The sequence below is a fragment of the Spea bombifrons genome, chromosome 7, assembly GCF_027358695.1.
Source record: "Spea bombifrons isolate aSpeBom1 chromosome 7, aSpeBom1.2.pri, whole genome shotgun sequence".
NCBI classification, from domain to species: domain Eukaryota; kingdom Metazoa; phylum Chordata; class Amphibia; order Anura; family Pelobatidae; genus Spea; species Spea bombifrons.
This window is the reverse complement of record NC_071093.1, coordinates 4,464,014-4,608,192: the sequence shown is the minus strand read 5'-3', so window position 1 is coordinate 4,608,192 and position 144,179 is coordinate 4,464,014. Positions and strand designations below refer to the sequence as shown.

At 39.0% G+C, this 144,179-nt stretch overlaps 2 protein-coding genes across 3 annotated transcripts; both read right to left on the bottom strand.

Annotated features, from left to right (window-relative positions):
• Positions 1–11,608: 11,608 nt before the first annotated feature.
• On the bottom strand, positions 11,609–16,575 carry HNMT (histamine N-methyltransferase). Of its 2 annotated transcripts, none has more exons than XM_053470835.1 (6): positions 16,361–16,575; positions 15,211–15,263; positions 14,323–14,430; positions 13,705–13,835; positions 13,025–13,118; positions 11,609–12,484 (listed from the first exon to the last, which is right to left on the bottom strand). In XM_053470835.1, the coding sequence occupies exons 1-6, from the start codon at positions 16,495–16,497 to the stop codon at positions 12,126–12,128; spliced, it is 882 nt and encodes a 293-aa protein (XP_053326810.1). In that variant the 5' UTR covers positions 16,498–16,575; the 3' UTR covers positions 11,609–12,125. The 2 variants fall into 2 exon arrangements, with proteins under 2 accessions (XP_053326810.1, XP_053326812.1); XM_053470837.1 differs by having other exon boundaries at positions 15,211–15,258.
• Positions 16,576–31,596: 15,021 nt separating this feature from the next.
• On the bottom strand, positions 31,597–129,051 carry THSD7B (thrombospondin type 1 domain containing 7B). Its single transcript, XM_053470839.1, has 28 exons — positions 128,993–129,051; positions 127,039–127,208; positions 111,295–112,105; positions 109,039–109,287; positions 100,312–100,463; positions 95,638–95,793; positions 94,855–95,055; positions 88,559–88,747; positions 87,646–87,874; positions 86,971–87,086; positions 86,088–86,220; positions 84,349–84,452; positions 74,041–74,235; positions 71,728–71,991; positions 69,178–69,356; positions 60,558–60,688; positions 54,725–54,878; positions 49,278–49,419; positions 46,863–46,978; positions 44,470–44,587; positions 43,202–43,347; positions 38,813–38,972; positions 37,005–37,178; positions 35,476–35,571; positions 34,854–34,936; positions 33,636–33,828; positions 32,885–32,972; positions 31,597–31,958 (listed from the first exon to the last, which is right to left on the bottom strand). The coding sequence occupies exons 2-28, from the start codon at positions 127,193–127,195 to the stop codon at positions 31,877–31,879; spliced, it is 4,818 nt and encodes a 1,605-aa protein (XP_053326814.1). The 5' UTR covers positions 127,196–127,208; positions 128,993–129,051; the 3' UTR covers positions 31,597–31,876.
• Between the last annotated feature and the right edge of the window lie 15,128 nt (positions 129,052–144,179).

Here is a 144,179-nt window from a genome sequence, read left to right as displayed (position 1 = left end):
CTGCAGGGGGGGGGGGGACTTCACATTGATGTCTATGTATTTAGAATGTGATGTCATCAAAGCTGATGTAATGGTCAAGTCTCCCAATACTTTTGTCCATATAGTCTATATTGCAATCCAGTGGTTTTCAGGAAAGTTGGGGCTTCATCTCATGGAATGCACTATATATATATTTATAATCTGATGTAAATACAGTAACCCATCTTTGAAAAATGTATTATATTGGGAACAATACTCATTCTTTTTATTACTATAGGAAGAAAACGTTTCTTTGGTGTTTATGTTCCTCAAGGTTAATTAGAAAAGTTATCTCATCAGTGACAAAAATCTATCCTGCGTAATCTCTCTGTTTGGGACATGGTAATCTTAACTCGGTCTGTTTCACATATACCTGTGATTTATCAAAGTCACTTTATGTTAACCCCCTGGGGGGCGTCACGGGTCCAGCCAAGCAATAAAATTCCTGAATTATACCTGCTGTTTCTTTGATAGTATATGTGTAATGTTCTGATATTAATCTGTTAATGCTACAAGAGCAGAAAAAAAACCCAGAGGATTCTAAGAAAAAAAAATTGTAGAATTATTCCTACTATTTTGGGTTATATTTTAAAAAAAAATAGAACAGGAAGGAATACATTTTAATTGGCATTTGTCATTATTACCATTATTATCAAGAGATACAAAATAGTGCCAAGAACATTCATAATTATAGAAATATATTTTTATATTTATATCCATTGCCGTTGGCGCTGGGTTACACGCTGCCTCCTGACAAAGAAGTCATCAGAAAAGTGCTTATTCTTTTTAAAGCCTCCAAATTAGGGAGAATTTTTAAAAGGTTTGGGAAGATTCCATATCATTCCGACATCATTCCATATCAGTCTAACAAAATGCCAAATCCAATCAGTGCTGGCATTCATTAGGGACCAATCATCTACATTTTTAACATTTCTATTTATGATTGCTTTCTTTTAAATATAAGTACTTATCGGAATAAAAATAAAAATATATAATTCTTATCTTACCAGCTAACAAGACCCATCACAGAATTCTGGAAGACACATTTCTATATCCAATGCTGTACTATTTAGTCCTCCTTTATTACAATTGTGTATAATTGACAATTATTTCCCAAAACCCTATGGAATATGATGGTGATATATAAAACAATAATAATAAAAATAATAATAATAATAATAATAATAATAATTAGCATGGTCACATTAGCTGTACATGCCGGGAGATATATGAATTCCCAATGTACAGTGCTGCCCCCTGCAGCATGTGAGATGTATAAACACACGAAAGGGAACTCGTTAATAATCACCACTAAATGTACTGGACGTAAAAAAAATTGGGTTTTAATAGCTATTTATTGCTCACTTTGGTCCGTAAGCACAATCGTACTTACGCTATTAGATTTAGATATAATATATAGAACTGTAGAACGCAGAATTTGGGAAAAGTGAGAAAAACGTTCCCTTTAAGTGAACAAATGAGTTAGAAGCGCAGCTATGGCAAACGTTGCGCTGGAATGTGTGTCCGGGTCTCTGGCACTGAAATCGTTAACTGATCTGTGACTTTGTAACGCGTATTGTCTGGATTTCCGTCCCTTAGGAAAGTGGTACCAGAGCTGGCACCGGACTCCTGTACCTGGCAGATACGCCTCATCGGACACTGTCCTGCGCATGCATGTAATGCCGTGCCACGATGCCACGGAACGAGGGATTTTTTTTTCTCTCGGCCCAAACCGTCTTGTATATGAGATTCGAATATCGTGAATCTCTGGCCATCTGGCCCACCAAATGGATATATTGACCAAGATTATTGCCAGATGTATAGCGGTTGTAAATCTGATTTGCGGAACATAAAAATACCCCCCCCCACCCCCGCCCGGGGCCGGATGTCTGTTATTTAGAAGAAGCGAAGTTTGCAGTCAGATCCCCAACTCAGATGCTTTTAATGCCCCGCCACAGGGCATTTCCCTGCCAAGTAAGGCAGAAAGAAAGAAATCGTACAAACAATACAATGACTGCCGAGGGCGGATTAAGGGTCCGATCTGGGGGGCAAGTTCTATATTTCTATGTTACTAAGAATTATGTTTCTAATGCTACATTTAGTTACAAATGGGTTAATTGCAACAGGGTAGTTAAAACAGCACCATTAAGAGGGCCAAAAGCAGAAATACTTTTTTTAAAAACCCACTATTAACTCTTTAAGTGCCAAGGAGTAAGTACTTTGTACTGAAAGGTTTGAAGTGCTTAACCCTTCGAGCCCTGTTGGAACCGATCAATGTATTCCAGCAAGTACACGACTTCTTAGTTGCATTCTACTTTTAAAATAGGTTTTTAATTGAGGTTGCATAAAATTTCTAACATCATTTTGATTCCCAATGCTCAAAAATGCCTGCTTTTAGATTAACGGCATCCTGGTGGTCTTTCTTCGTTCAGATAACATATAGTTTCATTTATAAATGGACTTTTGTATCGCTCTGATGCTATTCTCTGCTAGGAAGAGGCGGCTGTGCTAGACGTCCGTGGGCTAGTGCTGTCCCCTAGTGATCCGTGATCAGAGTGTAGATATAATTATAGTGGCAGCGAGACGCTCGTCTAGATATCTTCTGCATAAATCTCAGTTCAGGCAAAAAAAATGCTTTGGTTTTCTGTTATTGTGATTTTAAAGCCTATTACTGATCAGTAGCCAAGAACGGGGGGCTCACCGCTGCTCTGATTACCACGCCTCGGCTCGCAAGCCACAAACAAAGGAACAAACAGAGAAACGTTAATCCTAAAGAAAAACATGCATTACAACTCAAAACATCAAGAAGAAGACATTTGTAGATGGAATTATAAGTATCTGTTTTTCGGACAGGTCACAGTGGTCTCATGAAATATTTTCCTGCTGGAGAAAAATAAACATAAGCAAGAAATGAAAGCCTTCTGCTCTTTGTAGGGTGAAAATGGGTTAAATATATCATTTATGAAAAATTCCAATGTATAAGCTGTAGAAGCCTTTCTAGGTACGCCTGTTGGAGATATAGGCCCGCCAAGACGTTCAGTTTCTTCTAGCAAAATCCAACAGCAACAAAAAGGATGACCACTGAATTCTCAAGGGGATAAAGCCAGTAGAAAGCCACCTCCACCAAAAAAGAAGAGTCTTCAAGGATCAAGGTCCCATATGGCCTGCAACTTGTCAGGCCTTTCTATTTATGCCATAGGGTTCGAATCTACTCTGTTGGTTTGATAAGGTTTCTGGAGGTGATATAATAGTCATAACCTTGGGTTCATGTTTTTGTCCCAGTCCAGTCATGTCTAAACCTTTGAAATGTGATGAGGTTTGTAATCATTAATCAAAGGTTCATACACGTTAAGAACATTTCCCTGATATCTACATTACTCCACATTACTGTGTTTAAATAACATAAGTCAAAATATTTGTCCTTCTCAGATATTTGCACAATTACACTGGCCTCTAAAATCCAAGGACCCAAATTGTTTTGTCATCTGATTTCTTCTTGGCATCATAACATCATTAGAAGAAGACCTTTAACCAAGACTGATCACATAGTGTGCATCAATACGTCTCATCTTTACAAGTCACAGACATACCTCATACCAACATTTGAAGTGGTCAATGATGCAGGCTTTTGTAGAGGTCAAAGAGCTTCTTTATCAAAGTGAAGAAATTGGGTGAACCACAGTGGATCAATGGATCCCAAAACATTTTCTGGGGCCTAAACACCTTGAAGGGATATGATACCCCTTCCTTCCCTCCCTGGCCAAAAGGCCTCTGGGAGAGCTGGACCTTCTTGGTTCCCCTACTGAAATGTGGAACCAAGGAAGTCTTCAATGAGAGAGAGAAGTCAGAAGGCCACCTTCAAAGATGAAGATGAAGGTGCTTCTTTACTGTAAAACGCAACCAGTGAAGTGGCAGGCCTACCCCACTGCTATACCACGTCCTGGTTGGACCTCCACAGGGGTCTTAGAGTCAAACTGCCTCAACCTTAAAAAACAGAGGAACAAGTTTTTCCCTCTAACATGTACTCAGGACCATACTGGCATCTGGCAAACCAGTGGGCAGGTAGTACCACGCACTAGCCTTTACTGCCACTTAACCACCAGATCAGGTAACCAGATCAGGTAACCACCATTATAAAAATAATATTATGCCTTAAAGAGATAGGCAAAGTGTCCGTACAAGAACATAAGAGTCCGTGGCATGGTTTGTGAAGGTCCATAGAACATCATTAAATTGTCCGCCACAGACCCCAGTAATGTCCACCATGAGCAATGTTGGTTCCTACCCCTGTTCTACTACCGCCTGCCATATAAACCCATCCATCGCTAAAATATTGAGGATTGATGAGTTAAAGTTCTAGAATCTCCAAATCTCTAAACGCGGGACGAAAATAATGTTTCATTATTTTTAGCTCGGTCAACATATATTTAAACCAGGTTTGTAAATGAATGTTTCTGAGGAATATTACGACAAGCCAAGTATTATAAAGTTCCTTTACATTCTTTTTATCCGCGTAGTGTTCAAACATGAATTGTTTCTGTATAGTTAAATAGCTCCTTAGATCTTTTAACTGTATGCTCAGTTGTTTGAATGGAACACAGCTGTTTTTTTTCCCCTTGTCATTATATCTTCAAAGCTGTATCGAGATTGCCTTGGTATGCAAATGCGATTAGCATTGACTCTGGAAATTACTCGCTAGAGTTTTTACATGTGTCATCCAATCGGATTTGCTGCTAAAACTAAAAGACGTCAGATATAGCATGTTGAGCAACATTTAGCAGCGTTCCGCAGGGCCGAAAATTCTATGTAGAACATGAGTTGCATTTTTTTACCTGTTAGCAGACCATTTTGTAACGGCCGTAAGCCTTTTCTTCATCAAATTAAATCTGGAATATAAAAGCCCTTTTTACGACATTATAAAATATTTCCATACCTAACATTTAAAGGGTGTTTAATTAAATAGGACTATGCACCTGCAATGGAGGCAATGGAATAGATAGCATACGATGATATATTATTAAGAGAAGGAGAACCCTGTAGAGTGTAGACCATTTCTTTAACAGAACATTCATCTGAATTAATTTCATACGCTCGATTAAACATTGGCCCTCTAGGAGAACATAGATTCTGTGGATAAAAGCCAGGGTTATTGGGGCAACCCAAGCTGTTGTGACCTACAATTCCCAGCTTGCTTGGCCACCTATATGTTTGAAGAGCATGGTGGAAATCACAGCCCCTGACATTCATAAATGTCCTTAGGGGAGGCAAAGAGGACATGGATTGTCCTTATGTTGGTCGGCCTACTTGATTCCACAATTGCCCAAACAGTCATGGCTTGTAGCAGCAGAAGTCTTGAGATGCCCTCAACAATGTCCTTGGCCCTGATGAGCTTGTGAACCACACATGGTGACCACGGGCCTAGTTTCACTCCCTTCAGTCGGTGCTTCTTTACAAATTGCTCTTAGAGATAAACCCAAAAGATTCCCTAACAAAAAAGGTATCATCACAAGCTCCTTAAGGCTAAATATGTTCTTTGGGACCAATACGAGAAGATCCATTTTTGAGTTAAACTAGGTTGCTGGAAATGTGCTTACTTCCAAATAGTGCTTGTTATAAAAGTGACATATTGTATAGTAGCAGGAAGCATTAGAATACCCTGGTAGGGGATATTTGCATATTTATGAAAACATTTTACCTCCTGTTCTGGTAATATCGCTAATGTCACTCGAAGCAGCAGTTGGCTCAATTTATTTAAAAAATTATCTGAATTCTACGGTTGTGTTCCTGTGAAACTGACTAAATTTCCATATATAAGGTATGAGCAAATATTTATCTGAAGTAAGTAATTTTAATTAATTAGACCCTTTTTTCCCTTTGAATCATCAGCACATGTTTTGGTTTCAGATAAAAATAATCTCAATTCTTGTAGAAAGGGCATTGTGTCTAGAGAGAAAAGACTACAAACTCCTCTCCGGAATTACATGAAAGTCAAAGAAATCACTAAGAAATACCCCCGACTTGAAAATTATAAACAAATTCTGAAGGCTTGTAAAGGGGAATAATTTATGGAACATACAACATTTTGAAAGGGGTTTTATTACCATAGCAACCGATGGAATGCTCCAACCAACTGATATTTTCCATTAGTTGATGGAGATTTTTCATGTGTGTAATCGCACATGACTGGTCAAGAGACCGTCTTGAGTGATGAGACTGTCTTGATGCCGGTCAGCTTAAGCTCTGTTCATTCTTGGTTGGGTCTCGTCTCTTGCATTTGGGATATTTAGAAGCACTTGCTTGCTACCTCAAGCTGGCCTGAATTGATAAATGCCAATGGCCGATGTATACTTACCGATACTGCCATTCCAGCAGCAGGGCACACGATACAAGAGTATGAAAATGACTTGTCTCCAGTGGCCACTAAATGATTAGCCAACCCCAGTCTGGCCCTGGCTTCAAGGGGTATAGTTCAACACCACCTGCTCCAGGGCCGTACCGGCGATGATGAGGTGGCCCTGGCACATTAAGGCCAGCAGCCTCCTGATGATATAAGAGCAGCCAAGGGCTGGGTAGGTGTGGCCGCAAACTACGTTTTTATGCTCCGGTGGCATGTGGCTGATGGCCACTGTGTGGCGCTGTTGGCCAGTTGGCCAGATACCCGGTGTGGGCCTTTCCGGCTCTGTCTTCTTCAGGACAGCCTCTCTGGTTATACATGGAGTTGTATGATTAAAAATGTTCCTCTATTATTAAGATTTAACCACATTGAAGATTGTGAGGGAGAATACTCGCTAGATCTTAGAATAACAAACTGATTATTTAAATGTGGCTGACCCCCAGATAGCAGCTTCCCTGCCCGTTCTAAAAAAAACATATATTTTTTCCAGGGCAGTATAAGCGTGACACATGGTGAAATAGCACCTTGCTTCAACTGCCTTCAACGCACATTAAAAAGGTACGGTTTTTGTGTTGCACATAAAACGTCTGCTTTGTAGATTTAGAAATTACACTATATGGTAATATATATATTTTTTTTGTTACACGGGAATTAACCGACCAAGGTATCTCGAAATACAGAACAGTTCTGGGCAAGCCATTCTTTTTATATAATAGTGGAGGCTTTGACTTTTTTAATCAAGTTTCTTTTCCCAAACAAAGTGATAAAAGTCAAAAGACTCAAATTATTTTGCTGTATAATCTGTTAACGTGCATTTAAAGAGCACAAAAAAAGCAAACATGGTTGTTTTGACCTTGGCGAACGACTTCAAATGATGTTTCAATGCAACCAAAGAACTATAACAGTATCTGTGAAGGTGGTTATGGCACCAGTGCTGTTAAAAGGCCACGCGGAGGATCGTTGGGTCCCCAGTCTTCTTCTTCTTGATCCACACTCCTTGAATGAAGGGAACTTCTTGGTCCTCCTCTGAAGGTGGTCACCAAAATGTCAACATGCATTTCCCATTAAAAAAGTGTATTTTAGGGCCTGAGCTCCCAACAGGATACAGAAAAAGAAACCGATATTATAAACTAATGTTATACCTCTACCAACCAGCCATAAGGTGGACCGGTATAGACAAACAGTTCATGCATCAATGGAGTTTCTACCACCCAACCACTCTATGTGCTTTAATTTTAAAAAAAAACGTAAGTACCAAGATAAGCAGAGCTTTGGGGATCTTTGGGGACACCTTAGGCTTCTCTACATGAGCTTCCTTTTTATCATAGGCACTCATTTGAGGTTAGTTAAGAAGGTCCAATGAGCCTAGAACATGGCTTGCGTGCTTCTTGAGTTATCTGGACTGATCCTCAGCTTGCTTAAAGATTTCTCCATCATTAACAGTCTCAAGGAGGAAGACCAAGCTCCACACCGTCCCTCGTCTCATCCATGTAACCCCAGGGGTCACAACTGCCATAATACCACATTGTTTTTGAGCCCCTGGAACTATTTCCTTATTTATTTATTTATTTATTTATTTATTCTTTCTTTCCTGGCTGTTGCTTCTTTATAATGTTACAGACTAATGTATAAATGATTGTTGGTGCCGAGCCGCACACAGTAGAGTATTTAGAAATGTTTATGATGTGAAAGATGTTGATTGTACAAACGATGTGCCTGGATATACATGGTGAAGCTGTCAATGCTTGTGTTCTGCATCACAGCACGTCTTGTATGTGAAATATATGTCTGGTCTATGAATAAACACAGTTTGTCGTATTCCCTTAGCCCTTCAGGGTCCAGATGTTCTATTCAGTCCTACTGTGAACATGAGCAGCAGTCACCTGCGCTCATTGAGTTACACCTCAACTGAGTTAAATATTCAAGCTCTAATAGGTCAAACTCCCTTTTGATTGCTTATTGCTCTCGGAATAAATAGCTGATCCAGAGTTGTTTCCTTACATTTTGTTGTTCTGTTTGAACCATTTTTTGTTGTTGGTGGTATCTCTGTAGTCTCACTGGGTTCTACAGTCGGACCCAAGGAACAACATAATCTATTGGCAGCTTCGCTGACTGGTTCTGGGCTTACGGCAGGAATGCTGACAAGTCACAAGCAACTGATCCCTGCTGAGCTGTTGAATTGGACCTTGGCTTTGATTGGTCTTCTCCTGGCATTCCCATGTATTTCTGGGACAATGAGGACCTGACTTATAAGGAAGGTCTACATAGTTACCCGTTTTATGTTCCGCACAAGTTCCAGCCATATTTCTTATCTGTCCTTTTTCCTTGACTCATATGCAACTAGCTGCTCATACCATCAAATGTACCACCAAGCATGCGCAAGATGATTTTTACCTTATGTAAGCAGGGAGAATATGAGATGACAGTAAACAGAATGTAAGCACATCTGTCCTCCTTGCTACATTTCAGGTTAGAATTAATGCACGGTTGGCGGACTCATCCCCTGCGGAAACAGGAATCCAAATATACTATGCTGACCTTCAAGAACAGTTGGGGGATATTTGTTCAGATAAATGGTATCCATGTTTTTAGCTTCGCCATTAACCAGCTCATCACATATAAACATACCCCATAAAAGACATGTAGAGTATATGGAAAGAAAAAAACACATAATATTATCATGTATCTTGTGATTTCAGACGGTATACCGGTAACTAAAATAAGGAAAATATATGTCTGAAATGGTAAGTACAAATACCGGTTGCAACTGGCTCTCTAGCCAAGGAATCCCAAAGCAAAAGTGGATTTAGGTAGAAGCAAATCATACCGAACAGTGATATCGTCTCACTTTACTTATGAAACGGAACAAAATTGTACAAAATATGTGAATTGCATGCAACAAAGGCAAGGGCGAGCATCTTTAGAAAATTGACTGTGTTTACATAAATTACTCAAGTATGAAAAATGAGCTGTCTTCTGCGAGACAGCCAAAGCTTATTCATATCATCATTATGCCTTTCATGTGTGCGCCGCACTCTCCGGCAGGAGATAGCAAAGAGTTTCTGCCTTATCTACCAGCGCCAGCCTCACAGGCCTGGATAAATTCCTCTTTGTAAGGTAGTCGGTTGTGAATGGAGTCAGACGGCAGACAGCGTATGCGCTCACCCACTTCTCAAACCTTACTTTAACTTTGATTTGACTAATTTGTTCATTTAGAAGTAAAAAAAAAAAAAAAAATCCAACAAATATTTTTTTTTTTTTTCTGATTCCGGCTGTGCGCGATCTTTTGATCTTTTATTTCTTTAAATATTAAAATGAGAATGTCGGGAACTCTCGGAATCTCGTACTTCGCCTGCCATTGATTTGCTCTCTTCTTACGCTTCATGTTGTGAAAATGTAATAAGGGAAGACATGCTACCTGCTGACCTTATCAGTTAACGGGGATTTTCTTAAATAACTACGGGGTTTAAATATTCAGATACATCAAAGCCCAAGCAAACACGTAGCAAAATCAGAATCAGTCGACCGGAGGATACTAATCTGGGTTTATGTAGAGGAACAATGTGATTTAGAAGGGTTATTTAACTTTGTATCATCAGATTAACACTTCCTGGAATTCATTCATGTCAATCATGGAAGAAGTCTATCTTCTCATTAAAAGTAAGCAATTTATCATCTGAAATGTTAAAATGTATCAACCTTAAATAAGTGAAATCCACTATATTACCTAGACATAAAAAACACTATTGGTTTTGGCAGTATGATCTCAAATTTATTTCGTAAATGAAATTTCACCCTTGAGGATCTCTTGAGGCAAAGGTGGATCCAGACGTGGACCTCTTTGCTCTCGTGTCTAGAGATTTGCCAACTAGACCCCGCTGACGAGGCCCATGAAGGCGGAGATGTACATCTAGGGTTGTTGGTTGCCCTTCAGTTCTTGACTGCCATTGGGGTGGGATCCCATGTCGATGGAGACTTTTCCTCCATAATGGCACCAGAGATGCTCCCAAGCGGAGACGCGCCGTAGGACAGGCTATGAAGCGGCTCCGTGTTCTTGGTGAGCATCTCAGGTTATTGTTGGTGGTGTAGATCCGGATTGCTTTCGGGCAGGGCTTTCATTTTGTAAACTTTTGGGGCACTTTGTGTTAATTTGTGTTGCCCGAGTAAAATGCTCTTTTGGGCTGAATTGTTTGTTTCATTCTAATTCAACTGTTGGTTTGTTAACAAGGATTCCTGGGCACTCAGCCTGGTTTTTGACAGCGCCCGTAAATCATAGTCACCTTGAAGACGCGCATTTTTCATGAAAGCCTTTATCTTATGGAAAAATCCGCGTGCCATGGTAACTCATTTTGATGGAACATCAGAGAAAAAGAGAAACATCCCCTTTCATAATTCTGTCCGTTCTGTGTATGCCTTACTTTTGAATGACCTTATATGTCTTTTCTTTCGCTTACCTATCAAATACAATATAAGAATATCAAACAGACGTCCAAGCATCCAACCCATGTCCTCCACGGCCTACAGGATGAACCCTGGCTTAGGGTTATTGTTCACATTACATAGCTACATCGTAACATAGTAACACATTATGATTGTGTGTAGATTCCTGCGCAAGTCCGGGTAGTTGTTTAGCCCCAAGGGTAATTCTTAGGGACAGAGAGAACCCCTAGGCAAATACCAGTGGTATTATCAGGCAATACGCTCAGTGCCTAGTGTCTAGTTGAACCAATATTACTCAAAGTGTTTTTAATATCTGGACTCCACAAGTATTAACCCTTTAATAGACCACCGCTATGATACCTTGATGATTTTCCGATGGTGGTAAGAAGACATGTACAAGACTGAGGAGCGATCCCCGAGAAAACAAAGGAAAAGGAAGGAGAAAACTCAAATTTTTTGTTTGAAATGTGTTGTTTCAGGCTATGCCTTGTTTTGGAAGTACTTTGAAGAGCGCTGAAGAGGAGGTACAGAAATTCTGAATGGAGTCACCTGTATTCAAGCAGGGATTTCAGCTGTGATATAACACTGAAAAGTTTGAATGCTCGCATATCATTAATCAGAAATAGAATATGAAGGAGTCAGCTCCAGATTCTAAGAACCCATAAATCTGCCCCTTCACCCCAACATAGGGTTAAAACCCCCGCACTCAGTGTCGCCCTAAGAATTTTCAGCTATGTGCATTTTCTAAAACTGTACTTTTATAAATTTCCCTTAAAAATCTTTAATAAGCAAATGAATTAGTGAATGAAAGATAAAGTTAATCCTGGCTATAAACAGCTTGCAAGCTTTCCAAGAGCTCTTGACATCTCGGCGTGACCCGCTGCATCGAGCAAACGCTATTTTTCATCATTGACTATTCATGAAGGCAGGACATACTGCTGTATGAAATATACTGTCTTTATTTTTGGATGTTTTTAGTCCCCAAAATGTTTTCTCTGGATATTTTGATGATAATATGTTTTTAAGGACGTGTTTGGTAGGATCTAATCCTTTAATGGCGATTGTTTGGTTTGGGTCAAGAGTAGCTTGCAAAGCAAACCCCAAGGTCACCCAAGCCATCAAGTGGCCACCCAACCTTTAGCATAAAGACACAACTTATATTTTCAGTTCCATATATGGGCATACATTTCTTACTAAATTACGTGTTAATTATTGAATCAGTGAAAATAGTGAAATCCTAAAAGAGTGGTGGATTAGTGGACTGGGCTACAAATTATTGATTCTCAACCACAATGACGCTGAGGTTGTTATTGAAGATGATCCTCCCGTCTTTGGTAGAACTGCACCCAGGACCTTTTAGATCCTGTAGGATCTGATCTTTCAGATCAGGAGGAGCATTTTTCTTGAATTCACAGGTCTCAGTCAAGAAGTCCAACAGAAGTTCCCCGTTTAGATCGCCCTCAACGAAGCATTCAGTTATGTCCATGTCGGACTGCAAATCGTAGCTTTTATATTTTGCGCCCATGGAACTCAGTATGTCTTGGATATCACCCGCCGTTATGTACAGGCAGAGGTCATTCAGCGGTAACCGGGATCCATATTTCTTCCATAAAGTAGACCATCCGCTGGTGCCTACAGAAAACAAAAAGCGGGTTTTAGCCTTGAGCAAAGACAGAATAACCAAAGAAAACCAAAGATACAGCAAAGAAGCACTAAATTCGAATCTTTTTATTATGATTAAGGGCATGGGAGTAAACTGTGTAGAACTTTTGAAGTTTGAGCCACGTGATCAACGTAGTTTGGCTTGATTTGGAAGAGTGTTGCCACCAATTATCCATCTCTGTGTCACAAGAAGCCATTTTGACCATTTTACTGCTAGATATGACATTTTTTTAAACAGATAAATGGTATTAGGAGCAGAGCTGGACTGGTTATCACAAATAGGACCTGGCACTTTAAAGCCAGTGGCCGCCTGATGATATAATTGCAGCCGATTGATCGATATGCGCAGCCACATGCTAGGTTTTTTTTATGCTTGCGGCATGTCGAGTGAGTATGGAGTGACGGAGGCCGGTCAGAAGTGGTCAGAAGCAAAGAATCCAGTATTCATGCCAGGGATCCCATAATAAATTTTTACCACGATATATTTTTCTTTAATTATCCATTCCTTACCAGACACCAGAATGATGAGGAGTTTCCCATGTGGCGCCAGGCAGCTCCTGAAGAATTTTAAAGTAGCGGGGACATCTTTCACATAATATAACATCTACGATTAAAAAAAAAAAAGAAAAGAAAAATACATTACTAAAATTACAAAAAAAGAAAATTCATTTTAAATGAATGATAACAGAATAAATAGAAATATACGAATAAACAAAAATACAAACATTTGACACTTTAAACGGTAAAAGATTCGGCATAAAAAATAGATTTATGACCTAGAGCTTGTAGTATAAAACTGGTAGGCCAATGGCTTAGGTTCACTTAACCCCTTCATGACAAATCCCATACATGTACGGGCTCACAATGCATTGTTTTTAATGGGTTGAGCAGCCTTCCGGTAGAGATGGTAGAGGTTTTTTACACATGGGATAGATATAAGGCTATCCTAGGCAAAGACGAAGTATAATCATAGCTGGGATCTCTTTCCGGGTTTTTCTAGCCACGTAATTGGCCCCGGCTCTGGTCAGGGTTAATATGCATTGCCACGCAAAGACGATATCCCTGTGCCAACATCAACGATGAAACACCAAGCAGGGGTTAAATTTTCAGGTCTCGGCCGGAGAATTCCTAATACGGTCCGGCTTATAAAATCACCCATCTGTTAAACCAACGTTTTTCCCAACGTTTACCTGAATCATGTGGATGAAATCAAACTTTTTATTTTGCTTCTCTCCGTGTATTTGCTCCTCGAATTCATGCGACGTTTTCTTGTACCAGTTGAAAGTGATGTCACTGAGTCCCGTTGTCTTGGCAACGCGTTCTGAAACGCACGGAGCAAATATCGCACATTTCATTAAAACGGTCCGGGGTTAATAATTAGATCAAAGTTTCGCTGATTAGTGAAATGTTCACGAAGCGTCGGAATGAGTTCAAAGTGCAAAAAAACAAACATTATTATTATCGAAAAGTAAACAATGGTATCTTCAAACACAAATATCCTCCATAATATTATTATTTATTGTTTTATATAGCGCCGTCGTATTCTGTAGCGCTGTACAACGGGTAGACAGGACATAACAAGTAGTATATAATAATTCAAGAAATAAGAATTAAATGAGCTAACAATTGCCCTGATATACGGTCATTTTTATACACATTTGTATCAAAAACAATGAGGATTTTTAGTGAATGGTGTTAAATAAAAATTATAGCATAGCTGAAAAAAACACATAATTATGACAGATAATTGAGAAAAATAATTTATAACTTAGTAATAATAATACTATTTCAATTTATGGTATACCTACCCTTATAACTTAAGATCTGCTCAGCACTTGGTTCCACAATATGGTTATTAATCAGAACCCCGGGATATCTCGCTTGTATTTTTGAAATCATTTGCAAATCAATTTCACCTAAAAAAACAAAAAACGAAATTTTTATTAAATTAAATATTTAAAAAAAACCCACTATAAATGATATTTTGGGAAAAAATATGGTCACTGAACCTCATTGGATGTTGTTACACAAAATATTATTTACTAAAAGGGTTATTTACTTAAAACACATCTTACTTTTTCTTTAATTATTATAAGATAGAGTATCACATATGTTAAGCTAATACATCTAAGCTGATCTGTCTGAAGGTTTAATTCCTGAAAAATGGCTGGGAAACTTTGTTGTTTTTTGTTTTTTTTAATGACCAATCGGTGTCTACTTTTGTGTCACATGACAATTAAGTGTTCCCGGCAAAAAAATATGAATGAGGCAATATTTTACTTGATTAAAGCATTATTTCTGAGATAGAAGGAGGCAATGATGGAAATCGTTGGAATATGATTCTATGCTGGTGCTGTCCAATCTTAGGTTTAGAATCTAATATAATAAAATGTTAGTAAATAGCATGAAAAACAAAGGGTGTAATATGAGTTCATCACATAGAATGACCGATTAAAGAGATTCAGCACAAAATTACATCAGGCTCTATGACAAAGAGGTCATAATCTAAAACGAGTGGGTCGGAGGCTCAAGTTCAAGAGGTCATTTGAACGGTGTCCATTTTTATATAGACGCAGATCAGCGTTCTCTATAACAAACCAGGTAATTAAATGATGCAAAATTCCACGATAAAAGCATTTATTTTCCCGAATCTTTGAATAATTAAAAAAAAAGGATATTTAACTTTTTCGACATACCTGACCCACTTCCTACACCCAGAATATCAAAGGCGGGCTTCTCATTTTCTATACTGGAAAAAGTTAAACGCAAACAATAGAGACATTACTGAGTTGGGTAGAACATACATTTTTCATCATTACGACATACAAAGTGTAAACGCCTAAAACACACAAATCAAAGAAAGAATGGGTCAACGATTACTATTAAAGGTTATTATTAATAATAACTAATAATAATATTAATAATATGTATTGGTATTTAATGGTAACTTTCTGCTGATGTGGAATAATCATAACTGGGAATGTTTCAGGTTATCCAGTGCTCTCCCTTTAATTGGGGAGTGGCTTTTGTAAAAAGGGTGGGGCTTACCATATGCAGGCTGCAAACAGGGGTGGGGCTATCATCAAAAAGGCTTTTGTGGGAGGGGAGTAGGTGAGGAGTGGGCGTGGCCTCTCTACTGCCTGGAGAAAGAAGAAACTGACTCGGACACCCAGGGTGCCGAACTTTACCTGGAGACTCCGAGTTATTAATACTAATAATATATGCATTTTTTTGGCTGTGAATTATTCTAATAATACACGTGATAAAATATATGCATTTCTTGACACAGTATTTATTAAAATTCAAAACATTTCCAGAGATATATCACGATCTATAGATGCATATATTTAACTTGCGCCTATAGGCCTATAGTTTAAAGAAGTATGGACCCCTTTGGTCACCATGGGGGTTTATTCAATAAACAGGGAGTTGGCAGAGGATTGGGCGTATCATCATACTGACTTCCCGTTACATTATTAAGGAAGCTTCTGGATGGCCCAGTATAAAGCATATTTAAATCAGCCCCTTCTTGTCGAGAAATCCGCTAGGGATGGCCCTTAATAATGCATAGAGTATTTCCCGGGAGCCGAAGCCACGACTCTCCTGCCGACTCCCACCTTAGCGGATAATTCCCATTACACAGCATACAAAAGACAGGAGATTATCAATAAAGGTAGGTAATCGAGGACAAACCCCTGCATCCATAAATGACACGGCGGCCCGGCGTAATAAGACAGTAACCCCGCAAATGATTTATACGAGCGCCGGTTCCTTTAATATGTATGAATCTCTGAGCACAAATACAGCAGCAGGTAATGAATGAGTGTCGGGCAGAATAATCTTTACCTTGATATAATCTCGGGCAGTTTTGTTTCAATGAATTCTTGCATGCACTGGTGCTCGGTCGAATTCTTAAGGAACAAGCGGAACGACTGCACATATCTGCCGTTGTCTGAGAGCAAGCTTCTCATCGCGGGCTCCATTTCTCCCGTTTCGCAAGCTTGAAGGAAGGAGGGGATCGTTCTTTAGCCTTCCTTGGAGTCAGCTAAATTTCCTGCCTGGAAATTATCTGTCTTCAAACACGTTGCTTCAGTCCGACGATAAAAAAAAAGCCACCTGTAGGGAAACGGTCTGAGTTATCTGCAGATCTCGCTGGTATGCGAAGGGCATATCTATATAAATACATATATTTACATTTTAATGACAGGTTAAGCGTAACGCTGCTCCGTGCACCATCTTAATTTCCTGTTATACTGTATTTTTTATTATATTATTTTTTTCGCAGTGCACTCTGGGTAGAGGAGAGAAATAACGAGCAGCCGTTACGAGCCGTGCTGTGGAATGTACTAAAGCTCATAATAATTATTTTTCTTATTGGGGGAAGGTAGGAGAGGAAAGCGGAATGTACTTTTGCTTTTCACGTCCACTTTTTACGGTCTTATCTAAATTTATAAAACAAACCATCCTTCTTCACGTAAATACGTACAATTTTTAGTGGCTCTTTAAAATGAGGAGATCTCGGAGTTTCTCGTGAAACTCTACTGATACAACGTTTAAATCGGCAGTAGGTCTGTAGGGGTGACGGGACCCGCAGCCCACCGAGGACTCAATGGATATATGCCCGCTGCAGCCCTCTGCCTTGTGTCTAGTGGGATATGCCCCAAATCTGATTCTTTTCATTGTACAGCACCGCGGAATATGATGGCGATACATAAATCAATAAATAATAATAAATATAGAGTGGTGGGATTTTTTGTACACCTTATGGTTCAGATCGTTTCTCTATTTACTTTGTGCTCTGGACGGGAGTCAGCTATTTATATTGACTTAGACCTTTGAGTCACAGATACCTCACACACCCCTGTACTAATCAAAGGGTAAATAACCAAATAACCACTGCGCACGGAGCTGGGGCGTCTACTAGTGCCATACTATTGTTTTACCGAATATATATATATATATTTATATACCCTCCTTACCTGTTTCTTCTGTAATTCAAACTGTTATGTTATATACTACTTGTTATGTCCTGTTTACCCTTTTTGTACAGCGCTGTGGAATAGGATGACGCTATATAAAAATAATAATAATAAAATAAATAATAATAATATTTTGTTCCCTTGTCTTAAGAGATTTTTCTGTTCTTATAAATGTCACAATTTGTTGGGTTTTTTTCCCCGACCCCAAATAAATGTTTTATTTTTCAAATAGCCATCTCAGAAGAGTGATAACCAGAAGCTCTGAAAACAGTAATCTGTCTGTCGTGTAAAGGGTTAAGTCTGCAGGAGACGCAGGAAGAGGCCGGCTCTGAGGGATCTGCATTACGCTTCTGGATACAATGTATTCAATGGCCACTTCCATGCATCACATGCACACTGATTGTTAAAGTGAGGTTCCTTTACTTACTTGTTTATCTTCCTGAAGATCATCTGTTGACAGAAGCTGCTTGAAATTGCATCAGATGATCTGAAACTGGAGTCTCTTTCTCTCTCCTCCCCCAAATTCCTCTAATGCCATGTGGTCAGGAAGTGTTACTGGTTCATATACCGAACACAAGAGAAGATTTGTTCCAGTGTGTGTGTGTGTGCGAGTGCGTGTGTATGGGTGTGTGTGTGCGAGTGCGTGTGCATGGGTGTGTGTGTGTGTGTGTGTGTGTGCGCGAGTGCGTGTGTATGGGTGTGTGTGTGTACAGTGTACTGGCTGACCCCTCAAGGTTTGCCCCAACCTCTCTCCTTTTTGCCAGTTACATATTTCATGATAACATTAACAAGATCCATGAAAAATAACAGTACTTTCTTGCATGAAATATCTGTCTGAATCACTAGCTCACTAGGTGCTGACAATCTAGAATGTAAAACAATAAATATAGGCCTCGGAAAGGGCTGTCCAGGGCGCAATCCTGTGGGGGATTCAAAAGAAGTCAATTGGGATGGTGTGACGCCTGGTATAGACGTCAGGATAAGGATCCGGATTTCAGAGCTGGTAACACCTGATGGGCAAAACACGGCACAGAAAATATAGTGCAGGAGAACATGGAAGAATCTTGGTCAAGGCAGGACGAGGTCAGGTAGACTGAGAAGGACTCAAGACGTCAGTACACAGGGGTAAGGCAGGAACGAAGGTCAAGGCCAGGCAGAGGTCTGGTACACAGTTCAGGATCCAATGGTGACAGTACGACGGGTAATATAACTCATGGGCAAGGCAAGAAACTGGATACTGGTGCAGGACTCAGAACAAGGCAATAACAAGAAATTATGGCCATAGACTAAAGATAGCTCATGGGTAAGGGGTACAAGGAGAGTAAGGGTATATATATATATATATATATATATGTATATACCTGGGTGAAGGAAGTGCATACCCAGCAATTAAAACTGGGCATTTGTCCCCCTTTAAATCTTTGCTGAGTAGTGTGGCTGTGTTAAAATCACCGTCATATGATCATTTTTTTTAACCATCCCCATCTGGTTGCCCTGTTTTTGTAGGTTACATAAAAAATGTGGGGTCAACTGTATTTTCCTGCATAATGATCCCAGTTATACACATTTTTTTCCAATGAAAATCACCTACTATTCACACTTTCGTGAATCACCCCTGATTTGTTTGCTAGGGTCCCCCCCCCCTAACTTTACCTTGGAATAAATGCTGGTGTCATATTAACTCACCATTAATCACCTCTCAGTAAATAACCAAGCCGCTCCTAGTTACAGACTAATTAGAAGACAAATGGATGCTCCGTAAGTGATCAATTAATAGCCATTAAGAAAAGGAGTCTTCAGTTTTGTAATCAATGCTAATGAACTCGTAACACTCGTAATTCATTCACAATGTGTACAAACATTTACTACAGTTTGTCTGCCTTCCTTAGATGGACGACAAAAATCCATTTGCAATTACACACAAAAAATCCAAGACCAAAGCCTTCACGTGTGGACTGACCACCATGGAGAAATTGTGGATTTCAGCGATGAAGTCCAAGAGGTGTTCCCCGGTCCTGTTACTCTCCATAAAACATTCCGTAATGTCCAATTCTGCCTGAATTTCACGTTTTTCATATTTAGCACCCAAAGCGTTTAGTATTTCTATTAACTCCAAAGATGTAAAGCGGTTGCACACGTGGTGCTCATCTAAGCTGGCTTCGCATCTGTTTCTTAACTCGGCCCAGCCACCTTCTCCTGTAATGACAAGCATATCAGAAATCTTACAGAGTTGTACTTCTTTTAACAATATTAAGGGTTTTTTTTGGTAGAAAGGAAGAAAAATAGACAGTAGCAGATCAAAGTGATGGACGGTTCCAATGCATATGGTTATTTGGGACCTTCCACCATGATATCTCTGCTATGGTTGGAGAATGTATCTAAAGAGAACAAGAAATGGGTTTTCTTACAATCTCTTTTGTTAAGCAGGAAAGAGACAGAGATCTGTGTCTCATTGAGGCCAAGCTGTCTTCCGTGCTCCTTTGAGGGTCTTTTTCCATCACTCATGGTGCCAACTTATGATGTTACACTATTATTGACTGCAAACGAAGACCCCAAAAGAGCAGAGAAGAAGGGTCCATGTTAAAGGTCCTGTTTCATAGACCTCCTGACCGAACTAAACATAGAGGACACAGGTAGCAGATGGAAAGATTTAGGAAGGGCAAGACTTTATCCTATTTCTCTCAACGTTAAACTTCCCCAAAAGTGGCCCTTGGGAATGGCTTTTGGCCACAAGTCATCTGGAATAAAGTGTAGCCTGGCCGATTAGCATTAACAGTTTATCAACGGGACCATTTTAACTTTTGATCCATTGAAATGCAATTCTGCTCATCCCATAAAGGTATCTAAAAGGCGATACATTGTTTAGGTGCAAAATGTAATTCAGTCGTTGCTTAGTTAAGTGCGGAACAAATATTTTAGAACGTTGTGTATTTACCTGAATTTAGAATGATCAGAAATTTCCCATTTGGGGTCAGGCGGTTTATGAAAAATTGAACAGCAGGAGACAAATCATCAAGATAATACACCACCCGGAATTATAATTCAGACAAGAACACATAATAGGGGTCGCAGGTAGAAAGTCCTTCTAGTGATTGCAGGGTCACAGAGCTGTGCGTGCTACTGTATAATTATATTGTTTTTATGCCTCATCCATTTTTAGGGCAATGAGAACGATAAAATAGTTTAAATGCAATTTAATGATCAAAACTTTCCTCTTTTCTTCCATGAACTTAAAACACCCCACGGACTTTTTTTCCACCATTTTTAGGTTTCAGGTTATTTTTTTATCCTGAAGCATGCAGCCTACGCAATCTGTCCAGGTTATTCTCCTACGCTCCATGACAATCCTCCAACATTTAGTCTACGCCAGTAATTGTTTAACGTGTCCTACGTGGCCTATTCTCCGACTTTTGCCCTACACCAGCACACCAGTAATCCTCCAGCATTAGGAAGATGAGGCATTACGCCCTATTTCCATATTAGATATCTTTTTGCCGTTTTGTACGGTGTGACTTTTTTATCTTCTAGGTTTTATGTCCTTGAAGTCCAACCACATAATCAAACTTTTAACTTCAAACAGAGTCAACAGTTGAGTGCTCATCTGAACTCAGGAGGAGACAAGTGAAACAATAAATAGGTATATTACTGAATAAATGGTAATTTCCCATTAAATAAGAAGTCCCAAGCCAAACTAACCACAATATGAAGGCGACGCCATTATAGGTCCTTTCACGGTGGGTTGGCAATAAGAGAACACAAAAGAACCGTGTTGCTGCTGCAAGTTTCTGGGTGAGAAGATACAAATGTATCAGTTTTAAAATTTCATTCATCAGCACTCACATCCCCTTGAGAGCAGCATTTTGTGAATTATTGCAAGTTAACCCTCTAACTTACCTGATGAATCATCCCCAACACTGTCTCTGCATACCTGTATCATATGGATAAAATCATATTCCTGGGTCTCATCTTTCCAGTCTATTTCCTTCGGGTATTCATCCGCGGTCTTCTCATGTCAAGAAAATGTGATTTTATTCAGATTTAATACATTTGCAATACGTTCTGTAATGATATGATTCCTGGGCTTAGTACATATACAACTTAGAAAGACACTAACATAGAATCTGAAGAGTAGAGGAGAAGGGGTACTTCCCAGTCTTCGCTGTGTTTATTGAGAGATGTTGAATACGGTTGATGATCCCACTTATCCCAGTTTCCGTGGTACCTGGCGTAGGCCTCTAGAACACCAGAGCAGTTTTTCTTCTAGTTTTCAGTATTTTAGGAAAAAATGAAATGTTGAAGGAATTGTACGAGGGGATAGGTAAGTGCTGCCATCTGCTGTTTAGTTTTCATTTCCAATATTTGAAATAAACCCTTTATTAATTAAAGTGAAATATCCGGAAGTTCAGCATGTATTACTTTGTTGTGTACTTTCAATAACAGAAGATATTACTGATATATATATATATATAGTGTACTCTATAGTGATGTATCCTGGCTTAGGCCTACCATGCCCAGGCCTAGAGTGGGTCCAGGTCTGAGGTAGTCCTCCTGCAGCAAAACTGGGGCAGATCACCCTCTTGATCCCTCGTGGCTCATTGGGCCAGTTCCATTGGAGATCTTTGATCTGCCCAACCAGCCCATTATGGAGGTTGTGGGGCTCAGCACAGCCTTCATAGACTGCATTAGAAGGCGCTGTGCCTTTAAGATATGACATCATACCATGGGGCAGTGTGTCTTAAAGGTACGGCGAGCCTTGCAGAGAGGGCTAGGAGAGGTGCCTTAGGTCAGGTCTTGGGCAGCACGTTAAGTAAGCACATCTGCGGCTCGGTACCGCGGGATGGATTAGAAGATCTCAGAGAATAATATATAACTTGGCTGAAGGAATCAAATCAAATTGATCAAAACTGCCTATAAGTGTAAAAAATGTGTAAATAGTTTTAGCGATATTTGGTTTAAAAGCATCGGCTTGATCTAAGTTAATTGGCAATAGTTGGCAAGATAAACAAAATAATTTGTTTCCTGTCCGGAATTTGGTTCTTTTTTTAGATTCTCACAAGCTTATAAATTGTAAATAATTTACAGATAAATCATAGAAGGGCCTCTGAAATGCTGACTTTACTAACAAAATATACCTAGAGAGACATACAAACCTAATATAACCCTTTAATATATCAAGGGATTAAGTAAAGTCCCAAAAGGGTTGTGTTTTTGATTAAAAAAGAGGAGGACAAGAATTAGGAGCCATGATTTGCAGTTAGGTGAGAATATTCTATATTTCTATAATATTTCTATATTACTGAAAGGGTAGTCAATATATGGGATAACATTCCAGTGGAGGAAGTATCGGCAAACATGGTAAAGGGAAGGAAGGTGATGTGCAGAAAGAATAAGTAAATATATATATATAAGGCCAAAATAAATGGGTGAGTTAAGCTTTTTTTATTTCAACAAAATCTGTTTGTACGTAACTTGTGCTTAGTTAATAATGTCCACTAGATGGTGCTATTAGTACATTAAAAAAGTTCAAAAACTAACTTTTTTAAGTCAGAATATACAGCCCCCCCCCCAACAGGGGAGTGTTAGCGCTAAAAGCACAAGAAGTACAAAAAAATCATCTTCAATCTTAAAATTTATGGTCACTTTTTACTTTCTCAGAGGGATTGTCTGCAAACCTGGGACTAAAGATTTAGGGACAACTCAAACGATCTAAGTAAGCATTTGTGCGAGACGTCTGAAGATATAGAAACCGACCAAGCAATACTTTTTAGGGGTCCTTAGATCTCCCTCCTTACTTTGTCATCCCGTTGGACTATTAAAAAAAGACATTCCTGAAGTTGCAATTATTTTCATTATGGAATTTTATTTTTCATAAAATGTTCCTTTATTTCACCGGTGAAGCTACAATTAGGCAACTCAGCTGTCTCGATCTTCTTGGGGAAGAGTAGTTTTTTTCCCCTTTGGTGCAGCCAACGGGAAGACCTATATTTTAGGAATGTTTAAGCAACCAGTGATAAATCTGTCATTGGTTTTAGATTATCTTGAAATAAAAAAAAAAAGACCCCTTTTAAGGCTGCTAATTTTTTTTAAAGGCACTTTTTTTCATTCGTTTCTTTTATGGAAATCCACTATTTCCATTACATGAAAAAACAAATCTGGTTGAATGAAATGTAATTTATTACAAGCTTTCCAGACCTGGATATCTTCGAGGAGCGGACCTGCACCATCCCCTCCTGATAACTAGCATAGCACACACGCTCACACTGACCCCAACACACTAACACACACACAGCCATACTCGCTCCATCACTTCACACCTTACACCATCACACCTAACAACACCTTCTCACAACCACCCCATACCTCTGAAGAAGTCACACCATTACCTCGTCTAGAGCTTTAACATATGTTTTTACAACATGTTACCTGACCCCACTGTGCTCTGACCCCCAAAAGCGGACTGGCCCAAGCCGGCCCTATTAAAATAAATTAAAATGGCCCAGCAGACAATTAATGATCCCTTCTTCAGACATTTATTAAATTATAGAATTCTATACTTTTTCTATCAATTGAGTCGTTGTTGCTGATTCTTTTATTAACATTCTATCCTTTTACGTTACCCACTATACACTGATCATTGTAGATTTATACGCAATGCAGCCTTAACCCCTTAAGGACAATGGGCGGTCCCTAAACCCATTGAAAACAATGCATTTTGAGCCCGTACAGGTACGGGCTTTGTCATTAAGGGGTTAATATTAATTGAAGTGAATATACCAGCATTTGCTATTTAACGTGGATTTTAGTGCAAACACCTAGCTACTAATTAAAAGTGACAGCAAAAAAAAAAAAAAAAAAAGAAAAACAATGACATTTCTTTTCCAGCGCGGATTGGTAATGAGGTGATGCGGCGTTAATGAAAGAAGAGCGATATAATTAAGTCATTTGCCTAATTTCGATGTTAGTAAATTATCATGTCACCGGCAAACCTCCTCCTTTCAAATGCGTCTTGAGGGCAATTGTCGGGATTTTTTTTTATATTTAAGGGGAAAAAAATAGCTACTAGCTGTCACAGGCAGGGATCGGTGGATCGATTTTTGTTTACCAAGATACTGATAACCAGTGGCTAGTAGATCACATCGGGAGATGGCTAGGCATGGGGAAAAGGGGGCAAATGTATATCGAGGGTATTCTGCTGTTCCTTTGCAATGGGGGGGCACCAAAAACATTTCAAGGGGCCACTCGGCGATCTGCATTAAAGCGCATGCGATGGCTGGAAGATAAATGATATTACATTATAATAAATGCATGTCGCTGGTCTCTTGAGCTCTCGAACGTTACGCACTCCAAGAAAACCTCGCATGCAATCACAGTGAGAAGAAGAATTGGAATCCAGATAAATCGGTAACAGTTTTATAGCTGAATTACGGCATTATGTGCTTCAATCTAATCGCTATGGTAACATAATGTCCTGAGAGGGTTAATAATACGCAGTCATATAACACGGAGTCAGGAATGAGATACAGATAAGCCGCCGTCTGCCGATCACCGGTTACGGGGCCATCCGACTAGGCGATCTAATAAGTTGTCGAGAGCATGTTAATGACATCACTACGGATGGAAAAGTGTTTTGAAGGCCACCGGCGTTAAAACGAGTCCCCCCCCCACGCTATTTAAAGATTTTTTTTGCGCCAAGTAAAAACTATAATTACATTTGTGGAAGAATAACAGTTTCCAGAAAAAAAAGGATGAAAGTGGAGAGCAGCTGAACATCTGTTCATTACAGAGCCGCTTCGGGTTCCTGATGTTTTGAGCGGGACGTGCGGAGGTTTGTGATCTGAAGGACAGAAGAAGTCCAAAAAATAACTTGGGCTTTAAGCTCCCGTTTCCCCCGCGTATCCCGCTTCTATAAATTGTAATCATTTTTAATATGCAAATTATGCCCAAATGTGCGCTTTCACAGTTAAATTTGACCCTATTTACCGTATATTCTCTGTGGAAGGGCATGATTCTATTCTGTGGGCACAAGATCGGCCCCATTCGGCCCCCGTCTAGTCGCCCGTTTCTCCTGCTGTAAAGACTCAAACCTTAATCAGTCGTTGGTCTCGTCTTAGATTCAGGAGCTACCCTCACTGTATTACCCTCTACCACTTCTGCTGGTAGCCCACTCCACTTACCTACCACCCTCTCGGTGCACACAGGTCATTATTGTGTTTTTTTTATGGGAATCAGGAATTTGTAGGTATAAAAATCAGTTCCCAAATAGCGAAACATATTAGACTCTGCCGCTGCCGTCGCTGCATCCCGTAATCATGTTATAAATAATATAAGTCGTAGTCGTCGTTCTATGACTGCTCAGTTTTCATCTCTCTAAAAAATAGAGAGTTTGGACATTAAATGCCAAAAAAAGGCACTCTAAGTTCTAAAGAAGGATTGTTTGATTGCCTCCTCATCCGCCGGTAGAGCTTTGCCAGCGATCTAAAGCCGTATCTAACGAAGCCGTTATTATGCATGAACACAGGCGGCTTCACCCGCATAAATAATTCCAATTAGACGAGCCGCCTGACTAATGCCACTCTACCTGCGCCAAGCAGGAGTTCACGCCATTAACCGCCCAACGAGACAGCTCTTCAAATGCCACTCATTTCCAGGGGCCAGCAAGTCACGGATGTCGAAACACAGAATGTGCCAGCGGATCGGCCCCATTCGGCCCCATCTAGTCGCCCTGTTCTTCCCGCTGTAACAACTCAAACCTTAATCGGTCGTTGGTCTCGTCTTAGATTCAGGAGCCGTATGCCTATCCCATACATGTTTTCATATTAATTTACTATATTAGCCTCCACCACATCTGCTGGAAGGCCCTTCCAGTTATCTACCTCCCACTCAGAAAATGTACTATGACACGTTTCTATGTAACCCTGTTTAATGTAACCTTTTGCACACAAAAAAGAGGACTAAAAGGGTTAAATTAGGGTTTATATGCCCTCTATTTCTTCCTGGGCCGATCTAAAATGCACAAATCTGGTGCTTTAAGGTGTCTCATTATTTGGTTTTCTGCGATAATATTGTGTTTGTCTGCTGTGAAGGCATCTTTAAAGCATAAAGTGTTTGGTTCCCGGTCCCACCTTCCCCATTCTCTGAATAAAAATACAAAAACACTTAGAAAAACCCTTTTTCCCTTTTTATTGTCCCCGCGTGAGCCGCTGCCGCTCACTAAAATGCTCTTTTATGTGTAAAACTAACAGGAACGCGACACAAAGGTTTCTTGCTGGAGATGCCTGCGCTATTTCATGGAAGTTCAGATTTTGTATGTAACAGCAGCATTTATTATTTTTTTTAATAGATATCTTGGGGGGAAAGAATTTTCTTTTCCAAATTGCTGAAAAATAAAATGAGAAAACATAAAATGTGTGTTGCACTTTTTGCCCTTTTCCGGATTTATTTCTTCTACCGACAATCGCAGCTTTTTCTTTCTTTGTCTAAAATGATCCATCCTCCCTTTTGTTATCTCTCGAGATTCTAGATCAGGCATATAAAGGAATATCCGAAAATTTACCCAACGATAACAAAATAGCCCAGAAGAAGGAAAATGTCAAATATATCATGAGTACAAGCGGGGTAATAGTTGAAGAAAAGTTGAACCTTAATTGTGAATTTTTCAGGCAGCTCGGGTATTTTTACCCTCGCCCCACCGTCCTGGGTGGTTTTCTTCCACCTCCTCGGGATATGCAGTATAGAAAAAGTAATGGAACTCTAATCCCTGCACACTCTAATTGTATACCTACGCGCTCTAACTGAATCCCTGTGCACTCTAATTGTATCCCTGCACACTCTAATTGTATATCTGCGCTCTCTAATTGAATCTCTACATACTCTAATTGTATCCCTGCACACTCTAATTGTATCCCTGTGCATTCTAATTGTATCCCTGTACACTCTAATTGTATCCCTGCACACTCTAATTGTATTCCTGCACGTTCTAATTGAATCCCTGCACACTCTAATTGTATCCCTGGACACTCTAATTGTATCCCTGCTCACTCTAAATTTATCCCTGCGCACTCTAATTGAATCCCTGAACATTCTAATTACATCCCTGCACACTCTAATTGAATCCCTGCACACTCTAATTGAATCCCTGCTCACTCTAATTACATCCCTGCTCACTCTAAATTTATCCCGGTGCACTCTAATTGTATCCATGCACGCTCTAATTACATCTCTGCACACTCTAATTGCATCTCTGCACACTCTAATTGCATCCCTGCGCACATGTACAAACACTCTACTTGGCACTCTGTGCACACCATTAGGGGGATGACCACCGCCATGATGGCTGGTCCCCCAACTGCCCCAGATTTTAGCTCCCAGATTTTAGGGGGTCTGACTATGCAACATGAAGTCTAACAAGTTATGATAAAGGGCCAAAATGTGCCTGAGGGCCACGGGGGACACCAAATCCCCTTCTTCTTCTTTGGGGATGGTGAGGACCATACATCTGATGTGCCTTCTACACAGTAAGTACTGGTCTAATCATCCACGTCTGCTCTTATACATTACAGCAGAGTTATACCTCACGTGGGTTTCCTATTGGAACATTTCACAGACATCTGTGTTAATTATAAGAGATTTTTGTGCAGTTGCGAAAAACTGTATTTTAACGCTAAATAATGTTCATAGTTCATTAAAATGTTTACTGTCAGAACCTGCAGAACTTTATATCATAGCTGCAGCCGTCTGTACAATCAAATATCAGAAAGGTTATTGTTACTGAACATATGTTTCTTGTGTTATACTTTCCTCGTTAGTTTGTTACCAAATGTCTACTTTACATAATCCACTTTAAAATGGCACACATTGTGTTTCCCCCCTAAATAACTATATAATTACATCATTCATAAAACTGGCGATGAAAGATACATGGCAGAGTAGGTGAGGATCACCTGAACTCATGTACCCTTCATCTAGACTTTAAAAAGATGAGACTTTATGTGCCTTTTAGTAAATCCATTATATTGACCAATTAAGCCATTTCATCAGCCCCTGCTGACAGAACTAAAGAGAGTATGTATTATGTAGCTGGCCAAATGGAAGACGGCGGGCAACGTTCTGGGACCCCGTATTCTAAAGACTTTCTGCCTTTTAAGACATTACTTCTCTGGATACTAAGTTGGGTCAACTCGGCTAACTTGGAGAAACCTGGAGATGTTCCTCTCACCTTAGATCTTCTTCTTCAAGTCAACTAAATGTTGCAATATTGAAGAACTAGGAGGACACTCGATACAGCTGGGGGGAAATAAATTGAAGCATGCGATGGAGTCTTTTTTTTTTCGATGTTGGCAAAAACTCAGATGCAAGAACCTGAGCTGATGATTATTTTTGTCTAGCTCTACTCTCCATCAACCCAACGGTGGTGGACTTCCACCTAGCTGATAACCTGTTGACCAGGGAACATTAATGCAATTTTGACTTTCCTTACCCAATAAGTCTTGTAAAGGTCGTTCTTCTACGAAGTAAAAACAATGGTAGATACACGGAATCTTCAGATCTAGATGGGGTTTGGCTCTTGAGTGAACTCCACTCATCCCAAACTCATCTAGGTTGGGATTTATTGTAATGCAAGACGTTTGCATGTCTTTGCGTGGTGGTTTTTGTACATGTGTGTGTAGAATCACAGTGTTTTATGTTTTCATGCTGACATCAATGCTTGCAACAGCAGAGGCGTGACCGAGAAATGTAAGAAACGTTATGACATCATAAGAATGTTAGACATGTGTTACCTTGACACTCATTTTGTATCCTTCCTGACCCCTTGAATAGGCAATCTGCTACTATTCCCTGGATCGGGGAGGAATCACAGATCCACATTAACATTAGTCAGAGCTGAACCCTGATTAAAGATGTGGATTGTCTAAATAACTCAAGATGCTTTATCTACCTCTGAGCTTGCACGCTGCCGGCTCCTGCTTTAATAGCTCTGGTCTATTATAACATTGCCAAAGCTTTATGAGTTAAAGTGGGTGTGGCTCTAACAAGCCTTATATGGGAAAAAAGACATCTGGGCGTGGCTTTATCTTGGGAAAACAATATGCATGTGCTGTTGTTTTAACCTATTGTTGTCCAGTTAATGACTGATACAGTGTATTCAACCGTCCAAAGTTCTGTGTGGCCCCAGGACTGCCATAACTTTTTATAACCCATATTTTTCTTGAAATTCTTTTTTTTCTAACATAACCGCACATCAAGAGCTGGCTATAAAAAATGAAGACAGCAGACACGTTTTTAGAAAGATTTTTTATAGTTGGAATGACATTTCGGGCATATTAAAGTTCAGAGTAACATGTTCTCAAATGCCTTGCACTTTTCGGCTGCTTCACACATCAAATAATTTGAAATAATTTCTTTCATTTGACATTTGCCTTTACAGTTTAATTCCACAAGATGGCAGATTCTACCTTCTGTGTCACGCCAGACCCTCCAATCAAACCCGCAAAAAAAATACACTCAGACGCCTTCCTCATTGCAGAAGTCCCAAGATTTATAACATAAATTGTCAACAGCTCCGGAAAGAGGAAAACGTTTCAAAAATATTATAAAACCATAACAGTTTTTTTGATAGTATTTTTAGTATTTTAGTGAATAAATAAAAAAAAATACCAAAAAAATGGTTTGATAAAAAGAAAAAAAAAGAGTAATTCAATTTTATGTTGACCAGGTGAACGACCAAAGGGGGGGGGCACGCTCCATAATAGGGTCCGTATAATAGGCCCATTGAGGGGCCACAGTTGAAAGAATCTCAATGCGATAGAAATGCACCTAGCTCCACTTTTGTGCCTCTATGTTGAGCCAGCGTTTAAGAAGTGACCCTTTTGACCTCATTATTTTCAACAAACACTCGCAAAATGTTTGCCCCAATTAAAATTAGTTATATGTTCATCTTTTTGAAGGCAAACTTGTCCTTTGTGGGTATCCAGTTGCTGAGGGCACAAAAAATGAGAAGCAGAATCTCATATTAAGGAATCTCAAATAAAAGTATATATATAAATGCACTTCCACAAATGGCCACAACGGGGTATCAGCATCAGTTTCTGTCTGTATTGATCATTTCTGGGTTCCTTCTATGACTAATCTTATGTTGCTGCTATTGGAATATTGTAGAATATTAAACAGGAGTTCACTGAGCGTGATCATTTTAAAATATTTTTCATACCTTTCTTCATTCAGTAGAAAAAGTCAAAATAAACCAGAAAAATACATGGCAAAAATAAATATAAAAAAGCAGGTTTTTTTTTTTTAAAATATTTTCCTGATTTCCCTCCGCCGTTCCCCCGACGATATCAATATCCGAGAAGTGTCAGTTCCGCAACATGTGCACATGAAATACAAAAGGTGAATTTATAAATATTGCAGTTTATGTACAAAAAACATTGTTAACTGGAGCTATAATACAGCAACATTTCAAAAGTCCAAAAAAAGTGTATATATATATACAATGTATCAGTGATGGGAAATTGTGGCTGACAACTACATTAAAGAAATTAAGCTCAGTCTAAGGAAATTGTATCCCTTTTCATAAAAGTTCATCATGCAGCAGGACTGGATACCGGGGGTCAAGATCCCTATTTAAAGGGGAACTGTCCCTTAATCGTGTTATTGTAATGTATTGTAATGTATCAAGCCACTGGCCAATGACACCCCATACCAGGATTAGCCCCTGCAGTGTGCGGCTGGCAGCTGGATATGTGCGGCCACAGGCCGCGTGAGAAAACATGTGACCGCGCATATCCAGCAGCCAGCCGCACTTACGCCAAGTGGCAGCGCCGCCTTGTGATCGCCAGCCCTGATACCTTGCATATAATATAAATACGTTCTGTCTTGGTATAAACATATTGATAAAATCTGATTAAGGATTTGGATTTAGGATTAGGAATCAGAATTAAAGTTGATCTGGAAGGTTGAAGTTCTCCTTAAACAATGAACTGTTTTGTTGTTTTTTTTGCAGCCGGATCCCATGAAGTGACAAAAAAACCCCGCTTAAATTTATTTTACGATGTCCACCCCAATAATAGCGTATTATATAGAAATGATGAATTAGTTGCTAATAAATTTCTTTATTAGGGTTGCATTTGTTTTTTTTTTCGTTCAGGATCCTGTCTGTGAAGAAGGGATTTTTGTCACGCGCGTTCCGACCGCTACGTCCGATCTTTCATCTGAAGTTTTAAGAAACAACAACAAAGATGGCGTGCTCTCCGACTGTTATTCCCCGAGGCAAAATTCAAGACCTGTGTTTTATATATAACCATGTTTTGCCGGAAGGACTCCATGACTTTGTTACAATCCAGACAGGAGGTAAGGCGTGTCTATATTTCCAAATACTCTTCAGGCTTCACATGTCTAAATCTCCGTCATACGCAAACGTTAGCGGCTTCTGCTGAGGAAAAAGGCTCATGTGCTCTTTGGGTTTCTTACTGAAAAAATAATTTAAAAATAAATTACAATAATGACCTTAACAAGATCGTCAGATACATTCTAAGCAGCTAAAAGACAACGAGTCCTTTATTTATACGAGGACCGAAAACGGTTCGGATGAGTTTTTTGTTTTGTTTTCCTTTTTGTAGAAATCAGTTAAAATTTGTAACAATTTTTTTTTGTTTTGTTTTCTTTCCCTCTTTCAACAAATACGAACACGCGATACTCAGCAACCTTCACTTCAGCAAATCTCCCCTCCATCGACATGAAGAACACCGCTTCCGGGACAGGGTGGCGGACATCACACTGACATCACACCCATCGGTCTGATGTCACATGAAGGAGGAATCATCTCCCTTCCCACCATTTGGCTTTTGTTTCACATTTTATTTTCAACACACACTCTGCCACTTAACCCCCCCCCCCGTAAACTCACAGCCGAAAACACACATTTCTCAAATATTAACTCTTTCACTATCGCAATTACACACCTTACATCACACATAAAAAAAGGCATTCGTTAAAATTCTTAATTGTACAAATCCAAACGCGCGAGTCTAGTACTTTACAATAAAAATAAACGTTATGTCACCGTTACAATAAGCTTGGTCGCCAACAGAGTGTCTCGGATTTTAAGCATTTTCCTCTCCCTCCATGTGCAACGAAATCTTATAATATAACTATTTTGTGTTTAATTTGTTATTTTTGGTTCTTTAGAAGTAAACCGGTCCTGTTTTCAATCCAAGACCATAATATATGAGTTTTATACAATAACCAAGGAGCTGACATTTCCAACAGAATTTTACAGTTGGCATAAAACTACGAAGCAAAATTAATTACCCTGAAAATACTTTTCGGCAACATTCTCATCATGTCGTATTTGTGTATGCGTTATTCTGTTAGATGTCTGGAAGTATTTACTTACCAGATTAGGTAGGATAACAGTATAAGGAAAACGATTATGACGAAGCTGCCGGCTGATACCCCATATACCCAAAGCTTTAATCTTCCATCTAAAAACAAAAGGAAACTGTGAATGAAAATATAACCAACATGCCCGGCAGAATTTAAAGAAAAAATGGGAAATGGGGTCATTCTATCCAGAGTTTTTTACATAACCCCCTGTTAGAGTGGCAAATAGGGCAATATAAGTTTTTTTTTATAACAAAATACACATTTTTGGGTCAGATTTTTTACTTAAAAACAGCGATCCATGTGATGCAAATTCTGACAGAGAAAGAGGGGGGTTCACAATGAGGCAAAGAAAAAGTGGGCAAACACAAGGCACCCAGTTGCCTATTAAAGGGACCTTTGGATAATCTTAAAATTTGAGGAGGAAAATAGCAAGATCTGCTATACGAGTGGACGCAGATTGCAAAGCAGCAAAGATTTCATTGGAGCCATCATAATGTGATAAGGGCCATCAGGTTGCCGTTTAATGAAGGAGTGGACTAGCGCCATGAAGCCAGCCGTGCCCCAACGTAATATAATCTAAGCATCGCTGTTGTCGTATAGCTACACTTGGTGTAATAGCTGCTGTATGGCAATAACGTTAGGAGGGATAAACCCTGCAAACATAGCTTTTCCTCCTCGTTAAGCAGATTTCTCGGCCGTAAAAGTACATTATTGCAGCAGCCGCTTAATTATCAAGAGCCGCCTTCAGTTCCGGCACTTGCCTGGGTCAAAGGGTTGGATCGACCAGCCTTTAAAAATGTCTGGGATCTTGGAATTGGTGTGTCGGCTCTTCTCTACAATCTTTTTCACGTCGGCTTTCTTAGATTCGGTGCCTGGGACCTTCAAGCAGTAGTCTAGGTATCCATTAGACCTCATTATCTCTGTGTATCCCTGCTGGCAGCCGCAGACCCCGCTCTGCAAAGGAAACGTCCAGCGTCAACGTGGGAAGGTCCTATAAATATTCTTTCAACGCGTAGAAAGGTATGAAAGAAGTCTACGGACATCTAGGAGCTTGACGAGAGATTACGATGCCCATTCGGTGTGTTATTACTTCATCCCCTTCCATTCAATAAGTGATACGTGCCCTAATATATTCCATTTGCTAACTTCCTATCAGATCACCAGTCAAAATATTTAAAAAGTATTATAAATTAATAATAATAAATAAATAAATAAATAAATAAAAATGATTAAATTAATACGTTAATAAAACTATGTGCCCAAACACCTTCTATTTCGTTCCATAATGGTAGATCAGATCACCAGTCAAAATATTTAAAAAGTATTATAAATAAATAATACTAATAATAAATAAATAAATAATAATAATAATAATAATAATAATAATAAATACATATAAATAAATAATAAGTTAATAAAACTGTCACCTTCTCTTTTGTTCCATAATGGTAGATCAGATCAGCAGTCAAAATATTTAAAAAGTATTAAAAATAAATAAATAATATTAATAATAAATAAATAATATTAATAATAAATAAAAATAAATAAGTAAATAAGACATGCAAAACTATGTGCCCAAACACCTTCTACCCCCAACTAGAAATATACATTTCCCACATACCACAAGTTCAAAAATAAAAAAAAAATAGCGTAGGATGTAAGGGAGCATTTTATGCTTTTATTAAATAATTTAAAAAAAACATGTATTCTACTCAGGTGACGTTCAACATTATTCATGTTTGTTTTTTAATCAACTGGACCTAATTTGTGGAAGAAAGTTTAAGTAAAAGTGCAAAAATTAATTTTTATTTTAAGTTTCTGGACATATTATTCATAAACAATGACAGACTATACAAAAAAAATGAATTTATAGGGATATATGATGGTTACAAATGTAATGATTCAGTATCAGGTTTGGTGATAACTGAAAAGTCCTGTAAACGGCATTAAAGATCCGACAGATTTGATATTTTTGTTACCTGCATACAGTAGGAAAACGGCTTTGTGCACGGCGGGTCGCAGACTCGGACCGAGGCCGGCTGGGACTGGACTGGACACCCCCCTATAAGAAAATATCATAGTTCATATCCAACAAAGTTATTCCATTACCCTACAACACGGAACCGGAAACAGAAGGTGCGTCGGAGGCATGACCTTTTTTTATATTTTTTTAGTCTTTTTTTTCTATTTACATATATTCTAGATACTTTATATATAAGTTTTTATTATTTTTTTAATGCCGGGGTTAGCTGTTTCGTAATACAGTGCTCTATTTGTTTTTTGTTCCCAGGATGCTTTAAAACATTCTCTCGTTTATTTTATACGTGTTTTAGACACGTTTGATATATATATATGCCATCGGCAGCCAATTACTCTGCAAAGCCGTAGGTATTTAATAACAGAATGAATAACAAAAAAAAAAGCGACGCGCGAGAATTCATGGCTTAAATGTCTTCCAACTCTTTACAGAAAAAAAAGATCTCATTAGGAAGGTTTTTCCATATTTTTACCGACCCGTCGCACGCATTCAGCGGGGGCCATATATATATATATATATATATTGCATTCCCGTTGAAGGTTAATGGGTTATTTACGCTGTACCTGTTACATTCATCCCGTCGGAGCGCTGGCACCAGACATCGCGTCTACGGTCCCTCCATGGGCTCATTTTCCACGTGTATCTGAAGCATTTCCCCCCTATAAATAAATACAATTTTTTTTAAAATACTTTTTTACAAAAAACCGCATCTATATAAACACCAATCGTTTGTTTCGAGTCCCTTTACTCGCCAAATCTAGATGGAATTTGTCAGCAACAGAATAATAAATGGGGCAGATTATTGCATCATTTCAGATGAAAAATGAACGTCATTTAAGATTGGGAAATTAGCCAGTTTTTTTTTTGTTTTTTTTTTACTATGCCAGAAGCGGCTTGAAGGTGCGAGGCTTTAACACATTTACAAATTTGATGACACAAGAAGATTCCCAGCTAATTAACGAAACTCCGCGCCAGACCAGACATGCCTTTCAAAAATCTTCCAAAAATGCTTTATTTTGTACACGTTGTAATGTGCCAGTGACTCTACTTTTGTATTATTTTGGAGTTTTTTTTCTTTGGCGGGGGTGGTGGTCACACATTTCGTTGTAAAAAACACAATAAAACCTAACAACTCTTAAAAAATCATACAAAGCCAGCTGGTAGTCATCCTATAGGCAAAAATATGTTTTTTTGTCTCAATAAAGTAAAAACGTTGGAAACTATATAGGCCATTTGGCAACTGTTGTCACGTTCTAATAATCTAATAAAAGAAAATTAAAAAAAAATTGTATACTATGGTTGTAAATGTGTGTTATTTCCTCCTTAGGTTTTTAGGAGGGAAAGCAAAAAAAGTTGATGGTCATTAATATTTAAAACCGATCACATGGATAAAACATATAATAAGATAGGATTCCATTAAATAATGGAGACTTAGTTTTTGTTTTTAGCTGATGTTTAGAAGCAATGACGTATTTATCATTTTAGGCTTGACCCAGGGCAGGACCGCCATCAGCCCTTTCCACCGCAGTCTTTGCCACCTATTAAGGGAGCTCAGTGCCCTGGAACAGGAGCATTTGCCGGTTGTGTCGGATCGGCATGGTCCTCCATATTATAAATGGGGTGGTCAGGGACATCAGGGTCATTGTTTTATTGACAGGGCATCTTGTTTTAATGGCATGGGGGCTGCCAGCCTCCCCAGATGGCTTGACTTTTCCATGCATAAGGTATAGGTAATTTTTCATGACTTCTGGAACATCACCTTATTGAACTATACATTATGCAGGGCCAGCTCCGTCGTTTTGGCAGAAGAACCAATACCGACGTGGCCCTTCCCTTAACAATAAAGTGGACTTTTGCCCGACTAGCTGGTCATTGCCAACCTATATATCTGATAAGAATTAAGGCTAACAAAGGAGGTTCAAATCCTGATTTCCCTGCCCCCGAAATAATGAATGACATGCGGTTTCCGACTAAAGAGGACACATTATTCATATAAACATTTATTCCCTGCCAGCGACATGTTCTCCCCTCCCCGATACACATTTTTCACTGTAGTGTGGTTTTTGTTAATAATCCTTTAACAGAAATTAACCTGCACATGGCCGTGTTTCTACGACCGGCTTTGGACAGGTCTCCTGGTTCTCTAGAGACTGAATAATAAATGTTCGCGATCTCGACTGGCGACCAACCGTTTCGAAATTTCTTCCATCAATGCAGCTCAATTCACACAAGCTCCACCGGGACCAGTCTGACAGGTGGCAGTCACCTGTAAGAGAGAGGCTTGGCGGAGTTATACAAATCATTCCACGGCGTCATTTAATGGACGATATCCAAAGGAAATATTTCGGGCAGCTATCTGTGTGTTTTACCGGCTCATTTATTGGCAGATTATAGACCCAAAAGCACCATGAACTCAATCATCAACATGGCGGTTGCCACCTATTTTGGGGCATAAATTCTTGGACATCATTTCAAACCAAAATTACTAACTTCTGTTCCCTGTGTGAGCATAATAACTGGGTTCTGTATAAAAACAAGCACTGTGTATTGGCAATTTGCAAATATTCTAAAAAAAAAACATTTTTCAAATTACATTTTTTCCATTTGTTTTCAAGATTAAAGAATGTGAGCGTTTCTAAGGACTCGTAGCAACCAAACTGCAAAATGTATATTTTTGAAAAAAAAAATGCTCTACATGGTTATTTTGGCGTCCACCCAACGAAGATTGGCATTTGCCAAACATTTGTATCAAATTTGCGATTCAGACAGATAATTGAGCAGGTGGAACCTTGAAAAATGTGGTTTTTAATTTCAAAATGTTGGTAAGAAGGCATCACCGTCACCCTTCATATCTTGGATTCGAGTCTAGATGTCAGCTTTTCTTTTTTCCAAGAACCTTCTCAGAATGAAAGTTCTAACGCATATTAGAAGAAGATAATTAATTGTGCCCCCGTCAAACCGAGATACTTTTTTCTCTAAATATTTACTGGGAACGATAATCTAAGCTAATGTAAAATGTAATTTTTATCTGTCCCCAAGTAATAAAGTGCATTTTCTTTACGTCCAAGCCTAATGATGTTTAATATCTGTGTAATGATGCATCTGGGATGTGCGTATAAAAAAAATCTTGCATTTCAGTGCAGAATGATGTTTGCTTTATAAAGCACAAAGGCGGAAATTAATTATAACAAAAAAATAAAATAAAAAAGTTTTAACCCGGTTTTAATAGCTGTCTCTCTCCCTCTCTCCCTCTCGCTCTCCCTCTCTCTCTCTCTCTCCTTCTCTCCCTCTCTCTCTCTCTCTCTCTCTCCCTCTCTCTCTCCCTCTCTCTCTCTCTCTCTCCCTCTCTCTCCCTCTCTCTCCCTCTCGCTCTCCCTCTCTCTCTCTCTCTCTCTCCTTCTCTCCCTCTCTCTCTCTCTCTCTCTCTCCCTCTCTCTCTCTCCCTCTCTCTCTCTCTCTCTCTCTCCCTCTCTCTCCCTCTCTCTCCCTCTCTCTCCCTCTCTCTCTCTCATGGGAAATAAAGACACAGTAATGCTATTTTTTAAGCTTTACTTTAAACAATTAAATTATTATTTTTTTTAGCTACGTAAGCCGTGTTTCAATAAGCAATAAAACTCATCTCGGGACAATACCTTCGGCCTTAACGTTGACCCTTCATGACTTTGTAGCGATTTACTGTCTTTCATAAATGCAACATTCTAACTGTTTCATCATTTGTCTGTTTGCATTCTTGTTCTCAGCAAAACTATAGCAATAAAGTCTAGGGTGACTATAACAAAAACGATGACTTTTCTCCTTGAAGCAGCTAAAGGGCAGTGGTTGCCGAGAGATGCCCTCTCCCGTTGGGCAAAAGAAGAATACTTCCATGCAAAGGACTATCGTATTTACTATGATATTTACCTGGACAAGGCACATTGCAAAGTAGTTTGAACTGATCTTCGGCTGAAGGCATGTCTCCGCACAGCCGCGGCTCTACCGGTTTTCTGGCCGCGGATGGCGAAGCATCGTGCACCACGCATGTGAGGTTGCGAGTCTTGAAACCTTCCCCACATTGGCCATTCTAAAACGTAGAAGAGAAAAGGCAAATAGTAAAGGCCAGGTGCCCAGAGACAATCTCTGGTCTACGGGAACCAGGGACAGATTATCCTGTCGGGTGATCGGGCTCGTTGATGCACCCCTGTTTAGTGAGCCGATTACAAGGGAGATCTCTGATATCTTAAGCCAGTCCGATTACAATATGGAGGACCATGCTGAGCCGGCACAGCCTTGATAGCTTTTTTTTTGATAGCAGCACAGGGGACGGCTGGGGGGCAGTTGTACTTCATCTTTCTTTTTTTAGGACCAGGTTACATAAAAAGAAACTATCCATGATGGTCATCTGCTCGCTGTGTCCAGACCACCAAGTCAAGCCTTTGGTCTCAATCGATCCTTGAGTTTTGGCTACTCCGCTCAGGAAGGGCTGACACAACCTATATATATCCACAATTTCCACCACAACACAATATCCACAACTAGAAAGGGCCGTTAGGATTTATCTACTTTTAGTAAGGACAACTTCTTATCAAATTGAGCTGAACTGCATTGGATCTTCGGGATCAAATCTGCTAAGAGATCATGTCTGGTTCAGCTGCAGAGTCAAAGAGAGCTATAACGGAGCCAACAATTATAGCGGATCATTTAGAATAAAATGTTACCGGATCAGCTTTTATGCAGAATAGTATTTGATATTTGTAAATCTAGTTGTCAGTCTGGCATACCATTTGTGTCTTTGATTAGAGGTATGGAAGACCATGGTCTTTGGGAGTAGGCAAAACGCTAGGCGCATGTTATGAAGCTTTATCTTCCAGACAATCACAGGATTCTTTCTGAGCATAATGGGAATTGTAGTCCAGCATCTAGAGAGCTGCTCATTTCCTACACCCGTATCGCTAGTAGCCTAAGCTACATAGTAACAAAAATGACATATTATAATACCTACTAGAAATGTAAATGTGCAAGTTATTCCATAATGCATATTTCATTCTCCGGTCTCCATAGACAGGTGTGTGTGAAGGTTCATTTTAACACAAAAAGCCAAGAGGGGTCTTATTTTCGGTTCTCCAGTAAAAAAAAAAATGTCATCCATATACTGTACATTAGCATCAGTCATGTATAGCATTAACGATCTACTGCAGCGGAATAATATTGACTTTTCACAGTTTCTGGTGAAATGTAAAATGTCACATTCATTCACCTTCATTATTCTGATAGGTGTCAGAACAAAATGAATAAGATTCCTGTTTTAGGAGCACGGAATGCTGTGCGCGAGGAGCTGGACAAATATAACAAAATTACATCTCATTACAGAATTTGGACACGAGGCGCCGGAAATATATTATACTTACCCCTCGGTACAATGACCGCTGATATCCCGGGAAAAAGGTTTTACTTAAAAAATGACAAGCTTTGTAGGAGGGAACAGAAAATAACTATGGAATGCGGTAAAAATGGGCAGAAAGTGTATAGAGTTTGGTCAACTTGATTGGAGCCAAGGTAGCAATGGGCAGGGATACCATTTATCTTCTTTCCTTAGCTTTCTATAGTATCCCAAAAAAAAATCTAGGAACATACCTTATCTGCTTGATGGGTAATCCAGCCTTGAGTGATGGCGAAGGTCTTATATTTAGGCAAAACAGGCAGACCAGAGAGATGAGGGTCATTGTCTGGCCATACCAGTCAAGCCCAATGGCTTCTCCATGCGCCTGGTTATGATTATAGGAAGGCTAGATACATAAAAACATGAACAAGAATTCATGTCTATAACCAGGGGAAATTCCAAGGAAGGAGACGTGTCTTCTTTTACTATATTCTAGGAACATTCCTTGGCCCCTTAGGCGTTTAACCTGCCTGGGTAAAGAAGGGTGATCGCCCCATGCCCAATGCCTCATCCTACATAACATGGAACCTACCCTGCTTGCAAAACCCTAGTGACATTAAATCGCTCGTAGGGTTATTTCTTGGAAACCGTCATTACATGAAGTTTACCCAGACTCGGGTCAAACAATTTCCCAGCGGTCTCTGGGATCAGCAGCCCTGACCCATCATAATGTGATGATGTTGTAGATGTTCTGCTATAACATTTTACTGACCTCCTTAAACAAACCATGACTTTTTTTTGGTCTGCCTTTGAAAACGCGCACAAGCCATTACAATACGAGGACAATTTAACAAAAAAAAAAATAACAGACTCCTTGTATAAAATTAATTTGATGCTCTTTTTTTAAACGAGGTTCATTATTTTCATAACTCAAAAGGCAGAACACAAAAGTGCTCTTTTTTTCAACGGCAGGAGCCAATTAATTAAAGTCTAGTTAGCATTTTGTTAATTTTTAGAGAATTTCAGATGGCTAAATCTTCAGTGGGAGATAGTGATTGCACTGCACAAACCCATGAAACATGAAGGGTTAATGGGTCTTCATTCTGAATACCGGGGAGTTGACTAAGCACCACAATGGACCTGCCAATGGAGGTCACTATAAGCAGAAGGTTGAGGACATTCTACTGGGTGATTGTTAAGGAAACGGAACATTGGGATTGCTTGTTCCTGGGAAGGCAATGTTGGGTGGTAAAAGGCTTTATGGAGGACATTCCACTATAAAACCAATGACTTCCACAAGCCGTGAAGAGGACATGAGTGTCTAGGAACGTCATCCATGACGAGAAGACAACACAGAGGATTCATAGATTGTAGTTCCAGAGGATTGAAGAAGTTAAGATGTTGGCAGCATGCGGTATTGTTATAAATAGGGGGCTATAGTCAGGAGAAGATAATACTATCAGCATGGGAGAGAATTATCCAGATTTCTAGAAACGAGAAATTGGGCAAGGCTAGTTTCAGATCTGACCGTTCTCACATTACATGAGATTCAAAGTAAGGGAAAGTAAAGTATAAAACTGATTCCATTACAAACTAAACATCCAAGAGTCTGCCTCTTTGATAAAGAAATCTTTCTCATTTTGTGAGACATTGTATTCTAGAGATGCTTTAAAGCTATATGCAAATTCCTGCCAGAAAGTGCATTATAATTCCTCTGTGTGTTGGAAATATTGATTTCCTTGGTCTATTGGACTCTGAAAACAGAAATGATGGTGGCACTAATTAAATAGAGCCCCGCATTTATCTTCTGCAACAGTGTGCAGTTTATAATTGTTATATTAATTATAAATCTCGAGATTAATTGGGAACATCTTGTAAGAATTCCACACGCTGCTTAAGCGTTAGTGACATTTACTTAGCAACGCTCTCATCGGAAGCCGGTGAAGGTCAAACCGCAAACGGGGCTGTATCATGACACGAACAAGTGATTTATTGAGAGTAAAAGCAAATAAATGTATACAAGTCAATTACAACACCGAGGGTCAAAACAGACAAACTGAAAGACTAATTATGTGATGTCGTGCTCTGATGAGCAGAGTGCGCTTTTATCACCGTTAATGACTGTATCATGATGGGATTCTTACCAGGACACAATAAAGGTTGATTAATTAAAAAAAAAAACACAAAAAGGGCGTAAATGCATTTGCTTTTTTATTTTAATAAAACGCAGCTTGAAAGATCATTGTCTTGAAAAAGATGTTTTGGTCCCCAATCCTGACTGTTCCATGGAAGAACTTTCTGAATTGATACAAATGTAACTAAAGATTCGAACCGGCACATCTTGAAACCTAACAATTATATATATCAAATATGTCTACTTTAGGATAGCTTTATTCTCACTTATTCTTGGATTCTGTTACACGTCTACTAGAAGACTACTCAAGAAATCTGCGTCTCCCAAGAATATTATTTTGTCACATTATCCGTCATTCCTTCAACCTTCAACTTCACATCATGCCCTCTTCTTCTAAGCTATTCTAAGAAAAAACGCTTCCAATTTCAACTGTACTTACTCACCTAATATATCTGATGAGTTCCATTATGTGTCCATTCTCTTTTTTTTTGAAGATTTTCCCCGGTATGTTTTATTGAGAAGAATGGGCGCTCTATGAACATACTCATATCATTGAATTATTTGTATTTATTCATTTCACAAGAGCCAAAGTCAACCAAGGTTGGGTTAAACCATTAGAAATGTGAAGAGCTTTCTGGAGTCAGCTTCAAAAACATCTAGAGGTTCTTATCTCCTGGAAAGTTACCTCGTTTGAGATGTGTTGTTTAGTTCAGAAATCATTTTAAATCTTAAAAACCCCTAAACCCACTGAAAACAATGCATTTTGTCATTAAGGGGTTAACGTTAATACTTTACGTACCTCAATCATGCAGCTGGACCATTCTCCGAAGCTCCATGTGTAGCAAGGGTAAATCGGGCAGCTTTTGTACTGGTTGAGCTGTGTCGGACATGGTCTTCCATTGTTGAGCGCTTGCACGACAATTTGCCGCGAACGTACCATCTGCCCTATAAGATTTTAAGGAATAAATATTATTTATGAGGCGCTGCGACTTTGGCAACTATGTACAAACTTAGATTTCAATTTCCATCGCAGGAAAAAAGGTATTATTGATTATTTTAATGAATGCAAAAGAATGGATAAACCCTTTATGAGCGTCTGATTGAATTTCTTTAAGATTCCTCACTAATCCGCAGCCGAGATGCTGTTGTCCGGTAACCGAGAGCGCTTAAACCTCGGGAAATAAAGACGGAAGCAATCCCCATAGACGTGACTGGAAATAAAATATTCGGTTTTTTTTCCACTGTGTACATTTTCTGGGTTTAAATGACTTCCGCCGAGAGATCTCCCTGCAGGGATATAGATTGCTTTGGCTTCTTAAAGGGGCATTAGCCATGCGCGCTGTTTATGCGCGGATCCTATTATTAAAACACAAATGTCAGGTGTAAATAATAAATGAACGGTGCTTACAAGAACATAGATAAAGAGCGGTAGGGATACAAAGTGCAAGTTATAAATAGAACCTGCAGAAATTTAGTTCGGAATACCGAAACGAGAAAATGCTTCCGTTCTCTAACTGTGGGCTGATCGGCAGCGCTCTTTAAAGACCCAAGAGAGGAATAATTCTCCACTCGAGCATAAACCCCAGCGCCGTACACAGTAATGCCGCTCAGCATTGACAAAAACCTGGTTTTATCTCGTGTTGTTCTGGTATCTGATACCAGTAATAAAAAAATAGCGTGCGTTCCCCATTACCAAAATAGAGGGGCAGTGAAATACTCAAAAGTATCGGGACGCCTGGCCATTACACCAATTTACATAATTTCCATATTCCACCAAGAACATTCTGAAATCCCACCCCAATGGAAGCGGACCATGAGACAAAACTGATAGGGTCTTCTTGACCCAAACGTAAAGGAGTAAGAGGGGTAACGCCTCATCACAAACACCTAACTAGGTCTCATTGCCTTTCAAACATATTGAATTCCAGGCGATATCCCAGTTGTCATCAGAAACTCAAGAAATGTTGGCAGTGCTAAATTCTAAGCATACATAGTATGCATTTTAACCCGTTTGGGTTTAAATCACACATGTGATAAACTGACTATCTCATAGCATTGACTACTTACCCCCAATGCCACATGTCTGGGAACAGGGGGACCAAGGAGACCACGGTGAAAGACGACAGTCAATTGCGCATTCCACCAGGCAACGCATGCTCATTTTTAAAGGATGTTCCAGTTTGACCTACAAAGCAGACAAATCCAAACAAACAGCAGGCCAAAGCCGCAACGTTAATTGCCATAATGTAACCTCGGTACGGCACGAGATAACCTGCATAAATCTTCCCATTACATTAATAAGTAGATTAAAATAATCTATCCTAACAGCCCATTGATTCTAATCCCGGCCTCTTAACAAAAAAGCCATAACAGGAGTATTTTGTGTTTAACACATGAAACATAATGAGTCAAAACATCCTTTTACAAGCCCCCCCCCCCTCTATCCCCTGAGCTACGGGCAGATAATTACCCAACCACCGGTAGGTTCGCAGCTTTATGATGACACAGTGGTTAATGTTAAAATGCGTGCATTATATAAGTTAATTTTGCAGGAGGGGGTTTCTGTTCAATCTATGGACGAAGCAATGTGTAAAAGAATAAAAAAAAAACATAAAAAGTAAACAAAAAATTGTTTTGAATAAGATCAATGATGAAAATGGAAACGTCAGAATTCCAATTGAAGTATGACATCACAAGAGCCAATGCAAAGCAGATGTGACTGGTTCCTTAAGAGAATAATACACTTTCAATAAACTTATGTTTCTGGCTTTCAAAAAATAAGCATTTTCATTTCAAAACAGAAATAATCCTGTGGCGGTCGGCAAGACACGATTCAATAACTTTAATAAAGCCCAAATGATAACCTCATGGAAAAGCAGGTCTTACACACACTGGTAATAGTCAGTAGGATTAGGTATATCCTCCTCTTACTATTCCCATTGATTATCTCTGATCAGTAAAAGCTTACTCCTACTTACACTGGTCACTCCATCATACCTGTACAATGTAGCCCTAACCCTATTGGTCTATTCACTAAAGCTTGTAAAACAACTGAGATACTCACTAATTTGCATATTATTCCTAGTTCTTGTGGCTTTAAATTTTGGAAGTTATAAATGAGGGCATGCAAGCTCAATCTGAACTCGCATGCCCTCATCTGACACTCACAAACCCAAATAAATTATAAGAAAAAAATGAGGTCCCCGGGGCCCCCTACTAACCAAGGAGGGAGAAATGATTGCTACCCTCTTCACCCTCTGTACATGATGGAGGTTATGGAACGTTTAGTACTTTGAACCAGGAATTCTTATAAATAATAAATATTGTCGATTGTCTTTTAACCCCTCTATGTCTTATTTAATATCCAGTTGGTCCTTAGATGTGATTTAAGGAAATCTGTCCTGGTCACCCTCTGCTTCCTTAGGTAATATAAAATTATATATATATTTCAATAATTCATATAAATTATTTTATTTCTTGCTAATTAAGCTATGCTGAAAAATTCAAAGTTCATTTAATTTTAATATTTAAAAATGTTTCTACCCAATGAAGCACCAGCGAATATAATTCTAGTTTCATACTATGCTAGTTCCATCATCAAAACTAAAGTGAGAAAATTATGGGGGGTTTTTTTGTTATTAAATTTGAGCTCTCATATTTTATTATTAGGAAACACATCAGTGATTAATTTAATGTCGTAACCCATATATTAAGCACTGAACTGAAACAACATTATATAATAAAGCTGCCAACAATTATTGGCAAGATAAATTATATTCATTTACTAAATATGAAAAGGTTTACGGATATTTGTAGGGTCACTAGTGATCCGGTGGCTAAAGACTGCCTCTGATTTTTTAATTTTTTAAATTTAAATAACAAAAAAAATGGATTTAACCCTATGAAAACCTGAAAAACCTGTAAACTGTTTTAGCTACAGATTTAAATACATCCAAAAATCTATTATCAGTAAAATCAAAAGTGCTGATCAACTTGGACAATGCTTAAACTGCAGTGGGAACTATGCATGGTACGTGTAGGGTGCCTTCAGCATGGTGTGTTGCTTGCCAGAGGCATATCTTGGCTGACCCAGGGAGATGCCCCAGCTGCCCCCCTATGGATGTTCTGCCAGTTAGGCACATTGTTCCATAGTGTATATGGGGCTGTTACAAGATAGATCTCTGACCTCCCCAATTGGCCCAAGGAGAAGTAGCTTGCCAATGAGTCTGGTCACACAATATGGTGATCTGCACCTGATTATACAGCAGAGAGGCTGCTGCCGCCACCCAGGACCTGTTGCCCTTGGATGAGAATTTGCCACTGATGCTTACAGACATTAAGTAAAAAGTAGGCCCGATTTTATTGTAATTAAACTGTGCACTTAGAAGCATCAGAGACATTATCGAAGGGCACTTGAGATCTCAGCGTGATAAAAATCGACTTGGTTTTCTGAAGTTTACCTGTTCACAGAAGGACATTTTCACTGGTAATCCATCACTGCGGACACACTCCAAAAGACGGGTTCTGATACCTTCTCCGCATGAAGCATTTTCACTTAGCTGACAGGCGCTCCAGTCTGGGAACAACCACACACACACACAAGCAATAAAACCCAAGCACAAAACGTCTCATACCCCCCCCAGGTCTCATAAAGACCTGCAATAAATTACCCCCCCAGACATTTACTGCAATGAAGGACAAAATGCTCGAGTAAACAATTCAGTCTCTGTGAAAATTTATTGAGGTTGTAATAAGATGCCAGTTGGGCATGGTGGACATGAAGGATCCTCATGAGCAGTCAAAAGGAGCCCATAGGCAAACTATAGCCCAAGTTTTTTCAAACTGGTCGATGGGTTGGGATATGATTATAAATTAAGCAAAGTATCATTCATAATTATGAATAATACCCACCCAAGATCTTCAGATCTTTAAAAAGGAAAATGGACACCTGCCACAATCCCCTTAAAAATAATCTATAATCTGTTGAATCCAGGGAGAATGACCCATTAAAGCCCACAAAAGGTTAATTGCTGGTCCTTTCTCGACCAAACTTTAGTTTGAGGTTACGAAACGCGCACATTCTGCAGCTTTTCACCATGTAGCGGCGCTGCTGTAAACCACATTGAAATTATGTATCTGAATTAGTATCAACAGCTGCAAAAAAACATGCAAAAAACATACGAGCTAATTCATTGAATTACAGTGTTTTAGGAAAAAAACTCAATTTTGTAGTTTATCAGGTAGGCAGAGGGGGATATGCAATTCACTGGTTTAAAACGTATTACACAGCGGTCTAATAGTACTTTTTTTATATTATATGTAGTTTTTGTATGGGTGGTTGAATATTTTTTAAAAAAATGTATGATGTCTTGGATTTTAGAGCTATTTAACCCCTTAAGGACAAGGGCGGTCCCTAAACCCATTGAAAACAATGCATTTTGAGCCCGTACATGTACAGGCTTTGTCATTAAGGGGTTAAGATCTAGAATTTTGGTTTTCAATCATATGATTTTTCGTCTAAACACTATACAGACGTAGAAGAACTAGTGCGAGGGTCTTCTTTATTATAAAAAATACTTAAAAATGCAAAAGCTTGTCTTTAAATGTTCACTCAAACTGAATTTTGAGTTTTTAGACACCGTGGGCTACAAATGATACCTACAGCTTTATTACCGCAGAGAAGACCATTACTCTGGCACTAAAAAATATTATTCTATTGTTACTTTCTAACCTTTAAAAGTAACAGGGAGTAATTGCTCGTATTCCCATTGCTACATAAAAGCAACATTGTTGTTCCAGACTCTTAGAGGGTTATTTAAACCAGTAATAGACCATCAGGACCTGTCAGAGCCGGAAGGTTAAGAGGGCTTAAAGCATGAATTAAATAAAGTAAAGTACAATATAATTTCCGAATGTTTCAGAATATTTTTCATTTTTTTCGGTAAATAATATTCCGTTTTGAATGCAAAAAACAATTACTATGAGGTCACTGAAAAAAAAAACTTTTTTCCAAGTGACTGTAAATTTTTTAAAAAAGCATTATGGTTTTTTTTTTTTTTTTCTCCAAAAATCTTTATATTTACTTTTTTTAATAAAAAAAAAAATCAGAAAAAAAAGATTAAAAAAAATAAAAAATTGCCCCCCCATATAAATGGCTCTAAAATCTGCCGTTTGGTTTATTTGCTAGAGTTGTGGGAAAAAAAACAGTACAAATGAAATATATGTTCAAACACTTCTCATGTCCAGCATGCATTCTTTGCTGCCTTTTACTTTACATGGCAATAACCTATAAGCACCTGATTTGGTGTCAAATGACCAAAATACCTGAAAAATTAAAAAACTAGGAGAAATTTACCATGATCAAAAAGGGTATTTGTTATTCACTAGACTGGGAATTGTCTAAAGCTTTAAAAAACTCATAAATAGGGAAAACAACCCCCTAAAGGATACCTATAAAGAGCCTTTTTTAGGTATTGGACTGTTAATTGGTTACTGGAGACGTACAGATCTTTTCACATAAAGGCCACAGTGTTGACTGTTTCCCAATTTTCAGCGTAAACACATTCGTTAATTTTTAATGAAGATACCTATAACTTGTGGGCTTCCTCATTAAATCACTTTAATTGGTTTAGTGATATTTGGCTTTGACAGTAAGGGTCTGTTTTACCTAAAAGCCAAGTTAAGAATTAGCAGAATTAGCACCTTAATTAGTTTCCTCCTCTCACCCATCCTTACAAAGGCTGCCCAAATTATCCGTCACCCAACAGTAACTTTGCATTTATTGGGGAGGAAAAAAAAAATCATGCAAATCACGAGAATGGACCAAAAGCGATTCGAAAAAATGATTTTTTTCCATAGACATGGTTGGTACGCACCTGTTACATTGTAACTATAATGGAAACAATTGCTATTGAGAACACAAGAATCCGCTTGCGAGTCCTCCGGACATTTATAGCCATTGGTTGGGATTCTTAGGGGGAATCTGGTTCTTGTCCTCTTGTGGTTTGAATTGCAGAACTAGAAAAAAAAACAACAACAATTAGCAAATGTGAAATAAACTGATTAGTTTCAATCAGAACTTGAAAACTCTTTGTAGAAAGGGTGTTACTAAGCTACGGGGACAAAAGGAGATTGCAGAGTGCAAAATAAAGCATAAAAATACTTTCAGTTGACATGGATACACATAGTAACAGAAAACATTTTTAACACAAGCACCAAGAGAGTTCTGCAGGTAGCCCAGCATACTAATTTACTATCGCCAAGAATTCAAAACGTTTCGAAAAGAAACAGAATTTTATGGAAGATAAAACCATCTTTTCACCCATTTCAAGTGTATTGCAGCTTTTTATTCCTAATTCAAATATAACCAAAAAAAAATTATGTAGGATGCATTTTCAAGACTTCAGTCTAGAGTTAAGATCTTCCTATCTAGAATATTTTAGAACACCCTATATATATATATATTTATATATATACAGAATCATGTGGATACTTTTACCAGCCAGGGGAATTCTCTAGTAGGTGGCTCAGTTACCTCTGAGATGAGAAGAATGAGGAGGTCTGTTGTCACTTTGAGACCTCTACCTTCTAGAACGCTAACACTTAAATTAGCTTTATAATCAGTTATCTGCAGAAATATCATTGTATATTGTAGATAACACATGGCTACCCTTCCAAATGAAGAGCTGCATCTGAAATAAGTACTACTTGTCAGCTGCAGCCTTCCGTTGAATACCAGCAGGTCTCAGCGACCCTATGGAGGAGCCAAAGGTTCAGTTTTCTTATGTGTTCAGCTGTGCTCAGTCCTTTGCATAAAGAATATTAGCTGCACTTGTTTTGTGTGACCTTTAATGTATGTCGATGATGCATGATGGATCCCCTTTAAGTATTAGTGGGCTTGTGAGGAACATGTCCCTTTAATGAAGAATGGAAATGTGGACAACATTACTAAAATTCTCCAATAAGGACCACCTTATCTCATGAAGAGGCTTGAAGAAGAGACCTCCAAGTCAGTAAATGCTCTACATCTTTCTGGATAAACCAAAGTATCACAAACTTTTAAAGACTCTGTTATCATGCTCAACACTCATCCTGTTGGATATGCTAAATGCATTTCTTATTCGGAAAAAAAAAACAAAACAAAAAATAACATTTTGATTTTGATACTCACATATTACAATTAAGCTGGCATGAAATCACGGTATTATACCTTAATGTTAGTTTAATTAAAACATAAAATTTTAAGTCTTTTTTTTTTTGCTACAAGGTAATGGAATTGCAGAACAGCCTTCGGGCACCGGGGTAATGAAATCCAATATTTTCATAATCTTCATGGAAAAATCAATTCACGTATGCTGTCAAATAACATTTTTTCAGTACTAACAATAACTAGGCGAGCTTCCACAATTCCTTTTTTACTTCATAAAAGGTTCATGCAAATCACTCTTTTATTTATTTTTTATTTATTTACCCATAAGCGATCGTTGATTTTAAATTATTGTTGATGAAAATCTCTATTTAATATTTGCAACAATCACAATTTAGGGGTTGATGCTGCTTAAATTTGCTAAAGTTGAGGAATACTTTTTGACTGTGGTCACCTGAACCATTTAATGTTACCCACAAACCGATACAAGATGTATGATAGAAAAGAGGAAATTAAAAACACAATAAAATACAAATAATAATAATAATGAGATTTTAACCAGAATGGTAGGCGTTATACTTAATTGTAGTTATCATTGTGTGTCTCTTTAGTATAATTCTGTTACTTCTTTATGTCAGAGGAGGGTGTTCCTTGGGGTTTCCAATGCATTTCAAAAAAGGTCATCAACTACATAACATTAAGGAACCCCTTCTGGTGGATGAAAATGTAAAGAGTTAATAAAGGCGATTTAAGTATGTCCCTAAAACGATTGTTGGGTCAAGTGAAGGATATTGTCCTTTGGAACTCTGACACAACCAGAAGAAACTCTCAATAGAACCATATGCTTTCTTTTCTGGTTCTGTTCAGAGAAGTAGAAGACACTTTCCACCTAGAGGAACATCTCATCCCTTGGTGTGAAAACCCCCGGAATTGCTAAAAAAGAGAATTTTAACCCATAATCTGCCCAGGAACGTTTTTTTTGAGACTACCTTAATCAATATCCACCAAAATATCGAATGGTCCGAGAATGCGGAATGAACAATTTGTATTAGGCGCATTATTGTAAATAACTGTGCATATATTTCCTGTAATTTAATTTTGGCCGAAACGTGACAAACACTTTATTTCACAGAACCGGCAAAGGAAGAGACCCTTGTTGATCCCGATTCAACATGCCATAATAATATGTTTCTCTTGTTTATTTTAATCCTGCTGAAAAATTGCCTGGTGCCACACTGAATGAGCGTTCACATCTTAAACTCGGGGGTTCTCGGGGAAATTTGCGTAGTTTATGCAAATAATGAAAAATGCAGAAGGAATGAGGCCGCTTCTGATGTTCCTTTCATGTGATCGGAATCTCAATGAGCTCTAAGAGAGTGGAAACAGACACAAATCCTGCCGGGCCAAGTGTACTACATGAGTAATAAATTCGGTCGGGAAGGGAGTGCGTAATAACAGGGAGGAACATTATGAGGTTGTACTCGAAAACTCCAATAGCATCAGCCATGTTATTTAAAGTGGACCTGTCATCAAAAGCAAATAAACCATTAATCAAAAGAGCACGAGCTACCAACTATATCCGGCGCTAACACCTTCTGTAAAATTGCTTGTCAATTTTTAGAACATTTTTTTAGTGATGCCCAACTGGCTCCGGCTCGCGTCTGGATGAGCTTAGTTCATGGAATTGTTTCCGATGAGTGAAAAGTCAATAAATCCAAGGTTTTTTTTCTCCATATTGGTCAAGAAACATTTGTTTTAATGGGACGCGGCCAACAAGTCAAAGTTATTGTCTCCCCCTTAAGAAGGGGTTATAATAGTCATCTAGGAAAAGGGAAAAGATGGACTTCCTAGGTGGCCGAGCAGGATTTTGATCCAAAGGGACGTGTCCGGTTTTAGCACCATGCATCCCAGGCAGCTGACATTGAATTGGGGGCTCTGGGTTGGAGACTGGTCTGAATTGATGGCATCTCCTGGAACATTTGACTAAGGGCAGATAGCTCCCTTGGGACCGAAATCCCTCTAAGACTGGCCATGCGCATTTATGACGCGAGTTGACCGGTTCCTCCGGGGGAAGTCGGCTAGGGTCGGCATAATCTATAGTGATAATACAGGCATTAACAATTTCCCTGTTTTAACTAAAGTTAAAATAACCTTTATTAATTAATTTTATTAACTAACCCCTTAGTTTGAGCCTATTGTTCTGCAAGTCAGATTGTTATGTGATATGCTACTTGTAATGTCCCATCCACCCATTGTACAGCACTACGGAATATGATGGCGCAATAAATAATAATAAATAGTCCAGAGACTACAACTCCAAAGATATTCAGATAGCATTTTGATTCTTGGTCGGTGCCTATACCCAGATTAGAGTCTAGGTTGAGAATGTAATAATATTGGAATACAAAATAGGAAAGGGTTAACTGAGACAAATTCTCTATATTCTGCGTCTTGGAAGTGGCAGGCGGCTCACGGGTTAATACCTTGTCACCTTTTTTAGATTTCATGGGAACCCACGCAATGTCACCCAGGTTCGCCAAGAATATACAAAAAGTGATATATTATGCATGCAGACTTTGCAGCTTATTTAAAAATATATCATATATATGATTTCTTTGAACTTTCCACACAGCGTGCCATAAAGCAGAACTGAAAATACAAGAAAAAAAAAATAAACAAAGGAATAAGGAATTGTGATATAAAAAGATAAAATAAAAATAACTTCAAATAAAACAGAAGAATAGCGGGGCTCAAGTTTTTGCCCCAAAATATTCCACCAGTTCTGCAAGAAGAGCTTGGTTAGCCCTGTAAAATGTATAGTTGAATAGGACGATTGTTAAAAATCACCTAAATGATTGAAATATGCATTATTCCAGGGCCCTTTCCCATGATGAGCTGTTGGTCTATTTACTTACGTTGAAGTACTGTTTGTGAGTTGTAACACAAGGCAAGTTTGTGGACTCCTGCTTGTTTTGATTTTTTCTTAACCCCTTAAGGACAATGAGGGGTCCCTAAACCCTTTGAAAACAATGCATTTTGAGCCCGTACATGTACGGGCTTTGTCATTAAGGGGTTAATTATTTTTTTTCCTTTTTTTATTACTATTTATTAATGAGTTATTTTAAGTGAATGTTAATATAGCCGGAAGAGAGTGGTGCAAGTTCATGGTAGGTCACATTAAACTCGTATTACCTCACATGCCTTCGCCTGTAACTCGGCAAATGTAAAGTTGCAGGCACTTGCAGACCCTCGCAGGAAACTCACAGATTAGGGAAACTGTGAGTTGTTTTGCAAATGTCCATACGCCTATCCCATGCATGTTTAAATTCCTTCACTGTATTATCCTCTACCACTTCAGCTTGGAGGCTCTTCCACTTATCTGCCACGCTCTAAGTAAGCACACAGAAACGTACTGTAATATATGTGGCTCATGGCGGGACCCTCCGCAGCTTCAGTGGCCCTGGGCAGTAGCTTACATGATCTAATGGACACAGTCTTTTTAATATAGTAAAGAATAAATGCGCGTTACTATTATGCCCTGGAGACTTGTGACACTTTTACTATAGGAGGATGATTTCACTATAAATATTCAATTTCGTCTTCCTCCTCCTTCATTATTTTCTGTCTTTTTCCTTGGAGTCTGCTCCGGGGCAAATATACAAGAACATACAGTATACGGGAAAAGCAGTTTGGAAGATAATAAAAGACTCTTCTTTATTCTTTGACAGCGCAGTATCACAGGGGATCCAATCACCATTCATGTCTACAGAAATCGTGTCCATCCTAGTATTTTAAACATCCATCATTTTATATCTATACATTTCAGGCTGGGTTTTTTTTTATTAATCTGGGTTGGGGGGGGGCATATATATTTTTCTAGAAATATTTAATATGTCACCCATGATTATATCTAAAGAAGGTAGTGTTTATGAAACAGTATCCAGTGGGTAGGACCTGGAAAATGACTTGCTGATGTCATAATCCACCAAATAAATAATAATAGAAGGACTTGTTATGTCATAGAATGTTGCTGTTCACTTTTAACTATGGACCGACCACTTATTGTCACGTAAAAATTATTTTTACACCGCTGTGGTCTACGGATCAAAATATTATGCAGTATACCGACATTTTCATTCTCCCTGTGGTGTACAACAGCAAAAAAGTCATACATACCTTTGGACAAGGACTCCACGGACCCCAGTTTGACATCACACACTCCCCAGGGCAGGACAGCGTACACTTTTGTGTCGTAGGGACCATTTCTCGCTGGTTACAATATGTATCATTTACAAAGATATCTTCACCATTTTCTGATACACTTACACACCTAAGAAAGAGAACAAAATATGTTATGGTAACTATAGTGTTAATGTGAATCATTAAACTAAGAACAGTTCTGACCCACCTTGTCTATCTAATGTAAGACGGCAAACCTTACTTCGCTCTTGGCTTTGTTTCATGTTCCTGATGATATCCCTCGTTTCACTTCTGCTGGAAGTGAGATGTCTACTACTCTCTCAGTGAATAAGTGCTTTGTTGCATTGCATTTAACCCATTCATCCTCTGGTTTTGCGCTATGGCTTCTTGTCCTATCATTTCTCGTTCTTTGAAATATAATCGTACCTGGAAACTCTTAGGGTTCGACCCGGAGTCTCAGGGGCTTTGCCCCAAACTCAGGGTCTCTGGGTAAAAGGGGCAGATTCTCAGGGTCACATAGTCTGGAGCTGACTCTTTTCTATTCTACACCACTGTATAAATATGACTCCCAATGTATGATTTTGCTACCGGTATGTTATGCTTTATATCCCTGCTTGAATACAGGTGACTCTATTAAAGTCAAAGTTTCCATGAGGGTAACACATTTGCTGAGTCATCACATTCAAATCTTCCCAATGGGCCACTGAAGGGTTAATATTTCAAGAATCTCGGGTTCTTCTGCGTGAATATAATGTTCACTTTTTGGAACTTTGTGTATCATTTCCCTCTCTTGTATTGTTTTGTGTACTATTATTATTATTTTTTTTTTAACCATCTTTATTCCTAGAAAACTACCAATAATGGATTTTATTGACAGGCAAAATGTTTTTTTGAAAGTAATTCCCCCGACCCCCATAGATCGTTCGCAGGAAAATTCACGGAAATTCTGAAAGAGATTTTTAAAAGCTTGATAAAGAAACCCTGGAGTCATAGGCGTAAGGGGAACATGACCCTGCCAGCACTACAGGACGGTGCACATGGTATTAGGGCAGGAAAGGGTTAACTCAGCAAGGGTTAGCACGAGGTGAGAATGCACAGGGAACGAGGGGGAAGTCACAAGGAACGTGACTGTAGGGGGAAGGGGACAGGGCTATAAAGCCCCTCTAAGCACACGTGCAAGGGGCAATTACTGAACACCACAGGAGCAGTTTCCCGCCCGCCCTCCCTCTTTTTGTCTTTTGCTTTGTGTTTTTGTTTTGGCTTTGTGTGTTTTTTCTTTCCCCCTTTCCCTCTTTCTTTTTGCAGGATCCGTTTTCTTTGCTGTGGCGGAGGAGTTCCCTGGAGAAGTTTGAATGATAATGGGAGTGGCAAGTTGATGGTTTTGGTTAGAGGTTAGAGTTAATGCCCTCCCTGTACAGGATTAACCAAAGCGTTAAGGTGGAGCTCCCCTATCCGACCCGCGGTCGCTTGGGCGATTGTGGTATCCGGCGGAAGGGGTAGTGTGAAGCCATTGTTTTGTGTTTAGGTTGGGAACCCTCAGCTGTTTGTACACAGGTGTACAGAAGACTGTATAGTATTTATACAGAAGTTATTATTAAAGTGTTTTTACAATAATTTATAAGATGTTAAATAAAGTTATGTCGAGACATTTGTTAAATAAATGTCTCGGCCTTTTCTAAATCCAATCCTGCTGGTGTCTGTCTCTTATTTCGGGTTTGAGAAATGGGGAACCGCCTGGGTATGGGCAGTGCAAGGGTCAAGAACATAAGTGTGTATTTTCCTCCTCACACAATATTCCCACTGAGCGTGTTTTCATTGCATTCTGATTTTATAACAATATAGAATGAAATGTCTTCTCCCGAGGTTCTTACTCAATTTAACTTTAAACCTAGCAATGGGTAAACAGGAACCCCGTAGCGGACGAGGAACACGTTTATATTATTGGATGTATTATTCCATTCGGTGACGGGTCTCGAATGCCTATTTACAATGACCTATTCAAACTCGGTCATTGGGAGCACCAGGCAAATGCCAACGGGCCCGTGTCTTTTGTGCTTCCCATATACTGCTAGCATCACCAAACTTTAGTATGTGATCACCCGCGACCACTAACCCCCGCTTGATGATGTAATACCATAGTGACCACTCTCTGAATAACGTGTCCAGACGGCAATGTCTTACATCATGTGTGATGAATCCCCTGCTGGCCTTAAGGGGTTAATATGGGGTTAACGCGGTACGGACTACGCAGCAGCTTTGGCGCAGGGAGTTTCAATGTCCGTATGAGCAACCCATTGGTCGCCTGCAGGGGCCCTTGCAGACTTTTAAAATCCTTTCTCAGCAACTTGGCCGGCAGAGACCACTGGGTCACTTGTACAGACTTTTAAAATCCTTTCTCAGCAACTTGGCCGGCAGAGACCACTGGTCTCCCTGCTACAACAGTTAAAAGTCCGTACGTACGAACGACCACTAAAGTCGCTTGTACAGACCTTTAACTGTTATAGCAGGGAGACCAGGGGTCTCTGCCGGCCAAGTTAACCTTCGTGTTCGTTTTCATGTTCCCCCGAAGACGAATGCACAAGTCTAATAATTATACTTATGTATATGAATAGGCATATGTGTGGGAATGGACTATTTTATTGGATTCCAGTTTGTGAATAAGGTATGGCTCTCCATTATCAATAGATCAATAGGCCTTATCCACCCAACAAATCATATGGTATATGGGGGGGGTTAATATGTAAGTTGTCCCCCACCTTCTTTAGACCAGTAAAGGTAGGTCTTAATAGTCTGAAATATCATCAAACACACACTTTATATGCATGATCGCTACGCGTTTAAATGCGGCAGGGTTTATTTTTTTTTATATCGGAGCCGATGAAGTTTATTCTCTCACGAACGCAAAGATGGCAGGCCTTCTCTACCGCCACACGCCCTAACGGCTATAATAAAATAAAAGATCTCAGCCATTCAATTAAAGTAGCTGTCCTGCGGCTTCAGGGACTTAAATTACAAATAGGTAATAAAGTCCTGCGTTTTAAGAGTCCTTTGAGTGACGAATGGGATCTCCAGATTGCAGAACATGAGAATTTATCAAATTTATACATCCGGGGGAATGAATAGGCCTGCAAATATTTTAATGCTGGCCAAATTGCTGCGGATCTTTATTTTAATGGAATGTTTTTTACCCGGTTCTGCTTTCCAGGAAAACACCTTTTGCCGTATTGGGTCTGTGGTAGATTTTTAATACCTTACCTTCGCGAGCCAGCGTCTTCATAAAAAAAGATATAGGAGAGGATTCACTAATTCCCGTTCTGAGGATCTCCCGGCTCCCTTGAGATATTGCACATTTTATCTCAATTACTTTTAAATGAAGCTCGCTGGAAACCGGCAAAGCTCATCGTGAAGGGTTTTTTTTTTTTGCTCAAGAAATCTGTGGGACTCGTCGGAAGCCTCGATAACGAAGAAGGTCGTTACAGATTGTGAGGTCAGGATTGTTATCATTATCCATTATTTATTAAGCTCTAATGTATCCCGCAGCTCTGTAGCATGTAATTATGGGGCGGTTAACAAATATATAACACAAAAATATATATATAACAAAATATTGTTACATAAACACTGCCAGTGAGCTTACAATCTACCCTCGTGATACTTCCATACAAGACTTCTAGCAAGAATAACGGGCATATGAATGTCCCAAACGTGAGCTCACATTCTAAATGGAATCACGTGAGTAACTTAGGCAGAAAGAGGTGTAACATAAGGGTTAATTGGGCTAAAATGAGAGCTATGAACCAGCTTAAAGTCCGCAGAAGTCACATAAGCTTTCAGTAATGCCGATTTAGAGATTGTTGGTTTCTTCTTTAAGACTATGCAGGGTTTTTTTTGTTTTTTTGTTCTTTTTTTTAAATTGAGTGATCAGGATCAGGGAATGTACGGCACACTTAATAAGCCCAGATACTTTCACTGTAAAAATACAGACTAGAAAATACCTTGTCCCCATGGCAACAATGTAAAAGAAAACTAAAAGGATCATAGGAAACCATGTAAGAAGATAACAGAACCTAAAACGAGAATAAATATAAAAACGTATTTTAAAAAAAGTATAAAAAACACACTCCTACACACCATACACCAGCACTCACATTATCACACCATAGACTAATGCCCATATAAGTAATGTAATATAATGTACCATGTGCTATCACCCACACACAAGGCCGGAACGGTGATGGCAAGGTGGGTCTGGCACTTTAAGGCCAGTCAGGCCCTGCACACCCACACACTTACACTACCATCCACACACACTCACACTAACACCATAAACCAGCACACACACACATTCTAACACCAGCACACACTAATGCTAAACACTAACACACGTATTCCCTCTTGTAACATGAACAAACACGCTAATACCATACACACACACACCCTGAACACCATACATTAATATACCATACATTAAGATAATTTGTTTCAAGCAACCAATCAGTGGTAAGAATCCTCGGCCCATAGAGTTTCCCCTTTAGGTAAGTACATTTCTCTTACAAAGTACTTTCACGTGCATTGTTTAGGGGGTACATGGGACACGGGGGTATGATTCTTTAGGTGGTTTAGGACGCACACTTAAAGGGTTAAGCCTGGGTATTAGAGGCCAGACGAGAAATCACTATTTCTCCAATTTCTTCTCTTTTCTTCTTGCTGACAATAAGCGCAGGTTGATCGTGTTCTGATCTCATACCAGCTCTTTGTAGATAAAGCTTTGTACTCTACTTGATGCAAAGTCAAATATCTCTCGAAATAAGCTTTTGACAGAGGGGAATGAACATGTTCCTCTGCAAATATCACCGAGACAAGTGTAACACCTTTATCTAAACAACCTTAAATATAGACTTTAAAAGTCTCATTTTTTTTTTTTTTGCAATTGGTATCTCGCTCCGGGCATTGGGAACGAAGCTTACATAAAATGAGGGCAATTTATCTGAATTTTGGTTACATTTTGAATATATTGCCGTGAATGAAGACGTAAGAAGCCATAGGCCAGATGGCAGATATTATCAGATGATAGATAGAGAAAGAAAATGTATTATTATGACGTTAATATTTTTTATTATACAAATATTGCTAATTTACCTTCTATAAAATGTAAGTTTCTGGGCAAATTATTTATGAAAATTGTAGATTTAGACACAGCGCTGCCTTTAAAGGGACACTCCACCCATCATCTCCACTTTAACATATATGATAGTTGAGTGGCCCCTTTACATTTTTGTTTGGTACCCCCGCAAATGCATGGAGGGGTGCAGCAGAACTCCCATTTGCCTCTTTCCATGCCTTCCCAGCTGCTTGGCTTGCAGGAGGTACATTTGGCCGCACATATCGTCTATGAAATATACTCACTTCCGGCCTCTATGTAGGGCGGCGTGGAGGAGGAAATAGAGGGGCGTTGAGTGGTCCCCTGAAAACGCTCTTACGAATGCTCCGCGCCCCCCTCTCTCCTCCGCTTTCTGACTCATTGGGAGAGCTTTCCTTCCACCAATTGCAGCCAATCAAAGGAGTGAAAACAAGATTATGTAAGGGGCGGCACACTGCAGCTCTGGAGCTGCACCTTCCCCCGAAAGCTAAGTCATTTATCATTGACTTTAAACAGATTGAAGAATAACAGAACCTTGCTAATATGGGATAAAAGCTCAATTTTGATCATCGGAGCAGCACAAGAGATTTTTTTTTTTTTTCTTGTATTTCATCATCCGATCCCTGTTATTTTTTTATCTTCCTAGCTGTGTCCTCTACAGCCACTCACCGAACGTTCCTGATTTGTATTCCTTCCCCGCAGGCAGACTTTTCTTCGCTGTGGAGTTTGCAAGCTGACCACGGTTCTGCCACCCATGAATACTGACGGCATTCACTGGAACACGGGACTGTCTCATACACCTACGACGACAAAAAAAAAAATACCCAGGGCTATCAGAACGCCTATTAATGCGACAGACCCTATAGACGTCGAAAAGTTTGAATTAAATGCACTAAAATGCCTAATTCACGAATGGTGCGCCAAGACAGGGGCGCTGAATCCAATAAATGTCATTTTAGTGCCGCTTGTCATGGAGATGTACAATATAGGGGGAACCTGTATTATAATATAAGTCTTGCCCTGGGGGGTGATCACGGATAATGAGCTAAAACTGTAAGAAACATGTCGGTTCTGGTAAGAAAAGCTCCGTGACAGCGGAATCGTTCTGTAAAAAATTGGGGACTGTTGTACTTGGCTAAAAAAATAACACGATAGTTAAAAAAAAAACTTGAAATCTCAAAGAACAGATAAAATGTCCTAATAGCAACCTGCTGCTTTTTGTCTTTAAATCAAATTATAGCGCAGCACTCCCACGGCGCAAACACATCTCAGAAATTAAATCCTCCGTTTTATATCTTGAATATAATAAATTATCCCGAGATGATGAAAAAGAATGCCCCCCCATGAATTAGATGTTACAAAAGAGGCAAAACCGACTGCGAATGTATTCTTTTTATTTGCGTTGCTTATTGTTAGGAACGTTTCTCGATATTTAAAAGGAAATATTAAAGTAACGGAAGTCCTCCCGGGGTCCCTATGCCCATCGCAGTGTTTCAATCGGAGACCCTAGGGAGATTGGCCTTCACGTCTCTATTAATGACAAAGGGCCAACACTGGTGGGCTTCTCCAGCAACAAGAGCTGAGATGGCCCTGTATAATGTATAATGCTATACATGATACAGGGCCAGCCAAGCTCTCCTTGACGCAGAACTTCGGTGTTGGCTCTTCATAACGTATGGGGAAGTGACGGAGATAAAATACACATCTCCCCTTAGTGATAAGACCCCAAAGACTGTAACTCCCATCACTCCTGTGTTCCAATGGCCCTTTATCACTCCCATCACTCCTGTGTCCCAATGGCCCTTTATCACTCCCATCACTCCTGTGTTCCAATGGCCCTTTATCACTCCCATCACTCCTGTGTTCCAATGGCCCTTTATCACTCCCATCACTCCTGGGTTCCAACGGCCCTTTATCACTCCCATCACTCCTGGGTTCCAATGGCCATTTATCACTCCCATCACTCCTGGGTTCCAATGGCCCTTTATCACTCCCATCACTCCTGTGTTCCAATGGCCCTTTATCACTCCCATCACTCCTGGGTTCCAACGGCCCTTTATCACTCCCATCACTCCTGGGTTCCAATGGCCATTTATCACTCCCATCACTCCTGGGTTCCAATGGCCCTTTATCACTCCCATCACTCCTGTGTTCCAATGGCCCTTTATCACTCCCATCACTCCTGTGTCCCAATGGCCCTTTATCACTCCCATCACTCCTGTGTTCCAATGGCCCTTTATCACTCCCATCACTCCTGTGTTCCAATGGCCCTTTATCACTCCCATCACTCCTAGGTTCCAACGGCCCTTTATCACTCCCATCACTCCTGGGTTCCAATGGCCATTTATCACTCCCATCACTCCTGGGTTCCAATGGCCCTTTATCACTCCCATCACTCCTGTGTTCCAACGGCCCTTTATCACTCCCATCACTCTTGTGTTTCAATGGCCAATGGAAAAATAATATATAATAATAATCTAGAACTTGCATGAAATGCTGCAGTTTTCAGTAAATCTGGGATAAACCGTTACCGTTTTCTAAATCAGTATAATTATTTGGTCAACACAAAAATACTCCTAGCTTTAACGTTACTAGTACTGTAGGGTATTAAAGCCAGGGCAATACAATATATTCACAGTACATTAGGGGTAAGTAAAAGAAAAGGGGGATAAATATGAATATAGCATAGAAGAGAGGGGACACGATGGGTGTTGAGAGGAATGGGGGTGCACACATATATTTATTATATAAACCCAGAATATGCTACGCATTAGAATGTAAAGAAAACCCACATTCTATTTATGTCCCTAAATATATCAAATGCACAGAAAGTGGGATAAACAGCTGCAGATGTTGAATTGAGTGGATTTAGCATTTTCTGTAGAAGTTCTCCAGAGCCGGGAGCGGTGAGGAAGCGCCCCTTACCCTGCGCAATGACAACCGATTATCATATCAATCAAAGCACAAAGCGGCTGCTATCTAACGGGCGTCCGCTAATCAGACCGGCGGATGATGTTCTCCATAATTGAGCAACCGTTCAAGTGTTTCCGGAGCCCATTCGGTTATATCTGCTAGCGCTCTACTGTGTTATTATACCGGAAAGCTGGGCTTGCGATGATCACCATCGATGTCAGTTAACTCCTTGTGTTCGGCGCACGGAATGTATCGCACGGATACTTCCGAATATCCCTTTTTGGGCCATATTTTTCTACTCTGGGAAAACCAATGACCAGAGCCGGCCTTAAGTATTCTGGCGCCCTGTGCGGACTACTCCTCTGGCGCCCCCAATCCCAAAAAAAGAGAAAGGAAAAAAATCTCCCCCCTCTGCCCCTTCTCACTATCTACCCCCTCTGCCCCTTCTCACTGCCTTCCCCCCTCTTCCCCTTCTCACTATCTACCCCCTCTGCCCCTTCTCACTATCTACCACCTCTGCCCCTTCTCACTTACCCCCCCTCTGCCCCTTCTCACTGCGGCCGCACAAGTCGCACACCCCAAAGGCCGGCCCTGCCAATGACTCTCCAGTATGCTCCATGCCTATACACCTATATGTACTGTATATACATACACTATTCACTCTCCCCTTAGGTTTAGCTATTGGAGTCACAATTCACATGGTGCGCTCGGTTCCTTGTAACTTATTTAAGAATGAATCTTATTTTAAATTCATCCGAGGATTATTTATCACCAGTGGGGCTGAAATAAACCATGTTCTGGCATCTTCTAGTCTTATACCCCTACTTTCTTGCCTCCGTTGTGGTGGAGGGTGGTCAGAGTTTTTGGTGGGTTAGTAGCAATTCAAATTGTTATCATTTCGTGGTTACCCATTGTACAGCGCTGCAGAACATGATGGCACTATATAAATTAATAAACAATATTAATACCTCTGAGAATCTGTAACTCAGAAGACATTTCAGATCTATTTTTCATGCTCTCTGCCAGCCTACATATTGCATGAGACCTATGACATCATAACCCAGTTCCCTGGATCTTTAACAACATGCGTATACTGAATGTTTAACAATGGAGCCACAGGACACACCTGTTACCAGTTAGACCAGTGAGCCCAGTAACAGCTCCTAAAGCTACACCACTGTAGGGATCATTTGGGGCAACTTCTCCAGACCAAAAAACTTCTACCCCATGCAACCCTTTTTTTTACCGTTTGGAGGGTGCCAGTAGTCTTTGTTTCTAGGGATACTCATGTAAATACACCCCTGATTTTATATTTATATACAATATTACGTACAGGTACATGATAAATTTATGACAATATGGCGAGAGGTTTCTGCGGGGAGACAAAATCAATATATATACAGCAAAATACCAACCTGAGCCTTTCGAGAGGTCCACAATAGTGTGCGTGACCAGCAAAAAGGAAAGAAAATTATATAGCCATTAGTTTACCTGCACTTTGATATAAAAAAAAAAATACTACCAGATCCCTATCCGGGTTTGTATGTATTAAATCTGATTGTACCAAGTGTGGCAGCTGCGAACACCTTTTGTATAAAACATATGTTAACTGATTAGGTTTGTTCCTTGCATAGAAATTCTTAAAAGCAAAACATTTAAAACATGATTAGAATTAAATTCAGTGTGGACAATAAACCGCGTGGAACACAAAACCAGACCTTTCTACATAATGAGATGTTATTGTGTTAGAACACGAAAATATCCCTTGTTTAGTGTAGGAAATGCTTGTAAAGTTGAAGCGCCTTTTAAATGTAACGTTCATTTGATACAGAAAACAATTTCAATCTTGGGACTGAGTGTTTCAAAAAATGTAACACAGAACATAGAAATGCAGAATTTAACGGCAAATCAGACCCATTCGGCCCCCGTCTAGACTGCCCATTTCTCCTGCTCTAAAGACTGAAAACTTTGTCTCGTCTTAGATTCAGGAGCCGTATTCCTATCCCATGCATGTTTAAATCCCCTCGTGGTATTAGCCTCTACCATTTCTGAAGAGAATCTGTTCCCTTAGGGCAAAATGGCAGCACTTTCGGTGACATCCTCTCTCCAGACCATCCAATGGAGCAGAGGACTTCATCGGAAGCGCCACCATTTTTGGGTGAGAGTTTTAAGAGAGTGTAAGTGAAAGGGTCCGCAATTTTGGGTGAAAATTCAGAGCTTTTTGCTTGTATAATTCGCCAAATTTGCCAAAATTTGGTAAGTCTGCAATTCGTACAAATCCGAACACACAAGTCTAGCTTACATTGCATAGTTTTACATCAGGAAAAAACAGACAGACAAGCTGAATGCTTCTTATCTGCCATCAAATTCCATCTTCCTATGTTAGCTGACTGATGAAGCTATACAATAAACAGGACCAGCTCAGTTTTTCTTGGAAGAGAAGCCAACAGGCGATGGGTCCTTGAAGCTGAAATGTTTGAGGAAGCTGAAATGTTTAATTCTCCTGCAAATTCCCGAGTTAGTAAATGAATGAGCATGGATTTTCCATTAGGTAGGGTTGCAACGTCTTCACAGAACCTCAGAGTACGTTTTTTTTATCATAAGCATGATTTGCATTTATATAGTGCCAACATTTGTGTTTTTTTTTATAGTACATAGACTATGGCAAAATAAGATTGACAGGGAACGTTAAGTAGAGTTTTTACTTATTTGAGCTCAGGTCCACCATGACCTGACTTAGTGAAGTTCCTCACCATCTGGGAAAATAGTACATTGATAAGATGATGGACCAAACCCCTGATTTCAAGAGGAACTCTTAACCAACACCACTTAGTTTGACCAGAGTTGAGTTTCATAGAAATCCCAGAGGATTCCATTTGGTCCAACTCAACAACTGACCAACTTACCAAGACCTCCTAACCATGATCATCTCAAATGCCATGCAAAAATCAGTATCAAGTATTTTTATTACATAGGTTGACTATTCTTCCAAAAAGTTGGTTACATTTTGGTTATGTTCATACATCCCGAATTATGGGAAATCAGCTGGAAATGGACGATGTCAGGTATATTGTCCGTAGGTCTTCAGGAGATACAAAATCTAATGTGTTTCTGCTGTACTTTTTTAAGACACAGGCAGCTCGTACGGGAAATGGAGAGCACGTTATATGATGTGACAGATTTTCATTATTACTTGTACAATTGGCATATCACGGCCCCAAAGCACTGACTTTAATGAAGCTGATTGAAAGTGTTCAACCACAGCAGAGAGAATTCATCTTCACTATTTGGTAGAATTTTTATGAGGACTGACGTTTCAAATAGGACAATAAAAAAAATGCTTGTCCCACGAGTTCTTGCGGTCACGTTATTGGAAAGCAGACATAATTCCTATCAAATAGATACTATACATACTGGTTTGAAACGTATTAATTCCCTGTTTTCAGTTAAAGGTCATCATTGATCAAAACATAAGAAGACGGGAACTTGAGCAATCAAAGCAAGTGGAGTTAGACACCATTGTCTGCTCATGGTGAAGGAATTCTAAACTACGTGACTTTGCAAGCTGCTTCTTTCCTGTGTAATTCTTTTCTCAACAAGTGAACTTGATAACAGAACAGAAGTCTAATTTATCCAACATCGTTAATAATTAGAAACTTGTTCTCGGGAGGGGAAAAAAAAAGAACCCATTACACAACACGTCAAGCTAGTATCTCGGTTGTCCTTAGGGAGGAATAAAGCCTAAATATCGAACATCCAAACCACAGATCAATATATATGAAGAAGTACTGTTCCCACAGACTTTATACGTTATAAATCTAGGAGACGAATGCTGCAGCCTGCCAAAACGTTGTGTGCCACTGCCATAAAGCAAGGCTGATTATTAGAAAGGTATCTTTGGGCATGGGGGGGGCTGGGTAGGGGTTATTTATTTGGATTCCACACAGTACAACACAAATCAGGTCCATAAAAATGCTAAACCTCAGCTTTAGAAATAGATAAGTAAAATCTATGTTCTATATGGGTCTAAATTCCTTATCATGGAGGCTAAACACATGCCGAGGGTAACATGTGGTAATGGACTCCATAAGAAGTGAAAAAGTAGGGCTTAAAAAGTAGCACCATTCATTCCAATCCAAGCCATGCCTACCATGAAAGCTTAACATTTATTAATGCCTAATATTTGACCTGTTTTACCCCGTGTTCACCCTACAAAGTCATTCATACGTATTTGTTTTCAACCAGATGACCCCGTGCCTTGTAAAACCTAGAATTTAAATGAAACTCTTCGTCTAAAGCAATCATGTAGCAAAGGGCATCTACGATTTCATTGAATGAGGGGAAAGCAATAGCATTATACTTTCCAATATTTCTTCACTTCTATTAATATTAGGGAACCTGTACAAATTTCTTCTCAACTTAAAATATCTGGTTAAATGTAGCCAAATTGTAACCAGAATTTCAACAAAGTATCATTCTTGTAGAATAATATAGAACGGATATAATGTATTATTATTATTATTATTATTATTATTATTTCTGAGGTTCTATGAAAAGTTCCTTATCAGAGTCTTTTAATGTGTCCCTTTAAAAAAGAAAAATACTAAACATGTCCTCAATCCGTCACGACAGATGATTGCTTTTGCTTTATGATAATTTTGATAAATTGACGAATGAGACATAATGCAACTTAATTAAAATTCTCATTGACAGCAGCAATTTGTCATCTGTAATAATCACATTTAGTATGATTATCATGTAAATCATGAAATATTGAGCTGCAATCATTCTAGAGCTAACATTGATTAACGATTAGCCATTTTACAGCAACATGTAGGAAAAATATACATTTTATAGACTCCTGCGTAGAAGCCATTATCCAGAAACGGAAGACGCTTTGGCTACGGATCGTCAGCTGGAGGCTAACACATTACAGAAATGGATGACATTAAACATTTTAAGCACCATCCATCCTTCGTTAGTGCGAGAAAAGGTTACATTTTAAGAATAATAATGATTAACACAATCTATTTAACCCTTTGACAATGCAATGTATGGCACAAATATTTCTCACAGATGAATTATCCATTGTATTGTCAAGAGCTCAGAGGTGTCTTCCTCAGATGTGATGGTTAAATCTGAATTTGAGAGAAAAGATCCTTCAAGGGGCAGTAATTCGCTTAGAGATGAGTATTTCCCGTACTTCCCCAAAGCAGGATTGACCCCTGCCAGCACCCGTCTGCAGCATGCTAGTCTGCTGAATGAGCTAATGTGCAATCGGCCCGAATGGGGCGGAGCCAAGTGGCTCTCCCGCATGACAAAGCCCACCTGAGCCAATCAACAACAATCAGTAACTTAACAGAGCAGAGATCACTGAATAGGGAGGAATAATCACGCAGGAACTAAAAGAATGAAGGTAAAGCGGCTGACACCATTGTATACACAAAAGCTTGTTTTTTTAACGCGTATATTTCTCAATTTGATTATCGAGCCCCATTACATGTGTTTATTTACAGTATAGAACTGTAAATTGTAGGAGTTAGCAGAATATCAGATACACAGCCAAAAAAAATCGTATTTCATTTCAAATTAAAATAAATTTAAAAAAGTGATTTTTTTAAAATGGTACCGAAAATAACAGATGTTAGTATCTTATACCTAATGAAAAGGTTAAATTCACTAAGCGGAGGTACGCTGCGGCTTTAAATATTCCAATGCCCGTACCGTCATATGTTCTAAAACCCATGCGCATAAAACAGCAGTAAATTGCCAATTTCCATCCGGAACCGTTAATTATATTTCATTCATTCGCACATCTGGTGAAGTAGCACCATTATATTTACTTTATATCCCGGGGACGGCACAAACTCCTAAATCTATTTGTAAAACATTCTCATGTCTCTCTTCTGTCACGGTGTGAAAACTTATTAATGTAATACATCAGCGGGGCTATTATAAGATCATTAGAACAAGGAGACATTTTTCACGGGCTCAGATCAACGCCACACACCGCACGATACTATCGGCTCTTTCTCCTGCTAAAATGATGTGGGTTTATAAGAAATGGAAGGCTGTGCTGTTTTTTTTTCTATATTTCTTTTTTATTTATTGTTTGTTTTATATAATAATGAATTTATTATCGTATACCATCAGCATTTGTATCAAAGCATTTTTCATCCGCCATTTATAATTCATGGATCTAGCATGGGGGGGGGAATAAAGTGATCAAGTTCTGATCTTTTTCATGATGTAGAAAAAGGACCCCGGAGAAAAAGGTCAACCAATATAAGGGGTGCCCTGGGTAACATTAAGCCACAGCCGGTAGATAAATGGAATAGTGGAAATTTTCGACTAGGTTTATTTGTGGACAACTCACCTGGTTTTTAATATCCAGTTTTGGGCATGGGCGGCCTCCATTGTAAGGCTTCTCCTTTAACCATCTTTTCCTAATTTTGACTCCAGTTCCACAGGACGACGTGCAGGCGGACCAGTTGGACCATTCGCTCATTTTACAGTCAAAAGGACAGGCAACTTCACATATTTCCTTTATATAACCTGTATTACATAAAAAAATGGGAGATTACATCAAAAAATGTATATATTATTAATAATATAGTAACAATATTATTATTATTATTATTATTATAAATTAATCTAACCAATTACTCGAAGAGCTACTTTTTCAAACCCACTTTATGCGTAATATTTAAAAGTTTCAATTTTTTTACCATTTTTTTCTTTTTTGTGAAGATAAATTTCTTTTATAGGTTTTGACATGAAGTGGGAGGCAGAGATTCATATCCACTGTCCGATGTATAAAAAAAAAAAAAGAAAATGAATATAGAGAAAGGCCTTTCCAGACTGCTCTGAGAAGAGGCGAAGGACCTTTAAATGGATTTGAGCCTGACAGGGCAACCTACGGTTGTTAATCGCGGAGGAGGCCAGCATTTCTTTGTTTACGGATGGTTTGTCTGAGTGATTTTCCCACACTGTGCAATTTAAGCCATATATCTAAAATATATTTTATCCTTTCAGCTTCCGCTCGGCGGACAACTTGTTTATAGAAACGGATCTGTTTTTCACAATCCAAAGCACCACCTTAATCAAGCAACATACCAGTCATTATATTATCTTCTACTTAACATTGCAGCCTGGGTTAAAATGCCTTCAAAAGGGTTTCTGCCCCGATGACATCATGTGCGTAATAATATTTTTGTTTCAAAAAAGCAAAAAGGAGTCGTTGAGTTTAGTCTTCTCAACAGACGCACTTATTCCGTAAGAGTAGACATCCTCCCAGCAAGATTCAAGAAATATAAAATAACTCCCCAAAGAAGAAAGTATTTTGATCTGTTCACCATGCTAGTCAAACCATGTATAGATCAAGCCATATGGACAGCCACACGCTAAAGCATTGGATTGTGGCATGAGTGGTGATGAAAGGTAAATCGGAGGCTCTATGGGCCACCAGCCTTCCAGGTATTTGCCTGCTTTGCCCAATGGACGGTCTTAGCTTGGGTTCTAAGTTAAGTCGGACGGATACAATATTTCTATTTAAATAAGAGATCTTCCATCACTTCATTGCCAACGTTTCCTAAGTGCTTGAGATTGGGAACAAGTAGAGAGGTCCACCTTTGATCAGCCAACAAGTGTGCTATTGTGAAACTGCTCTTCGAGGCTTCAGTGATATGAGTTTGAAGTACTGCTGTATTAATACTTCTTTGACGGTTTCGCTTGTTAACCTTTTACGAGGACACATTATTAGGAACAGAACTTCTTCAAAGACAAACAAATTACTGAAAATAGCAGAGGCGTGAGTTTTGCGTTTGTTACTATGTTAGCGGATTTATTCACGAGACTTTCTTCTTGATATGTCCAACTTTCTTTTATGTTCCAGGATAGAATTTTCTCGGCTGCTAATTTATTATAAGGTATGTAAGGCTGCATGTAACCCGAGTTTCTGTTTGTTAATCATTCAGTAATGATTCTGGAGATATTGTGTTCTAATGTAAAAAGACTTTTTAACTTTAGGGAAACCGAGCTCTCTGGCAGAAAGTGAGAGAATTAGCATATAAATGAGTCTCATGCCATCACAGAGGAAAATTCTCTATCAACATATATATTTATATAAATATACACATATATATCTCATATCATATCATCTTTACTATCATTTACTCATCATGTCCATTTATTTTCTTCCACAATATATAGGTATATGTTCTCAGCTCCTCCAATTTACTCATAAATAATGACCTTTTCATCTACGAATGAATGAGGATTTGATCGCCACATCCACCTAGCGCCGAATCTCCAATGTAAAGTGCGCCGGCACTTGAAAATGCATTCTTTGTAACAATAAATCATTTTCTTTTCCTATCTTCTACGTTATCTTAACTTTGGAATTGTATGTTTCGTTTTACAGAAACGATAACCTGATTCACCTTTTCTTAAGTATTGAAAGCTACAGCGACTGTGTAAAAAAAAGTAATTATTTCTAATAGGGTATACAATCATGAGATAAATGCTACCATTCTGGGGAGAAAACAACAGATGCTTCGGATTCTTGATCGTAGACGCTGACGGCGACAGGTACGACGGTATAAGATACATTTAATTTCTCCTATTTTATTTTTGGAATAACTAGTAATTAAGAATTCTTTTTTTTAGAGATTATTTTATTATATATATCTATATCTATATATATATATATATATATATATATATATTAAACTTGATTTAAATGAAATTTGTTGTCTGAATCGTTGTTGGTACATTTGCTCAATCAATGGGATTTCCTTATAACCATAGAAACTTAGATTAAAACATAATGGTTTAAAAGACATGATTTTGTGAAATAACTTTTTACATACATCCAGGAGAAATTAATTTTGTAAAAATATGTATTTTTTTATGTTTTGTTCCTTACCGGAATGGCTACAGAGCGCTGGATCTACTATTCTTCCAGTTAAATCGTAGCAAGCGACATCTCGGAACCTTAATCCTTCCCCGCAGAGTCTGACGCCTTCCGCTTTATTCCCTCCTAATTGACTTTCTGGTGTCGCTCCTGGTATTATGCAGTCCGACCAATTTCCATAAGGCTGAGATTTATAAAGTCCGCAATGACACATCTCCGTTTCAACTAGAGGATAAATTGCTGTATTTTGACATCTTTCACGTTTCTTGCTTCTTCCTGTAATAGAATTATTTTATAAAATGTCAAAATTTAAAAACACAAAAAAAACAAAATCCATAAGTCATTACTATTTATTACTAAGTAGAATGTAGTCATGCAATGTTATGTGACCCAATGGCATGCGAGCAGCGCAAAAAAGTGTTATCATGTAGGTGAAGGTTAACATGAATGTTAGCGTGAGTGCATATGTGTGCGTGTGTGTAAGTGTGTATGTGTTAGCATGAGTTACTTAATGTATCAGTTCATCTTAGGCTGACATTTCTAGTTTTGTCAGAGCATTTGAATGTATATACTGTAAGAAGCGCTGTGTAAATGGTTAGCAATATATAAATAAAAGATAATGAAAATAATAATAATAATAATTAACAATAACGATAATAATAACAATAATAATTACAATACTAATAATAATGAATAATAATAACAATAATGATAATAATAATAATAATAATAATAATAATAATAATAAAAAAACAATAATGATAATAATAAAAATAATAATAATAAACTATAATGATAATAATAACAATGCTAATAATACTACTACTACTAATAATAATAATAATAATAATAACAATAATAATAATAATAATAATAATAATATGATACACTACAGTCTCCTACATGGCACTGAGCATTCATAAATGTAAAAACTATTTTATTAGGAAAAATCAGCATTGCCACAGCAAGTAAGAAAAGCCTGTCCCACTGTGTTCTACTGTAGAATTTCCATTTTTACTATAATATTCCTTTAAACTATCCAGAATGGAATGGAAATTAGAGATGTATTTTAGCAAATCTGTACATATCGTTAGGCGTTTTCTACAATAATGACATTTTTACAGTACATTAACCACTGAGTCACTTCAAAGAGATTAACAATTGTTTAAAGCCTAGAGCTTCTAGCACAGAACATCAAACACCCACTGAATTATCCCGCGTATAACATTACAAAGCTCATGTAACGAGACACGCCACGGTTAAAAATAAAAAAAAAAACCTTCATTCTCTCTGGTTCTTAAGGGGGGAAACTGTCACTACAACAGCTTTTAGAATCATTAAATGAAATTAATATATATTTTTGCCATAGAATGTGGAATAGTGGAAACTGGGAATAAAAAAAAAAGTTTTCAGTGCAACATTTATTTATAAAAGTGTTACATTTTGCAGAGTAGATGGAACAGACTCGGACCGGCCATTTGTCAAATGAAGCAAAATGGCCAGTCGGCCAGTGCCAGAGGAGACAGGCCACTTATCTTGTGTTGACCCTCGCTTGGCAGTTCTGGTGGTTTAAGACGAGGCTGGATAAACTTGGTTACAAAATCCGCAGATGTAAGAATGTAGCCACACGTATCCTGCTGGGAAACGCAACATATAGGAGCTGCTGGCCTTAAAGTGCCAGGGCTGGTTTTTTCCATCCGTCCGACTCTGATACGGCACAGTACCTGATTTAATGCCCCGGGGGGATCTCTCCCTATAATTCCGCTCTCCACACATACAAGGACTACCGGAATCAACAAAAAAGCTATAATAACTTAACAACAGGTAAAAAAAATATTGAATGGTGAATCCTGCTGTACCAAGCTCTGGGGCCACTGGTAACTACCTGGTAACTACAAGGGGAAAACTTGTAACCAAAGCACAAGTTGGCAATGAAGGTGTGAAAAATGGCTGCTCATAGCTACGGCAGAACTGTGGGCTTCACGTTGAGAACATTAAGCTGCTTAAAACCTGAGTGCCAAGCAGCAAAAGGCTATTTTAAAATACTCTGCCTAAAAATAGAATTTGCTTTTGTGTATTAAAAGCTAATCGCAAGCCAACAGAGAAACGCAGATGGACAAACAGTAAGATAAAATAATATATTTTGAAGAAAAATAATCGAAATTGGGAAAAATAGAAGCATGGAAAGTAAGTTTCCTAGTTAAAGGTGAACTGTGGTCAAGCATTTTGACTATGCATTACTATGCGTTACTATGTGATACTTTGTATCACACTAACTTTTTTGGTATAAAAACATGAATTTACTTTGTAACGGGAAAACCATACCTGTGAGAGCCCTCCTCCTCACTCGAGACTGCGTGCAGTCAGTGGAACAGGAGCTAAATTTAGACCATGGGGTAAAGGTACAGTCATCTTTGCAAGGTAGGTGGCATTCCTGGACCAAATGGGGCATTGGGCCAGCCCACCGATGGCATTCGGTCACATCGACAGATAGACCATCACTGGAAACACACATGATATCTAGAAAGCAAAGAACACACACAGCATGTTCAAACATAACAGAGATATTTGTGAAAAGATCTGAGAAATGGTCATTTATATTAATATGTTAGATTATATTCTGTCTAAGGTTCAGGTTAACAGTCTTAGCAGTCAACTCTTACAAAATAGCTTCTTTTTTTATTTACTTGGCTGAAAAATCTTCATTACAGTCCCATTACCAAAATTAATTAGCCATATACTTTCAGACAATAGGAAGCTCTTCATTATATCCACCATACAGTTAGAATTAATTGGCAGAGAATTAATTAAGTCTATTCACTAAAATGTGACTACTTGCAAGTTGGCAAAAAATATCTGCATGAGCAAATTAACTAAAGTGAAGTTGCATAAGCACTTTAAAAATGTAAAAAAAAAAAAATACACACACTTGCATGCCCTCACCTGTAACCCAGACTCGCATGCCCTCGCAAACAACTTACATATTAGTGCATCTGAGAGCAGTTTTGGAATTTTCGATTGGCTACTCAACCTCTTAGTGAATGGACTTGAAGACTTATTTAACCCACATTTAAAATACAATGGGCATATAAAATTGACATTGAATATTAATTAAAAAAAGATGCAGAGAGCAGTTTAATTATTTGGTATCCAGAGGGTTTCCTTCATACCATTAATCCTGTAACCTTTGAACTCTCTTTGGTAGACATATGTCTCAATATTTCATTTAATTTCAACTGCACACAGAAACTTAACAATATCACACCACACCTCCCAAGTGTCCCTGCTAAAGAAGGACAGTCCTTCTTAGGGATCATTCTTTTCTCCACTATTTGAATTACATGCTGTGGAAAGTTGGCACAACTAAGCGCTCCCACATATGAAATCAAAATGACAGATTGTCATTATTAATAGAAATATAAAAAAAAAATGATTTTCGATAGCAGGCCTTAACCCATCACTTTAATGATCAGGTTCCCTAATTTGTGAGTATTTTTAAGAAATAGATTGCAAAGTAATTTTAACTCGATCACAGAAACACGATTTTCCTTCTGCATTTGACATCCTTATTATATACCTCATTGTGAAATTGTACAGTCGTTTTATAAATGTGTCTCTGAATAGAGCAAGCAAGTAAAGACAGTATAACTAAAAAATAATAAAATGGCTAAAGTATGTGTGTGTATATCCTTTATTACATTGTTGTATTTATTGTATTTATATTTATCAATATTAGTGACGATAGGGAGGGTACAGAACCTCCAAGGCAGCAAAACAAGTCTAAATATAAAATATATATATATATATATCTAAAGGTGATTGAACACCAACATATATAATACAGATATTTTATAAAATATATATATATATTATACAGTATCCCATCATTTGGTCTTTCTAAGTACGTATGAGTAAATGTGAGTAGATGCGAGTAAATAAGACTTTAAATCTTCCATGTTGCCAATCATTTTAACCACCTTTTTTTAACTAAAGGGGCAAATAATCACACTCCCTACCCCCAACCTTTTTGTAGAGGAGTACGGGGTAATAAATACTATTTCCAAGACAGATCCAGACTGGCCTTCCATATACATTAAGGATGTGGTTGCACAACACCCCCACACACACACACACACACACACACCACCACCACTGATATTTTTTGGAGCAGGTTTCACTTCCAAAATCCTAAAGCTGCTCCCTTTATTTTATTTTTTATTTTATTTGTATTGTATTTTATTTTATTTTTTTTATTTGTTTTGCCGTAGAGCGAATGCAAGTGACAGGCATTAACATTTTAGTGACTAAACCTCCCCATCCCTAAAGCCTTACTACACAGAGCAACGTCGAAATGTTTTATCCGGGGTGATGGACAAACGGTCACATTAAATAAGGTCAAACATCCTGCCGCTTAAGGCAGAGAAGATCTAATAAAAAGGTTTGATGGAGTAGCTGCATTCGAAGTCAGGCCAAGCCGCTTTCTTATAAGTATCCCGTTCTCGTCGTCAACGTGACGATTGACTGTTAGATGTCGTCTTAAATCATTCAGGATCAACAATACCGTTCTCTTTGAATACAAATGGATTCGCGGTATTTTCTATTAAAGCCATTTCGATTTGTGGCTAAGGAACTTACGGCGATGTCCAGCTAAGGCAAAGTACATCTCAAATTGAAAAGGTTTGTGGCAGTAGCTACACAGACCCCCCTGCAGGTACAATTGGGCTGAGGGGTAAATGGGAGTTTGCCCCGGATCCAGTGGCCAAATAGGTCTGGGGTGTCATGGAGGTGGCAGCTCCTCTGTCACTTCCCAATGGGAGATCTCAAAGAGAGATTACTGATCTCCCCAACCGGCCCATCAATACAATGGAGGACTATGCAGGGTAGGCGCAGTCTCCATAGGATGTATTAAGAGGTGGATGGGGAGCTATGATGTCATAAGTAACGACCTCAGAAGAAAAAGCACAGAAAAAGAGAGGCTGTGGTTGGGGGGGGGCAAACGTAAATACACCACTGCCCGGACATCTTTTTGATTAATGATGGTCCAATATGTTACCATTCTCTTATTTCTTCTCTTTTCTGTATCCTTAGCATCTCAGTTTCCATGCTTGCCCAAAGTAAACCCAAGGCATATCTTTGTTTGTTTGGCTTTTAGTGTTTATTATCTTGTTTGCCGAATAATTATACAGCACTTACTGGCTTTACATAAATAAACTATAATCATGGTAATAGCAATGTCGGCTGCGTTGACAGATATTCAGTTTAGCATAAAAAAAAGAGAACACTTTTCACTCGGTAATTGTTGAATAGATTAACACTGGCAACATTATATTATAACCCGTTGTAAACAATTCTCCGCAATTGAAAGAGCTTTGAAGAAATCAATAATGATCTATTTACAACAGGTTTATAATAATATAAGTATCAATGGAAATAAAGTGTACAAAGGTTTGGGTAAGATACTGAAGGCAGTGTTGGCGGACGCGTGCGCCGTAACACCTTTTAGATATAACAATAATGCTGAATAATTATAGAAGGAAAGGATGGCTGCAGATTTTCTGAATGCCTATAAAAGACAAACGCTATTTATTGTTCATACATGTTGCGTTGGAGCATGCCTGCCCTAGTTGTGAAGTTATCCGAACACAGAAACAGAATTTGGGCACATTTACATAAGGTATAGTCTGCCGACCGGCATTTCCAGCTCTAAAGCTTCATCTCGCTTCAGCCTGTGAAGTTTGGACATTTGAAATATTGGAAAAAAATATCGGTACAAAATTGCATTTTACTCCTAAATGTTGGGAACTGGGAACTTGCCTGGTCTTACTCTTAGCCTCTGGATGGAGAGCTTCGATCCCTGGGCAGGAGAGCGGTGTTTTGTCCGGCCCAGGTCCCACCCAAGCTCTGCCCCTTTAAAGGCTAAATGGGACTAGCCCCACCCTCGACACTGAGAAAACCCTATATCCTTATCGTAGCCACACCCCCAGCAGACGGAAAGAACCTGGCATTGGTCAATACTCTAGGAAGTCACATAACACACCTATATCGGAAGGCCAGTCTTGTATTTTGTGACCAGCATACCTGGGAACTCTGGCTACCTACCTTTGCATGATACGGCCACACCCCCATTTAAGGGGGAAATGGGCAGAGAGTGGGGCGTGTCAGAACCCCCACCACCACGACACAGAGGCACCGCTTCTCTTGGAGCCTCTGAGCAAAACCTGGAGAATTCTCAGGTATGCTGACCATCTTAAAGCAGGTTTCCAGGATCTGCATGATTTTTTTTCCCTATTAAGTTATCTCTCCCCTACTGTTAAGTTGCTGCTAAATGCTGATTGGTTAAGGTAGCCCCTGCAGGAATAGCCGGGGGGGGGGGTGTAAGGGAAATCTATTCTTCCTTGCCATAAAACAGTCTCCAACCCTCCAAACAAAAATTAACAAAAAATGACGAGCCGCAGCTCTGAGAGTGACAGTTCTACTTTAAAGGATAGAAAAAATACCAGGGTCTCATTTATAACGTTCTTCTGACTACCAGAACACAGAGGCTACCGTTAATAAATCACCCAACCAAACGTACGGAGAGCTTATTTCAAGTTGAGCTTTGGAAGGCAAAGTGAATAGGTGAAGCAACCCGCCTCCAAAAACCATTGGTATTTTTTTAATTATTTTGTTCATTTTTGACTATTTTATTTTTTTTTCCATTTTTAGATTTGGGATCCTTCTGACTTACAAACTTGTGACGCGTTACTAAAAGGCAGCTCTTACATACAAAATAAAATACCAGAAGCTATTTTTATTTTAATTAATTTTCTTGCATAATTTTTTTTGTATATATACGAATAAGAATAAGGATTATCTGGCTCCTTCTCCAAGCTTGAATAAAGATACATTCGGAAGGGTCCATGTGAGAAACACATCATCGTTAATTGGTATTCCTAGTTACTCATGGGTTGGAAGAAATGTAAATGAATTTTCTGTGAAGCACGGGAAGAATAAAAGGCTGTTTGCGGTGGGTGTTTCTGCTGTCATAGAATTAGTTCTAAATCTGAAATTTGACAGTTCTGCGGGTCCACTTTCACTAATGAATTTTTCCGATGCAGCAGTGGTTCTTAAATTACAGAGGTTCAACACGTCTCAAGCCATTTCACGAGAGAAGCGATTGATCCGGCTACGTGACGGCTCTCCTGTGCTTTGGCGGTTTGATAAATTAGCTAATTTTACTTTCACCGCATTACTATTTAAAGAACTGCTTGTTTGATAGAGACGGCAGAGTTCACACAGTAGCTCACAGTTATGAGATATTTGTATAAAACATTAATTTTAGAGAAATCAAATTAACCAAAATGAATATATTATATACGAAGTTAACATGTTGTTTGTACAAGGCTCTCGTGTTGACTGTAAGCTCCTTGTACAAAAAACCTCCATTAACTGTTGTTGTTTATACTGCAGTTGTTAGCTAATTGATAAAAAACACACAATATGCAAATCCTACTTAATTTTTAATTTTAAGAAATATTAGTTTATCCCCCTAAAGTCAGCGCATTCAACACACAGACATTAAAGTCTTCTCCAGAGACTGACTTAGCTCGCATCTGTTCTGATGATTAATTTACTAAAATTCCCCAGGAATTCGAAGACTTTATCTGAACATTAAGGAATAAACATATTTATTTATCCTGCACTGTTTCTGCCCGGATGTCAGATTTACAACATGCTATTTCCAGGGAACAAATTATATACAATGTATCATATACTAAAAACGGTAAAATGTATCCATGGAAAACATGGCTCCCAGTTACAGATGATTGGGATTTATGGGCGATTATGGCATTGGAAAGGATGCTTATTTGTCTAATTAAATAGTGTGGTGTGGATGGCAGGGGAAAGAGTTGGATAAGTGTCCTTCAGTTGATCGTAGGACAGTACTGAGTATGGGTTGGTGAGCTTGTGTCGACAGGGCAGCTTCTGTTAGCGCCACTATAGGAATAGGCAGAAGAGACACCAGGATTCCTTGGCACAAAGAAGCTTTACTAGATGAACAGGACCAGGACTATCCAAAGGCAAAAAAACTCATCAGTAGGCAGGCAGTAGTCCATCTCCAATGGCCGTCTGTTTAGGGTATAAGACCACCAGATCTTGATAGAATCTCGAACCTCTTGAGCAAGAAGTTGACTTAGTAGCACCTTAACCTCTGTCTATAGTGAGGGATCTTGCATACGGGTGCTAATTACAGTTATGAGCAGCAACAAAGGTTCAGATTCTGATAAAGATGACCACATTGGCTCATTCTTGAAGGAGAAACTTGATGATGTTGATTCTTCCTAATGCACAGTTAATACAGTGAGAAGAAGTGGTTCATCTCACTGCAAGTTGCCTGCAGATTTAGTGAATGAACCTCACTGTATTTTTTTAAATATTGATCAGCAATAGAGTTGGGTGAGCTGATGGGTTCAAGCTCAACCTCTGGATTGTCCTAGCTTTGTAAGGACAGGAGGTGCATGAGTCAGAGCCAAGCTGGCCAAATGACCTCCATGCTTGGTGCTTCCACACGTCAAGATGATTGAATCGCCTACATCTTACCACTGATATGGGTTATTCAATGTAAATTGCTTCAAGAAATTCATGTAGACTTTTGTCTCAACAATGCGGGTTTTAATTGATACAATGCTGAACTTAAATAGCAAAATGAGTTCCTCTGTAAAGAAAACATTAATATGATCAATGTAGGAGACCACGTGTGTGCAAGAGCTAAACAAACATAGTCGGAATAGATATTCAGTGATAAGATGGAAAAAGGTTACAATAATCAAGACTATGTCTACATTTAATTTCTCCCAATATAAAATAACTTTATAGGATGTTGCTTTACTGGGTAGTGCAGAGGAACTAAATGAGACGGCGTGAACCGTGTTGCTGAGCCCAGAACTGATCAATGCCAGGTTGCCGAATTACTTCCATTACTCTAATTGACGTCGCACCATTTGTCATTCCTTGGCATTGCCAGCTTTCTGGAAGAATACTCTACGCCTTCATTGATTTTTGTACTCTTGCCCGATCTTCATTTAGCAGAGGGTTTGAGTGTTTCATTCCTCTTCTCTTGACAACACGTACCCATTTGTTAATAACTAGGACTGTTTTTGTCTGGGGTTCCACCATTTCTTTGTTAATAGGTCTGATATCCCAACATTTCCAAGAATATATATAAATATAAATATATAAATATAAATATATATAAATATAAATATATATATATATATATATCGGTATATATATATATATATATATATCCCCCCAACATATTTATATCCCTATTCTCCACTCAAGGGGTCAAATCAATTTATTGATTGTTAGTGAACTTGCCACCTTGCACTTCTGATTTTTGCAAACATGAGAAATGTGACGCTTCCTTTCTGAACAGACCTCATATTTTTTGCACATTGTAAAACTGCTTTTTCTTACCAATACGGGAAGCCTCCCGGAGGTAATGGCATTCCGCATCACCCGTGGACGTGACAGACCGGGGACTCGCCTGCTTTTCACATTGCCTTGTATTTCCCTTTATGTGCAGTTATTAAAGCTCTTCACGCTGCCTGGCTTTAGTTTGTGTAGCTAAGTGCTAATGTATATTACATGTCAGAAATCTTGATTTCCTTGGTGAAGACTAGTTAAGTAAAAATTGAATGAACTGCACATGACCGATCCAGAACCACAATTCTACTCCGGTAGAATAAGAATATTCTTAAATTCACTCCGTGAGTTCTTCGATAAAACGTAAATAATTCTAATTTAAATTTCCTGGTATCGGTAATGCAAACTCTTGAAGAAAACACTATATTTAGGTGGTAGAAAAAAAAAAGAACATTGTCTAATTCAGAGCTCCATATGGACAGTCTTGCTATGGGTGTTTTGGCAAGTAATGGAAATGTCCTCTACTTTGCGGTGGATATAGTGAGATGATCCCATAAGGTAAGTAGACATAAGGGTAGTGTTAATATTATTCTAGGTTGCTGCAAATTTTCATCTTGAGTCTGTTTCTGGGCCAAGTTGTTTCTAAATAGATCAAATGGGCATTTAGACTTGGAATGATGCTCAAAGGATGGGCCAGAGTGGGCCCTGAGTGGGATCTCGAGTAGGGCTAGGCCTTGGCGCCAATTGGCTGTGACCTTTCCAACCCAAGTTTCTGGTGTCTGTCGTAATTGGGTTACGGGAAATTGGCTGGGGGGGCCTGGCCTGAATACCTGTTTAGAAATTAAGAGACCAAGAACCCAGAGATAACCTTACTTTGGGTTGTTAGTGACTTATTTGTGTTTTCCTACTCTTTAGCTGTAAATGCGTACATTTTAGAAAAACGAGGTGGCATTTTACCATGATGGCACAAGGCGCTGGTCTGGCCACATTCGGCAGAGCCCATGTTGGACGGCCATATGAAGTATCCTGGATACTGTAGATATAACAAAAAGTAACTGGTGTCCAAGCGCATCGATACCATTCCAGAATTATGCAGAACACAGTCGGGGAATAATTTCCAATTAACATTTACTTGTCTTTCTTCGCATGAACTTTTGCCTCCCTCGATGTTCCGTTAAGACAGAAAAGTCAGATCCAGGCAATTTTCTTGTGATTGAGAGAATTAAATTAATTATTTAGGTTTTCTTTTTATACTTCTTGGGAAAAATTGACAGCTACATGGAGAAGGTCATTTTACAACGATCCTTGATCACAGATGGCAGAGATTGGAGACGTGGCGTAAAATATTGAAGGCTTTCTCTTCCTTACTATGAACATATTCTGCCAAAAATATAGTCTTTCTTGTTTCTGTTCCCTCTGAAAGTTGTCCAGATTGTCTGAAATGTAATTTACCAGAAATAAACTACCTTCAACGTAATATTTAATTTATTATAGCCAAAATGATGCCACAGAAGGCACTCAAATACCAAGGCGTAAGAGCTTATAGAGTAAAATGGCGGCTGTTAAGGACATATAATCATTAAATGATAAGGTGATACTCTTAAGATTGAAGTTGGCATCATAGAGGAAATATGCATTGTGATCAGAGGAGGGCTGTCGTCTTTTCACCCAGGGGTAAGCAAAACCAAGTGCCTCCCTGGCCCCCACACTGCTATTGAGACACCACGTGGACCACATTGCACTCCTGCTTCCCATAGCGCGCCCGGCCAAGTTAGACCGGCCCTGTTTTAAGAATATTGTCCTCTCCGTAGCTAATCTGCCTGTGATTGTGGTCTACGGGCTGAAGGTTTAGAGGAAACAATGTAACCCAGAAGCTGGAAGACGACATGAACATGACCTAGAACCTTGGAGATCAATCAATGAACCTCCTGACCCTGGAGAACTATTTCTGTCCCTCTTGTTTGTACATTAGTATTTAAGCCTCGTCCATTGCCCCAAACTAGTCTTACCGACCTCTAGCAGACCACTTATTAGCAATACCAAAAAGTGCACAATATCATATGTAACAGAAATCAATTAAAAGTTCACTCAATGAAGCAGGCGTGTGAACTCCAAGGCTGGTGGCCGCCCATGAAGTAGGTGCCGCATTTCGGCTGTATATGGAGCCACGTAGGCCAGCAGCCCACCTGGCATTTGCATACCTGGGAACTCTCCATGTGAACTACCGATGTCAGCTGGACCGCCCACTGACATCATCAGGACCACCCACTGAAGTCAGTAGACCCACCTACTTGAATCCCGAAACGGCCAGCTGGATGTTCCCAGGTATGGGCATTTGCCCCGGTGTGCCGGATGGCCGGTCTGGGCCTTCTCATATTATAGCGCAACGTTTCAACAAAGGGAACCTGACGGATGATTATGAATATTCCAAATTTACAAAGTTGCTTAATTAAGAAGTGATTTAAACATTTGCATTTTACACAAGAGTAAGATGGATGGTTTGAGACATCTCTATATCAACGCCACCGCAGCAATTATAGATTCTCAAGCAAAGCAATGCTCTGAGAAATATTTGCTTTTAAGAAAATTGATTTCGAGGTAGTTTTTGCTGCCATCACTGTATTCTACAAACACAAAAAAAACCTAAAAGTGATAAATTATCAGATCTGACTGCTGTTTGCATTTATATGTAGCCATTTGCTGCATAATTAATCATCATTGTAAAAAAAGAAATGCATTTTTTTACTGTCAATTTACATATTATAGTTAGAATTACTTAAACCAGGAAAATCACGTTCAGGGTTTGGACATTTTAGAGCAAAATTACCCACCCCCCATTTTTACTAGGGGGTCCTTAATCGGAATTTATAATGAATATTAATGAATAAATTAATATAATATAATGAAAGTTTGTTTTCTAGAAAAGAGGGGCATCAAGGGAGGAAAGAGGGGAATCAGAGGAGGAAAGAAGGGGCAACAGGTGAAAAAAGAGGGGCACAGCGAAGCAAAGAGGGGCCAGCCAAAATGAAAAGGCACACATAGAATATTTTGTTTAGTTTTGTTTTTGTGTTTTTTTTATCTTCACGCACAGATAATAACTGGTAACATCTGTAATTGGTTTTTGAAATATATTACAAAATAGCTGAATTTTATGTAAGAAAAAAAAGATAGGGAAAAAACCATGATTTTTATAAACAAATATTAATGATATTAATGAGACCTTACCTCTGGATTGTAGACCTCGGCCACATGATTCCGTAATTCCCACTAATCCCAGTCTCACCGAATCTGGAACCAGCACACATTGACCCCACGGGTGTGTGTCCCACCTGATTACAAAAGCATCAGATACAAAATATACAAAACTATTAACAGTTTACTTGACATTTACTGGTGAAGTCACTAATTAATCTTTGTAAGCACTGAAAAAGAGTATCTACGTTACGTTTTTAAAAGCTAACTTTTAGAACAAATCTAACGTAAGGAAGTTTAATTTTACTGAGAGGGTGGTAGATAAGTGGAACGGCCTCCCAGCTGAAGTGGTAGAGGGTAATACAGTGAAGGAATATAAACATGCATGGGATAGACATACGGCTCCTGAATCTAAGACGAGACCAACGACTGATTAAGGTTTGAGTCTTTATAGCAGGAGAAACGGGCGACTAGACGGGGGCCGAATGGGGGCCGATTCTATGTTTCTAAATAAGTGTAACTTTGGTGAAAACATGTGATCGCAAAGCCACAGCCAAAATGAACATAAAATAAAAATAGTGATTTTTATAGACCTTACATCATTTTTTTTAATCTTTCTCACGTTGGCAGGAAATATTGTGGAAATATTTTGTAATTAAAAAAAAAAACCATGAAATAGCAACTGGCATTTTATTAATTAAAAACACAGAAATGTCAGTGGATTTTGTGATCACGTAGGCACTTCTTATTAAAAAATGAAATTATTCATCAGATAAATGGCCGGATGATATCCAGTTCATTCTTTTAGATTTAACCCCTTAAGGACAATAAGCGGTCCCAAAACCCTATTGAAAACAATGCATTCTGAGCCCGTACATGTACGGGTTTTGTCATTAAGGGGTTAATTTAGTACCTTTCCAGCTTCTAACTAATAACCTTCAAACTGTGGTCTCATTGTCGTGGTATTTAACTCTGCCCTGTGGATACGTTTGACAATCAGCTTTTATGGTCTCATTTTCAAAGCTCTTATGTGGCGTTTTTGAACTCCCGACACTCCTTCGCATTCGCCCAAAGAGAGAGAGAATCATTTCTTAGTTGTCCTTTTTGTTTTATTTTTACACTGTGGCGTTAATCAAAAGAACCCGGACATGTGAGAGAGATGCAGCAGGCTGAGGCTTTTATGTTCTTGCTTCCCCTGGTATATTACAGGACTCTCCGGGGTCACATTTAAAAGTCATTTAATAAAAAAAAAAAAAGGAAAATAAGCATGTTAACTCCTTGTGGGCAGAAAGTTAAGCAGGAAGTCAACATTAAGGATTTAGGAAAGGAAAGAAGAGGGAAGGGGAAAAAAGGAGAGACAAGGGAGGAAAGAAGAAAGGAGAGGAAAGAAGACACTAGGGGAAATGAAATATATCAAAGTAAAGGAAGGAGGTGAAGAAGGAGTGAGTTTTGAATACCGTACATGGCAACTTTCTGGGTTTAACCCGGAGTCTCCGGGTGAGATGCTGCTGCTCCAGCTCCATGTTCCTCTTTCTACAGGCAGAGGGAGTGACCCTTAGACACTCCCACTCTCCACCCACCTTCCTCCTACTCAAGTATATTGAGGGCTTCCCACGCCCCTGTGTGTGGCTAGCCCTGCCCCATGCATAGCTAGCCCCACCTATACGACCATATAGCCCTGGCCCTCATGAAGCCACTACTCCAGAAGAGGGAGAGCTCCAGGTAGCTTTCTCTGGGTTCCCAGGTATGATGAGTACAAATAAACACTATACCTGTATATCCAACAGATGGGGACATCGTCACACTCCCGCTCCTCATAAAGGGTATCGGGGCACTCCTGACCTCCATTAGCAGCTTGCTGTAGAACTATCCTGTAGCGTGACTGCTTCACTGACGTTGCATTCCCTAAACAAATTATAAACACTGGAATGATCGACAGACAGCAATGACCAATCATATGTAAAGATTATTTGAGGATTAACATTTCGAAGCTTCAATAATTGGTTCAAAAATCGATACTATATATCATATATCATGTTCGAAAAGCCGAGGTCCCACTGTTTGAATCAACCCACAAGAACAAATTTGGGGGGCTTTGCACCCACGTTCGTTATTCTTGTGAGCTACAAACATTTCACTTAACCTTGGCTAATTGGTTTCTCATTTGCCTCCAATGTCTAACTTTTGTTCATAACCGCTGGGGTTGTCCTAGGGGTAGGTGTTCTAGGTGGCCATGGCCCCTGGACCAAGGTCTTGGAGGGAGCATTAGAAGAACGTTCAGCCTCCACCTATCTTTATCCTTAAAGGAAAGATCAAAGAAGATGTGGAGCTGCCTTGGGGACCAGTTGTGGCTGCAGCCCCTGACCTCCTATAATTACCCCAATAAAGGGGAGGATAACAGTAGCTCTTTTTATGAAAACACTTCTTTAAACGTAAAAAAAAGTGAAAAGGCATGACTTCCTTCATTCAACCTTTTGAAAAAATATAATGTGGTTTATTACCCCTTTTACTAAAAAATAAAACGGAATGGGTTCGATACAATCTGACGACTACAATTTCTTTTGCCGCCGACCAGCTTTTTGCTGCGTCGGTGAGGTGTTTGTCCTCAATTATTTGCAGTGAACATTAATCAATAACCTGATAAAACAAGCCTACCGGGCAGGCAAGAAGTAGGACAAGCCGTCCATTCGCTGAAAAGGGTGACAACACAGTCTGTTTTACACGGCAGAAGACAGGGCCGCATTGATTCCGGTCTTGTAGATTCAGGGCATCTGCGAATAAAACGCACGCACGTTGGTGGGCATGGACTCTGTGAAATTCAGCTTTGACAATTTGGTTATTATTCTAGAAATTAAACAATTTTTTTCTTTTCATTTTTGGAGGGATTTACAAACAGGTGAAACGTTGGGGGTCCAAAATAATCACAACATGTCGTCCCCTCTTGGATTTAACAACAAAATACTTTTTTCTGGACATCTTGTTAGTTTGTATCAATGCATCGCACACCAAAATAGTTTAATAGTTAAAAATTTTGTCCGTTTCGTGTTTCCGGAGGAGTAAACTTTAGAAATATGACTGTGGAATAATTTTTCCACTGGACGCATGGAGCCGATACTCGATACCGGCGATAAATCCGTAACAATTGTACAGCTATCCTCACATGGAAAAAATTAGAGACCAGAGGGGTCTTTTTTTGCCATCAAATTCTATTTTTCTACGGTTGTCTCTGTAATGTTACTGTAACCGTAACATTTTGTACAAGTTTTATTCGGGACTTTATAAACTTTATTTGCTGGTACGTTATGATTTCACGAACATCGGAAAGAATACCTTTTATTGGTGACTTGTCCAGCGTTGCTCTTCATACAGAATACGCTACGGATCTGTACTCCTAATCCGCAATGAGCTTCAATGTTTGAGGTGACATTTAATGACGAAGCTGTTGTATCTGCGGCGCATGAACTCCACGGCGATGTCTCCCAGTAGAAAACTGAGCAAGGGTGACTATTACACAAGCGATATTCATATAGTGCTTGACTAGAAGGACAGGATTTCCCACCTGAAGATGATACAAAGCTCAGTGAGTGTTAGAATGTTCCTTATTCTACTTTATACAATTAACAAGCTAATGTAGCCAAATCTTCTCGCTAAAGATCTAAAACCAACTACAGAAAGTCGCTGGCGTCTCTTTCTATCTCAGACTGTAGAGAGTCTTATTGGAGCTCCACTGGAAGCTCCATGATTTGACCCTTTGGCAGGCAGTCAGATCCCAGAACTTTTAATAATTTTGGAACCCCAGTTCCAAAAAAACACTGGGCAACCTTGCTTGCGGCAGAGGAGCAGTAACTGCAATGGACTTATAAGGTAGGGTAAGGATGATTAATCAGGAACGGGAGAGAAGGAAAAGGGCATCTGAACTCTTAAAATATGTTATAAAATGTGAAAATCCTTTCTATTTATGCAATGTTTGTTCAACAAACAAGTTCTTTAACTGCTAGCCTCCAACTGCGTGATTACGAATGACCCAGGACAATGCTAACGCCTGCTCGATAAGAAACATTTATAAGATGTAAACTGCTTTAATCATATGTGTGCCGGGAGATGTATTCAATGCAAAATCAGTAGACCAACCAAAGAACGCTTGGAGAAACAACTTGATACCGGAGGACAAATTGTACTTTCTCTGCGGGGGGGTTGTTGTTGTGAATAAATACAGTATTTATAGAATTTTGGAATGACTTACCTTCTCCAGGATATGCGAGAATCGACCTGACTCTGCTTTGTTTGCCTTCCGCGTTTTTAGTAGAGCAGGAACGGGAACATTGTGACCAGCGTGACCACTCGCTAATCACACAATCCAGGCCGCAAGGGACTTTGCAAACTAACTGCACGGGGGGCTCATCAACACACAGCTTGTCGGAGACAGCGTGCCCTGGAAAACAAACACAAGGACACCACAGAGTCAGGGGTCCAGGTACAAGGACGAGAGAACGGAATACCAAGAATGCCGCTGGATATATTCGCAGGACAACTCTCTACGTCGATGGGCACTCCTATGTTTATACCTGAGTACCCACTGGACTAGTTGGCTATGCGAAAGTAATTGACAAACGTATACAAACAAACAAAAAAGAACAGCTATATTGGCTCTCAATGTGTTGTGCATGGAGGATCTGCGTACCTCGTTATTAACCTCTTACTGTCTAATAATGAATTTATAAAGGGAGTCAGCATGCCTTGGGTGGCATAAGAAGAGCCCTCACATGGTGCTGTCTGCAGGTTCAGATTTAGGCTCCTTTGCAGGATTTGGTCAAAAGTGACATTTTCTATCTTTTTTAATTTCACCCCCCTTTCACTTGAACGTTCTGTGGGAAATACAAACCGCTGCCAAAGTGACGGGAAACATCTAATACCTGCCGGCCGACAACGTTCTGATGCAACCGGTCATCGACGCTCATTATTTCCAGCTGAGCGGAAAGAGCTACTTTCTCCCATTTTTAGAATATGGGCAGAAGTTCCCCCCCCCCACCTCACCTCTCATAATCCTTCTGTATGCACAAGAACACATATGACGTACACAATAGTTCCTGCATCCAGCCATTCTCACACCCCGGCCAACCCAGCACCAATCAAACATTATTCACAGAACAGGAATAGGAAGATTCCGCCGACGTCCTTGGGCAACAGGATGATCAAACACGTCATCGGCTTCGTGGAATATGGGAATGGTAAGTGTCCAACATCTATAATTCTGTAATGGTTCATTGCAAAGCCCGCAGCATTCCTACGCAAGAGCGAAGACCACCTCAACGGCCATTATCTCCCAACAACAAAAAAACTAAAATAAAGCATAGACAGCCTGGACATAACCTGTACCTGCTCTTTTAATACACACCTTTATTTAGCGAGAACTCAGTAATTTTTGACAAAAGTCAGTAATCCGTGATTTTTCTAATGGTTTTCAGGCTCTCGACTTAACAAAACACGAATAAACCGGTATTTTCTGTGATTGCCAAATGAATTTAGTCTCCGAGCTCCAAGAAAGAAAGTCTGCAGTCTAGCTCAAAAGGCATTTTTAACAATCTTTTTTTTTCCCATAGATAACATTATATATTCTGGAATTTAAGGTTAAAATAAACTCATGAGTCATATATTTTTTTTCATTATAAATATATTTTTTTGTTAGAATAGCTTCAAGGTAAAATACCGAACACCATGTTGTGCATAACAATACGTGAATTGTCTGCAGAAATAAAAAAATTTTCTGCCCTTGCAATATTTGGAGTTTAGGGGAAATTATATTATGACGTGTTATGACACCAAATAAAAGATTCCACTTCAGACAAAAATATTTTCCATGGAAAAGTCAAATTAAATGGAAAATAATGCAAATAATTGAAATTAGCTGAATTAAAAATGTCCTCAACATCTCACATCTTATATGGCGTAATGGGAACGTTCTAGGTGTTCTTGGAGTCGGGGGGTGAAGCTCACGTTCCCCGAGGCTCCAAGCCAGGCTCTCTCGTAGGTTTCATGAAATAATCACGCATAAAATAGTAACATGTATTTGTTTCTGCTTCCACGGGTATGGTCATGTGAAGATCGCGCATGTATAACTACATATATTTAATAGCAGACTATTCATGGGATCAGCTTTCAGAAAATGGAAAAAGTGTTCCAAGTGTTAAACCCATTGATTTATACTAATATTAACAAAAATCTGGTTTTATCTCATTTTGTTCCAATAAACTCCCTTTTTCTGCAGACCTGGAGGCCGCCATTGCTGTCAGTCATGTGATATTTTGGGTCACTTTCCCGGCTCAAACACCACACTGAGCTGATGCTTTATGGCAGTGCTAATGAAGTCCGTTCCTCCATAGACTTTCATTAGTCAGTGTCTAACTGGGTAATTAAGACTGAGCCATTCTATTGTTTCCCACAGGCAGAATGATAAGGAGTTTGTCTAGTAGATTGGGGATCAGATAACAGAGCGATAACTCCTACGAATGGCTAATATGCTGCCTGAAAACATTAATATAATATAAATATATATATAATATTTTATATTAATAATACCAGTATATATATATATATATATATATATATATATATAAAATATTTTTGGTAGGTGTACCCATATAAAATGCTAATGTACCAAGAACAATATTTCATTACATTAATGTACAAAAATCAAGAAAAATGTTGAGTTTTGAAAAAAAAAAAAATATATATATATATATGAAAAGCTGACCTTGTCTTTCAATAAAACTCATTTTAAGATCACTTAATGAGACTAGAAAAATAGGTAATATTACTTAATTAGGTATAATTCTCTTTCATGCTTTGAGTCTTCCCTAACACAAAGCTGTGATCTACGTATCTTTGATCTTTAAAGAAATTCGCTGCGCGTCCTTCAATGAAAAGAAAAGGGGGAAAAAAAGATTTTTTTTATATATTATTTATATTACTACAGCTGTGGGTTTGTATATCACATTCATAGCCAGAGAAGATGAAATAATGAAGGACACCTTAATTATACCTCAATTTCCTTAATTACTATACTGTGAACGGTGAAATCCTTGCCGGCACTTATGCAGAAAACGAAATAGCGTTTAGAATACTGGATTAGTGAATAGGTGATTTTCTCAGCGTGACTTATGTAGCATGTATTGAAGAAACGCATGAAAACCTGTGATGTCTCGTCTAGTAGAAATTCACAAAGCAAAAGAGGCAGGTTCTTTCTCCGGCTGGTTAGTGGGTGCTTATTATTGCTATGGAACAATACGGTACATAAATATAGGATACATAGCAAAATGAGTGATATCTTACCGTCAGCCTCAAAGCGAGCCACTCGACGCGATTATCGGCTGCGAGAAGGAAATCTAATTTTTTACCTGATGTGCTATTTTTTCATAGCATGCTTCTTAAGGAACAATAACGAAACCTGGGTCCCAAAGGGTTAATTGCCATAGAAGGTTTTATATATATATATATATATATATATATATATATATATACGCTCCTAGTACTTACATTAAAATTGTCAAGTGTAAAAAAAAGATCTATGGAAAGTCTATGGAGGAACGGACTTCATTAGCATTGCCATAAAGCATCAGCTCAGTGTGGTGATTGAGAAGGGAAAGTCACACAATAAATCACATGACTGGCAACAATGGCATATTACTGTATATTATGCAGGATATAAGTATGATTTCAAAACATTAATAATCTTTTTTTGTAAATTGCATTTTCCCACTACCCATGCATGGGTCAATGAGCAGATATAAGGGCATTGTTGGGGCTAACAAGGGGGGCACTTGCCCCTAGGGCAACTAACATGAGGCTCTTCCAAAATTCAGTTGGATTTCCACTTAAAGCCATTGGGTGTCTAAAGTTTTGTACCCTGGCTGTATCTTTTGGTCCATGTTATAGAGGATTGGGAGATCCGCATTGAACTGATTTTGGGGGGTATATATATTATAAAACTAAGCATACAAAATGAATGGGGGAAAAAAAAGCAAAATAGGTATAGATTTTTCTTTTTTTTTAATTAATTAAAACACTTTTCATTTGAAAAACAATATAATAAATGATATATGGTCTACATCCACTTCTGATCACCTTCATAATGTCTTTAAATGAACCGGAATTAACTCCAGCTTCCTAGCTACATACTAACAAAACGGAATTTTGAGAACAATCTAGCTATTTTTTCTTGTTTTTGAATATTGAGACTTGTTTAACTTTAGTGCGCATTGTCTGTCAGCCGAGGGATGTATGTTAATTAACCTAATGTGTTTCTAGCAGAAGGAGTCATAATTCCAATGAGGCTAAAAATCTGATCGTTTAAATTAGATATGGAAAGGGTAGAATGCACAGGTTAAAGAGATCATCTCTCCTGGCAAATACTGTGTTTACACGATAAAAGCCCAAGTCTTCATTTAACCATTTCCGACCATGATTTAAAATGAGTTTGGCCTTTAAAGAAACGCGTGGTCGCCTTTGGAGCCGTAATAACAGCTACGTTACAAGATCTGGAACCAAGCCTTTCAACCGCTCTGCATTTATTTCTTGTTGTTTTCTTTCCTTCTCCTTTTTTTGAAATGTGTTATGTTTCACTTTAAAATAAAGCCTTGTTAATCAACTGAAACTCAATATATCCTGTCTTTTGTCTGCGTTCTCCTTAAAATCTACATCTTCATCTCAGTTTATGGCTTTCCTTTTGGAGACCCCATTCAGTGTGGTCGGGAAGATCGTGGGGTCACATACATCATGTAGAGATCTTCACGATAACAAAAGTACCTGAAACTAAACCCAAGAAAACCTTCTCTGTGGTCAATCCCAATCTCCCAAATATTGCTATGCTCATTATATTATATTTATACCATTACAGAATAAATATCTCCTCCGTATCTGACTGATCCGCCCATGTGGATGACCCAAATTCTAATGCAAACGTCCATTTTACATTTTAGCCTCGATGGTAAGGCTGATATCTCTTTAGGCTAAGCTTTTCCTAATTCTGAGGACTACATTTACATAATTATACATGGACTTTAAACATAGTCAGCAACATTCTATCCTGGCTTCCCAGAATGCAGCGTAGATACATCGATGACGTCTAAAAGTGTGTCACACTCTCCATGTTGGACAGTTTTCAAATATGTTAAAAAAAAACTTTCTTAAATGTTGCATTATTTATGTATAATTTAAGGGTGATACTCAACAGAATACATCGGATGGTGGGGGTTTCTATAATGAAGGTGGAGGATACAATTTATGAGATTTAAAGCAAAAGACTCTTGACTGTTAGGCTTAACGTGGATTCCGGGAGCATTTCCTGGGACACAAGTCTCACTCCAGGTACCATTCCATTGGACAGATGCTTTTAAGGATACAAGATGACTTCATAAAATAGATAACTTCAATATCTAACTGAATTAATGCATTTTCATGTTCTAGCTATTTTAATTTGCATTGGCTCCTCAATAGTTTTCATAAAAATGTTATTGTAATTGCAACTATTGTGTTTCATAATTACCTTGAACTAGAACATAACATAAAGCCATCTCTATAGAACTCTAAATGGAGGCTCAAGGTTCTGGATCTGCCAAAGCGGTTGGAAAGATTAATTGAACAATAGCTGACATTGTTATCATCCGTATTTAAGACTCTAATGTACAAACAGCCTCAGGAGACCACATATTTTATACTGATGAAGATATAAATGTCTCCATGCATAGTCATATAAAAGCAATGCTATCAACCATCAAACAACAAAGACATTACCACGGCCTTGTATTCATATCAATGTCCCTGCAGAGTGAAAATTCATTCATACAATACATTCACCATTTATGAAAACCTGCTTAAACCCAAGTAAATGAAGTAAAATTTGAGGTCACATTGAGCCGGTGCTCTTCACCATGACAAAGAATGTCACATAAAGGACATTTTGGAGAATTTTTTTTTACATGTTCCATGAGATGACTTCATTGGGTGGAATAATCATGTAGATCCCGAGAAAAGGAAGTTAAGACGGCTGCTCATATGATATGCACATAAGGATCATTCTAGCCAGTAACAATGTAACAAAAGTAAAATGTGACAGAAACACTTAATTTTATACTTGATACCTCATAGTAACATAGTAACATAGTAACATAGTTCATAAGGTTAAAAAAAGACCAAAGTCCATCAAGTTCAACCTATATACATATTGTGTCCCTACTGTATTGATCCAGAGGAAGGCAAAAAACCCTTATGAAGCAGATGCCAATTGCCCCATACCAGGGGGAAAATTCCTTCCCGACTCCAAATATGGCAATCAGAATAAATCCCTGGATCAACGTTCTGTCCCTATTAATCTAATATCCATAACTTGTAATATTATTGCTTTCAAGAAACACGTCCAGGCTCCTTTTAAACTCTTTTATTGAGTTTACCATCACCACTTCCTCTGGCAGAAAGTTCCATAGTCTCACCGCTCTATAACTTAATGTTCTAGGCTACTTCTCGATCCAAATAGTGAAGACTTACCATTCTCATCCTGGCAGGTGGTGTTGACCTGGTATCTACCATGTCCACATTCTCCATTCTCCGGAACACATTGTAAGTCTCCAGACACTGCCCATTTATAACAAACCGGATTATCACATGGGATCGACTCCACTAAATGGGGACAATTTCCACCAGGGCCCGTGGCGTCAACAATAATATGCCTTCTCCTCAATTTAACACCTGGAGAATAAAAATTCTAATGAATCCAGAAGTCGAAACGTTTTGAAGGCATCTCATTTTGTTTCATCCATATACAATTGACCAATCTTATCTACTCCTTTTCCAAAATGCTCACATTTATTTTTAGATATACTTTATATATCAGAGTTTCTGGGAATTGACTAGTTTTATTGTAATTTTCTAGAAAATCTATATATATGACATGTGAAATAATAATTCTTCATTGCAGTAGTTACTTTGTATATATAGTGCCACATTTTGATAGAACTGGAGTTCTACGCATCATGCCCTTTTAATTGTGATCTATGCTGCCTTTAATATACTTAAATATTTTATGAAACATTCATTCTTTATTCCTCTTCAAGTTTCACATTTAAAATTGTTATGTCTACCCTGTTACATCTTATTGTTTAGAACAATGAGTATACAGCATGCGCTCCAATCAGTCCTAATATTTCTTTTATTAAATACATACAATATAAAGAGCCAATAGTATAGCTTTTCTGGCTTTATGTGCTTTTTTTCAATATTAACCGTTTTCAATAAGTTTTATTAAAACTTAAAGTTTTATTAAAAGGTTACCTTTTCTCCCCTGGTGATCCAGGCAGTTTTCGTAAACGCATTGTCCCCATTCAGACCAAGCAGAGAGCAAACAATCCATCGAACAAGCGATGCTGCATAGCTGGGAAGCGGAAGGTCTGGGTTCCACGCAGAACTTCCGATCAACAGGCCTAAAGACTAATTAAACATAATGCGTTCAGTGGTTGCTCCATCCCAACCAATCACACTTTTACGTTTTACCTATTGTGCAATACACCCTGACTCCCTATAGATTGCAAGCTCCTTTGACGAGGGCCCTCTTCACCTGTTGTTTCTGTAAGGCAACTTGTTATGTTACATACTGCTTGTTATGTCCTGTCTACCCATTGTACAGCGCTACGGAACTTGACGGTGCTATATGAAAGAATAAATAATAATAATAGTAATAATAATAATAGTAATAATAATAATAATGCTAATTTTGAAATATTGATTTCTTTGTAAATATGGCGTATTCTCTCACGGAAAGACTCAAACCAGTCGTTGGTCTCGTCTTAGATTTAGGAGCCCTATGCCTATCCCATGCATGTTTAAACTCAATGTATGTGACTATGGCCAGTTGGCTAGCAGAAGGGAAAGATTAGTTTATTTTCTCTACATAACTTAGCAGTGCGCTTTAACCCCTTAATGACAAAGCCTGTACATGTACGGGCTCAAAATGCATTGTTTTCAATGGGTTTTGGGGCCGCCCATTGTCCATAAGGGGTTAAGCTACATATGCAGGAGCGGGTGGACAGAACGCGTTATGTAGTAACACTGTTACAGAATTATTTATGGGCGAAAATTACAGAATAATAGAAGCAGCCTTCAGCCCCGGAGACTTGGCATGAGATCTAAAATTGGTTCTAATTAATATAATTTGGCAGAATGCTGTCCTGTTGCATGGAACATTATTCACGCGATCACAATATGAGAGAATTCATCACTGGCTAGATCCTAAGTAAAGATTGCATTAAAATAACAAGCTATTTTAGGAAGCGTCGTAAGCTGGTTAGATAAGTTGTGTCTCCAGGAAATAGAACATTATTAAGCATTTACAAATTAATAGCCACCTTTTGAATAATTGCTAATTCAAGGCTTCTGTTTTAATGAGGTTATTCTAGAAAACTTATTCAGCACATGCTTTCGGATTCTCCATGTAAAGATACGAGCTGGGAGGTAGGGAGAGAAGATTGGCCCCAAATTCCTCAAAAACCTCCTGGAAAACCCTTTTCCTGATAGTTTACAGGATTAAGAAGATCTGTTGCTGGATTCGCACAGGTATAGACCGCCAGGTTATGATGACCTAATTAAGAGAACTTGGTCTACATTTTTTTAAAAAGTTACTTTAAATCTGATAGTAGGAATTAAAAAATGGTTGGAGAACCCCTTTAAGACCTTTGAAGATGACATACACCTGCTATGCCCTCAGCCTTGCACACCCTCCAATGTAAAGAACCAGGAAAGTTCACCACTAGTCACCTATATCTCCTGTGCAACAGGGTCAGGTTGGAGATGAGCAGGGCTGGATCCCAAGACTGAATGGATAGAGACACAGGTAAAATGATGGGAATGCTCTGAAGATGTGTTTCTTGGTGGGTAAGCTATGGTTTCCCCCTCACTAGAAGACCCCAGTAAGACCAAGAAGATCAGTCCCTCCTGTAGGTCTTCAGGCCAAGGAGGGACAGAAGGGAGTTGCATGATGGCTTGGAGAGTGCCGCCTATGAAGAATGGGGGGTCCAGTTCCCATGGCGGCCCTTACTTGGACACCTTGGCACCTTTTTTCACCGTATCGCAAAGCAGTGAACTGAAATTATAGCATCACTAGAAGGTCTACCAGTATTTAGGGGGCCTGCTCTGTTGTGAAGAACGTTCTAAAATATCGACCCGTTTCAAAGGCAAATATCTTTATTTTTCTACATATTTGCCATCAGTGTGTTGCGTATCTACTTAATCTTTACTGTAGTACAGATTTCACGGTAATTCGGTTAAACAGCGTTGGTTCCATGATATATTGACAATTTACAAACATTCTAACCCAATTATTATCCTTCTTTTTAAATAAACAAGGCAGATTTCCACAAATAATGTTATTCACGTCACAACTGATGCCTCCACCGGGGGAGGTTTAGATAAAGATAGAACAGATCATACTCTTTACTGTGTCAACACGATCTCTCTGCAGAGAAGGCCAACCGATTGTCGCTGAATGAGGGAGAGAAAATGATTTTTAAAGTACTTACGGTAACTCTTTATGCCGCAAAGGAATTGTCAAAGCATGAGTATTGAGAGGTGCACGCTTTGCATACGGGAGAGACTTATTATATCTTTTATAGGTCGGCATGTCAACATCTAAAAATATTTTTTTTTTTTTTTTTTTTTTTAAATTGTAAAACAAATTAAAATTTTCGAGTATATCCAGTGTATTATATAACCATTTGTATACCAATAGGTATACCTAGCATTTATAGTACAGACTGCAATTAAGTTTTACAACCCGATGGGCCAGCCAAGGGGGGAGGGGTTCCGATCAGCTCAATGGGACTGTCCCGCGGAAAACAGGATTACCGGGAGGTATGCAATCAGATAATAGATTCACTGAGTGTGTTAAAATACATGTTTCTATTTTCTTTGTGATCTTAGATTTTGAGTTCAGCCAGTGATAGAAAATGTGATAAACTAACAAAGGCATTCACTATCTTTTTTATAATTTTTATAATTTGTATTATTTTATTAAAAAATGTATTCATTATTGATAATAAAAATAATAATAATAATAATAATAATTGTATTCATTATTAATATTGTGTATTATTATTATTATTATTATTATTATTATTATTATTATTATTATTATTTTTCCTTGGTGCTCTACAATGGATATCACATCTGTATTTTCCAACATTGTCTCTGTAGAAATTGTAGAAATTGCAAATCTGTTTTTCTTGTATTTTAGTAACAATAGAAGCATGACTGGGAACACAGAAATTTGAATATTCTACGCTCCATAGTAAGAAGGTCAATATACGCCGGCGCTAACGTATTCATGTATGTAAATGTAATGCAATCTTCCAGGTAGCAGAAACCGACTCGCAGTTATCAATGTGGGTTCTTAGCAAATATTTGAACCGTGTGATGTTCCTGTCTAAGCAAAAGAAAATCACACGCAATTTCCCAAATGCCGTCTGTATATGACAGTAATTACGGGGAGTTGGGGGGGCTCGTTTCTAACAGTACTGCTAACTATTAAAGGCTTTGAGAGTCAGCTTTGAGGATCAGAAAGGAGGGGGCTTGAAATGAGACGCACCCAGGTCGCTTCGAGTTTAACCCTTTTGATCTGCCCCAAGGCAGATGTGTGGCTACTTCTTGCACAGTGGTTTTTAAATCTTATTACTGTCCTGCTTGGTAAGGGTTAAAAGCTAAAAGTAAAACTTTTTCTTGACTTTTTGGTCTGGAAACTGAACAAACTGCTGTTAACCTCATCTATCCCACAGCAGAGGCTATAAGAGGACGGTATGATCTGCACATGCCTACCCAAAGAGTTAAATTGTTTTTAACCCTTCGTCTCAGTTTGGCACGTGATTTGTTGGGTGCGTAGCTGGGCTCTGTCTCCCCAAGCCTGAGGTTATTCTTCAAAATGTGTAATCCGAGGGAGGTAATGGTGGACTGCGTGCCTCCAACAGGTTATATGACCTCCTACCATTGCGGTGGGCATATAAAGGGCATGAGAGGGGAGAGGCACGGATGATCTCCATTAAGGGTGTTTTATTAACCCTACTGCACACAGAGTGGGGGGAGAGGGGGAACTCAACACCCCCGCCTTGATTCAAAGGGACTCCTGACGAACCCTTTTGTGATTTAAGTTTAAAGCCAAGGACATCAACTCCCAAGCGATGAGCGTTAGTGAAAATACAAGTTTCTTTGTAAGGATTAGCTTCCATTGCTTGAAACGTTATCGTCATCAATTATTTTTGAGACCGGTTTCAACGAGCTTTGCCTTCCCATTTTCCCTCTCGTTACAGTAGACGTAAATCAATTATACAGCGCAGATATTTTAAAGAAAGCTATTTATTATGCATTCGGAAGGCTGTAAGTTTATAGCTGGCGGTTAGAAGCTACAGCAACTTAAATATAATCACTTTGTATCCGCAGAGAAACGTAGCTCTTACATATTTACTTTCCGAATTAAAACCTGCTCCCAAAATGCCGGCATGTCAATACTGAGCGCCTAAGTGAAAAAAATGGTGAAATTTCTATTGATTTTATAAAAGCGTGATGCTAATTAATTTAAAGCACCAGGGCGAGGGGAAATAATAAGAATGGCGCAAATATACAGTATGACATCACATCTATGACAGGGCACTTTACCAGCCTAGGCTGACCCGGCCTAGGGCAGCAGGTCCAGAGATCCTCACAGAATTAGTTACTGATCGCTGATGACATCATATTCCGGCTCATTTAGTCATGAATAGTGAGAACCAATCAAGTAATGAGGGAAATCTATAATAATAACAATAATAATAATAATAATAATATGAATAAAGAATACAATTATGATTATTATTATGGTATTATGGTATTATGGCCAAAGTCGACATAATCCAAACTGTCCAATAAGAGATCATACAATTTTTTAAGTAAAATATAAAATAAAAATGTATTTTAAAACCAGCTTACCTTCCTCTCTTCCATTTTCTTCAATAATCTGAGCACAAAATACTTCACGAGTCTGAGTGCCTCCGCCACAGAGAGCCGCGTTTTCCACGCCGTGAGTATCAGAGACGACAGACACTCGGCATTCTCTCCACTCGGAGGTCTTCCAAAAGAACCTTATAAAAGGAAGGTAGAATGTGCATAACAATCCATAAATATCAATATGGTTCATGTTTATAACATGCGCGCATGTAATTTACTGGCTGACAGCGTTATCTTTAGGCTTGGCGGTGAGTTTTATATAAACAACATCTCTTTGGGATGTCAAAGAAAAGTCAAGCAAGTAAATAATGTTCTCGGGAGTATGGTTTAAGATATGCAGAATTGATGAGTTGCAGTTGGCGGTACGTTTCATGCCAGTAATAATGTCTTACCCCTTAATGACAAAGCCCGTACATATACGGGCTCAAAATGCATTGTTTTCAATGGGTTTTGGGACCGCCCATTGTCCTTAAGGGGTTAATGGAGTCTTTTCTTACTTTTAGAATGTTCTGCCCAATTTCAGTTGTTATCTACAGATTATTGACAACCTATTTTCTATCTACAAACGTAGAACCTAGTAGTGGAACCTAGTGTGGCGTTGTTGATACTAGAAGGGGAGTGAATGCACCCGCCATGCATCAACCTAACCGAGAACTCTCTGGCTTTGTCCTGGAGTCTCCGGGTGAAGAGCTGCTTCCCTAGATCTCCGGATAAGATTCTTCTTTCTCCAGACAGAGGGGAGGTCAGTGGCCACATCCACTCCCCGCCCACATGCGGCCTACTCCCTGCCCAGTTCCCTCCCACTAAAGACTCTCAGCCCTGCCTACCACACACCAAGTGCCACCTCATTATTAAGCCACTCCCACAGAAGAGAAAGAGCTCCGGGTAGAGAAGTCCCCAGGTATATCAGAGTTCCAGAAATCATCAGAATTTCCAGAGAGTTCCAGAAAACTCACTGCTTAATAATTTATCTCAATTGGTCAACGTTTTTGAACTGTTTCTTTAAAAAAAAAAAAGATGAAGAACTTTGATTTATTTTTGTTGAATTTTATGGATTTTATGCTTTTTTTTACTGTACCGGTATTTTATGTGCTAAGTTTTGCAGACATTCTTTTATTTTATTGGCCCATCTCATATTTTCTTACAGATTATGTGATTTTCTTTCAAGAAATAAGAGAGCCCATGAATAGATTCATCAAACTGCAATAAAATACAAGTTAACACGGCACAAGATAATTATCTTTATTGTGAGATATTATTCCCGGATTCATCGTATTCTTATATTCCATAATACAGAATTTTCTAATATGCATTAATGTGACAATGTCACATTTTGTTGCACATTTGTCATTTTCCAATAAATGCTGAGAAATCTTTGTGTCCGTCATAAATAAGAAATTAAGCTATAACAAATGGCTTACTCGAAAATAGTGAAAAAGAAAAAGAAAGCGTATTTATGGTATGAAAAAAAACCCAATAAAATGGCAATTTACTTGAAACAAAAGGAAACTGGATGTTTTAGCGTCCATAAATGTATTGTTTTGTAAACTACATTTTATTTGCATTTTTCAAGCGTAAAAGTTTTAGAAATATTTGGTTCGAAATTAAAAGATTATATTTCATGAGATTTGTGTCATCTGCTGTTGCAGGAAAGGACAGTGAAAGCCCGTCGGCCCAGAAGAGTTCTTCACCCTCCTACCCCACTCTTCGTTCCCCTTCAGGCTGAGCCTTTTGGGTTTGAGTGGCCGTGGGACTTTTTGATGATTTTCCAAGATAGGGGATTAACGCCAACGCTGGGCCCACAGATGGACCAAAATAGGTCCTAAGCTGGGAGCCCGTGTCCAGGGAAGCCGTGCGAGAAGCTGGGGTCAGGAACCAGAGTTCAGAATAGTTGAGTAACAAGACGAGGTCAGGAAGCCATAATTCAAGATAGTCAGGGTCAAGCGGGGTCAAACACAAGAGCAAAGTAGCAGCACACTAAGACAGAATGCACATCGGAGGACAAGGTGTAGCGGCTCTCTGATGGCTTTTATAAAAACAGGGAAATTCAAAATGGAGGGACGTCACTCCATTAACATCGCACCATGGTGGCCATTTTGTGTGTGGCACGGCTGCGTGTGACATTGTGGGACACTGCCGGCTGGATGACCCCCCCACACCTTAGTTGGGTTAGTTAGAGTTTCAAAACAAATGCCATTTTGGAGTCAAGAAGGAATTTTTCCACTTTTTTTGGAAATCTTTAATGTGAGGTTTTTTTCTTCTTCTGGATGAACAGCGAGGTTGGCCTTGATGGACGTGTTGGACGTGGTTGCGGATGGCACTTTTTAAAAATGTCTGTCTGGTCTTCTCTGGCCCTATATTTGTATGATTCCTTTACGCTGCACTCGTATAGAATCTACACCATGATAAAGTAGCGTCATTCTATATCACGTTAATCCTATGGCAGATGACTGGCACTGAAGGAGTTAATAGCATGCAGAAATTGGTGACTCCCGACACAAAGCAGATTCCGTGCTTCTTTCGCCATTAAAAAAGCTTGTTTCAGGAGAGAAAACATTTTGCAAAATCGTAATAGTAATGGGCTTTTAATTAGGCAAAAAGATGCACTCTCAAGATCTGCCTAATTATTACCAAATGAAAACAATTCGACACCGACAAGAGTCACGCGCCCGGATACTTCTAAATATTCAGCGAAAAAGCACAAGAAGGACGCGCAGTCTGGCTCTCTGTAAAATAGTAAATGGGTGCCAATGTGATGCTAAAAAGCAGATTGCAGTGATTTAAAGATAGACAGATAGATAGATAGATAGATAGATAGATAGATAGACAGACAGACAGACAGACAGACAGACAGACAGATAGATAGATAGATAGATAGATAGATAGATAGATAGACAGACAGACAGACAGATAGATAGATAGATAGATAGATAGATAGATAGATAGATAGATAGATAGATAGATAGATAGATAGATAGATAGATAGATAGATAGATAGATATTTGGATTTATATTATTAAATAAAAATAAACGGATAGGATATTGGAGGGATAAGTAAGGCTAATTTGATGGATATATATATATATTCAATATCATTCAAAAGTTTGGGGTCGCTTAGAAACGTTAAAAAAAATAAATGATAATTTTGCCCATTAAAATAACATAAAATGGTTCAGAAATCTAGAGCAGACAGAATTAATGTTGTAAATGACTATTGTAGCGGAAAAACTGCAGATTTTTAATGGAATCTCTTCGTACAGAGGCCCTTTATCACTCCCATCACTCCTGGGTTCCAATGGCCCTTTATCACTCCCATCACTCCTGTGTTCCAATGGCCCTTTATCACTCCCATCACTCCTGGGTTCCAAACGGCCTTTTATCACTCCCATCACTCCTGTGTTCCAATGGCCCTTTATCACTCCCATCACTCCTGGGTTCCAATGGCCCTTTATCACTCCCATCACTCCTGGGTTCCAAACGGCCTTTTATCACTCCCATCACTCCTGTGTTCCAATGGCCCTTTATCACTCCCATCACTCCTGTGTTCCAATGACACGTTGTGTTTGCTGATCCAAGTTTAAGGTTAAAAGGCTAATTAATCGTTAGAAACCCTTTTGCAATTATGTTGCAATTTCCTTGTTTTCCAGACATTTTGTGCTCTAAGAAGAGGATCTTTTTATTTTCACCGCGCTCTTATTTGTCAGATGTAGATTTTTTTATCAGTAGAAGTGGAACGCACAAGAGCAGAAAATGAAGTAGAAAACCATAAACATGCCTTGAAATTCTTCTTATTTTTTGAGTAATATAGCGCCATCATAATCTGTAGCGCTGTGCAACGGGATATATTTCCGGACTGCTGGCCCGTAGCAGTAAATTACGTGTTTTCCGTGCACCCGTCACATTCTGCTTGTAGCTTATTGTAGTTATTAAGTGGCCGGCAGACATCAGACGCGGGGCAATAAGATCTTGAGCGATGTCAGCCGTTGAAGGCTGGTTGCCTGTCACTTTTGATTGTGTTAATGCGGGATGTATCGCAGACACGTCGCGTTACTTGTACTCCGATTAACATTTCGCCTAGAACGTAATTAGAGTGTGCGGCATCGAAGTGTACAGCCTGCATGCGCAGCGGTTTCTGACGGGGACGCTGTAAAGTCACATGGACCTCTCAGCATAAGAGCGTTTGATTGCAGAGTGGGAAGGAAATCACAGCGAGAGTAACAGTTTTTCCACTTTTGAACCATTTTTGTTTCTGTCCTCGCCAGAAAGTGCTGCATGAACAAAAAAAATCATTTTCCCATTTGTTCTCGCTGCGGATAAACGTTCCATGAAAAAACAAAACGCGACAATGGCTCGCTATCGTCCTCCGATGCTTGTAGAGTTAAACTGCTATTTACCGTTTCATAAAGAGCCGGCGTAATGGCTGGGAGCGATTTTTCTACCTCCTTTAGACCAATTTAAAGGGAGAGTTATGGTCATTCTGCTTCCTTCTATAAATAAATAGTTCTTTCACTTAAATGTCAAATGTTCTACATATTGATTAAATGACACCGTTTTAATATTATATTAACCCATTAGTATCGGACCATGATGACGTAACACCAGACTGGCTTACGATTAGTCTATCATTCTGAAGTTCAAAGAAATATATATATATATATATATATATATTAAAAAAAAAATATATATATATATATATATATATATTAAAAATAAAATAAATATATATATATATATAAAAAATTATATATGCATAATTTAGAATTCCTTGAAATCCCTTCACTGTATTAGCCCCTACCACCTCTGCTGGGTGGCTGTCCTACTTAAAGGGAGTAAACCTTCCTTGCATTACATCTATGTCTCTGACCCACTATTTCACCTTATTTCTTTTACTTTTATCTCTATTATCCAAACCATAAATGCTAAACAAATAAATATTATAGAATAAAAATCACATATCGAAAATATCAATGATATATATATAATGCAGACTGGTGAGTAAGGAACGCCGTTGTTTGTAGGCGAAGGTTGATTTGTTTGATTGTATGGTTCGGTAAATACGTCCCAGGGATATCACTGTACATTCGTGTCCTCGTCCACAATAGAAACTCATCCTATTCCTTTCACATGGATTGTTTCTAACTCAATGATTCCGCAAATTGTATCGCCGCTGGAGGAAACCGAAGAGACTGGAAACGGTGAACCGAGGCGACTAAATGGGAAATTCGCCCCAGCGGAGATCTCGATGGCGACTCGGTATCCGGAATAACGCTGGTCACCCGCAGAGGTAAGTGCCACGGCGGACAATCTGCCCATCGAATTACTTTCAAACCATTAGGTAACTACAAACATGCGCCAAACCCAACGGTCGTCATCCGAGACTTCAAACTCACAATGTTACATGTTCCGTGATTGATGCCGATACAAAATATCTACAATATATATTATATGAATAGAACCATTATTCTAATGGCAAATTATTTTTCTGGGGGTTTTAACCCAAATCATTTATTTATTTATTTTTCCACAGTCAAAAAAAAATTGTATTTAACCCCTTAATGACAAAGCCCGTAGATACGGGCTCAGAATGCATTGTTTTCAATGGGTTTAGGGACTGCCCATTGTCCTTAAGGGGTTAAGGATCAATGTATTCATATGTATAGAATATTTGGGACATACGTCACGTTAATCTTTCAAAGCCTAGACATCACTAGCTGTCTTTCCAGTGGGTTCCTACACAACGGTCCAGAATGTAGAGTATTAATTAACCGCCTTCAAGAAGCAAAATTGTTAGTTGGGTTTTGAGGAGGAGGTGAAATAATGAATGAATAAAAAATAGTTTGAAAAAGTTCTATTTTACTGTGTTGAATTGTGCCTTTTCTTTCTTTCCATCTCAAGTGGTCTTTAGTATTCTCTACAGGGCATAGGACAGGGGCGTCCAACCGGCGGCCCTCCAGCTGCTGCAGGACTACATCTCCCATAATGCTCTTTCAGCTAAGGAGCTGGCTGGGGAGGATGGGAGATGTGGTCCTGCAGCAGCTGGAGGGCCGCAGGTTGGACACCTCTGGCATAGGACATTACAATGCTACTCCAGACAGTATATACCCATTAATGCAGAAGATAACTGTGTGTTCCATTTAAATGTTGTCCCTTTTGGGGGCAAAAGACCCCTATGCACGTGTGTGTTCTTAATGATTTCACTTTTCAAGAATAGTCAATGTAGGAAGGTGGCAGCTGCTGCAGCTGCAGGGCTGCATCTTCTGTGCTAGTAGTCACAGCGTGTTTGGGTTACTCACCAAGTACTATGAATTCTTTTTATTCTATGTCGTATGATGGTTAACATTGTCAAAAATATTTAAAAGTCATAAAAAAATCTGCAGGGTCAGCATATATTCCGTACGTTCATGTTATTATCAATTTTATTATTGTCCTTTTTTTTCTTCCTAATTGTTTAATATAAGTACGGAATCTGCTGGAACCCTATAAATAATGTAATAATAATAATAATAATGATAAATAGAGATAGTCAGGCTTAAAATCACGATATTCTGGCAAGCTCTGAAATCCAATTTCTGCAGAACTGAAGATTTTTATTTAAAGAGATTCTTTCAGAAATTACAGTGGGAGGTGTCGCTGATTTTCTTTTTTTTTTTTTGCCATTTAGATAATCAAGAGAAAAACGATGACCTCCCATTACCAGGAACTCTCGCGCTTCATTATTTTTGCGGTTATCTGCCGGGGGTCCCCCGTGGTTTGTATATAAAATGCAGAAAAAAAAACATTATCGCTTCGTAGAAAAAAAAATGCCATTATGAATAATACTTAAGAAAACTTAATCCCCAGCCGCAAAATACCCATGAGTTTATCTCCAGAAAACAGCTTGAAATCAAATTTAACTCTGTAAGTGCCAAAAGAAGATACTGGAGTTTCTATTCTTCTCACAATAGGTAAAGATGTCTCCATTAGGGAGATAGAGAGTGTTACGAACGCTGCGTACAAAGCTAAAATGCCGATATATTTTATATAATGGAACCCGCAGCCGGGATAAAGTCACTCAGGCGTAACTCATAACGTTACGTTAACCCCCAAAGTATGTTAGACAAAATTGCACTTGATTATTTAACCCCTTCGTGACACAGCCCCGTACATGTACGGGCTCACAATGCATTGTTAGGTACATATACAGGTACGATAAGTGGGAAACAAAGACTTAAATACGATGAAATACGATGGGACCCTGCTAAAAATTAACCCCGTAAATCCGCTTCTACGTGAACATGGGCTCTCGGTGAACTTAATAAGTGCAGAAACGCTTCTCTTTAATAGTCTTCATCAGTCTCGCTACCTGGGAAACTTCCCCAAAATGGCGCAGTCTCTGGGCAATACCCTCTCCACTGTTCCTCCAATCAGGGGAGAGGTTGCGCCTCTCCCCTGATTGGAGGAGAGGTTGGGCCTGATGGTTCTGCCAAGTTCACTAGGAGGCCATGTCCACAGAGAAGCCGATAAAGAAAGAAGACACCAGGAGCAGCGGACAAAGAAAGAAGACAGGAGAAAAAGAAGATGCAAGAGAAGAAGTGGTCGGCGGAGAGGGTAGGAAGACATTCAAAGAAAGCATGAGAGAATGTGAATGAATGTGTGAGAGTGTGAGCGTATAAGAGAGCATGAGTGAGAGAACCAACGAAAACCAAGTTCTTTGGTTCCTTTTCACTTGTTTTTTGGGGGCTGTCCCTTGTTTTTGTAGATTCGTATGAATTGATGAAATTAGCAAATTTCCTTAATAATGTAATTTGTAGAAGTCTAGTAGAGACCATCCCATTGGTATAATTAGTAGAATTTGGGAAAAGTAAACCGATTTGCTTTTAGAAAAATATTATATTCCATGATAATTTAGAATCGCTTCGTACTTTTGTAGCCCATCCTGAAGCTTTCCGGACCCCCATAAAAGATGGCAGAACATAATGGCTGATAGGACCTTCTTTCCTCAATTACTCTTCTTGCTGACAAATCTCTTTTCGTTTGTAATTAGAAAACATGTTACTTTTTTTTTCTCCTTTATCTCCCAATACATTATTCTGCTTAAAAAGAAACAATTCAAAAAGTGTCTTATTATGTAGACTTGGTTGTTTAATGGAGTGGATGAAAATGCTTTATTAGATACTTAAGGTACATTAGTCTCCGAAGCTGCGAAACCAACTTAGATTACTACCGCGAGAAATAAAAGCAAACTTGTGTCTGAAAGCTGTGAAAATCTGCGTTTTAACAGCTAAAGGGCCTTTCATTCTGCATAATGGCTGTTCAAGTAATAGTAAATAAACGAGTTAATTTATGTTTTATAGAACATCGGATGAAAAGAGATAAATTAACCATTTCTACATCTTCTGCACCCATTGATGTTTCGTTACAGAGAAAAGGAACCAAAATTTTACACCATTCTAGCCCAGTCTGATCATAACTGGAATTCAGCCTCAACCCATTTGCCGGCAGATCAGACCCATTCTTCCCCCGTCTAGTCGTTTTATTGACCTAAAGATTCAAACCTTAATCAGTCGTTGGCCTCGTCTTAGATTCAGGAGCCATATGCCTATCCCATGCATGTTTAATACCCTCACTGTGTTACCACCTCTGCTGGGAGGCTGTTTCACAGTAATGTGTGTTGAGAGGGTTGTTAAGGGAAAAATGCCAATGGTCGCAGATGTTGTAATTAACACTTACCAAGGGCACGGTGGAAGGACATCTTCTTGCACATTGCATGCTTCATTTTCTTTGAGCATCGCGCATGGTCTTCCGCCTCCTATAGCTACGCGCTTCACGTCTCGACTCCTGCTCCAGTATCCCGGAGCCACGTCCGAAGAGCGGCAGGTCTTTGAACATCGGCTCCACGCCGACCATTCTGTTACCTCGCAGTCTTTGGGAACGATGCATGACTGGTATTGCACGGGCATGTTATCCTGGGAGCAAATACTGCAGAGTGCGACAAAAAAAGGATAACGTCATCTAACGTGCCCATTAAAAGAAATACACAACTACCCTGACAACAAACGGTTAAGACAAAAATCACATCCTGCCTTACAGGTTAGATATGATAGTTACATTACTGATACTTGTTAAAAGTTACATGAATACGGTAACAATGACGTACCCGCGTCCAAGGGTTGGATACATGAAACCCCGCGCTACACTCTTACACTCATAATCACGTGTATCCAGTCCACCGCCACTCATTACCCGATCTGTCACTCAAGCAAAAGTAAGTGACCCGTGCAATCCGGCAGCAGCCCACTGGCATTTGCCTGGCTTTAGTCGTTGGCCAGTATGGGAGTGATGGTGAAATTGGGCAAGTTTGGGTTAAATTGTAACATGGTAAGAAAATGTCACATTGTATCCAGGTGAAGACACCAGCTGTCTCTTCTACTTCATTTCTCTCCCTTTCTTACCCCCCTCTCCATTGCAAACAGATGAGGTCCTTGGTTTGGCTTTGTCAGTTAGAGATTATTATGCATAGCGTTCTGTGGAAAGCATCGGGACGTTATTATTACATTATAATAATATTTATAAATTACCAGTATTTTTAATATTTAATATTTATTCATATTGTATGATAATAATATTAATAATTATTAAATTATTATTAAATCTGATTTATCCTTATTAAATAAAATTTAATTATTATTATTAAATATAATTTAAAATTAAAATGTTTTTAACAGCCATATAAAAAAAAAAGCAATTATACAGGCTGCGGAATTATATATTACATAGAATGCAGTAAAATAGGGAACAAAGTTTAAAACACCTTTTTCAGCACATATACAGGTATTATCTATATATATATATATATATATTTAGTGGCTAGATTGCGTACATTGTTTAATATCCCTTTTTGATACATGCTGCACACTTTCAAACACGTGTCTAATTTAGTACATACGAGAGGCTTTAAATTAGATTGATCGCAATGGTTGGTTCATCAAAACAGAATTTCTTTCCTCCAGGACCAGAATAATGAGGTGAAATCCAGATGACAGAAACACAAGACACCGCAGATTCAATCTGTGATGCTTCATTAGCCCGGTCTCCACTCCGCGTATTTATTTTGATCGCGGCGTTTATGTAGAAGGAATGAATAATAATATAGCAACCAAATGTGGAGTGTCCACTTTCAGGTGGCTTTAATTGGAGAAAAGAACATGTGTCGGCAATATCACCTTGCCATAAATTAAGATTTAGCAAATCTCAGAGATGCAACCAGCTGCTCTTAAGAACTTAATTGGGGAATAAAGGGATACATTAATTTAAACCATATAAAATAGATCAGTAGACCAGAGTGCTAAGAGAATGGTTGTGTCACAGGGTGGTTCAAGTCTGAACCCTGATACTAAAGGAGAAGGAATTGGTCAAACAGGACCTGGCAATCCTTGTCTTTGGTTGGCTGTCCATGTAGTACAAGCTGTATTCGTATAATTTGGATCTGATACCCTTTACTATCCCACCTTGGGTCTCAAGTCCATCTCTGAAGACATAGGAAACAAGTATTCCTTGACCATGTGTCTGGTTCTTGATTTGTAGAAATCTACAATGGAATGTCAAGAACCATACAACTGTAACTTGAATACTTGGAAAAACATAATATTCGGGGACATAATCTTTAATTATGGGGAAACAGCTTATTGATCCAAGGAGAAATCTGGCTGCCATTTTGGGGTCAAGAAGGATTTTTTTCCCTTGTTAGTGCAAAATTGGAAAGAGCCAAACTGGGGTTTTTTGGCTTCTTTTGGATCAACAGCAACAAAATAACCGATATAGGAAAGGCTGAACTGGATGGACGCGTCTTTTTCCAGCCTATCTAACTATGTAACAGTAACAATGTAACCTTTTGCCCTGAAAAAAGTATAACTCTTAGCTCGGCCCATCTTATTATTTGGCCCTTTTTACCTAAATATACAGCTGAAGTTGAAAAATGTGTCTTACCTGAGCAGGGCATTTTTTCCATCACTCCGCGTACACCTAACCTGCCTTGTCTGATAACCGATTTCTAGGTCCCACACATTGGAAGACGTTTGAAAGATGTGACTTTCCTGTTTAAATGTACTCCTTTCCTTGGAGTCTGAGCTGAAATCCAACATGGTCCTTCCACTCAAATGAATTTCCTTTAAATGAGGCAACCTGCATTCACTCCACGGTCCAACTTTAAGGCTGTAGGTATATTCCTCATCTCCGAAAGAACAAACCCCCTGAAATTCACACATTCTTGATTCAGTGAGGCTTGGACAATCCAAACCACCGTACAAAGGAGGCGATATGACGGAACGAGTTCTGTGTTGAAGTTGCTTCCCGCAGCTCCTGCTGCACGTTGACCACTGCGAGAATTCCGATACCACGCAGTCTTTGGGGCAGGGTACAAGGCAAGCCTGTTCTGTAGGAGGACGCGGTGTGAAATACTCACAGATCTCGCTCAGTGCAATGGAATGATTTACCTTTTGTACGCATTCCACTTTTCGACGTTGTAGCCCATGTTGGGCAGTGACACACTCTGAGGTCCTTGTTTTTAAGTCATTTTGAGGGTACGGAACAAGGACACACATTTCCCATTCCTTTACCTCCCATTGGAAGAGGTCCTTGTGCCAGTCACATATTTTGAAACAGCCCCTCTGATTTTGCGGCTTGTCCCTGGATTTGCAGTTAGAGTTATGAGTGACCCAGCCTTCCTCATGCACACACCAAACAGATCGGCTCTGAACACCTCCCTGTCCGCAGTCCCCTATACACCGGCCCCAGGTACCTGCAGGAAACATAAATATTAGTACATTTAATGAGAAATGTGAGAGCATGAAAATAAGGTTCAACCACAGAGGTATATTAATATTACAGAAAATGTTGGCCTTCATAGCTGTAATACAGGCCTTCTATCACTGGGGCCACTGGTGCATATGGCCATATAAGAATGCTCCTGCTGAGTCAGCCGCCATTTTAAAACGTAGCGCCATTGGGCAAAGATGCCCCCAAGGGGAATTCTTTATATGTTACCCCCATGCCACTGGTTAAGGGATGGAGGTTAAGAAGGCAGCCTGGCTGGAGCTCCCTGCCTCCCTTAAGGCATTAGCATCCATCCGCATTAGCAGGTGATAGGGGAGTATAAAGGCATAAATACCCCCAGGCTTTTTTAATTACCCTACAACCTACCTTGATTAATATGGAGTCTTTGGGACACCCTATTTTTGTTTTTATTTCTTTTGTAATAATTATTTAATGCTTTTTTTATTTTAAGAATCAGTTTTTATTAACTTAATGTTAAGGTAGCAGTGGGGTCAACTTAGGCAGTTGCTGGCAAGGACATTCAAGTTCACATTAAATTTGCATGCCCTCGCATGAAACTCCCAGAACTTTAAGTTGCAGGCCCTCGCAAATAATTTACAGATTCCCAGACTAAATATGAGAGTTATTTTGCGAGTGGTAGCATAGAAAGGCATGTGACTGAAGTCGAATCTGGTCAATTGAATTAGGGGTTAGCTCGACTTCTTAGTTAATAGACCCAAAAAAGGACTTTGCGGAGCTCTCTTAGAACTGTCACTTCAACTTGACCATATAACACAAGTGTGTATTCGTGAATGTTGTAGGAAATGAAAATGGTTTGAAAGATTGTTCAAACTAACTTTTTATATTAAGCACTAATACGGAAGAAATAATGTAATTACTGGACCATCTGCTCTTTGCTGTTGCAGTATAATATCCATCTGTTTAAAATGATTGCTTATTTAACACCCATGCTTTGTGTAATTAATGTTATTGAAATACACGATCTTTGCACATACTATGCGACCTAAAAACTTCAAGCCACAGGGTAGGTAGTGTTTTTGATGCTAATTTTATTTGGTTTGCCAAATGAGATATAAAGAGACATCACATATGTGCACTGCATTAGTACACGGGGTCAGCCATCTATGTTAACAAATAAAAGGAAAGAGACCCCCCACTGTGGATCACAGGAACCGCTATCTGAGCGTGTAGTGAGTCATAAAGAAAAGGACGTAAAGGTTAGAACAGGAGAGAGAGAAAAGATAAGAAAGACGAGGGAGCCTTAAACGAGAGCAATGCTTTTAAAGAAGATAATCTGCCATTAGCCAGGAAACAGTATCAATACAAAGATTATAAATTAGCTATGTGTAGGGATTACATTATCAGGGGTTATGCTTATATATATATATATTGTGGTATTTCTGAAAAACGTAAAGACCTAGGCAATTTAGGTCGGATTCTGGTGTTTTGTTCATCTTGGTTCCTTTCTACGGACGACGCTTTGGCTGATATCTATATCCTGGAAAACCTTTTTTCCGACCGTATGTGGAAGTCATTAAAATAATACTTGGATGAATATTCTTGTTTTGTGTTTCCTTTTAATTTATATTTAGCATTTTCCTTCATTATGTAAAATGTTGCATCACCTAACTTGTCATTGGCCTAATTTTTATTATGTGCTGGCCAATGAACAAAGGTTCTTCTTGATACTCGCAATTTTAGCATAGTAAAAACTTTGAATTTATTTAATAATTTATAAATAAATTCAGTTCTATGTTTCGAGCAAAATCATCCAGTTTTACAATCATTCAAGAATGATTTATTCTGAATTTTTCTAGATTTTTTTTATAGCTTTCAATTCAAGAATAATGTATTTGGAATTTTTCTAGATTTTTTTTATAGCTTTAATCAGGAGTAATTATCATATTGAATGCAGTTGGATGGCTTTTTAGTCACACTAGAAAGAGATACCTTGTTACGGATTCATTTACTGTTAGGATCCATACTGACTTTATCACTTGGATGCAAACCACATATGTTCAGTTATGAGCTGTTGAGCCATGACCAAGGATAATTAGAAATTGCAGCCATATGCTTTTGACTACTACTGGGAATTCCTATGATCGAGCAGGCAGGAAGATTTTCACCCCTATACATAGTCAGAATTATATATATTTAAATATATATATATATATATATATACACACACCATGTCGCTTCTCTATGTCTGTAACGTTGATGTCAGAGCATTGCAATGATGCAATAAAGGGTTCGCTTCTTCATTTTGTGCTCTCCCAGCGAACTCCATGCCCCCCAATAATTTGAATTACCTACTATTTTAATGACAGTGACATTAGCAAGTGTTACATTCTGTAATTACACTTTTAATATACATTTTAGTCAATCTGCCATGGAAACCCATTATTTTAGTTACCTTCATTAAGTTATATAAGCTTTTTGGGACCTCAGGGCTCTTTTCTTCAGATGGAATGGGTGAAAAAACCTCTAATATCCCAAAAGTTGATATAACTTGATATCTTTTTTGTTTTCTCAGTTGGGCCAAAAAGAGGTGCCAACTTTTCATAAATACTCAATTCTCTCTTGGGGGAACACAACTATATCCATTTTTTTCTTTAAAACATACAGAGAGTTTGAGGATCTATTTTTCAAGAGTGTATTTACAGAAAATCTAGTGAAACAAAATGATACAGTAATTGTTACTTATTATCATTAGTATTAGGAAATAATTGTGATGTCTTGTGCGACAAAGATAAAAGTGATACTGTAGCTTTTGATATAAAATAACACAATAGAGTTAAAATTTAGCTTAATTTAACCCTTTATTCTTTTGTATAAATAATGTACTGTGAGGATGCGTTGCATTGAAGAGGACTTTGTTTTTTTATGAAGATCTGTCTTTTTCCGCAACGATTCTGCTATTTTATTCCGAGACACTAAAAGGAGTAGGTTTGGGTCTTCTCGTTAGGCTTAGTTTAATAATTTGTTTTTGATCTCAATATAACTTACGGATAATGCATTTTAATGAAGCTTTATTAATTAATTCCATGCCCAAGGTGTTAACTGAAGGCAATAAGAAGCTAAAGCAGACGTTTGCACATAGCGCATCATTTGTTTGAATTATTAACCCCTTAAGGACAATGGGCGGTCCCTAAACCCATTGAAAACAATGCATTTTGAGCCCGTACATGTACGGGCTTTGTCATTAAGGGGTTAAGCTAAAAATTGTTCGTGAGCCTCTGCATTTATTAAAAGACTGCATACGTGTGAGCGGATTGGGGGTACCAACTACTTCAGCTTCAAGTATACTCGATTTAAGCATTATAATCTACATGCACTTTTTTCTAACAAAACCTCGATTGAGGGATTATAACATTTGTTCTAACCTGAAGTAACATCTTTGGGTTTTCTTCAAAATTCTCTGTATCTATAGAGTACTCTAATAATGCATCTAAATAATATCTAATGTATTTTAATGCTGTCAGAATGTAATACTAGTCAGAAAAGCAAGAACACTCGAATTTAAAAGATTGGTAACAAAATGTAGCATTAAAAACAGCATTCACGGTTATGTTGCACCATCAAGTGAAATTGTGTCCTTATTCATAATTTTAGCTGGGAACACCTAATTGTCATGTGGCACAAAGGAAAGCACTGATTGGTTGGTACAATTACCAATGATTAAACAGAGGAAACACTATAAGGACAGATCTGCTAAGGCGTATTTGTTAAGGCAAAAGGGTTAACGGGGGTCCACTGGTCACCAAGATATATCTTTTCTGAAAAAGGAAAAACATGAAGTCTTCTCCATTACGATTTTTGTTGTTGCTGCTGTTGATGTCAAAATACAGCAAGAAAAGCCTCAATGATAGAAACAAAGCTAGGTCCATATCCAGAAACAAATGCAAACCTCCCCAGCCCTGTGGTTTAATTTAAAAAAAATATATTTTATAAACAGAAAAAAAAGGCAAAGCAGGAAGCAAAAGTTAATTAATCAGAAAGATCATTAATTAGCAGAAGGTGCGTATTCCGTAGTGCGGATAAGTAAGGTAGACAAACAGAAGATGACTGGCATTGTTGCATGAAATGTGTTTACAATTTAAAACAGTAAAATCAATGCCTTTAGAATTAGACGGCAGCCAATTGTGAGTCTAAACTTTCTTCCCTTCTTAATGAAACTGGAATTGATTTTCCATCCTTCTGAATTGTTGCCTCAAAGCAATTTCGTCTGGCTAGAGGTTCTCACATTTAATTTGGTTGCTTGCCGGGGGGAGGAACTCCCGCCAGTACCTTCCTTTCTGCTAATCAGCGGGTACTTGAGAAAGATAAGACGAATAGGCGTCGAGACAGACGCACGGACAAAGAAGAGCCGTTTCTAGCACTTTCCCCCCATGTCTTTATGATTTGGGGGAACGATTGTCCTCTGTAACTAAATTATGGTCTAAGACACTATAATGTAGGGCTGTCTTTCACTTGGGGGGGGGTTTCAGGGCTCCTGCGTTCCTTAAGGGCCACATTAGGTCAGCTGTGTTTAGATTTTTCTCCAGTATGGAGAGTTGGAACTGTCAAAGGATAAAGGTGGCATCTAAACTGAGATGGAGGTACAGAAAGAGAAAAGTTCTTGGGGTGTAGTGGGTGGAAATTGGATAACCTGTGAGGACTTGGGTCCCACAAGTAGAGGTTTTCCCTGGACCTTATTAAAAGTTAGGACCACCCTGCAATCCTCTCTAAAAAAAAAAACCTCATTCACATCTTAAGAAGTCATCATATTCATATTACACATCTTCACTTTTTGATGGTACAACATGGCAGGACCAGCAGCAGGAGAAGAGAGAGAAGACCAAGAAGAAGAAGCGTTCCTCGAGCGAATCCAAAAACGATTTACCCAACTTGAGATTTCCAAGTGCGGAATAACCCCATGATTTATTAACACAGCCTTGGGATAGAGATTTAGTATTCCGCCGGGGCTTTGGGACCACATTCAGTTAGACACGTTCTGTAACGAGTCCCTGAGTCCTTCTGAGATACCACCAAAGTTTCCTGAAGCATGCCAGCCTTTTCCATCTGGAATTAACGAGGCGATATAATGGTGACTTCTACCCACCATTACACGTACCGTTTATGCTCATCTATGATTGTTACTAGAAAAATATCCTAATAAGTACATCTGCAAATTCCGTGCGGTTCCAATTATAAGGGAGGATGTTTGAAAATCGTTTTGGCAGAAGACAAACCTCAAACATTTTCTCATGCCTTCAGCTTCTCGGCGACAAGGAGCTTTCCAAGCTTAGAGGGATTTTTATTCCTTTGTTTTTCCTTTGTGTCTTCCGAGTAGGAGTACATGAATCGTGGATTTTCTTTTAAGATGTGAGACTGTGTGCATGAAGCAGTCAAAATAAAAAAAAAAAGGCAAGATGACTGAGAATGTGAAGGACAGCGGCAGATCCGTGGCTCTAAGCACACGGGAAGGAAAATAGAACCTCCCGGATTAACTTTTGATATTTTGACTTAAAACACCTAATAAAATATAACGTCATCGATACATACAGATCCTTTGTGAACCCAATATTCTGTATCACAATAGAGACACCAATATTCGTTCTGCCTATGGGGTACTTAGAGTCCGGCCTGTTTACCTAGAGAGATACAGTAACAGAGTTCCTTGGAGGACTCTACTCAGAGGAGCTCTCGGCATCTGTCACCAGAGCGTCATGTGAACAAAACGCCATATCGGCCCTTTGAAGGCGGCACAGATACAAAATGCTGGTCGTGGGGAAGTTCTATATTTTATGATCCATGTTTTATTGCTATTCCACTGCCCACAATGGACCTCCTGATCAGTTGATTCCCCAGCACGAGACAAAGCTGTTCTACATGGGTCCATCTAGTTTAAGCCGTCCCATACTGCGCAACGCTCAAACAATAGGAGAAAGTGGTATTCACACGCATGCACGGAAGCTCATGAGATAATTGGTAGCATATATCCTCATTCACATGGCTGCATCATTTAAACAGCATTGGAGATGGCAGGTCTTGGATTCGGGGTGGGATACCGGCATTAACGTACCTTTTGCTTGTTATATTGTATGCAACGCAGGTCATAAGCCACTCTTTTTTCCCACCATAACTTTAATGACTTGGATGCCTAAATCCCATTCAATGGATTTCAGTAACATGGACAGATTACATTTTTTTTTAAAGAATAATGGATCTTATAACCGCCATTTATCTGTTCTTGATGCATGGCTCTTCCAGTCACTGGAAATACCACAATGGAGATGGTTCACAGAAGATTTGGTGATGCCTTCTGGCTCCTGTCTCTCTTTGGTGGTCCTTCTCATTCAGTGGTCCTTCTCATTCTTCCACCATGGCTCTTTGTTGAGCATGTTTGGATCACCCCAAACATGGATATGCCAAAATGTTGCGGATTTGCCCCAAAGTTCCATAAACACCGGCCGTTGCTGCATTAGACACATATTGCCACATTATTGAATACGGCTTGACCAGCAGTTCCAAAGCCATTATTATTAAATAACATAAACCTCGTGGTCAGAGTTTATAAAGGATCAGGGGAACATTTTTATTGAATATATAAAAATGTTATATTCATCAGCAGTAGAGGAGCTCCCAAATGAGATGTGCTTACCTCTAAATTCAAGAGATTTAAATAGAGTGGAAATGTGAAAACATATCCTACGCGAATAGATTCTACGAGAGACTTTCTCATTCCTTTGGGTAAATATAACGAGGGAAAAAAAGTCATTACATTACTTCAGAGATAGGAATATCGAAGAGTAAAAAACGTCTTTGTGCTCTTTTTATGTGATATGCAGCTAAGAAAGCGTTCTTAAAAGACAAGATAAGAAAGTAAAGGAAATCATTGTGACCTTATGACCGTTTCACAACTGAGAAGCCAAAGCGTTTCGGGAAACGTACGCTTAGCGGACAATTTTTGGAGCTATTTAAAAAAAAATCTTGATATTAATTTATAGCAGAAAAAAAAGGTACTAGATGGTAATTGGACATAAATATTGTTATGAATGGCAAAATATTTCATCTTCATCAATGGAAGTTTTCCATTTACATCCCTTACGTACATAGCCAGACTACCGGTGAAAAGATGGCCCTGGCACTTTAAGGCCAGCGGCTGCCTGATGACATAAGTGGGCAACCAGCTGGATATGGACGCCATGTTTTTATGCTCACTAGATCAGCAGATCGGGTGAGCGTGCGGCACTGTTGGCATTGGCCCACCTGGCATTTGCCCATTGTGCCAGATGGCCTGTCCAGGCCTTCTCTAATTCCAAGGAACTCTTCCGATTATCTTCTTCTTTCTGCAGGCAGGGTAGCAGGAATGGTTGTGCCCGTTCACCATCCACTTTCACTCCGACTCTCCTTATATTAAGGTAATCTGGGGCTAGCCCTTCCAACACAGGAAGGCATTGGATAATACTATTTAAATATATTTTACTTATAATGAAGAGTATACAATAACTCCCTTCTCCACAAATCGCATTAAATATTGATTGATACGTAGGCATTCCACAGGACAGATATCGGGAATGGCAGTCTCCAATCTTCGCATAAAGCGGGAACGCTGCAAATTGCTTTGAGATACCGATAAACGCCGTATCCGATAAGTCAAGAAATGATAATAATGGAAATACGTTCTGCTTTGATGCGACCGCTAAACCATATTTACTGAATGAAGTCATCTGACAAGCGATAGATCACTATATGAAAATCATTGATATGGGGTACGGAGGTAGACAGTGATAGGCAGGAACGAGCACAACAATAATGCACTATAAAAAGAGCCAAAATTGTTAAAAAAAATTAATTGAGCAATAAAATGAATCTCATTTTTCTTGTGATTGGGGTAGGTGTTAAAAGATTTTGTTACCCCTGTGGCATTTTGACAGAAGCGGCAAATTGCTGTCCTCACATGCTACTGCATGAGAAGTGTTTCTCATAGATTCCGCACGACACATTCAGGCTAAGGAACTTCAAATTAAATGTACAAAGCGCAGTCTTGCTGACCTTGTGTTTTGGAGCTCGGAAGGGGTGGCCAACATGGCCAATCTCAGGTGGAAGAGGTCATAGGGGTGGTGAGAGGCAGTTGGAGCTTACAGCTAACCCCATACAGACATGGAATTAAAAAAGGACTATGCCAGGCTCTTCGGTGCAAGTCCATCAAATACCCAAATTTAAAAATGTTGCAGATCATCTTTAACTGAAAAAAAACCCAAAATAGAACATCCTTGTTTTAGGAGGATTGGCCGTTACCATGCCTTTTAATGTGCTTTCTTTTTTAACTTATTTATTGGTATAGTTTATTGATAATTTATCTTATTAAATGTTTTTTGTTCTTTGAGGAACACCAACATGTTTGGTTAACATAATTTTATTTATAAACTTATTTTCTGCTTTTTCTATATGCATTATCGGGGCTTTTAGGGCTGTAGAACCCTGCGATACCCTCATACCCAGCAAACATTCTGACCTCCTAGAAAATCGGGGCATAGAAGCGGGAAACCAGTATTTTGGGCTCAAAGAGGGACTGTCCCTTCTAAACAGGGACACTTGGGATTATGCAAATCTATGATTCGCTACAAAAATTTGCAACAACCCCATGACCCCACAAGGTGAAGCAGTTACTGGGAAAAAAACAAATGAAACAACACAAAGTTAAACTGAAAAGCAAACAAACTTAACTAAAATAATAATAATAAAAATAGTAATAATAGATTCTGACTGTTCCTGTATTTGTTTTAAAGAAAAATTCTAAGTAAACACTTTTTTGTTTGTAGCACAGCTTTAGAATCAGATAAAAAGCTAATGGAATTCAGATTACACCCAGCAATTTGTAAGAAAGACTAAAATCGTGCGGGCAAAATACGGAGCATCAAACATTCTGACAGTAAATTGTTACTCCATTAAAATCATTTTTAAAATCTATTTGCTTGCACATCACTTATAACATCATTACACACAAATGGCTACACCGAGGGAAGATGAAAACAGCGAAAGACATCATTTTCCTGAAAGATGTTTCTAAAATCAGCGGTAAAGTGACCCTGTATTTTCTCCGTAATACAGGTAGATGCAGCTCCTGGAGGCAGTAGATGGTGTTTGGGTCCTTAGGTAGGTGAGAGTAGCACTTAACCAGTCCGTCATGAGTACTAGGAATTCTGGTCATCATCGGTTCCTTAAATGAACACTTCAGCCATCATATGCACTTTAGTATCACACTTGGGTCTAAAAGTGGAGTGGTCAGCCATGTAAAGGGTTAACTCAACTCACCCGATTGCACTGAGGTCGTATACCCTCACCTGACGATACTCACAAAGCAAATTATATATTCACCAATATGCAAATGAATGCACATTTACATTTTCTGAGTTGTAGGCAAGGGCATGCAAGCTGAGTGGCATCTTACTTGTCTTCACATGCAGCTCGAAAAATGTTAATCGAGGGGACTTGATGGATAACGCAATGGGGGTTACAGAGCCGACCCATTCCATCTTCACCTTCAATCCTGTGCCCATTGGGCTCCTTGGCTTTAAAATGGGCCAATTACATTTTAATCACTTACTCCAATATGCAAAGTATGACGGGAGGATAGAGTGTGGTCCTTTGCCAAAGGTATTTTATGATATTTAAACCCCCATTTTCATGTGAATGCAATGGGAATGAGAGGGGTTAATTATTTTATTACCCTTTACCACACCATGCATGAGACAGGGGGAGAAGGTGGGAGTGATTGTTGAATCCCCCCCTCCTTCTCCTTACTTTTGCAATGGGTAAGCGCTCCACAAATTGCTTGCTTTTATCGACTCGGTTCTCCTGCAGTCTAGCGTGTGTGGTCAATTGTTAATAAAAGTTGGCAATAATTCATATATATATATATAAGTCGAACTGGAATCCGACTCGTGCGGGGCTGCCCATCCTGCACACAGAGAGAAAGAAGCCCATTGCTTCGCCTCGCTTAAACAAGCAGGTAACAAGTAGGACCGAGCTGGAAGAAAGCAGACAAGATACATAATTCTTGTTTGTTGGGCACTAAGTCATTGTAGTCTTAGTTGCAAGATGTCAAATATCCCTCGGTGTTCCGACTGGATTCTCTTTGAACATATGCCCTTTCAAGTGAAATTAATCAATCTCCTTATCACTCCCACAGCATCTGGAGCTGTAATCATTACCCAACTGCTGAGGAAGAAATGAATCCTCTAATCGCACTGGGAGTAGCTTTACGGCTCGGAGAAGGAAAGTTTTTTTATTAAGTTCTAATTTGAAAAGTAATTCTTCATAGTAATCTACCCCGCGTGATGTTTCCTCTATAGAAGCATCTGGGTTCCTTTGGCAGAATCCAAACAAAGTCTATATTTACTTTATATTGTATTTCACTCTTCTCTGTGACAGAGAGCGAAACGCGTTTTCACGTAACAAAAAAAAACTAATTTATCGTCTTCATTCCGACAATTAGAAAAGGTTGTGGGAAAAAGCAGAAGCACGTAATATGCCAACATTTCTGATAGCAGAAATCACTGATCACCCATGCAGTCTACCTCCTAGTTTTGCAGCTGGAGCTGCCCCCCTAGGACAGTATACGAGACCAGGCAATAAGGTAGAGTTTGGTATTGTTCTTTTCTGTGGTTTTTCTATATTTGATATTTTTATATAGGAATATACAGAATATGTTAAGGACAGGGAGAAGAGGAGTCTTTAGAGGCCTAAGCTGATATTATTTACGCTTTTAATGTATTTTATGTATATATTTATCAACCAACATTTAATTTAATGCATATATATTCCCAGGGTAGGCTACTCAGAGCTCTTCCTCTTTAGGAGGAGTGGCTTCGCAAAGGGGCAGAGATTGCCTTGAGTGCGGGTGGGGCTAGACAAATGTAAGGGCAGGGCTAGCCCCAAACAGCCTTCAGTGGATAGTGAAGTGGGAGGGAAGTGGGTGGTGAATGGGTGTGGCCAAATGTGTTGCCCAGCCCAGAAAAAAATGAAGAAGCTGACCTGGAGACCCCAGAGAGTTCCCGAGTGTGTGTGTGTGTGTATATATATATATATATATATATATATATATTCCACTTTTTCTACTTAAATCTATTTTTGTATTGTAATCTTTAAATGTAGTGTTTTAAGTGTCAAAAAATATAAAACGTAGGCCTTGGGAAAGTGGCAGTTTTAAATTATTCTTCCAAAATGAACATATGAAATTGTTTGAAAATGTATGATTTCATAATATCAGTTATTACTAAACTAAATCAGCTTAAATATAGTAATCGTATTATTTTTTTTTTTTGGCAAAAATGTCACAATCTGTGGGTTCGAGAACGAAGCGTATTAAATACCCTCTTTAAAATCTGATGAACCGTGCCGAATAATGGCATGATTGCAAAATAAATTTTAGAAAGATGAAAACATTCTTTACAGGCCATCCAAATGGCTAAAACTTCTGTTTCCTTGGTAACTGGATAAAAAATGAAAACCGCATCACAGACAGAATTCTATCAGACACAAAAGTTTTTTTTTTCCTCTCCTGTGAAGGATTGTGGGAAACCGAATGATTAGCATTCGAGACCCCCAAAAGCAATTTATTTACTTCGGCGAATCTGAAATACATTGTTACAGCTCGGTACGGGTTATAAACATACGCCGGAGTTGTCAGTCTTTACCCGAGGGTCTCGCTAATTCTTAACATCGGCCTGGGTTTACCATTTTGACATTTTTTTACAGAAAAGTGTTAGCCGTTATTAGTTATTTGTTATTGTCGCCGTGATCAGACTGGAAGGTTGATAAATACGTCTCACGAGCAGAGGAAAGAGTCTAATATCATCATGTATGCGGTTTTGGAAAAGAGAGGGCAGAAATCATAGGAACTTTCCAAATTATACGTTTGCCAACGGCTCGTATATTGTTGGCAGATGTGATAGCGATGTCAAGATGTCCGGTAGTCCTGGAACAACTTTAACCCGGGTAATACCAATTCCTGGTAACTTCCCGGAGCTCCAACCCTCTCCATAAACAGCTATCGTTTGGTCACAAGGTCAAAAAGCCAGTAGTGCCCCCAACCATGCATATAATCATATTCTTTCAATTAAAGGTTTGTTTGTTCATTTGAAACGTTGAGGGTTATGATGACAAAGTTGGGGAAACTTCAATGTCAGGGATGAGAATCTCGGAAGATGAAGCTTCAAATACTACTTAACCCCTTAATGACAAAGCCCATACATGTACGGGGTCAAAATCCAATCGGTTTAGGGACCGCCCATTGTCCTTAAGGGGTCAAAAAAAAGAACATTCAGCCAACTACAGTCTTACGTCAGTTGAGAAATGAAGCCATGGATGGTTTGCAAGGTCAGAAAAAGCATTGGTTTACTAGGAAGTTATACCTAATTCATATTCCCGAAGTGAAGACAGCTATTCAATGCCCAAAGTTAAGTGGGGAAAAGTTTAAATCTAAGTGTATTTGTAAAAATATTTTACATTTTCTGCCATGTTTTATCTTAAAGCGTAAGTCTGACTTCTGGATCGTTGTACAACTTCGTCTATGTCCAAATTCTGATCATCAGGAAGATGCGACTCTAAACTTTCTCTACAGAAATAAATAAATAAAGTTCTGGAAAGTTTCAAGTACCACAAATGCACAATTTATAACCTAATTACTGTTTGGTTCAAAGGAACTAGCGCGGCACTTTTTTTTGCACTAAGAAAAGCTTTGATGGATATTAAGTACCATTTTATCTTTCAGTATTTTACCCACCAAAAGATGACAGCCAAAGCTCAGAAGAATTGGCTCCGTGTGTTCTGTTACAGTAATTTAACAATCTACGAAATGTCGGAACCTTGACAAATAAGCCACAACATCAAATGTAATATCCAGTCCAGGAGTCGGGGGGATTGTCCATGGAATTAAGGAACAGTCTCGTAATAAAATAGCCTCTGAACGCACATCTATGAAGATGAAACACTAACCCATTTTGTTCATACTAATGAATTATTACTATACAGGGTTTTCCTCAAGGTTCTATTTGTTTGTGTAAGCATATGGTGTTAAAGTGTGTGTGTGTGTAAGTGTATGGCATAATAGTGTACGGTATTTGGTGTTAGTGTGTGTGTGTAATGTTAGCATGAGTGTGTACGCATATGGTGTTAAAGTGTGTGTGTGTATGTAAGTGTATGGCATAATAGTGTACGGTATTTGGTGTTAGTGTGTGTGTGTAATGTTAGCATGAGTGTGTACGCATATGGTGTTAAAGTGTGTGTTATGTTAGTGTATGGCATTATAGTGTACGGTATTTGGTGTTAGTGTGTGTGTGTAATGTTAGCATGAGTGTGTAAGCATATGGTGTTAAAGTGTGTGTGTATGTAAGTGTATGGCATTATAGTGTACGGGATTTGGTGTTAGTGTGTGTGTGTAATGTTAGCATGAGTGTGTCAGCATATGGTGTTAAAGTGTGTGTGTATGTAAGTGTATGGCATTATAGTGTACGGTATTTGGTGTTAGTGTTTGTGTGTAGTGTTAGCATGAGTGTGTAAGCATATGGTGTTAAAGTGTGTGTGTATGTAAGTGTATGGTATTATAGTGTACGGTATTTGGTGTTAGTGTGTGTGTAATGTTAGCATGAGTGTGTAAGCATATGGTGTTAAAGTGTGTGTGTGTATGTAAGTGTATGGCATTATAGTGTACGGGATTTGGTGTTAGTGTGTGTGTGTAATGTTAGCATGAGTGTGTCAGCATATGGTGTTAAAGTATGTGTGTATGTTAGTGTATGGCATTATAGTGTACAGTATTTGGTGTTAGTGTGTGTGTAATGTTAGCATGAGTGTGTAAGCATATGGTGTTAAAGTGTGTGTGTATGTTACTGTATGGCATTATAGTGTACAGTATTTGGTGTTAGTGTGTGTGTGTATAATGTTAGCATGAGTGTGTCAGCATATGGTGTTAAAGTATGTGTGTCTGTTAGTGTATTATAGTGTACGGTGTTGGTATTTGGTGTTAGTGTGTGTGTGTATAATGTTAGCATGAGTGTGTCAGCATATGGTGTTAAGATTTAAGGATAAAATGCATATTTGTATAAATTTTTAAATTGTATTCTTGTAAAAAAAAAATGAACTACTTCTAGTTCGGTTAATAGAGTTCCTGAGCAACAACAATGGGGCCTTTGGAGATTGTTAATTGGATATCACATTAAACAGGGAGAGGAATCAGCGCGGACCTAAACGCAATTAAATTTATACAGATTGTATCACTTACGGCACTTTGTTAGAAATCCATCCTGACGGAATCGCTCAGCCATTTACGTTTGCAAAGTCATTAAACAGATATAATTATTACTTTCATGTATTGTCAAAAATGTGATAGACATCAGAACTTTGATGGAACGTTGAGGGAAATCACTATTTTATCTGTGTTTGTGCCCACCGGAGAAGCGATACAGACGGCGCTGCGAGGGACAGAATATCACCCGCAGATAATGCTGGAAGAGTAAGGGTGATCATCAGTTACCTAGAATGACAGCCTTGGAGGGGGTGGCCGGGGTCAGTCCTAGGGCAGAACCCAATGTCAATGCATTGCTAGTGACCCCAACATCCATTTTTTACAGGACATATAAACTATGACAGCAGAAAAGAAGCAAATGCCCCATCTCATCAGCCCATCTGTCCCTCTTCTTCCTCCCCTGATGCCCCTGTCAAAAATGGGTTACGGGGTTCAGTGACGGCCATTTTTACCACAGCGCCCCAAGAAAGTGAAATTCTGCGTATGAGAAAATCCAGCCCTGAATAGGAAATTATATGGCAGACATTTCATCTTCCAACAACCAAAAGAGAAGCTACGGTAATCATTCACAGCAGCCACGAAGCCGAGGGAACAAATGGCGCCGTTACCTGATTTCCAGAAAAAATCTTGGTCTTTCCTCCTTTCCAAATCACCTCTCGCAACAGAAATTAGAACATTAATTATCAGCAGATATTCCCACATGTTCTGCCACGGACGAGGCGCTGGTGCCAACTCATTTCTTGGACGCATGCTGGGATCTGGCATTCTCTATGTTCTCCTAGATGAAACATTATCATTACTATTAAAACACACAATAACACACAATATACACTCAGCTCGGGAACAAGATCGACATTACAAGCACAATAAAACAATTGATCAAAGTTTGAATTCTTTTTTTTCTTCTCCTACAAGAGAAACTCCCCCAAAAAGAGGGTTAAAAATCAGTATAATTTAGTTTTTTTATGTTTTTTAGTTTGTATATTGCATTTGTTTTTAAATTGATGTATTTACTAGACTAGAGATTCGTACAAAGATTCCATTTTAACGAAATTTACCAATTTCAACAACTTGTATGGAGAACAAGGAAACTGACCCGGAGACCCAGAGAAGCAGCTCTTGACCCAGAGACTCCGAGTCAAACTGGGAGAGTTTGCCGGGATGTAAATGGTTAATCTCTCTCCCAACATTTCAAAGTACGAAATATGCATTTTAGGTGATTGCGACACCTGACAATTATAAAACATGTAAAATGAGTTAATGTAATTGGTCTTATGTCTAACCTGATGAAAATATGTCATGGGGTAGTTAAAAAAGGCTGCTCGTTCTCCTTTTAAGAGTTCTTTTCTGCCAATAATTTCGGGTATCAGCTGCAGAGAAGGTGGAATTGCAGAGTTTACAATAAACTGAGCAGGAATTTAATTACTCATTGTAGTAAATAAATTATGCATTTAATCATTCTGCTTGCTCCATCTGCTCTTTCGTTAATCAAATTAAATTTAATATCATTTGTTTCTGATTCATCTCCCACTAATCTGTATTATCCCATACTTGCAGTTCATTCATGTTTGTTAATCCTTGATATGCTAAAACAATATACATTCAATCGGATCTAATCAATTTAATGTAACTAAGATTGTTGACCACCCAGATTATGACAATAAATAAATGTTTGCAAGAAATATGTGTTTGAGCAATTAGATCGGTGATTCCTAATGGAGAAACGAGATGGGTCAAAGGGACCTTATCTGCCAACATATACTATAAGAAAACATTAAAGTTATAAAGCATATAAAGCATAATAAAATAAGCAATATCCAATATATAAGTTATCTCTCTCTATTGTTAAGTTACTGATTGTTGTTGATTGGTTCAGGCAGCCTGAAGGGCGTTGAAGGCAAAGGAAGTGAACATCAGGACAGGAAGTTGGTTAGAAAGTAGCTGTGCCCCATTTTCATACCTGGGAACTCGGTGAAGCACCGCTTCTCAGGTTCTCCGGGTCAAGACCCCGAATCCTCCGGGTCGCGGGGTCTGGAGACACCCTGCTCCCCGCCCATTTTCCCTTTAAATGGGGGTGTTTCCCGCTGCCATCAGCGGGAACGCCCCCCCCATGTCAGCGGAAACTCCCACTGATGTCAGCAGGACCTCCCTTTGACGTTGGTGGGAGTTCTCACCAACGTCAAGGGACCGCCCGTTGATGTCAGTGGGCAGTCCTAGCCGCGTCCCGCAGGGGAAGGCTCCCGGGTAGCCGGACCCCAAAAGTTCCCAGGTATACCCGTTTTGACGTAGGCGGAACAGCCACATTAAATAAAAGTTTATGCCATAGTTATAAATATTAAAAATAAAAAGGCTTAAAGGTAGCTTTAATAAATGAGTTAGGTTATATTAAAAGCGTTCCGGCGTTTAACATCAATTATGGGATTGTTGCTAGAAAATGAAAATCTTCAGGAATATGGAATTCCTGCAGAGATTAAGAGCCGCTTTCACTAAAGCATAGAGCTACGCCATAAATAATTCTCCGAAAATAAAAAGCAGGAGGAAGACAGGTTTATATCGACTCACCTAAAATAAATGTCACAACCGCATAACTTGCGTTGACCTCAAAGTCCAAACTTCCTCTTGGTTTTTTTTCGATTCCGACTACGGGTTGGAAATTCTTCAATAAATGAACATCGCGGGATCACTCGCGGCTGGCATGATCAAGGGAACGAGCTGCTAAACGTGTCATCTTCGGCACAGTTTTGTGAGCGGTCACCGTTAATTTTGTTGGGTGGCAGGAACCACGAAGAACGTTAACCTGTTGAAGAATAGAAACGAGGTATTATCTCAAGAAACGCCCAAACATCTTCACAAAACCATCTGCATTAGAAGCTCCTTCTGCCTGAAAGTCTTTATTTTGATTACTCTTTATATATGAAGTGACAACCTATCAAAGAGTCTCGTACACAGGAGAGCACATTTTACATGAATAAGTAACAAGACAAACGCAAACGCACAAAAAAAGAAAGGCGCTCCCTGCTCGTTAATTCGATTATACTTATCTTTTGACGTGTAGAATGCTGTTTGAATCATAGGTATCAACTCGAAGCGTCAGGTCATTTTAAACATTCCATCATAGTGTGACTGGTTTGAGTGACTATATTATAAAGCATTAACACTAGTGTCAAGAATAAAGTTACTTTGTTTCCAAAACAGTGTTCCTGTTAAGTTTGGCCAGTCTTGGACCTCAAAGCCGTGTGTCCCTCTTTCCTCCCGAGACGCCCCTCTTTCTTCCCTTGATACCCCTCTTTTCTAGGAGCTCAGAATGTTTGCTGGATATGAAGGTATCTCAGGGTTCTATAGCCCTAAAAGTCAAAATAATTCCGCAATGAGGGGTAAAGTACAATCCTCTGAAGAACTATAGAAGCATAGAATTTTGCTGCGGATTGGCCCCATTCGGCCCCATTCTCATCTGCCCGTTTCTCCTGCCGTAAAGACTCAAACCTTAATCAGTCGTTGGTCTCGTCTTAGATTCAGGAGCCGTATGTCTATCCCATGTATGTTTAATACCCTCACTGTATTATCTCAGAACCAGCTTGATTTGAGTCTTTGATCCTACACTCACTTGTTTAGTGAAGACATTTAAGGTTAGTGAACACCTGCTTGACCAAGTCATCTCTTATTCATTCGTCTTTTAAATTCTTGCCTATTCAAAAATGCATGACATATTTGTGTTCTTCTGGAACTATTATGCAATCATAATACATCATTCATTTCATCTTAATTACTAATGTAGATAAGTGGATTTTAATGAAGATTATCCTTTCCTAGGGAGGAGCGCACACTAAATTACACCGCAAATTCAAAGGAGCTCTAGAGACGGAGGCATCCCACATTTTAATTAAGCAACAAAGCCAAGGAGGTGTTTTAGAAAATGAAGCCACGGGGCATCTGCCAGTATCTATCGGCTTTATGCGTGGTTCTAACGAAGCTTGGGAATTGAGAATTTTGACACGCTCATATAAACCACGGATGTAAATACATTTATTTAACGCCAAAAAATAGACAAAAAAATTGAGAAATATTTAGTTTTCTATATACATGTACTAAAAAAAAAGTTACAAGAAAACATAACTGTAAAAAACATGGTGTCCCATTACAGCGTGTATTGTCCTCAATCAACTCGGATTAACCATTGTCCATTGTTTCTATTCAGGGCCATTCTTAGAACCAGGTGTCATTGGCAATGACCTGGCGCGCCAGAGTCAAGGGGGAACTCCTTCCTAAGAAGACAGGTCGGAAGGGGCAGATCTGCTTACTGCCCCTCTTTCCTCCTATGATGTTTTCTATTCGCTCAGAATGTTTGCTGGGTAAGAGAGTATCATAGGGTTCTACAAACCTAAAAGTCAACAATGTTTAGAGATAAAACCGCAAGACAAACCATCCCTTACGAAAAATTACTGCAGTTTTTCTGAAGTAATACTGCAGTTTTTTGGACATGAAAAAACTGCAATACTGCACTTTTACTGCACTTTTACTGCATTTGTACTTCACTGTACTGCAGTTGTACTGCAGTTATTTTTGTACGGAAGTACAAATGCAATAAAGCTGCAGTACATTGAATTACAACTGTAGGCTTGCAATATAAAAAAAAAAGTGCAGTAAATGTGCAGTAAAACTGCAGTACAGTGAAGTACAAATGCAGTAAATGTGCAGTAATACTGCAGTAAAAGTGCAGTATTGCAGTTTTTTCATGTCCAAAAAACTGCAGTATTACTTCAGAAAAACTGCAGTAATTTTTTCGTAAGGGATAAAATGTGTAAAAACTAGGGGAAAAAATGAGGGGGGGTGCATTTGGTCTAGGAACAATTCTCTACCAATTATAAAGCTTTTAGTGGACTTTTTGTAAAGGTGCAATTCAGCTGCTCAACAAACTCAAACAAAATTTAATTTCCGTGTTTTTCCCCTTTGTTAATGGAACCTATCAGCAAAGTCAATTGAAAATACATATTTGCTAGCAGAACACAGTTTTCAGAAGGCATTGATTTTACAGACTAGAGTGATGGACGTTAACTGAGCAGTGTACAAAAAAAAAAGGCGTAGAATTGGTATTTTATGTAATTTTGCTTTTAGCTATAACCCATGTCCAATCACTGGAACCGATGGGACTGGGGGTGACTAAACGTATAGTGAGCGTGGAGATCAGCAACACCAGATTTCCGAATCAGAAGGTAAAGTAGTGACCGAGTAAGACAGGTGAATTAGTGACACGACTAACAGTGAGTCCAACACGCCTAATGCGCTATCACATAGGTGACTGCTTATTGTATAGGAAACCAGTTTTCTGCACACAAGCAAAAAGATTTAAATGTTTCCAGTATGTAAATGTTTCCAAATCTTCTAGGTAGGGGCACATAGTCGTGCGAAAAAGAAAGTCAACCCTCTTTGAGCTCTATGGTTTAATATATTACAACAGAATGGCTGAAAAAGAAAAGTATCAAGGTGTTGCAATAGACCAGTAAAAGTCCAGACCTCATAAACAAATGGTAACAAACCTCAATGAACTGAAGCAACATTGTAAACAAGAACGGGCCAACATTCCTCCACAACGATGAGAGACTGATAAAGTCATACAGAAAATGATTACTTCAAGTTATTGCTCCTAAAGGTGGTTCTACAAGCTATTGAATCATAAGGTGTACTTAGTTTTTCACACGTGGCTTCTTCATTTCGGCTTTATTTTTGTTTAAGTAATCATGACACAATGTAATATGTCATGTGTCTTTGTTCATCTGAGGTTGTATTTTCCTAATTTCTAGACCTTCTAAGGAACAGATGATTGTTCAAGAGGGTGTACCTTTTTCACACAGCTGTATAGATAATGATTAACAATGTTAATCTCTTCTAGTTTCCTTATCGAAATATGTTTTTTTTAAAAGCATTTCAACGTGGGGTAGAAATTAACCCTAAAATCTCACCTACACAGAGCTGGTTTTAATAATTATATTATCATAACTGTGTGATACAGATTTCACCAGTTTGTGTATTTCTCAAAGATGCTTAATTACTAATTAGCTTGTATTTTCTTTTCTGTGTACAAAAACCCCAATGTCCTGTGACATTCTAAACGAGCTGTAGATGTAACATTGGTCCTTCAATTTCCTAAGGGTGGCAGCTGTCCAACGCAAAGGTTATCAGGAAGAATGGATATTCCTAGCTGAGTCACCTGTGTTCAAGCAGGGATTTCAACTTTGAAATCCATACAGGAACAGCACTAGGATTTTCTAATATTATTAAATCTTTAAATAGCTCATGAAGGAGTAAGCTCTATGGTGTACGACCTTGAGAATTTTCCCAATCGCCTTGACATAAGGTAAGTATTGGCACATGTTAAAAGAAAATAATGTTAAATAAGCTTGAACGAGGGGCAAAGGAAGCAAGTCATTGGGGCAGAAAGGGTGTGGGATTTATAGGGGGGCACAAATAATGCTGATGCACCTTAACCTTTTGCTGAACACCTGAGAACATGGAATATATGATTCCTGAAGCCGAGAAGAAGCATTGTGAGCATCGCTAATGGGATCTATACTCCTAACATTATTATGTCTGCAGTCAGGATCTTATTAAAAAATACAGAACCAGTCATTTTGGCATTATAGTCATAATTCAGGCTTTGAATTCGCTCTTTCAGATCGTCATACAAAAGGAATAGCCGGAGAGAGGAGCTCAAGCCCTTCTCCGCGTGTATTAGATGAACAATAAGTCAGGCAAGGTTAAAATATACCGGAGTTAAAGGATAATTCAGTTCTCCCGTACAAAAGAATGAAATGAAAATCCATTTGTCTCTGCAACTCCCTTATTTGCGACATCATAATGATTTAATAACTAGATTGTTCTTTTTAAGACGCGAGGATAAGCTGTCCCAGATACTTAGACACAAAAGTTAAAGAAAATGTGAATTTCGTTTTATATAAAATTAACTATTGCATTGCATTCAGGTTTTTTTTTATAAATTACTTATCTTTAGGAGAAGCTGCAGCTTCAAAGCAGCAGCAGAATGCGTTCACTGTGGTCTGACATTTCCTGCCACTGGTTGGCTACTTGAAGCAGCCAATCGGCAGCAGGAAAGAGCTGGTGGATGGGGAGAGGGGCCAATTCATATGGGGGTATCTCTTCATTCCTTTTTTAAGGGGGGCACCATGAAAATGGAATATGCCATTATCACACCTCCGACATAAGGAGCTGCCTGTTACATCACATGCCGCTCAGTGTCTCGGCGTGGGACAGGAAGTTGGTAGGTATGATAAAGCCATAAATAGATACAAAACGATAAATAGAATAACGGAAATAGCTTAACCCTGATTATCATGAAAGGATATGTAGCATGAATTCCCCGCAGAGAACATTTTTTTTTCCCTTTGTGATACAAACTGCGGGATATTTTTGTCAGAGAATTGAATTAAAAAAATAGAATCCTAAACCTGGTTTGTCCACAGCGAGCCATGAGCTGCAATCACAAATAATAGCATAAGATGACATGATTTATGCAAACAGAATCCAAAAACTCTGTTTAATAATAAATAATAATGTTATTTATTACTGAATCTATCATGGGAGAAAGGGCTTTAAATAAGTTTGCCGAAACCCCAATAATAATGTATCGCACATGTTAATAATTTTGACTTCTAATATTTTATAACGTTTAAAATAAATTTGGGAAAAATCCTTCTAATAATTATTTTTATAATCTAATGTACAAAATAAAATTGGAATATTTTGGTACCAAAAAAAAAAAAAAATACATTTTAATTTCCCAATCTTCCCCTCTTGCAATTTAACTATAGGACAGAAATAACTTGGGGAGGGGGGTAATCTGGTCATCAGAACATGAAGTATATACAGTATACTCCCCCCAACATTTCAGGTGCCCAAATTGAGACCCCATTTTTGGGGGGTGTAGGTGGTGCCGGTGGTATAGTCGCAGGCTGGGGCATGAATTAACTTAGTTTCTGATTTAGAATCTGACTTAAATGCCTCTTAGCTATGCGATACATCATCCCAAAGGCTGTGGCTGGTTCAGAAGTTATGCCCATTCCTGAGGACTCCTGGATTTGCCCCCAGAGGCTTGGGTATGCCAGCTGTATGATGTAATTGTGGGGGGCACTTTCCCCATACATTGCTAGCTACCATCCCAGAGAAGTCTCCAGGTTTGACCCAGAGTCTCCGGGCGCAGCTCTACTTCCCTGGGTCTCCAAGTCAGTTTTTTTATTCTATAACTTCAGTATTATTATGAACGGTAGAGAGCAATCTCTTGTTGTAAATCTATTGTTACCGAAGTCGATATTAACATCCTAGGACTTCTAAGAACAACCTAAGAACTTGTGTTCTTTCTGTATGAAAACATTATTTTAGGGAAAAATGTGTCACCAATCATTATCTACAAGGACACGGATCCATGGCATCTTAAAAGTGCACAAATTTAGCGAAAAGGCGCTCCCCCGGTGTGAAATTAATTATTTCCAGAAGAATAAACAATGCCAAGTCTACGGGACCTCTACTTCATATGCTGCAGGTTATCAGATAAAAAGCAAGACCCCATACCGGGAGCTCTAATGATGGGCATAACAGCGGCGGAACTGCTATGAATTTCCATCGTCAGATTGATGAAAAAGGACAGCAACAAGGTTACCCCGAAGACCTCTTAGAAGCCTATGCTTCAAATTCAACAAACACACGCGGCATGTGCTCAAACTTTATTGTAGTTCTTACTAATAAAACTATAATAAAGTATACATTTTTCATTGGCTTGTTAAAAAAAACTTCCAAAAAAACCTTTAAATTTTAAGGTTTTTTTGGGGTTTGTGTAGCGGTAACCACATTGCCCAGAAACCAAGCAATGGTTAAAAGTGTTACACAGAATGTTCTGAGGTTCTTGTATTGTTTTATGTTAAAACTACCTATTAACTTTTTTTTAGTAAGAAACTAGTGTTTCTTTTTTGTAGTAAAATTTCTTATTTATCTCAAAAGTCCAGGGTTCGTTGGCACGCAGGGCAAAGCCTTTCTAACTAATGAGATCCATGTCCCTGGTTCAACTCCTATAACTTCACCCTTCGGGTTTCCACGGTCGGTGTGAATGGCTTAATGGGGACTACTAATCATGAACATCGCATAACCAGCACCAGCAGTTTCGCAATATTTATCATAAAGTAACAGTACCTTATTTCTTAAAAGTCTTTCCAGGAAGAGAAGGTCGGATTTAAAGATGTGGGACAGAGACGAGGTAGCTTTCAAGTTTTCACACTTTAAGGTTCTAAAAGACACTAATAAAAGAAGACGGCTGAAAAAGCCTTAGTGAAGAACAAGCTAAGCTCAAGAGAACTTGGACCGACTAACGAAGGCTTTGCGGAAGCTAAGCTCCCTCGTTCTGCCGAAGAAGGACGGGCCCTTACGTCAATCTGGACATTGGGTATAGGTTCACATTGGCTTAGACCAAACACTAAACAATACCCTTACAAAAAAAATTACTGCAGTTTTTCTGAAGTAATACTGCAGTTTTTTGGACATGAAAAAACTGCAATACTGCACTTTTACTGCAGTTTTACTGCATTTGTACTTCACTGTACTGCAGTTTTACTGCAGTTATTTTTGTACGGAAGTACAAATGCAATAAAGCTACAGTACTTTGAAGTACAACTGTAGGTTTGCAATATAAAAAAAAGTGCAGTAAAAGTGCAGTAAAAGTGCAGTATTGCAGTTTTTTCATGTCCAAAAAACTGCAGTATTACTTCAGAAAATTTTTCGTAAGGGTAGTTCCTCTGCTCGTTGAACCAGCTACTCTGAGAACACAGCATTACTTTAGGGATATCATCTTTAATTATGGGGAAACAGCTTATTGATCCAAGGAGAAATCTGACTGCCATTTTGGGGTCAAGAAGGAATTTTTTTCCCTGGTTAGTGCAAAATTGGAAAGAAGGAAACTGGGGTTTTTTTGGCTTCTTTTGGATCAACAGCAAAAAATGAACAGATATAGGAAAGGCTGAACTTGATGGACGCATGTTTTTTTTTATGTAACTATGTAACTTTAGTTTAGGGAACATCAGATATTTTAGTTAAAATGTCACAACCCAAGTGATGGGGCAGCCATGCGCAAAGCTTAAAAAAAGCGCAATCGCTGCGTAACCCAGTAAACTGGATTTAGTCGCTATTTCTTTCTCAATTTTGGAAAAAAAATGTTATGTGTATAGAACCATAGAAACAGTCATTCTAGATGTGTGGCAGTTTTATGAGAAGTGACTAATCAAAGTGACAATGTCATCAATTAGTTTTCAGAAGAATTCAGCCTAGGCAGATGCACAGAGAGAGAAAAGTGTTTTTTTTGTTTGTTTTTTGGAGTTTTTTAAATTAAAAAAAATTACTTGAAATAATAGACAAGAAAAGAAGCCGTATTGTGGAAGAAGTAAGTCTGCCACCGAATAGTGTAATAGAAAAATGTTACTAAGCCCAATTAGCAAGGACTTGTCTTTGTATGTCATGGCATTCCCTATCGATGCTGCTATAATTCCAGACTTAAAGCTGTATTTAATTTCTCATTTTCTGCTCTGTGAATAAAAGTTGAAAACCCAATTACCCGGTGGCAGGGCTTTGCCACGTTCCACCTGCTGTTTTTTATGGAACGACAACACCCAACGATTCCTTATCTCCTTCAGTCAGTGGTGTTTTCTGGTTGGGTGCTGCCCTAGCCTGACTCAGAGCATCCCCCCAACCTACTACCACCGCCACCTACATCCAGGGCCCCCAATCTCTATTCTGAACGATGCATTTGTGATATGTGACACCGATTAGGTCACAAGGAGGCTGATCTCCCAGTATGACAATCTGCCCCTGGTCATGCTTCAGAAGGGCTGTTGATGGAAGTTGTATTTCCCCATTTGCAGGGTGTCATTCTCTGCGACTATACAGATTTGGGCAATATTCCAAACTCAGCGTCTAACAGGTGTCCAATGTGCTCCTTGTTTCCCCCTCTAGCTGTACTTTCTGTTCCATAATTGTCGCATAATAGTAAATAAAAACTCAAAAATATAATTTTATGGTGGTGACAAAACACGTAGCTGTATTATGATGTCACATCATACTCTCCACGTCTAAAATGGTGAAGGAATGAAGCCGCATTACCCTGAAACTATATTGTCCCCACTTACTTTGTAGAACTTGCAGATTAATTTTCTTACAAATTATTTGTTGCTCTGAATATTATCATTTCATCCATTAGTCCGTATAACGAATGAACACAACGTTGGACGAAAGAAAAAGAATGCGCACAATACGAAAATCTTCTTCATTCACTCGTCACCATGGCCGCCATTTTATCTACAGTAAGAGGAGGAGAAACTTTTAATTCAACTTCCTCTACACATTTATTTCTTGTTTCCATGGCAACCCATGAATTTCCAAAAACGAAAATGTTGGACAAAGTTTGTCGAATATGATGAATATTTTTTATTATCCCTGAAAACTAATACAAACTTTAGTCTTTATATTAGACACCAACTATAAAAATGACATCATTCATAAACACACTTAGAGGTTTTTTTTTTCTGAAAGCATTTGCAAATGTCATTTAAATATGCTACTAATAAAAAAAAAACTGAAAAGCATGTGATATTTTTGTCGCGAAGCAGGGTATTTTGGGTACGTGAAGATGAATTATGCCAACCTTTGCCACGACAGAGAGTCGGGTGCGAAGTACTAAAAATCAATACAAGCTATATGAGATAAACTATTTATATACGAAGCTTCCGCACGTCTCCGAAGAAGATTCCATGAGTAATGCAGGCATGGCACACGGGAACATCTTTATCTCTGAAACTAACATAATTAAAATTTTCCGAGACTCTATTAAAGCGTAATTCTCCGAAGGTGTTAGATGACCTGAATTGTGTGACTTTTCTAACAGCTACACCACTTCTGTAATAATTTACCCAAAATTCAAGACAGTTTAACAATTTGCCAACAGCTTTTTCCTCTCGAAAATTCTCCGAGGATTCCACCCAAAAGAAACGAGAAACGTGCAAAAAAAATGGAATCAGATTCCGCAAGACTTTCTCTTCCCGCTCGGGATGTCCCACGGCAGCCATTACTCTAAGTCTGCAAAATTGTACATTTTTTACTCTTGGGGATGGATTGTTAGATTTACCATCAATCTACAACAGGCTGGTCTTGCTTCGGTTCCATGATTGAAATGGCGATTATCACCTGGAATCATTTTTTTTCTGAAGGCCTACATAGGGTTGTTGATATTGTTGGCCGACTTTTACAGTTATTATAAATAAAAATAAAAATTTGGAAATATGGTTTGATTTACCTATATCAACTAAATCATCACCAATCTGCCTCCCTGCTCAAAAAAATATAAGGATAAAAAAGACAAAATAAGGTAATACGCACAGACACTTTCATGGTGAGGATTTTAATTAGAAGAGACCCTGGAAAACAGGCCGGTGGGTGGTCTGGAAATGAGAAGTAAAAGCCTGGCGGAGATGGAGAGACATGAATGTGAGGGCTTCATAATCATTTCTACTCAAGGACCCCCCCTCATCATCTCATATCTCCCAAGTGTCCTATTTTTCACGGGGCAATCCCAATTTTCAGGAGCTATGGGGATCATGGATCGGTTGAAGAGACCCTCGGATCTTCCTCGACCAGCCCAGGGAGCTGTACAATCAGTCATGGAGTTTTTGCCCCCTCCCACGTGGCCACCTCAAGAAACTCTGAAGCTGAGGCTCGCAAGGTGGCTCGTGGCTGGGTGGTCCTGCCCAGGCCACGCCCCCTCCCAGCTTAAGTACCACCCACTTAATGCCTATAGTCACAACTCCAACACAGGTGTCCCATTTCCGCCATCTTGTTCTTCCACAGTTATGACCACAACCTTAATTGGGAGTAGAATAGGAAGGCGTCCTCTGCAGACTGTGTGACCCCCGAAAATTTGCCCATTCACTCTGAGGTTGGGGTGGAGACCATGAGCACAGGGGCAAACCCGGAGAGTTCACTGACACAATATCCATCTTAGTTGACCCAAGAAATCTCAATAGGCCTTGTGAGCCATGGGGGTTTCCGAGGGGTATTCGAGGTAAACTGAGGTAAAATGTAATGTTTACCAATTCCTCACAATGGCTTTTATCTACTTAACCCCAACGCGCTGGCGATTTACCAGGCCGAGGCTGGCATTAGAACACTTGTTCTTATCTACGTAATTAACTACCCCAGCTACACCAATATCAAAGCACTAATGATCTATAAAACGTCTACTAAATCAAAGCCTTTCCCTATAACACGCGGGAAGGCCGCGGAAGGCCACGGAAGGCCGCGGAAGGCCACAAAAGGCCACGGGTTTTGGGTCATTCATTATCATACATGCCGGCTGGAACTGAGCCAATGTTGTTGTTCTCGTGCGTCTGCACAGATGGGGTTGCTTCCTACGGGCGATCAAAGACAATAACGCTGACATAAAATAAAGAGAAATGCTTTTTCTTAAATGGTCGCAGGCAACTTGCGCGGAGTCCCTCACGGAGCTTTGATCTGGAAAATGTTCAAATTAATTTTCTACCTGCGTATAATGGAAAATATTATTACTGTTTATCCATTCCTCTCGTGGAATAGGGACATAGAACACAGCGGTGACTAATGGAGGGAGAAATGAATCTAAATAAGATGGCGGGGAGGACCGGCTCTGTTTTTGAGAACCTGTTTCCCGCGCACGTTCCAAATTAGCAGCTCCTACAGCACTTAATAGATTCTGAGCAGAGATGTGGAAAGGAAGGTCGCTAACAACAAATTTTATTGTTGCCTGATGTACGTCGCATAGAAACATAGAATCTGCCGGCAGATCGGCCCCATTCGGCCCCCGTCTAGTCGCCCGTTTCTCCTGCTGGAAAGACTCAAACCTTAATCAGTCTTGTCTTAGATTCAGGGGCCGTATGTCTATCACGTACATGTTTAAATTCCCTCACTGTATTACCCTCTACCACCTCTGCTGGGAGGCTGTTCCAGTTATCTACCTTGCTTTCAATAAAGTAAAGTCAGTAAAGTAACTACTTTCATTGTGTTAAAAAACTTGAATGGGTGCTCATATGCCAAACTCATGAGCTGAGAGAGCCCTCGTTGACTTGTAGGCTCATGGAATCCGGTCAGATAGGAATGATAGGCACATGCCTAGTGGGAAACCATAACTGTAGGCGGGTGCCTGGTATAGCATACTGGAAATCGACCAATCAGATGCTTACCTTTCATAAGAATGGATGCCAAAGATGCCGTTAATGTCAGCGACCGACTCTGTCCACTAGGACATAGAGAAGGCTCTTATTTCCACTACCTGACTGTATCTGTATGGCTACTACTACTACTTAGACTGTAAGCTCCATGGGCCGTTTATACCTATACTCCAATCAAAAGGTGTGTAGAGTACATTGCCTATTATCTGGCAGCACTCTGATAAATAATCATGATAAGTAACTTGTTTATTTAATTTATCTCTTTAGCGACCGAGGTTAGCTTAATTGATTTCCAGGGAGTTTAACTGAAAAAAGTTCACTGTCTCTTTAAAGCACCACGGCTTTCCCGTTTAATCCCGCTAGATATGTACTAATCAGACGATCCGCCGCGTCCGTACGGTGGGCACACTCTCTCATTTCTGATGCGTCTTCTTGCTAGACAACAAACTGCAGCAGCGCTTGTCTTCTCTGCAGTGAGGCTCTCGCAGGAATTGCACGGGCGGCAGAAGAAATCGGGGGGAAAAAAGCAAGGAGCGCATGAAATCTGTATGACAAAATGCAGTCTATCTTCCGCGAGCCGCTATCACCAAAACACAACGCAATTACGCGCCACAAAAACTGCCTGCCTGTGAAACTCCCTCGCTCTAGCCTCTGCCACTTCTGCTGGGAGGCTCTTCCACTTATCTAGCACCCTTTCAGTAACGTAAAAACTTCCTACATGCCATACATCTAAGCCTCTCTGATCCTCTAGTTTTAGACTGGTGACTGGTAGCCAATCCCAGTATGATCCTGCCACAACGGGATTGAGAAAGCCCTAAACACCTTTAAGCTGCAGGCTGCTTTTTTAACGGCTCTTCCGGGTCTTAGCTGGTTGATGCACTTTTTTAGGGACAGCCTGGCAAGGGTTGCACTTGGAGGAGATCCCTTTGTCCCTGTGACTTTGCTTAAAATTCACATGTTCCGGGGTTCTAGGGTGTGAGCCATCACCGATCAGACAGAGAGAAGTCAATGCAACGGTCATCTGTCATCAGGCTTTAATACAGAAATGTAAAGTTTAAAATTATGGATTTGGGGTCATCAAGCATTTCTGCAAATATTTTTAATTCTATAATTATATTGTTATTATTATTATTATTATAATTTTTTATATTATTTTTATTATTATTATTTTATTTTTTATATTATTATTAATTATTATTATTAATATTTATTGATTTACATAGCGCCATCATATTCCGCAGCGCTGTACAATGGGATGCAGAACACATGTAATTGATATTAAAATAAATGGTTTGCCGGTATACAGAAACAAAAAAATGTTTGCTTTCATATATTTTTATCAAATTGAGGTTCTTTATAATACTTTTGTTACTCGTATAAAAACAGACGGGTCATTTATTATTCCGCCTTCAGACTCCGTACTGTTTACTATGTAACAATCCCGCTCCGGAGCCGATTATCCTTCAGCTCCGATGTAATTGCATTTTGCATAATGTAACTTCTATTACGATATTCTGCATTATATCTAAATTATTGCAGCATTATTTGTGCCGAGGAGCAGGGATCGTTTTCCTCTGAAAAATACCAAAGACACCATTAATGATACTTTTGGAACAGTTTACTCCAAAGCACCGCAAGTGCACATCGAATGCACCGCGAATGCACCTGTACACATCCTTTCCAGGCTCGCTTTTAATGTTTCTGAATTACTAAAGAATTTAAGGGGGGAGATATAAAAGACAGGACTGTAAATCAAAATTATATCCATCTATCCATCTATATATCTCTCTATCTATCTCACTTTATTTACATTCAATCTATCTATTATCTATCTATTCATCATCTATCCATTATCTATCTATCTATCTATCTATCTATCTATCTATCTATCTATCTATCTATCTATCTATCTATCTATCTATTATATATCTATTCATCATATATCCATTATCTATCTATCTATCTATCTATCTATCTATCTATCTATCTATTTATCTATCATCTATCTATCTATCTCTATCTATCTATCCATCATCTATCCATTATCTATCTATCTATCTATCTATCTATCTATCTATCTATCTATCTATCTATCTATCTATCTATCCATCTATCTATCTCTATATGTAATACTATTAAGTATTAAAACATCTCTATGTAGTTACTTTATGTTTGATGTCATTGTGTAATTAATGGCCGCACTTTTGCTGCGTATTTCTTGGCATGTAACAGAAGTCCTGGCCGGGTTACAGGGAGCCACGTTGTTTCCGGACACATCATAGATTAAGAGAAATATGTAGAAGACATTCATTTAGCCCCAAAGAGACTGTGTTTAAACCGCCTGCCCTACCCGAATGCCCAAAGATTTATACTCACCCCCCCCCCGGCATAAAAACTTAGAACGTCCCAAAGGGAGCAAATGTACAAAAAGAAAGCACTTAGTTGATAATAAATAATAAATAATTTAATATACCTCCTAAGTCTCCTGTTTTTTTGCAGGACAGTGCCGATTTCATTTGGTGGCTGTCCCGCTGTCCTGCTGTTGTGGGTATTGGGAATCATGGGACGGTCCTCTGATCTCCAGCTCGCATATAATTCATACATATTGGTGACCATCCCAGATAAAATGCTGCCCCGCAGTATAGGGGATGTATAGACTTATAAAAGGGAACCAATTGGTCAGTTATACATCCCCCATACAGCGGGGCTGGACAGGAATATGTAAAAAGTATATGTGTCCTGGAAAACATGGCCGATGTGGTCACCCTACATTGCAACATGGACGAAGTGACCTTCTCGCAGAACCCTACACCTGAGTGCCGCCAAGTGGCTCTTCAGGTAAGGTGGGCGGATGGCCAGCCCTGGGCCCCACCCCTGGTCCCACCCCCTCATTCAGACCCGCCCCTTTAACCACACCCCATTTGCAAACCTGAAATGTCATGGAGGGGGGAGTATGAACAGATTTTTTAATAGTTTGCACTATAGCGAGACTCCGCTAGGGAGAGCGTCAAACTTCAGCTCACATGCGCAGTTACAGAGCCAGAACCTCCATAACCACATCAGGCCGATCCAAGCCAGTGAAGCGATGTCTCGTCTTCTAAATATCTACTCCCATTAGAGATCTTTAAGGGGTGGGGGGGTCATTAACTTTCTAAATCCAACGTATCTACAGTAGAACATTCCGTATCTCCCAACTATTCATACGAAGAGCCGCCTGAAGCGTATACTGAAGCATACGTTGCTTATCAACAAGATGTCACCATATTTTAAGCAGTGGAAATAATAACGCACGGAGATCTCTCGGATGACCTCTGCCCGGTTATTATATCCTCCGCCGCCGCTACCGTGCGTGGAGCCACCGGTGGTGCCGGCCGTAGCCTTTATCTTATCAGAGCTGACAAGATACCCATCTTACAAAAACTTATTACAGCAATTTTACAGCCGAGAATCCTAGTTTAACCAAACCGCCTCCGGATTCCGCAGCACCAAATGTATTCGAATCC

What these genes read in the sequence shown, in the direction of transcription:
- HNMT (XM_053470835.1), bottom strand. Translation starts at nt 16,497, where the DNA reads ATGGAGCCCGCGATGAGAAGCTTGCTCTCAGACAACGGCAGATATGTG. An exon ending in GGGTGTAGGAAGTGGGTCAG is followed by an intron (nt 14,431 to 15,210) that starts GTATGTCGAAAA and finishes TTGTTTTTTTAG; the next exon opens with GTGAAATTGATTTGCAAATG. An exon ending in CCTCATCATTCTGGTGTCTG is followed by an intron (nt 12,485 to 13,024) that starts GTAAGGAATGGA and finishes TGTTTTCTGTAG; the next exon opens with GCACCAGCGGATGGTCTACT.
- THSD7B (XM_053470839.1), bottom strand. Translation starts at nt 127,195, where the DNA reads ATGCCAGATCCCAGCATGCGTCCAAGAAATGAGTTGGCACCAGCGCCT. An exon ending in GTCCTTCCACCGTGCCCTTG is followed by an intron (nt 100,464 to 109,038) that starts GTAAGTGTTAAT and finishes TCCTTTTATAAG; the next exon opens with GTTCTTTTGGAAGACCTCCG. An exon ending in GATCCAACCCTTTGACCCAG is followed by an intron (nt 32,973 to 33,635) that starts GCAAGTGCCGGA and finishes TTTTGTTTTTAG; the next exon opens with ATGGAAGATTAAAGCTTTGG.